Source organism: Phocoena sinus, chromosome 10, assembly GCF_008692025.1.
Source record: "Phocoena sinus isolate mPhoSin1 chromosome 10, mPhoSin1.pri, whole genome shotgun sequence".
NCBI lineage: Eukaryota > Metazoa > Chordata > Mammalia > Artiodactyla > Phocoenidae > Phocoena > Phocoena sinus.
Genome location: NC_045772.1, coordinates 98,208,603 through 98,322,457, shown reverse-complemented (window position 1 = coordinate 98,322,457; position 113,855 = coordinate 98,208,603). Strand labels below are relative to the sequence as shown.

Below are 113,855 nucleotides of genomic sequence, written 5' to 3'. Positions count from 1 at the left end.
CTGCCAGCCACAAGCCAGCCAGCAGGCACACAGATGGGTGGATTTGATTTGAAAACATGATCATTGTGTGATGTACAGTATCTGTGTGTTCTAGCAATGCTATTTCTCATCGGTTCGTATCCTAACTCATGATGTTGCATACTTGCTTTCTCTAAAACCATAATTTACCCAAGATGGTTCTTTCCTGTCACACCCGATGCCCCCTTTTTATATTTTGTAATACATCCTTTATTAATTGTTCTTTTATGAAAGTTGTAGTATTATAACCTATCTAACATGTAATCAAAACATAATGCCTTATCTCGTATAAACAGGGCATTAAAGGAGAATAATACACCCATAATAAAATAACACGTACTCCAGTGATGATGTGAGCACAGGTGCACTGAAGGGCATAGTGAAGTGGTCAACTGCTTGCATTCGTGTGGGCAGTCACCATAGGCACACAGCTACACTGGCCTGGTGTGGCCAGAAGAGTAGGTCACCCATGCATGATACATTAGCAGCTAATATTTATTGGTCACTAAATGCCAGGACTGTGATGTGTGCTTTACCCGCACCATCTCACGAAATCCTTACCACAACCTGTGATGACCCAAAAGGGTTAAATCAAGGTCAAGTTCACACAGCCAGGGAGTGTTGGGGTGAAGGCTGAATCCAGGCTCCCTGACTTCAGGGCTGCAGAGAGGGTCCGTCTATCTCGGCCACTTAACTGCCGAGAGCGTCACTGCTCTTCCTGACGTCAGCTTCTGCATTCGTGAGCAGCTTCTTGTAAAGTTCAGAACAAAACAAAATCTAGTTTGTCCTAGATTTGTATAGTAAATCACATTCGTAGAAAACTCAACATATATTAACCTCCGTACCAGAAATCCCTTGTATCTGTCAAACAGTTAAATTTGCAGTTCAGGTGAGTATAAATGGGTTTTTAAATCACGTGAGATGTTTCAAGTCTTGATTTGTGTGTTCTGACTTACTGTGCTATGTCCACCCCCACTAAATGCCCACAGTCCCCCTCCATCATTGTGACAAACAAAGGTTGCACCCGCAGATTTCCAGGGTGCCCTCCAGGGGCTGTGTCACGCCTGCTGAGATCGACCACTGTGACCCCTGCCGGGGACATCTTTGAAGGTGTGTGGCCATTGTGTCTTGGGAGCTGGGTTTAGGCAAGGTGACCGTGCTTTGGTTTTGTTTAAAATTTTTAAAAATTATTTGTTTATTTAAAATTTTATTGGGCTGTAGGTGATTTACAATGTTGTGTTGGTTTCGGGTGTACAGCGAAGTGAATCAGTTATACATACACATAGATCCACTCTTTGTTTAGATTCTTTTCCCATATAGGTCATTACAGAGTATTGAGTAGAGTTCCCCGTGCTGTACGGTAGGAAGGTGACCATACTTTAATGGTAAACCATGGTAAACGCCTGAGACACCATTTGAGCTGAGTGTGGTATTCCCCTGACTTGCTACCAGCTGTGCAACACACGGCTCTGTTGGCTTTTCCGTCGGGCCCAGGGCACCCCGTGGTCCAGCCAGCCTTCCCTCTTTACGTCTGATTCTCTCCCCAACGGCACAGTCTTCAATAGAGGACACGCTTGAGGTTCAAAACGCAAAAGGCCACCGTCGTATCTGTCCATCTCTGAGCGCTAACTTAGCCGGTAAATTAAAGCGTGGACTTGCTGTTCATCAGTTGCCACAAATTAGCACAATAACCAAGCTTTCGTGGGGGGCTGTCTGGGGTTTCACTTCACGTCAACCAACCCTAAATGAGGTGGCTTTCTTCTCCATCCCTTCCCTTATCTCCTTCCTTCCAGAAGCTCCACGTTCTCTGTCTTTTAAAAAAAAACTCTGCTTTTTCGGTTCCTCAGCTCGGTCCCAGGAAGCTCCACCAAGATCCGCTATCTCTGTCCTGGTCACTTGTTCACACGGGACAATCACACCCATGTCTCCGGCACATGCATGTGATTTCCTCAGCTCAAACGATTGTCAAAAGTCCCACCGTTAAAGAATTTCATCCATTCAACTAGTAACAGAGAAGTTAAGGGAAGATGCAGCCCTGAAGTCAGGGAGCCCGGATTCAGCCCTGGCTCCAACACTCCCCCTGGCTTTGTGAACTTGACCTTGATTTAACTTTTTCAGGTCGTCATGTGGGGCCTTTAGGGACTTTCCACCCCCTCACTTGTTCCCGTAAACCAATTCTTCTCCCTATCATGCGCCACTCCTTCTCCCTATCGAAACCAAGTCTTCTCCCTATCGTGCGCCACTCCTTCTCCCTATCGAAACCAATTCTTGGAGTTTTTCAGTTGACGGGGACTTGCCAGACAGCGGGTAATTTTCCAGTTGCCCGTAACAGGTATACGCCCTAACCGCCACAATGAACAGACAACTATAACGGCCAGAAGGTGGGACAAAAGTTCCTAAGCCAATGAATTCAAAAGTCACCACATTTACCCAATCATTGTGAGAATATACCCGCCCTATGAGTAAATAAACCTATAAAAAGTATGTGATTCCGCTTTTAGGGGTTCCCCATCGGCCTCCTGCGTGAGGTTCAGGGAACCCCGGTGCATCGGCTCCTAATAAACCTCTTGCGTGTTGCAGCGGCTCTCGACTCTTGGCGGTTCTTGGGCGAGTTGGAATCCCTCGTAGACCGTTTGGGTCTAACATTTGGGGGCTCGTCCGGGATCCCCACTCGCCCCCGGGTCACAAGAACATCGGGAGTCGGAGGTATCAGGTAGGCTCGAGCCCAATTGTCTGTTTGTTTGTCGTTTGTTTGTTGCTAGCCGCCATTAGGAAAAAGCCGTGCGAACCGGCTTGCTGTGGAATCTGTATTGGACTCCTGGCTAGGCAGACGTGCCGAAAGCTGGTGTCCACGGGCCCCGGGGGACGCCCTGGTGGTCCATCTGGAAGGAGAAACAAATTTTGTCTCCCCTTCATCTGGTTCTGGCAGGTTATATAAGCTGCCATCTGAATTTGAGTTGGTTTCGGGTTTAAGTTCGCGGCGGCTGGTTCTGGCAGGTTATATAAGCTGCCATCTGAATTTGAGTTGGTTTCGGGTTTAAGTTCGCGGCGGCAATATCAATGTGTGTCTTTTGAAATTTTATTGTTTTTCTGTACTATTATCTTTCTTTTGACGGACGACAATGGGACAAACTATGACGACTCCTCTTTCTCTTACCCTAAGCCACTGGACCGAAGTTAGGGCTAGGGCCCACAACCTTTCGGTAGAAGTAAAGAAAGGAAAATGGCAAACGCTGTGTACCTCTGAGTGGCCTACATTTCAGACAGGGTGGCCACCCGAAGGATCTTTTTTGTTATATAAGGTTGGGCTAGTCAAGTCTAGGGTCTTTAACACAGGACCCCACGGACACCCAGACCAGATACCATATATCTTGGTCTGGGAAGATCTAGTTCTCTCCCCGCCTCCATGGGTCCGGCCCTTTGTTTCCTCAACAGGCACGTCTGCATGCGCTCCAGCACAATCGGAGATATTGGCCCTGAAGAAAACCCCAGACACGGAAAAGTCATCTGCTGCCCCGGACCCGCCAAAGGCGATATATCCTGACCTGCAGTCTGATTTGCTTCTTCTAGATTCCCCACCTCCTTATCCTCCGGCCCTAAATCCCATGTCGCCCCTAGGACCCCCAGCTTCACAACCCTCCGCACCAGTAGGGCCACCTGTTATGGCGGAAAGGGGGGGGTCCCTCGGCGGGCACCAGAAGCCAGAGGGCTGTTTCCCCAGATTCTACTGCTTTACCCCTTAGAGAATATGGCCCCCCCGATAACCACGGGAATAGACCCCTTCAATACTGGCCCTTTTCCTCTGCAGAGCTTTATAATTGGAAGATGCATAACCCTACTTTCTCTAAAAACCCACAGGCTCTTACTGCTTTAATAGAGTCTCTTGTCTTCTCCCACCAACCCACCTGGGATGATTGTCAACAGCTCCTCCAGACTCTCCTCACAACTGAGGAGAGGCAACGGGTTCTCCTGGAGGCTAAAAAGAATGTGTTAGCCGCCAATGGACAACCTACCCAGTTGCCTAACGAGATTGATGCCGGGTTTCCACTCGTCAGGCCGAATTGGGACTTTAATACCCCGGAAGGTAAGGAGCACCTGAAAATGTATCGCCAGGCTCTGGTGGCGGGTCTCCATGGAGCGGCCAGGCGCCCCACGAATTTGGCTAAGGTAAGAGAGGTAACTCAGGGGCCCCAGGAATCGCCAACCGTGTTCCTAGAACGCTTAATGGAGGCTTTTAGACGATTCACTCCTTATGATCCAACCTCTGAGGAACATAAGGCCACCATAGCAATGGCCTTTATTGACCAGGCGGCCCCTGATATTAGAAAGAAGTTACAAAGGCTGGATGGCCTACAAGGTTTCTCCCTTCAGGACTTAGTAAAAGAGGCAGATAAGGTATATAATAAGAGGGAGACAGAAGAAGAAAGAGAAGAAAGAAAGCAGAAGGAACAAGAGGCTCGTGAGGTAAGATGAGATAAGAGGCAAGAAAGACATTTGAGTAAGATACTGGCCACTGTAGTCAGAGGAGGAAACAGTAGAGACAGAAATAGACAGGAAGGGCGAACAACGGATAGAAGGCGGCCATTAGACAAGGACCAATGTGCCTACTGTAAAGAAAAAGGTCATTGGGCAAGAGAATGCCCTAAAAAAAGGAACGGGGGAAGGATCACTAAGCCTTTTCATCTGTACGTGGCCGAGAATAAAGGTATTGCAAAGGGAGTACTAACTCAGAAACTGGGCCCCTGGAATCGCCCGGTTGCGTACCTATCAAAGAAATTGGATCCTGTGGCAGCAGGATGGCCCGCCTGTTTAAAAATAATCGCCGCGGTGGCCGCTTTGGTCAAAGATGCTGACAAACTGACTTTGGGGCAGAACCTAACGATAACAGCCCCCCATGCATTAGAAAGCGTAATTCGCCAGCCACCCGACAGATGGCTAACAAATGCCAGGATGACTCATTACCAAGCCCTGCTGTTAAACTCAGATCGTATTAAGTTTACCTCAGCCACAGGACTCAACCTGGCCACCTTGCTACCCGACCCTGACCTGGAAAGCACTACCGTCATCCATGATTGTCAGGAAGTACTGGCTGCAGCACACCGTAGCAGACCAGACTTGATGGATCAGCCCCTCCCCAACGCCGACGTTACCTGGTTTACTGACGGAAGCAGTTTCCTAGAGGAAGGTAAGCGTCGGGCGGGAGCTGCCGTGGTAGACGGGAAAGAGGTCATCTGGGCAGCCGCATTACCGCAAGGGACATCGGCCCAACGGGCTGAACTAATCGCCATGACTAGAGCATTGGAACTAGCAGAAAACAAAAAAGTAAACATCTATACGGACAGTAGGTACGCATTTGCTACCGCCCATGTCCATGGGGCCATTTACCAACAAAGAGGGTTGCTCACCTCGGCGGGCAAAGAAATTAAAAACAAAGAAGAAATAGTGGCACTGCTAGCTGCCCTCATGCTCCCCACTAAAGTCAGCATCATTCATTGCCCCGGACACCAGAAGGACAATACCCCGGTGACAAGAGGCAACAAATTGGCAGATAGGGTGGCACGAGAAGTGGCTCTACGGGAAATCATACTAGAACTATCAGATGAGAGTCCTGGGAAACCAAATGATAGGGGAACAATTACCCCAGCCATAACTAAAGGAACATTATCTCCTCAACAAGCAAAATCCATGCTACAACAGATTCACAGATGGACACACTTGGGAACCAAAAAGATGGTGTCCCTACTACACAAGACAGGTTATGATACCCCTGGACTAACTAAATTAGCTGAGCAGATTGCACGAGAGTGCATTCCATGCCAACAGGTAAACTCCCATAAAGGAAAACTTGAGGTCGGAAAAAGGCTCAGAGGAGACCGCCCAGGAGCCTATTGGGAGGTCGACTTCACTGAAATACGCCCTGGAAGGTACGGTAACAGGTATCTTCTAGTTTTTATAGATACCTTCTCAGGATGGGTAGAAGCTTTCCCGACGAAGAAGGAGACAGCTACTGTGGTGGCCAAAAAGATCTTAGAAGAAATTTTCCCCCGGTTCGGGGCACCAAAGGTAATAGGATCAGATAATGGTCCCGCCTTCGTCGCCCAGGTAAGTCAGGGTGTGGCCAAATACCTGGGGACTGATTGGAAATTACATTGTGCCTATAGACCCCAGAGTTCAGGACAGGTAGAGAAAATGAATAAAACTCTAAAAGAGACCCTAACTAAATTGTCCATAGAGACTGGCGGTACAGATTGGACGGTGTTCCTTCCCTTAGCCCTGTTCCGGGCTAGAAATACCCCCTCCCGCTATTATCTTACTCCATTTGAAATACTATACGGGGCCCCACCTCCTCTTTTTACGCTAAGGGAGAAATTAAGTCCTGACTGCCAGAATAACACTGACTTATATGCTAGGCTGTTGGGACTCCAGTTGGTCCAAAAGGAGGTGTGGTCCCAGCTGGCAGAGGCTTACCGACCAGGAACACCAGCAGAGGCTCATCCCTTCCAAGTCGGAGATTCCGTGTACGTCCGTCGGCACCGAACCCAGACTCTAGAGCCTCGGTGGAAAGGACCATACATCGTCCTGCTCACCACCCCCACGGCTATAAAGGTAGACGGCATCGCTGCGTGGATCCACGCTTCACACGTGAAGGCCGCACCAGCATCTGCAACATCGGAATGGCGAGCCCAAAAGACCAGCAACCCGCTCAAGCTCAAGCTTCTGCGATCATCAGATTTATAACTTCAACTTTGTTACCCCTACTGACTGTGAGTAATTTTAGTCCTCACCTGCCCCAGCATTTAACCTGGCAGGTAATTTCCCAAACTGGAGATGTAATATGGTCTGTTAGCCATACTGCTGCTCCTTGGACCTGGTGGCCAGACCTTTTCCCCGATGTTTGTAAATTAGCCATAGGAGCTCCCAATTGGGACACAGCACACTCCCATGATCGTCAAAATGCCCCATCCATACCCGGTCGGGCCGGCCAATACGGCTGCCAAAACTCGGGTACGCGACAGAAACTTAGCAACCCTACCTTTTATGTATGCCCGGGATTTCATCGCCATAGGTCCCTAAATTATCAATGTGGGGGAAAGGAACATTTTTATTGTAAAAGCTGGGGGTGTGAAACCACAGGAGACACCTATTGGAAGCCCACCTCTGGCTGGGACTTTATTAAGGTGACAGCCAATTATACACACCCAACCAACCCCTTAACTTATAGGCCTGAATGTACTAAATGGTGCCATCCCCTTAAGATCTCTTTTAGTGAACCAGGAAAAAAGGATAAAAACTGGATAAATGGCCATTCATGGGGAATCAGGTTTTATAAAGAAGGATATAATGATGAATTACTAATGACCATCAAACTAAAAATTGAAACCCCTACTCCAGTTCCTATAAGCCCCAACCCTGAGATAGGGCACTCTTCGCTACCTTTGGCCCCTCCCACAGCGTTACCAGAGATAAGAAACCAAACTTCTGAGCCAAAAGGAATAACAATCAAGCCCAAGACCCCCCGGGACCGAATGCTCTCATTGGTCCAGGCGGCTTTTGAGGTTTTAAATGCCACAAACCCGGAGGCTACCAAATCATGTTGGCTTTGCTATGCTGCTCCTCCCCCCTTATTATGATGCTATAGGATATAATTCTAATTATAATAATGTTAACACTCCAGATCAATGTCGATGGAAACAAGAAGGAAATAGTAAATTGACCCTGGCCTCAGTATTAGGAAACGGTACATGTGTAGGAACGCCCCCCTCGTCCCACCGACATCTTTGTGCCAATTTAAGCCTCCCACAGGGCTCAGGGTATCTCCTCCCTCCTCCGGATGGATGGTGGGCATGTAACACAGGATTGACCCCCTGCATTTCTTTAGAGGTCCTTAAAGCTTCAACCGATTTTTGTGTGTTAGTTCAGCTGGTCCCCAGACTCATTTATCATTCAGATTCATCCTTTCTAGATGAATATGAGGGCAGAGGAAGGTTTAAGAGGGAACCCATAACACTCACCCTGGCTGTACTCCTAGGACTAGGAATGGCAGCCGGGGTAGGAACGGGTACAACAGCCCTCATCCAACAACCCCACTATTATGATGCCTTAAGGCAAGCTGTAGATGTTGACCTCCGGGCATTAGAAAGTTCCATAACTCAGTTAAAAGAATCCCTCACCTCGCTTTCAGAGGTGGTAATGCAAAACAGGAGGGGATTAGATCTGCTGTTCCTTAAGGAGGGCGAACTATGTGCTGCACTAAAAGAAGAATGCTGTTTTTATATTGATCATTCTGGGGCTATTACCAAAACTATGGACAAACTTAGGGAGCGCCTGGACAAAAGACAACAGGAAAGGAAAAATCAAAAAGGATGGTTTCAATCGTGGTTTGATAAATCTCCCTGGCTTACTACTTTAGTTTCCACCTTGTTAGGGCCCCTCATTATTTTATTGTTGCTCTTAACTTTTGGACCATGCATTCTGAATCGCCTGATAGCCTTTATTAGAGAACGCATTAGTACGGTACAAGTTTTAATGCTAAGGCAACAATACCAAAACTCGCAAAAAGAAACTGAAATTCCATGATTGAAATTAGTTACAAAAAAAAAAGGGGGGAATGTGGGGCCTTTAGGGACTTTCCACCCCCTCACTTGTTCCCGTAAACCAATTCTTCTCCCTATCATGCGCCACTCCTTCTCCCTATCGAAACCAAGTCTTCTCCCTATCGTGCGCCACTCCTTCTCCCTATCGAAACCAATTCTTGGAGTTTTTCAGTTGACGGGGACTTGCCAGACAGCGGGTAATTTTCCAGTTGCCCGTAACAGGTATACGCCCTAACCGCCACAATGAACAGACAACTATAACGGCCAGAAGGTGGGACAAAATTTCCTAAGCCAATGAATTCAAAAGTCACCACATTTACCCAATCATTGTGAGAATATACCCGCCCTATGAGTAAATAAACCTATAAAAAGTATGTGATTCCGCTTTTAGGGGTTCCCCATCGGCCTCCTGCGTGAGGTTCAGGGAACCCCGGTGCATCGGCTCCTAATAAACCTCTTGCGTGTTGCAGCGGCTCTCGACTCTTGGCGGTTCTTGGGCGAGTTGGAATCCCTCGTAGACCGTTTGGGTCTAACAGTCACAGGTTGTGGTGAGGGTCCCGTGAAATCCTGTGAGTAAAGCACACATCACAGTCCTGGTGTTACTAAGCTCTCTCTGCTCACCACACAACAGGCCAATGAATTGGAGACAAGGTGTGGAGGCAAGGAATACGACTTTATTCGGAAAGCCAGCCGACCCAGAAGATGGCAGACTAGTGTCTCCAAAAAACCATCCTATCGGGGTTTGGATGCCAGTTTCTTTTATAGCACAGAGAGGGGGAGGAGATGAGGAAGTAAAGCAAAAAGGTCATAGGTTTTGCAAACATCCCCTGGAATGGCCCCGCTCTTGGAGGGAATGTGTTAATTTCTTTCTTGCAGCCATCCACAGGTGGACAGGGTCGGGATGTTTCCCTAAACAAAGGCACTTTGGCTTAACATTCAAGCAGAGGAGCGGGGTTCCCTGAGGCAGGCCATTATGTAGAGACAGTGTCCTTTTAATGAACAAAAGCAGCGAGAGCAAAGGTTCCAGTAAAAGAAACAGATGCAACGTGTAGCCTGATTTGACTTCACACTGGCATTTTGTGAGCAATAAACATTCACTGCTGGTGTACTTACCATGGGTGGCCTACTCTTCTGGCCTTTCTTGTGCCAGCTGATGGGGATATAAGGAAGTAGTTGCTTTCTACTCAATGAATTCATTGTTTAGCGGCAGGAAACAGACACATAAACAGTAATCATTGTTAGATTTTTCGTTTCCCAAAGGGCAGCTTATCAGTTTAGAAATTTTCAAATTATGGAATTTATTGAAGCAATAGATAAAACTAACCTTTAAACTTTTAAAATTTCAGCCCACAATTCTAATTGTTTATAAAGCTAGTGAATTGAGCAATTAGTTTTAAGGGTTTCTTATAATTCAGTTACTTGAATTTTCTTAGTTATTTTAAACTCATTTTTAAATTTAATAAATTTTTTTCTACGTTTTGCTACTGACCAATATACAAGCCTTCCCACATATTTAAAAAATTGTAGTAAAGCTAATCATTATATAGATATTAACCTTCAAGTCTGGCAATCATGATACTATTTACAAACTTAGCAAAATTCTCATCCCTTTCAACTTAAAAATCTAAGTCTGAATTAATAAAGTACACATTTGAAATTGGAATCTTAAGAGAAATTTGTCAGACTCCAAAATGCTAAATTCTTTAAAATTACAAATACTTCCAATACCAAATATGTGCAGTTATCCTCAGATTTAGCAGAAACGTGAATCGAGATTTGAATGCATTCTGTGTATTTAATTTTAAGTCGCCTGGAGGTTGAAGACCTTTTCCGACTTAGGAAACAATTGTACCGTCCCAAGCTTTTAGGAGTTCCCTTCTTAGTGCATGGAGATTGCGTGGGACCAGGGATGTGCCCTGGGCGCAAGATCTGGGATACGCACGTCCAGGGTGATTCTTTCCACGGCAAGGAGGGATGAGTTGAGTGTCCATCTACAGGGGCTCTTCCTACAGGGACTTCAATTCCTGCTCCCCTGCGGGTGCACTTGTGGCCCATATTCTCTGGATTCAAGGTGCATATGACCTGATCATCAAAGCTGATTTCAACCACCACTCTTACCATGACATTGTCACTTATACTTTACTTACATGTATTTATCCTGTGATCCTACTCTAAGTTCCTACTCCAGATTCTAAATTCCTGTCTTCCTGGGCCCTCCTGTAGATCTCCCTTGGCTTTGCTTGACTCTGATCTCCGGTGGCCTTGGCCTGCAGCCTCTTGTAGCAGGATTTCGGTTCCCAGCCAGAGATTGAAGTCAGTCTGCGGCAGCGAGAACACTGGATCCTATTCATGAGACCAGTGGCCAGTGACAAGGCCCTGCCTGTACAGCTTTGCAGAAAACGAATTTCCACAAAGAAACAGAAAGTAGCGAAACAAGTAAAGTGTTTATTAGGAGGAAAAAAGAGTATGTGTGGATGGACACACGGGCGGGCTGAGAGAGAGAGTCGTGCCCTCGTGGTAGTTTGAATCGCTCATACGGGGCATTTCTTCCAGGTGTCCTTTGACCAATCATCTTGCTTTGCCTGGTTCTGAGTCTGTATTTGGTTTATCTCAGGGTCTCCCATGTAGGCGAGCATATCTCTTAGCCAAGATGGATTCTAGCGAAGAGGCCTATGGGTCGGGTGACATCACTCCCTTTTCGACCTCCAGGAAGGCTTTCTGCGCATGTATAGTCGGGAAGGTCTCCTTGACCTCGAGAACGAGAGCTATGTGGTCTCTATCTAGGCGGGGCTCAGCTTCTCCTCTTCATCTTGGAGTATCTGTCCACAGGGGACAAACTCCAGCTGTTCAGCCTGGGGCCCATCTATCTCCTGCCTCAGCTCTAAGGTCACATTGACCTTTATCCTAAGGACAATTAGAAGTTCTAGAGTGGAAGTGTGTATGGCATACCTGTGAAGGGCTCTGAGAGCTTGAAGAAGAAAACCACCAGAAATGGATTTCTAAAGCTGTCTTGAGGATAACCAGGGGACAGCTGTGAGCTGGTGTGTGAGTGTTTGCGTGAGGAGGGAGCTGTCACTGAGCGTGAAGAGAACAGTGTGAGGCATGCACTGGCGGCTCGAGAGATGCACTGGGGTGTGAGAGGCAGGTGGTTACAGTGTGTTGGGGGAGGGGAAGGAGAGAGGAGTTTAACCCTTACCTTGGGGGTGATGCCCAGTGGTTTAGCAGGTAAGCTCTATGCAAAACTCCACCTCTTAGCTGGGAGACAAATCCCTAACCTCTCTTTCTCAGCCTCCATTTCCTTGTCTGTAAAATGGATGTGATGATAATAATACCTACAAACACCTACATCGGAGGACTGTGGTGAGGAATTAAATGAGATGATGCATCTAGAGTGCTGAGCCTGGCACACAGTGAATACTAGGTAAACGTTAGCTGTTATCGTTTAAGTAGCAATGCCATGACTGAGTCCATACATTCATTTCCTGACTTTCTTAAGGCAGGGAGGGATCCCTTTTCAAAGTGATGGCAACAGCAGCTTAGTGAAGGTACTTATCCCATTAGTAAGTAGCTGAGCTGGTTCTGACTTAAGGACACTCAGGAGAAAGACACGCTCATGTTCTCGGAGAGACAGCAGCGAGTGGTGGCTTGAAGCAAAATCTTAGCTCCCTGCTGAGGAATCGAACCTGGATAGCCTGGATGAAAACCAGGAATCCTAGCCGCTAGACCAGCGAGGGCTAGAGGCTAGAAGCAAAGTTTCCCTGACTCTTACCCCTGCTTGAAAGCAAGCTTGTTTCAAGGAGGCAAAAACTGTAAAAACAAGTACAAAGTTTATTATTAGAGACACAGCGCAACATGTGGGAGAGCTCACAGAGAAACAGTTTCTTTAGTTAAGACAGAGCAAAGCAGAGATACACACCAGAGAGGAAGGGTGCGGGCATCCTCCCTAATGACGAGGAACGCAGTAAAGAGACGGTTACATCCTTTATACAGGGCAGTTCTTCCGGGTCTTTGTTTACCTTTGGCCAATAATCTCATTTCTTTTCCACGCCTGACCTGCCCTAGGGCACTCCTCAACATGCCTGCGCAACTTTTTTCGAGATGGATGCTAGCCCGGAGGCCTATGGGGAGGTGGGGGGAGGCTTGTCACCACCTATTCTGGGTGGAGCCCCCTCCTTTTTGACCCCTAAGGAGCCTTTCTGCGCATGTGCAGTGTCTCCCTTGCCCCAAGGACGGGAAATATGAGACCTCTTGATCTTTCGCTCAAGCAAGGTTTTAGCCCCTCTCTGTCCCTGCCATGCCTGCTATCTTAAAGTGTCCACAGGAGACAAAGTCCAGCTATTTACCCCGTTCCTGTTGTTATTTCCACCTCGAAGTACAAACAGGAGGCTGGTTGTAACTATCTAGCCTAGAGCCCACCTGTCTCCTTCTTCAGGAAATGTAGACAGGAGGCTAGTTGTAAATGCCTAGCCTGGAGCCCATCTATCTCATGCCTCAGACACAGTGATTTAATTCTGGAAGGCTATGGGGTGCATGGGAGGTAGAGGGAATGGAAAGCAGAGTTGAAGACAGGCCTAGGCACCTACTCGGCACTCTATAAATATTTGTTGAGTGAATGAATGGGGTGGGGAGATTCTTTCCTTATTCTTAGGTGAAAACTCCATCTGACCCCAAATTGTTCTGGTCTTGTTCAGGTAATAATCATTTCAATTTTGTAATAAAACCTCAAGATATAATAGGCTCTGTTTGGTCATGAGGATGCCCAGTGTCGTGTAATCATTCAAATTCTAGCTTGGGGGCTTCCCTGGTGGCGCAGTGGTTGGGAGTCTGCCTGCCGATGCAGGGGACACGGGTTCGTGCCCCGGTCCGGGAGGATCCCACATGCCGCGGAGCGGCTGGGCCCGTGAGCCATGGCCGCTGGGCCTGTGCCTCCGGAGCCTGTGCTCTGCAACGGGAGAGGCCACAACAGTGAGAGGCCCGCGTACCGCAAAAAAAAAAAAGTATTTAATATAAAAAAAAAAATATTCTAGCTTGGTACCCTACCTCTCTTCTCTGCCCCCCAGCTGGGGTCCAGGAAGATAGTGTGGTTGGTACTTTTTTTAGCCTTCACTTATCTTCATCCCCAGTTTGCCAACAGAGGCTGTCCTCTTTTTGAGACTGGGCCAAGGGGGGCCGGGGGGGCGGGGATTGGGGGAAAGGGTACAGTCTTATGGGGTGAAGCTCTTTGCTGACTTTAGATGTCTGAAGCAGCAGGTGTTTGGAGCTGAGTGTTGTGAAGTTGTGGGGCCTTTAGGGACTTTCCACCCCCTCACTTGTTCCCGTAAACCAACCTCTTGCGCCACTCCTTCTCCCTATCGAAACCAATTCTTCTCCCTATCGAAACCAATTCTTGGAGTTTTTCAGTTGACGGGGACTTTCCAGCCAGCGGGTAATTTTCCAGTTGCCCGTAACAGGTATACGCCCTAACCGCCACAATGAACGAACAACTGTAACGGCCAGAAGGTGGGGCAAAAGTTCCTAAGCCAATGAATTCAAAAGTCACCACATTTACCCAATCATTGTGAGAATATACCCGCCCTATGAGTAAATAAACCTATAAAAAGTATGTGATTCCGCTTTTAGGGGTTCCCCATCGGCCTCCTGCGTGAGGTTCAGGGAACCCCGGTGCCTCGGCTCCTAATAAACCTCTTGCGTGTTGCAGCGGCTCTCGACTCTTGGCGGTTCTTGGGCGAGTTGGAATCCCTCGTAGACCGTTTGGGTCTAACAAAGTATTTTCACAAAAAATGATGGTTTGGGTGGTGATTGAAGCTGTAGAAGTACATGTTGCGGAGGATACGGTATCATATTAATAAAACATCACCCATTAACACCTTAGCACAAATGAGGGTAGCTACACCTCACTGTTAAGTGTGTGAATAAGGATGAATAACTTATGGAGATGATGTGTGTTGGGAGTGTTGGGTGGAAGCTGCTCTGAGAAATTTGAATTATGGGACTTCCCTGGTGGTCCAGTGGTTAAGACTCCGCGCTGCCAATGCAGGGGGCGCGGGTTCGATCCCTGGTTGGGGAGCTAAGATCCCACATGTTGTGTGGCGCGGACAAAAAAAAAAGATATTTGAATTAAAGAGCTGTCAGGTAATTTAGAGATTATCTATGCCAATCTGTACATTTTATAATTGAAGGAACTGAGTAAAAACGGGAGAAATGACAGCTCTGTAGGATCTGGGTGGACCAACGCGTCTGAGTCCAGGCAGTCCGTAAATAGGACGATGGGAAACAGAAGCACAGGGGAAATTTTGTGCTTCCGTGGAAAACTGCATTGTCTGGAGTCTAGACTGGATGAGGTCCAGGTTAGCTGATTTTGATTCTAGGGAGACGCTTTACAACTCTGTAAGCTGTAGATAACCAATAACAATGCTGTAGACTAAAAAAATATACTCAACAACCTAAAAGTTGGGAGTTATGTTTTATTTGGTGGGAATTTTTCGGGCTTCAAGCCCAGGAGGCAGCATCTCAAGTAACCCTGAGAAAACTGCTCCAAGAAGGCAGGGGAGAGCTAGGATATACAGGAGTTTTGCAACAAAGGGCAAGTAGTAGGAACAAAAGGTTACTGTTAATAAAAGAAAACTAGATATTTCAGGTTAAGGAATTCAGCGCTTTTCTATGTATGGGAAGATGCAAGAGTCTGGGCTCACTGGAATCATTCCTTTGATATGCACCTCAGCTATCTGGGGCCGGTATCTTGTGTTTTCACAACGTGAGTTTCCTCGGGGCTCACTGTAGGAAGTGGCTGCAATCTGATGGCTGCTAGATGGCGGGTATTCTTTGTTTCCTTCCTGAGTTCCCTCAGGGCTCACCAGTTCACTGTTGGAGGGCTGCAATCACTGATGATTATGAGATCGTTGTTTACTGATATGACAGGCAATATTCTATTTATCAGTGCAAAATAATTCTTGTCTATATACATGTAAATTCTGCCATGAAGTTTCAGCTGACCTGTCTCCCCCAGTTTTGCCTCCAATGGCATGTTTATTTCAAGATTCCTGAGCTTTGGATTCTCCTCTGTACTGGTTGTAACACCTCACCATTCTCCTCATGAATGAATTAAACACAATCGTTAATGTGTTCATTTTTATATCTGCCGGAGAGTCATGACTGTGACCCTCGCTGCACAATTATCCTTTACTAAAAGGACAAAAGGACTGTGGGGAATATGGGCAGCTCCCAGCTCCTCGCCACCTCCCTCCAGAAGAGTATTTCCGGACGGGGAAGTCGGTCAATGATGCCAGATCTTCAGCTTTTCAAGGAAAGCTGAAAATTTTTCAGCCTTTTTTTTGTAAATGTGTGAAAGCTCTTTATTTTTATTTTATTTTATTTTTTTGTGGTACGCGGGCCTCTCACTGCGGTGGCCTCTCCCGCTGCGGAGCACAGGCTCCGGACGCGCAGGCTCAGCGGCCGTGGCTCACGGGCCCAGCCGCTCCGCGGCATGTGGGATCTTCCCGGACCGGGACACGAACGCGCGTCCCCTGCATCGGCTGGCGGACTCTCAACCACTGCGCCACCAGGGAAGCCCTGAGTTTACTTTTGGGTGTATCAACTGGAGGTGCCTGGGGAACGTCCAAGTGGAAATACCCAAAAAGCAGAAAGATATTTGACTAATAAGCCTATGAAAAAGGGCAGTATAATTAGTAACCAAAGAAATACAAGTGTAAATGGCAATAAGCTATTTCCTGCCTATCATATTAGTAAATAATAATATAATAATAATTATTATACAGAATCTGCACAGATCAGTGATATGGTAATCCTCCATACTGCTGGGAGGGTGAGAGGCGGTGGTATATAAAATGAAATGAAGAGCACTTTGGGAATATGTACGAAAATAACACTGCAAGGGATTTACCTTAGGGAAATAATCTTGAATGTAGGCGAAGAATTAAATTTTGCTTCAAAGACGTTTATTGTTGCATTGTTCATAGTTGTAGAAAATTGGAAGTAACTACCAACCAGCAAGGCTTGGCTGAATGACTGTGATAAAATTCCATTCTACTCTTCGGAATAAGGTTTTTGAAGAGTACTAAACGGAAAAAAACTATATCACTAAATAAAAAAAAAAAAAGCAAGTTAAAACTTCACATGATCCCATTTTTACTGTTAAAAATGTTTTTAAAAGGGACTGGAAGGAGGTAATCAAAATGTCATCTCTGCTTCTCCCCAGGTGTTGGGATTACAGGCGTTTTAAGTATTTGTTTGATTTTGCTTCTCTTTATTTTATAAGCTTTCTGTAATGTTTGACTTATATAATAATAAAACTAATAAATACAATAATAGCAACAAAATTAAATTGTAAAAAGCTGTCACAGCTATTTTAAAGAGTATTGCCAGAACATGACGGTATTTAAACACTGATGCCAGCGTGGACCAGGTAAACTGAAAACGGAAGGACAAGGCTGGAGTACGAGGACAGGGTTCATCATTCGGTTGAAACTGTAAACAATTTTTTGCTGGTATGTATATACATCCGTGTACTTTCTATGACAAAGCTCTAATCAAAAGTTGGTCCTCAGATAAGCATCAAGTATTTATGCCCAAGAGTAAGTAAAAATTCTTTGAAAAAGGAAAGAAACACGTATGGTTGGAGATAAGCAGAAGCTTCTGGAAATATGGTTTCCTTCACAAGTTTTCTAGGAAGACCATCTTCAAACATTAGAATATTATTGGTTTCAATATTTTGGGGGGAGAACCGCCTAATACTTTCTTCAATAGATATCTCTCTTCTGTGGCAGCTTATATATGAAACAGATAAAAGCAAGATACTCCATGGGGGCAGGAAGCGGTGAGGGGGATAGAGGGTCTGGGGCTCTGCTAGCCTGTTGTCCACCTTCTAGCCTTACAATCAGCCGCGAATGCATCTATATGGGGTCCCTAGTCTTCTCAGAGGTAGTTGGAAAAACCCGTCAGAGCAATAGGGTAAAAAAGCTATGCTCTCTGGAAAGGTAGAACTAGCCCAAAGAACTAGGAGGGAAGTGTGCCGATTGCAAACTGCCCAGACTAGGGAAGAGTGGACCAGGAAGGCTTCATCTCCAGCTGTGGGCAGTGAGAGAAGGGACACAGGAGAGGAGAATTCAGTTCTTTCCCAGGACCCACTTCAGCCCTGAAGCACAGAGCTTTTCAAAGAGCTACTCTACAGTTTGAAAGCCCTGCTGTCACTTGCAGAATGAATCAACTAGATTTAGAATCGAGCTGAGATACCAATCATAGGCACACATGCACACAATTAAAATACGTGTCTATTTTCTCCTACTTAGGCACATAAGGGGTGAGAAAATTTATAGGTTGTAGCTCCAGAGGGGTGGAGGGGAGCCTATTCCTAAAGAGCTAGATATATGACAAAATCCCTAATTAAGATTTTGCAAACATTTCCCTCCCTCCCCTTGCCCGTTCCCCCCACCAATAATAATCCCACTGTGGCAACATTAAAAATGGCTAAGAGAAATCACAACAGTAGTTATAGCTGTCCCAGAAGCATCCCATAGCCCAGGCTGCCTCCCACCCATAGTGGAAATAATGTTACCGAACCTGGCTTTGGGTCTCCTCGATCAACGTGCAGCAAAGCCAATCTACTGACACCAGGTTGTGGTGAAGGAGAGTACAGCGTTTATCGCAGGGCCGAGCAAGGAAAAGAGGCAACGCATGCCCAAAAGACCCAAACTCCCTGATGGTTTTCAGCAAAGGGTTTTTAAAGGCAATGTATTGGGTGAGGGTTGCAGCTTGTCTCTCTTCTGATTGGTTGTTGTTGGTGGTGTTTTGAGAATCTTAATCATTAAACTTCTGGTTCCAACTAGTCTGGGGTCGATGTGCTTGTGGTCAGCATGTAGTCACCATCTTCCACCTGGGTGGTGGTCTCAGTTTTTGCAGAACAACTCAAAGATATGTGTCAGATGGTTACGTACATCCCTTGAGGGGAACTAGGACTCTGTTTTATCACTGAACTATTGCTTGAGCTCTCATAGCTTTTCTTGCTTAACTGCTTTTCCTTTGTTCCTGCATTGCCTCACTTCCTTAATTAGTAACTGCTTGAATCTGCTCTTGGGAACTCAGGGAAGGCCTAGGAGACCAAAGCCTTTTTCTACAAACAAGAAATGGGACATGGAGCGACTTTGGTACCGGGGAGGGCCCTGCAGGGTCCTGCTTGGTTCCAATAACAAAGTCCATTCCTCCCATCACACAGAAACACACACACACGCACACCACCACCAGTGGCATCACCACCACACATGTGGAGTCCACCCATCACCTGTGGATGCTTCTCTCACCACTTCTTTTCTGCTTTGAAGATGTTGTACACCATCCCAACTTTGGATGAAATGTGATACCCGTCTGGCTACTGCTAGACCGAAGTCTGAAGCTAAGACCTTCCAGAGAAGGAAGCAAAGAAAGAGAGCACCAGGGCATCCTTCCAAACATTTATCTAACAGCTTCTCTGGCTCTCTCACGTTTCTCCAGAGACTTCAGAAAAAGAAAAATTTCCTGGAGTTTCTAATTGCCCTTATTTTTATTATCAGGAGGCATATGCTTTAATGGCATCATTAAAATATTTTACTTTGTTAATTATACAATATCGTGAATATTCATATAAAAATCTTTTTATGGACAGAAGGTTTCATTTTTCTTGGGTGGTACCTAGAAGTGGAATAGCTAGATCTTATAATTAACTTTAGGAGCGAGTGTTCTATAAATGCCAATTAGGTCATGTTGATTGTGTTATTCAGATCTTCCATATCATGATTACTGGGATAGGAAGAAAGATGCATAGGGGGGCCCTATGATCTCCACTCCCTGGTGTTACTCCCATGATTAAATTATGTTACGTGACAAAGAGGCTTTTATAGATGCAATTGTAGAAGACCAAAATATGGCACCCCAGAATATGCCTCCTTGTCCTAAGGATTATTTTGAACTGATTATTTTGAGAAACAGAAGACACAGGAGAAGCTCTGAAACTAAAGTAGAAGTTACCCTTTTACAAGAGGAGTTTACATTTACAAAGGAAATCTCCGTTTGTAAGAGTTTCTCCTTCTCTGTACCTGGAAGACAAGGATGACTATAAATCACAAGAGACTCTTATCAATGGATAAGGTACCAGCTTAAGTCTGTATAACTAGTCTTACTTTTATTTACCTTACTTTTCCCGATCACTCCCATAACTGGCCTCCCCCACACCCTTCTTTCTCTGTTTTTAGCTGAAGACGACAATATTTAAGCCTGAATTCTAAGCCCTTTCCTTGAGGATTACTCATTTCTCTGGTTATCTCTCCCAAGAGCTATACATGTGATAAAGTTTAGTTTGTTTTTCTCTTCTTAATCTGTATTTTATGATAGTAACCCCAGAACTTAGAAGGCTAGGGGAAAGATATTTTTCTTCCCCTACACGTTTAAAATGACTGATGAGTTGACCTCAAGATTAGGGAGGCTGGGCTTCCCTGGTGGCGCAGTGGTTGAGAGTCGGCCTGTCGATGCAGGGGACATGGGTTTGTGCCCCGGTCTGGGAAGATCCCACATGCTGTGGAGCGGCTGGGCCCGTGAGCCATGGCCGCTGAGCCTGCGTGTCCGGAGCCTGTGCTCCACAACGGGAGAGGCCACAACAGTGAGAGGCCCGCGTACCGCAAAAAAAAAAAAAAAAAAAAAAAAAAAAAGATTAGCGAGGCTATCCCAGTGGACGTGCTCCATTTACATGAACTCTTTAAAATCAGACAGTTTTCCCTGGCTAGTAGCGGAAGAGGAAGTCAGAGAGATTTCAAGTGTGAGGAAGGGGTGCTGGCTTTGAAGATGGAGGGGCCCAGGTGGCAAGGGAAGCAGGTACCTTCTAGTTGCTGAGAGTGGCCTTGATTAACAGCCAGCAAAGAAACAGGGACCTCAGTCCTACAGCTTCAAGTAACTGAATTATGCCAACGATCTGAACGACCCTAGAAGTGACTTTCCCCAGAGGCTACAGAGCCCAGAGTGGTTGACACCTTGATTTTGGCCTTGTGAGATGCTTGGGAGAGAACCCATTTAAGACCACCCTGGCTTGTGACCTACAAAACTATGTTGTTTTAAGCCACCTCTTTGTGAAATTTGTTATACAGCAAGAGAAAACTAACGCATGTATGTACTAATTTTTGTTCCAACTGTTTTATCACTTATTCTCTCCAGGATTGTAGATTTGCCTATTTATCTTTAGTTATGACAGTTTTTGCTTCATGGATTTTGACGCTCTAAGGTTCACATACATGTAAGATAGTTATGCCTTCCTGACTGATTGACCCTTTTGTTGTTATAAAATTTCTACTTCATCTCTGATAATACTCCTTGTTTGGAAATCTTCCTTGTCTGGTATTAACATAACTGCACCAGGTCTCTTCTCTCCAAGAAGATATAACAATGCTTAATGTGTATACACCTGACAACAGAGTGTCAAACCACATGAGGCAAAAACTGATAGAACTGCAAGGACAAATAGATTAATGCACTATTACACTTGCAGACTTTGGTGCCCCTCTGCATATACTGAACAGATCTACCAGGCAGACAGTCAGTCAGTACATAGTTGAACTCAAAAAACACCGTCAATCAACTGGATATAATGGACATCTATAGGATACTTCATCTAACAACAGCAGAATACACATTCTTTTCAAGCTTGTGTAGGACATTCACCAGGTAGACCACATTCTGGGACATTAAACTCACCTTCACAAATTTAAAAGACTAGAAATCTTACAATGCATACTCTTAGATCACAGTGGAATTAAAATAAAAGATAGCTGGAAAATCCCTAAATACATGGAGATTAAACAACATAGTTCCAAATAACACAAGGGTCAAAGAAGAAATCTCAAGAGAAATTTTAAAATGCTTTGAACTAAATTGAATTGAAAATAGAATTCATCAAAATTTATGAGATACAGTGAAAGCAGTGCCGAGAGGGAAATGTATAGCATTAAATGCACATAATAGAAAAGAAGAGGAAGAGTCATGTGGTGACCAAGTTGGGGAAATGGTGGCTATAGGGGTGAGCAGGCTTGGGGTGGAGGGGGCAGCACAGAGGAAGCATTTATGACCTTCTACTGTGAGGTGAAACAAATAAAGAAGAGAGATTCAGTTCTAAAGTCCAAAAATGAGATTGAAAGATTGACCTGTCCTGGTTCCTCCTACTTCAACTTGAACCCTGATGTTCTTCAGATAGATCCTGAAGTGACAGATGAAGAAATAAGAAAGTAGTTTCAGCAGTTATTCATATTGGAGCATCCTGACAAAAAAGAGGGTGATGCTGATGGAGCACAAAACCCTTTTGAAGCTGTGGACCATGTTTACAAGTTGCTACTGGACCAGAAACAAAAGACGAGGGCCCTGGATGTAATTCAGGCAGGGAAATAATACTTGGAACGCAAGGTGATAGATTAAAAAGGGCAATTAAAGAAGGAAGGAAAACCTACAAATGTGGAGGAGGAGGATCTCAAGCTGTTCAAACAAGCAGTATACAAACAGACCATAAAACACATTGCTGAGCTGGAAATTAAAAGGAAAGAGAGAGAAATGAAAGAGATGCATGAAAGGAAATGAATAAGGGAAGAAGAGATTGCAGCTCAAGAAAATGATTTTTAAAAATCATTTTTTTATCTTTTTACTTCACATTGGATAATTTCTATTGATACGCCTGGAAATTTATGACCTTTTTGTCTGAAGTTGCCAATTTGCTATTAAGTCCACCCAGTAAGTATTTAATTTCAGATACTATAAATTTCAATTCTAGAATTCCCATTTGGTTCTCTTTTAGTTTCTAGTTTTTCCTTGAGATTTCACCATCTCTACATTCATTATGTCCATCTCTTTCTTTAAATTCTTGGACATTTTTATAATAGCCATTTTTTTTTTTTAATTTTTTTTTTTTTTTTTTTTTTGCGGTAGGCGGGCCTCTCACTGTTGTGGCCTCTCCCGCTGCGGAGCACAGGCTCTGGACGCAGGCTCAGCGGCTATGGCTCACGGGCCCAGCCGCTCCGCGGCACGTGGGATCCTCCCAGACCGGGGCACGAACCCGCGTCCCCTACATCGGCAGGCGGACTCTCAACCACTGCGCCACCAGGGAAGCCCTATAATAGCCATTTTAAAGTCCTAGTGTTTGAATGACTACATCTGAGTCATCTTCTGGTGGGTTTCTATTGACTTGCGTTTTAATGGGTCACATTTTTCTGCTTCTTCACATGTCCAGTAATTCATGATAATATCCTTGACATTGTGAATGAATCCTTGTAAAGCATCTGGTTTATATTGTTTTCCTTTAAAGAATGTTGAGTTTTTTTCCGACTGTTAATATACTGGAAGCTTATTTTGATGTTGTTGAGACTTGCTTTTGGGCTTTGTTAGAGTGGGTTTAGAGTGGCCCTTACCCTAGGGCATGGTTCTTCCTATTGTCTTAGCAGGATACCCAGGGTGTTCACTAAGATGTCTCCGTTGTGACTCAGCCAGAATTCCTGTATCTGCTAAGGCTGTGTGACGTCTAGCATCTTTGTTATGTCTTAACCCTGTAACAGTTGTGCTAGGCTAGACCTTGTGGAGTTTCTCCCTGGGCTCATTAAGTCTATCCCATGTCTGGGAATCTGGAGGGAATGCTGGGAAATCATCCTCTTTCTAGGTAGCTCCTTTAATTTTGGTACCCTGCACTGAAATTTACAGATGCTTTAGGAGCTCCCAAATTTAGCTCTGACTCCTCAGCTCAGTAGACTATCATTCTCTGTCTGAGGCTGACCATCCTATATGCCATAGTTGCAAAATTGTCCCCAGATCAAGAGATGGGGTAAATGTAGGACTCAACTCATGCTTCCCTCTCTCAGGGATCACGGTTGTTTGCTGCCTATTGCCTGAAAACAGGTGTCTCATATACTTTGTTCAGTTTTATAGTCTTGGCAGGAGGGAAACTCTGATTCCAATTACTCCATCATAGCTGGAAGCAGACGTTGATTCCAGAAAGCCAAAAAAAAAAAAAAAGAAACTACGGTGCTTTTCCATCTATTTTCAGCTGATTCTTTGGTAAATTTGACGCAAGGTAGAGATACCCCTTTCTGAACTCATCAAATGAACCTTCATTTGCCTGAAATTCCAGAATATCTTTTTTAAGTGCTTCTTCCAATTTTTTGTTTCAAATGGATAGTTTCACCTTGAATTGTTTAAAGTCTCACTGGAATGCCTAGATGAAACAGAAACTGAGCTGTTGCTGGCAGGTGGCAGCTGGTAAGTAACGTAGTGCTTCAAATCATCATCCATCAGATAACATTTGAAGAACTGAATTTAAAGGCTTATGAAAGTGAATCGCATAGACAAGTGTGGGCTGCCTAAAAATTGCGTCTACTCTAGTTCTGATGGTAATGACCAAGACTTCCCTACCAGGTCACTGATGCAACTCACAATCAGGTGTGGTAAAAAAAAAACAAACCCCAAAGTCATGTTTTGGTCGTGATTCCAGTTCCCGTCTTCTTTTGCTGTTTTGTTCTGCAATCTGTATTGGTCTATTTTCCAGGCTAATTTTTTTCCCTTGGGCCAATTCTGCTCTTTTATAGATACTCAGGGCTGGTGAATAATTGCAAAGAATTCTGTTGCTCTGCCATTTCTCCAAGTTAAATGTTTATCAATTTTATTGACTACACCATTGTCTCTTCCTAATTATGTACAAATGTATTAGGTTTTATGACGCTAATTCTGCAGCACGATTCTCTTTCCTCTGTTGCTATGGTGAAAAAGATTTGTCTAAGCCTCTTGATTATTGGTGGGAAAGACCGCCTTTAAAGTGGGTTTCTTACTCAGCAATTTTGCTTACCTTATGGTTTTTTTGGGGGTCTTACTATGTGATATTCTCACTCCTGGCTGAGCAGCTGAAGTGAAAAACTATTGTCATGGAACCCTTGTTTCTGCATCATATATAGACTTTAGCATAATGATAAATATATAGGCAACCAGTCCAGGAGGTCAGGAAGGACGTTAGGAAGTAGATATCTGTGCAAAAGAAAAACTCTGCAGACTATCCGTACTAACCCCCGAAACTATAGCATAAAAAAAATGTGATTAAAACACTGAAACAAATACAACCTGATCCAGAGTAGATATCACTTAACCTTCTGATTCTCAGTTTCCTTATCTGTGAAATGGGGTAATAATCCTTGCATCAAAGGATGGTTATGATGGCGCCTAACACTGGCTGGCCCATAGAAGGTGCTTACAAAATATTTATTTCCTTTTTCCCTCCAACACATGCTCACAATCCACAAATCAGCTTTTTCTTAGCCACTGTTATCAACCCTATTCCTTGTCAGATGAATGAATCCTCTGAAATGACACAGATATTTGTAACCGATTAAGAAAGGGTACAGTTTAATCTCTTGAGAACACATTAGACGTTAAGAATGGCCACTGAGCTTAAAAGAATTTAAAGTTCATCTCTCAGGCTCCTCTGCTTTAAATATTGATGATCCCCAGGCTTTAGCTGAAGGCTTCTATCTGCACGTAACCTGAGTGATTTTATCCAGCTCTTATGAAGTCAACCACCATGTACACGGTGATGACTCCCAAATTCACGTCTCCAATCCAGATTGTTCAGACTCAATGTGGCCAAACTTAAACGTACCCATTTCTTTTTCTCCTCTCGTGTGAATGGTGTTATCGTTCAAACAATAATTATAACCACAAGAACAGCTATAACCACCAAGGCGGTAGCAATAGCGGCTCACATTTACTGAGCACTGCTTCCATTCTGAGCATTTTATGTACATTATTGCATTTGACCCTCATAACAATACTATTGTAAGATAATAGAAGAAATATACATTGGTCTCTGTTTCCAGTTCCTGGCACAGAGCTCGTGAAACCATTGTAAATTCCTAAGTGATAAGAACACTAGGAACATGTTTTGTTCTATGGAGGTGACTCTGGGTGAGCTCCTGTATGGGGGCTGGTCACCAGAAAGACCAAGTCATGCCTGTAAGGTCGGATCTTAACAAACGGCACCACGAAACAGAGGAAAGCTTCAAGTGAGCTTTATCAGGGAGCGCTCCCGGGCGAGGTTCACTGGTCCGAGAGAAAGGGGGCCAGAGAAGTCGCGCCCGGGCGAGGGTTGGGCAAGGTTTTATAGGGGAAGAAGGGAAAGGGGTGTGCTGAATCTGGGAGGGCGCAGGGTATTCCCTATTTGGTGGTCTTTTCGGGTATCCCGGGGGACCGTTAGTCCCGCCCCTCGAAAGGCGGGAAGGCTGGGCTGGGTTCAAAGTCCCCAGGGCAGTTCCTGGAACTGGGTGGTCTGGAGAATTTCGTTCTGATGCAACCTGTGAATCTGATTGTGTTCCCCTGCCTCGGGCTTGTTGGCCTTACAATGCTTAGAAGCTTGGAATTTTCAGCCTCACCTTCCATCTTCCAGAAAGGAGAGAGGGTTGAACAATCGAATTAATATTTCATCATGCTGGTATGAGGAAGCCTCCATAAAAATCTCAGTAGTATGGGATTCAGGGAGCTTCCAGGCTGGTGAGCACATCCACACTGGGAGGGTGATGTACCCCAGCTCTGTGGGGCAGAAGCTCCTGTGGTCAGGACCCCCCCAGATCTTCTCTATTTATGCCGTCGTCTGACTGCTGAACTGTATCCTTTATTCTGTTCTTTGCGGTTGGCATCGGAAGTGCGGAGCAGTCTTGTGGGACTGGGCCCTCGCCATGTGGAATCTGATTATCACCGGGGAGATACTGTCAGAATTGAATGACATTGTAGGACACCCAGCTCGTATCACAGAGAACTGCTTGGTGTGGGAAAAACTCCCACACCTTCGGTGACCAGAAGAGTCGAAAATGAAGTGTTCTGTGTGATAATAATGTAACACAGGAGACACACAGTAGGGAGCCCCAGAAACCCACACATACACTTCTGGTCACTGGAGTCTTCATTGTGAATCGTGCTGTAAGTAGAGAGAAAGAGACACACAAGAAGTTTTCTTCTTTACAAGTGCCAAGACAATTTAATGGCGGAAAGAATGGTGTTGGGACAACTGGGCATCTACGTGCAAAAAGACGAAGTGGGTGCTTAAATCACGTCAGACGTAAATATTAACTCAAAATGGTCATAGATGTGAGAGATAAAATTTTAAAACTCTGAGAAGAAAACATGAGTAAATCTTGAAGATCAGGTGTTGTTAGGCAATGATTTTGAGATATGACACCAAAAGTCTAAGTGAGAAAAGAGATGACTGAAAATTTTTTCTTGCTGCAGATAATATCAAGAGAGTGAAAAGACAGATCTCTGAGTGGGATAAAACATTTACAAACCATATATCCGGTAAGGTACTTGAATCTAGAATATATAAGTAACTCTTACAACTTAATAATAAAAAGACAAATAACCAAATTAAAAATGAATAAAGTCCTTAGATATTGCTCCAGAGAAGATATACCAACAGCCAACAAGCACAGGGAAAGATGGTCACATCATTAGTTATTAGGGAAATGGAAATTAAAACCATGGTGCGATAATACTTCACACCTACTGGGAAGGCTATCATCACAATAGGGTAATGACAGATATTGTCCAGGATGTGGAGAAATTGCAACCAACATTTATTACTGGTGGTCATGTAAAGTGGTGTGGCCACTTTGGAAAACAGTACAGCGGTTCATCAAATTGTTAAATATAGGGTTACCACATGACTTAGCGATTTCACTCTTAGGTGTGTATGTTAGTAAAATGAAAACATATGCCAACACAAAAGCTTGTTCGAGAATTTTCAGAGTGGTATTAATAACAGCCCCAAAGTAGAAACATCCTAAATGTCCAACAGTGGATGAATGGTTAAACATGTGGCAAACCCATGCGATGGAATAGTGTTTGACAATAGAAAGAAATGAAGTACTTAAAATATGCTACATTGATGAACTTTGAAAACATTAAGCTAGGTGAACACAAAAGACCACATCTCGTATGTTTCCATTTAAATGAAAAGTTCAGAATAGGCAGTTCTATAGAGATAGAAAGTGGATTAACAGTGGCCTATGGCTGAGGGGGGATGGGGTTGGGGAGAAATAGAGTGACTGCTAATAGGTATGGGCTTTCTTTTTAGTGTGATGAAAATGTTCTAAAATTAGATAGTGATGATGGTTGCTCAGCTCTGTGAATATTAAAAACAATGAATTGTACATTTTTTTAAATTTTATTTTTTCCCTCTGGAGAGTTAAAAAATTTTTTTTACTGGGGTATAGTTGATTTACAATGCTGTGTTAGTTTCAGGTGTCCAGCACAGTGAATCAGTTATACATACGCATAGATCCACTCTTTTTTAGGTTCTTTTCCCATATCGATCTTTATAGAGTATTGAGTAGAGTTCCCTGTGCTGTACAGCGGGTCCTCATTAGTCATCTATTTTATATATAGTAGTGTGTGTGTGTCAATCCCAGTCTTCCTATTTATCCCTCCCCCATACGCTTTTAAATGGGTGAATTTTATTGTATGTGAAATATATCTTGATGAGGATGTTAAAAAAAAGAAGAGGTCAGTGCCTAGCATACGGTAAAGCATTTAATAAATATAAACTCTGACACTTAAAAAATGTGTTAAGCATACATCTCTGGACAGTTGACCACCTCGCTTTAGAGGTGAAGGAGAGCACTGTGTCAAAAATGACGGAAGGTCTGAGAACATGGAGAAAGGGTGGTGGCAGTGGCAGATACAGGGGCCGGGGAGTAGACATTGGGAGTCCAATTAGCCTCTAGCTCAAAAAACGTAAATGCAGAAATCATTATTTTATGCACGGTACTTAGCAAAGTCCTGAGGATGACCCAAGTTCCTTGTGGCTGGGTTTTCCTACCCACCAGAGCATCCCGTGAATTTGCCTGGAACCTCAATTCTCCAACTTAGGACCCAAAGCCCTTCTTACCATTTCTGAGTTCATCACGCTTTTCTCTGCTCTCCCTTCTGCGTCTCATTTCATCTTCCGCAAGAAATCCTATTTCTCTTAATACTTTGTGATTCAGAAAAACAGATTTCGCTGGAAATAGAGGGAGTGTCAGGGAAGGGTCATTCTTTTCCTTTTCTTGATAAAACGGTTTACCCATATCCAGTTTCCTTTGTTTGTGTGTGTGGCCGTTTGCCTTTTCAAACCTCTAAGCACTTGTTAGGACACGTCTTTCTCCTAACAGCAGCAGACCTTGGAGAACATCAGAGCTGCACGGGGTGTTGTATTCTGACATCTAGAGGCCACGCAGTGATGGTACGCACGAATGCGTATAATTAGAGAGGGAGTGTCAGTCTGACGCCCTCAGCACTGGTCCAGCACCCTGTGTATTCCTGGCACTGTACCAGAGCTTGACACTGTCTGAGATCAGAATCAGAGTCAGGCTCTGTCATTGCTTAGCTGGTAAACGTGGGCACATTCCTTTAATGGGGGTAATCATAATACTTACCTGGTGAGGGTTAAATTCCTGAAACATCAGGGTAGTTTGTGATACAAAGTAAGCCATTGTACCTATGAGCAGAAGCTTCATGTCTCTGTGCGTTTGAGAGCGAGAGAGAGAGAGAGAGAGAGAGAGAGAGAGAGAGAGAGAGAGAGAGACAGACAGAGAGAGAATGAGGAGGGGGCAATTGGCAAGTGGGAATAAATTGAGAGAGAAAAATCTGAAACCTATGGTTTCAGGATAAGAGTTAAAATTGCTTCATCAATGACAATTCTGACTTCTATCTTTTCACTTGAATTTAAGGTTTCTTGTGCCCACTGTTCATTTTTCTCCCTTAAACGCCTGTGGATTGGAAAACTCTTTTGGGAAAATGGAAGGAAAGTTGTATTGGGATTTTTTTTTTTTTTTTTTTTTTGCGATACACGGGCTTCTCACTGTTGTGGCCTCTCCCGTCGCGGAGCACAGGCTCCGGACGTGCAGGCTCAGCAGCCACGGCTCACGGACCCAGCCACTCCGCGGCATGTGGGATCTTCCCGGACCGGGGCACGAACCCGTGTCCCCTGAATCGGCAGGCAGACTCTCAACCACTGCGCCACCAGGGAAGCCCTGTATTGGGATTTTTAAATGTTTAGCTACAGAAAATAAAGTCTGAAAACAAGCTAGATGGAACCTCTACATGGTGCTGGGAACCAAAGAGGTGAAATGGAGGAGAAGGACGAAGAAAAGATGTGCTTCGAGTTTATCATCTTAGAAGATGGTGCCATTTAGTCCTCCTGGCAGCCCTTTTGTGGCTGAGCCCCTTGAGGCTCAGGGAGGGGGCAGGCTTCCCCGCCCTCGCTGCCAGGGGTGCAGTGATGGATTGGATACAGGCATTTGGATTTCAAAGCCTGGCTGTTTTTCACTTTGCTATTCTGGATCGTAGAGATGGTGAGGGAGGGGAACCTGTGGGTTCAGAAGTAGAGGAAGGGGTGAAAAAAATTTGAAAGTCAGATAAGGGGACTGACCATCCCCCCCCCACCAACCCTGGGTGTTAACTGAACCAGCAGGACCTGAGTTGCTCTGGGGGTCCCACAGACATGAGTGTGGTAGCTTGCTAACCACTGCTGGATGGGCTAATAGCTCCCAGAAAATGCAAGTCACTTGGACAGCCATGAGCAGAACACACAGGAGCCATTGTATCGATCTAATATCACTAGACAGTTCAATCATCTACTGGCATAAAGAATACATTTTAAGCCACGTATTAGAATGTGTGGGCTGCCAAGCACGTTTGTATCCATTAGGATGACAAACATTCATAACTAGATCATAAGTCATGGTATCTCTTGGTCAAGAATTCCCTGAATTAGTTACCAATTGCTGTGTGATAAAATCATCACACACTTAGTGGCTCAAAGCAATATCCATCTATCGTCTCACAGTTCCTGAGGGGCGGGAGCCCATGCCTGGCTCAGCTGGGTCTTCTGTAAGGCTGCAGTCAGGGTGTTGGCCAGGGCTGGGTTCTCATCTGGGGTTGGCCGGGGGTAGGTCTGCTCCAAGCTCGTGTGGTTGCTAACAGCACTCAGTGCCGTCAAGTCTTCCAGACTGAGGAAGCACTCAGCTTTCTCTGGCTCCCAGTTGGGAGCCGCCCTCAGTGTCTTGCCATGTGACCTCTCCCTTTTGTGGCTTGATTCTTCAAAGCCGGTAAAACAGTGCATCTCCCAGCAAGATGGACACTACCTGCTTATGTAACGCAATGACACACATGTAGTTGTGCACGTGCTGTCCTCTTTGTCCACAGCCTGTTGGTTAGAAAGTTTCAAGGCCACCCTCAGGGGAGGGGATTAGGGAGACACGTGCATGCCAGGAGTCAGGCCTCATGCGGGCCCCTGAGAGTCTGTCCACCACATTGCCTTACATCCAGCACCAGGCCAGAGAGCAGTCATGGGAAGCTAAGTCCAGCGAGACTGGCCCAGGCCATGGCGTACCTCAGGACTTCTACATTTTCCCTGGGGATAAAGGAGCAGGGGCCCTCCTCTGGTCCCTTCAGGAGGACTTCCTGAAGGAGGTAGGATTTCTGGCGCTGTCTGAGCGACAGGAGAGAAGCAGTTTTGTAGACGTCTAAGGAAGATGGTTTTAGATGAATAGTTTAGGGGTGTGTTGAGATGGAGGTAGGAGGACTGAATGTACACTCTTTAAAAAGTGGTTCCAGGGCTTCCCTGGGGGCGCAGTGGTTGAGAGTCCGCCTGCCGATGCAGGGGACGCGGGTTCGTGCCCCGGTGCGGGAGGATCCCACATGCCGCGGAGCGGCTGGGCCCGTGAGCCATGACCACTGAGCCTGCGCGTCCGGTGCCTGTGCTCCGCAGTGGGAGAGGCCACAGCAGTGAGAGGCCCGCATACCGCAAAAAAAACAACAAAAAAAAAGTGGTTCCAGAGTGTGGTCTCTGAGTCAACAGGCTGTGCACTTTCTGGCCATGGGTCCAGCCTGCCCAGGCGAGTTTGCTTTTTTCTTCTCTTGCAGGTGTGGCAATGCAGTGGGAGAATCAAGGTCTTGCCCTGTTCCCGGGTTGCCCACCTGGAGAGACACCACAAGCCCTACTCCTTGGACCTGAGTATTCTCTTGAAGCATAATGCCCTGAGAGTGGCTGAAAGCTGGATGGATGAGTACAAAGACATGGTCTATATGGCCTGGAACATACCTCTCCAGGTTCATCCTGGACTTGAACAGAAGCAGAGATGGATGAAGAAGGAAGAGGTGGTGGTCACGGCGGGAAATGGGAAGGGATCAAGCAGAAGTGCCATCCCAGCCCTAAAGAATTTAAGTCAAGTCCCGATAGGGTGAGGATAATGACGTTAGCATTTATGTCCCAGGACTAAGTTCCAGGCACTCATGACTCGTCACAACGTACCTCTGGCCTAAGGCTTATTTTTATTATTTTAAGTTTTCAGATGAGGAAACTGAAGCACAGAGTGGAAAGGAAGTTGCTTAAGGTAATAAGGTCGTAAGAGCAGAGATAGGATTCAAACCAAGGAAACTTCTACATTCCATGTCCTTCATCCGTCATCTATACTGGGGGATTCCTTGTGGAATCTGTCTAAAGAGGACACAAACATGGCGGTTGGGGTGTGGGATGGTGGGAGCAGGCACAGGAATCCTGTTGGATGCACGTGAACGAAGATGACTTTCTTGGCTAAGGCCACATCATTTGCCCTAGTCCCCGAGGCCGGCATGACATGCCGTCTCTGTTCCTGAGCTGTGGCTCTGGGCTGAAGCATTCTTCCACTTTGATTGGCCACAGATACCACTTCTAGAAAATCTCCTTTAACCTCCAAATCTTGCTGCCAGAATATTCCTTTTGGAAGCCTTTTCTGGATGTCACGAGGAATATTTTGTGCCTGGTTGATGTGAATATTATCTCAAACAGGAGCAGTCTTGCTAATGATGAGACGTAAACCCCGCTACGCAGGCGTTGCAAGTGCCTTTGCAACTAGCAGATATTCCTAGGGGTCAAGCTTCTTCCACTTTCCCTGGAAAACTATAAATGATTAAGGATATCTTACAGGGAATTAGGGAAACACCCAGTTCCCTCATGCATTACCCATACCCTTTGGTGGAGTCAAGGGTGTTGCAAGGTACAGACATGTTCCGTGTTTTATTTGCAGAGCTCTGGAATCGATTTTGGAGACGTTTCTTCCAGAATGACCCTCCAGAAGAAACTGAAATGCAAAACTTTTGACTGGTATCTGAAAAATGTTTATCCGGTCCTGAAGCCAATCCACAGCACTGCGGGCTACGGAAGAGTAAGTTTCATGAAATTGCGTTTCAGATTTTAAATGTTTGGATATAAAAGACCACGAGACCTGAATCATCTCATGACTGCCCGGACAAGGGTTTCCAAAACCCATCCTCCCCGATTCCCTGCCTGCCCCCAACTCCTTCCTCAACTTCTTACGCTTGAACCCTCTAGTTTCCCTTCCTCTCTTGCTCCCCGGTCCCCATCTATTCCTTCTCTCCGCCTCTGGTTCCTTACTTTGCAAACCGCAGCCGTTGCTCTGACCCTCACAGTTTCTCAGCCAGTCAGGGCATGTGGCCTTACCCACCGGACTGCAAGTGTAGGAGCCCCTTCTTTATATATGGTCTGATGCTCTGAGGGGGTGTGTGTTCCCAGGAAGTGGGCACCACAGCAGAGCCTCACTTTCAGCTTAGAAAGTAGCTGCCGGGATCCCAAATTCCCAATGCCTTTGGCATCCTTAGAGTACCGGGCAAAATGCAGGGCCTGGGGAGGCTTGGGGACCCTCCTTCTCTGCCTCCTTGCAACAGTGTTGCCTTGTGTTTTGCTCCTTCAGATGGAAAACCCATTGGATGAAAGTGTCTGCCTGGACCAGGGAGCTATTCCAGGCAACAGCCGATCATGTATTACCTCCATCAGTACAGTTCCCAGGTATCTTCCCTGCCCCGGCAAGGTGAGTCTGTTGTGGCTCACCCCCTGGTAGCCTTTGCCAGATTTGGACTTGGTGTTAGATGATGGGGAAGCAGGTGCTGAGCATCCCTGGGAGTGGGTAAGGATGAAGCCTGAACCCGTGCTTGTAACTAAGCACTTCCAAGTTCATGTGAGCAGTCATTGCATTTCAGGTACAGGGAGGATAGGAAGAAAGGCCGTGCTCTGGCACGTTCATTCTCCGTGGTCATATCTTCATCGAAAAAAAACCTCCAATCTCTTCCTTTTCCCCTCCTCCCACCGCCCCTTCTATCCACCCTCTGCCCCTTGTCTGCCCTGGAAGGTGGACAGGTGATGCTACCTGTGGTTCCTTCCATAGAGAAGGAAACAGAGGGCTAGAGAAGAGAGAGGCTGAATGGAAGTCCCTCCATAGGGTAAGAGAGGTCTGGCACCACGTGGAGGGTGCACCCAGGGGACTTTTTCCGCCTATCGCGTGACTTTGCGTGTGACTCTCACAGGAACTTTTTGAGGTCTGCAGGACAGATTGAATTTCCATTTGAGAAAAGAAAAAAATGGAGATGCAGAAACAACCTATTGGTCCAAGCTCACTGAGCAAGGCGGTGAGAGGCTGAGAATTTGAAAGGTTTCCTGACAGCAAGCTCTTAGCTGGGACTTATAATGACAGCTTCGGAAGTTCAGTTGTGTTGTTTTTGTTTTTGTTTTCAAAGATAAGCTCCCTCATCTATGCAGGAACTGATTCTTTTGGAGCCTTTGTATGGAAGGAAGGCGGCTAGTGTCCCTCCCTCATGCCTGGTCTTTCTAGAATCAGCTGGGGATGAGGGGTGGTCAGAGAAGGGTGCAGAGGTGACTCTTTGTTACCCACGAAAGTTCAGTGGTCCCCCCGTGGTGACTGGGTGTCTAGGGAACCAAGAGCAGTCTTTATGCCCTCTGTAATATCAAGGGCATCCCCACTGAGTCTCCATGGCAAATCCCCTTGTCCTCTTGCAGAATGTCTACTACCACCTAACTGAGGAAGTCTATGTGGGACCACTGATTGCTGAGACAGACATTGATGACTGCTGTCTGACACACCCTGGCAAAGGGGAGAAACCTACTTTAGAGCCATGTTCCAAGGCAGTCAAAAATAGACTGTATATACACTGGGATTTTAAACTGGTGAGTCAAGTGTTGTTTTTTTTTAAAGATGGATATATTAAAATATAGTCTGAGAGGTTCAGATTTGATCTAGTAGTGTTTTAGAAAGATTAATTTTGTAGCAGTGTATAGGGAAAAGACTAGAAAAATTTCTAGTCTGGGCATGAAATACTGAGTCTGTTGACTAAGGCGGGGTGGCCAAGGGGAAAAGATATTGGAATGTGTTGTAACTTAACAGTTAAGAGTTTGCCTTCAAATCCTAGTTCAGTCACTTTTAGCTATTTTCTTATCCTCTCTGAGACTCAGTTTTTTCATCTCTAAAGTGGAGATGATAGTTTCTACTTTACGGGCCTGTGGAGATGATTAAATGGGATAATATATGTAAAGTATGTAGCATGGTGCCCGGCACATAGAAAACGTTCAATACTATTAGCTGTTGTGATTATAGCCTTATTATTAATGATAATCAGAGAGTCTGGAACACTAGAATGAAATTCGACAGGCACTGATGTAAAAGCCCTGATTTAACATCGTCATCAATTGACTAAGAACAGGGTGGAGGGAATCCAGCAGAGGTCACATGACTGTGGCATGAGGGACATGGCTGACCACGTCTACATGTGAATTAACTGTGTGTCGGAGCTGCATTCCTAAGCCACTTTGGCAGGACTGGGGTGTCCTGAGGGAGAGAGACGGGTAATGCTTTGTTTGTGAATGTATCTCTGAGCATCTTGGTGCTGTGTTAGCTTAGGTTCACATTGTAAGAGACATGGACAGTCTAACAGTAATTGCTCACTTAAAGCTGATAACCCCTTGAGGAATGCTATGGACTGTCTCCAGGAAAACATATATAGGCACCTATGTGCACAATTGTGCTATCGTTTTGCTGAGGTTTTTTTTTGTCTACGTTCATTAGAGATAACGGTCTGCAGTTTTTTTGTTTTTGTTTTGATACTGTCTTCGTTTTTAGTATCAGGTTGATACTGGTCTCATAAAGTGCGTTGGGAAGTGTTCCTTCTTTCTGTTGATAAAATTAGTCATGTTGACAAATATTACAGAAGAGACCAATTTCTGGAAGAGATTGTCTTTAATTGGTGTTAGTCCCTCTTTAAATTTTTACCAGAATTCTTTAGGGAAACCATATGGACCTGGATTTTTTTTTTCAGAACCTTTTAAATTATGAGTTGAATGAAAAAAAGAAATGATATAGGGCTATTCAGATTATTTCGTCTTGATTGAGTTTGGTGGTTTATGGTTTCTGAGGAACTGTTCCACTTCTTCAAATTTATGAGTATAAAGTTATTTGTAGTATTTGATTTATTTACTTATTTTTATTTAGATATAATGGACATATAACATTGCATTCATTTCAGGTGTACGGCATAATAACATGATTTATACGTATACTGCGAAATGAGCACCACAGTAAGTCTCGTTAGTGTTCATCATCACACAGTTACAATTCTTTTTCTTGTGATGAGAACTTTAAAGGGGTTTTTCAATTTAATAAATTCCCTTAAACATTACAGACTGTATTTATAAATTTAATACATTAAATTTTCTTTTCTAAGAACTTCAATTATCTTGACTTTAAACTGAATGATTTCTTAAGTTCTATTAAATGTTTCAAAAGTGTTTGCGATCCAGTAAAATTTCAACACACAATCACAGATTTATTTAATTACACATTTTAAAATTGGTATCAGAAGGTTAATCGGTAAGACAGTTTTTCTTAAACATTGTAAGTACTTAAAGATAGTAAATGTACACAGAGTCTTTAGCAATTATTATGTGTTTGATTCCTTTCACATCTCAACTTTATCCTAAATCTCCAGATAGTACTTATGCTAAAGAAACAATGATGACATCCCAAACATTTTGAAGGTTCGTCTTTCCAAGAGAATTTTGGAAGATCACTTACTTTCTTAGCGGGTTGAAGTTGCTGATAGAATAGACATCTTGGCTGGTGTGAGATCTGGAGCTGCGGGACATGTGGGGGAATTCAGCCCACCACTCTGATGTCCAGGCTGGGTCCCTTTGTATGATCACTAATGTCAAGAATTCCAAAAGTTAAAGAGGGAGACACTCGTGTCGCTCACGGTGCATTAGCTGATTTCAAGTCAGGTTTAAGTCCCTTCATTCCATCCAATCTCTTCATACCCATCTTATCTCTTAGGACCACAGCTCTTTCAGACGTGAAAATGATGTTTGTTGGAATCTTGGGTCCCTTTTGTGCTCTGCTTTCTTTGTAGACACAAATCGCACATTCGTTCTACTAAAAAGTTACCAAAGATGTTTCCCAGAACTGAGAGGGAGGGAAGGCTCGATAATTCCTTTGTTGTCTTCCAATTCCATGATTAATGTTTTGAGTCAACCAAAAGAGGTTCTGACCTCTGAAAACCACAGGAGAGACGGTGCCAGTGACTGAGAACAGACTTGTTTGGAGAGAGAAGGCCAGTTTGAGGTATCTGGACTTTCACATGAGGAGCACGGAGGGGAGAGGAGAGGAGAGACAAAGCTGATATAATGGAGAATTTGAGTGACAGTCATTGTTCAGAAGTCTTCTGGATAGCGTGACATCAGAGGATCTCTGGGAGAGGTCGTGAGAAGGAGGAAGCCACTCGTAGTTGGGTTTGAGAAGTGGCCAGGAAGAGATCGCTGAGGGACGGCCCTCACGCGTGCTGGAGGGCACAGCTCCAGAAAGGTCTGACACTAGCCAGAACCCCCAAATTGATTAGGCCCCCCTTTAAGGCGCTAATTCTCTCTCTCTCTTTTTTCTTTTTTAAAATCCATTTATTTATTTATTTATTTTGGCTGTGTTGGGTCTTCATTTCTGTGCGAGGGCTTTCTCTAGTTGCGGCGAGCGGGCGCCACTCTTCATCGCGGTGCGCGGGCCTCTCACTGTCGCGGCTTCTCTTGTTGCGGAGCACAGGCTCCAGACGCGCAGGCTCAGTAGCTGCTCCGCGGCATGTGGGATCTTCCCAGACCAGGGCTCGAACCCGTGTCCCCTGCCTTGGCAGGCAGATTCTCAACCACTGCGCCACCAGGGAAGCCCGCTAATTCTAAGACAATATTTTAATGTAAGGAATAATATAGAATGTAGATCAAGATTAATATAGAAAATATGTTAATAGTTATTGCAAAATATTAGGAAAGATTAAATGTCCAAAAGTAGGGGAGATTTTTGGTCATCCCTTGAACTGAATATTGTGTAGTCATTCAAGTGATATTCTCAAAAAGTGTGTTTTCTGAAAAGTGAATGACACTGGAAAATGCACATGATACTATGTTAAGTTTCAAAAACAGGGTATAGAAGCCAGATAGACAATGTTGTCTTAAGCTAAAAAAACGAGCACATATTCTTTTTGTACAAGTGAAAAAGAATCAAAAAATCGTTTAAAAAGTGGCAGGCCATGCCCCTTAAATAAAAACCAAACCAAAAATGTATAAGACCCAGATGAACACATGTAAGAGAAACCAGAGGGGGAGAGTCTGAAGACGTGTAAGGAATATTGCCAAAGTACATGTCACATGGAAGTGGAGAGAAAATAGAAAAAAAAAAAAAAGACCATTGATTTTATCTGCAAGGTCACAATAAACTGTAATTGACAATATTTACTGAGCACATATTATGTACCAGACATTGGATTAAGCATTACCTAATTTAGTCCTTACTCAAATCTTATGAGAAGTATTACCATTAGCTCTACTTTACCTATGAAGTAACTAAAACACAGAGAAGTCGAATAATATTCCAAGGTCACATAGCATAGTAAATATCCAGGGTTCAAACACAGAATCTTATCCACTGTTTTTGCCTCACTGCTTGGGAAGTTTGATTCTGAAAGGGAGAAAAACACTCAATGCTGGTTGAAAAAGATAATAGAGTTAAGGAACATTTTTTCATCTCGAATATTCGGACATTTGGATATATTTAAAGTCATAGAAAAGGAATCTGCCAAGAGGGAGAAATAGGAGAAGGATGTTAGACAGGAAGGGTGTTTGTTTCTCTGGCATCGAGGATGGCTGGGCTCCAGGCACAGGGGGCCGATAGTAGAGACAGAGGCAGGGCAGCTCCTTTGAGACCACCCCTGAGCAGTACCCCGAGATTGCTCATGGCATTGGGGAGGGGCTAGATTGGCTGGGAGCAAGGTCTTCCTGCCAAAGGGAAAAATAAAGGCATTTAGTGAAAGTGAGGGACAAGGGCTGGGGCAGAAGGAAAAAGCATGCTAAGGAGGCTTGGAAGAGCAGCCCTACGGAGTAAGCCAAGTTTTGAGGCCAGACTGCTCGAAGCACTTTTTAGGGGCCAGGGCTGCTCAGTTGGTGGACCCTCTCCAGGAGCGATCTGTGGTCTGGGAATGGGGCCCAGAGAAAGGAGCGGTGGGAGTGATGCGGGCAGTTCAAGAATAGGAAGGCATAATTCCAAAAGAGTCATGTACCACAATGTTCATTGCAGCTCTATTTACAATAGCCAGGACATGGAAGCAACCTAAGTGTCCATTGACAGATGAATGGATAAAGAAGATGTGGCACATATATACAGTGGACTATTACTCAGTCATAAAAAGAAACGAAACTGAGTTATTTGTAGTGAGGTGGATGGACCTAGAGTCTGTCATACAGAGTGAAGTCAGAAAGAGAAAAACAAATACCGTATGCTAACACATACGGAATAAATGCTAACATACAGGAATAAAGATGCAGACGTAGAGAATGGACTTGAGGACACGGGGAGGGGGAAGGGTAAGCTGGGACGAAGTGAGAGAGTGGCATGGACTTATATACACTACCAAATGTAAAATAGATAGCTAGTGGGAAGCAGCCGCATAGCACAGGGAGACCAGCTTGGTGCTTTGTGACCACCTAGAGGGGTGGGATAGGGAGGGTGGGAGGGAGACACAGAGGGAGCAGATATGGGGATAAATGTATACATATAGCTGATTCACTTTGTTATAAAGCAGAAACTAACACACCATTGTAAAGCAATTATACTCCAATAAAGATGTTAAAAAAAGTACAAAAGAATAGGAGGACAGCCCTGAATGACCGATGCTGGATGGACGCACCCAGGGAGGTGGGAGGTGGTGGACAGAGGGAGTCCAGGGTGGCCAGGGACGGGGGCAGGTGAGATTGGGGGAGCAGGGTTGGTGGGGGCCGTTGGCGATTGGAAGAGATGAGAGGAAGGGAGGTGGGGTCAGAGAGGGAGCAGAGATTTGGATGTAGAGCTGCAACCCTGCTTGGTGTTAAGCGAACACGAGGTGGGGACAGGTCATCGAGGAGGAGCAGTGAGATCCGGGCTTCTCACCAGACGTCCACATGGATGCTGTGAGCTCTGAGGGTAAAGGGGACCATTTCACCCAGATACTAAGGTAGATTCCTGCAAAGGGGTGGAGAGGGGCACGGGGAGGGAAGAGTTAGGAGAACAGAACAGGACAGATGGCATGACTGTCAGTGTCAAGGTGAGCAGATAAGGAGCAAAGAGGTTGGGGGCATTGGGGGTGGCATAAAGGAGCACAGAGAAGGATGCCCTCCCTCCCCCATTCGCTGTTAGGATGGGGAGAGATGGAGATGAACTAATATCTATTGCACATCTTCCATGTCAGGCACAGAGCTCAATAAATATTACCCGCAATGTTAACCCTGATATCAACTCTAGACCCATTTTAGAGATGAGGAAATTGAGACTTAGGATAGGTAATTTGCCCACATCTCTCTCTTCACAGTGGAGCAGAGATCCAACCCAGACTCTTTGGCTTTAACGCCCTTAATGTTTCCAGCAGTAAACCTTGGTGAAACTCCCACAACAGGAGAGGCAGGAACTGCCTCCCTCCCCAGAGAAAACAGGTTGAGAAAATAGGCTGAGAGTCCTGAACAGAGCTTATACTCCAGTCCCACCACTGGAGTCCCCTGCTGAGGAGGCAGTGGGGTGGGGGAGAATTCTGATGGATTTCACGGGCTCAGGGATGAAGACGTAGAAAGGAGGTCGAGTGCAGAAGGGTCACGGCTCTTCAAGCTGCACCCTGTCTTGCCAGCCATGCTGACCTGATGCTTCCAGCTCAGGAGATACAGATGAGAACATAGGAACCCAGCACAGCATTTTTACTCCCGGGTCTGGGGTTAGTTTGCGGTGGCACTAGGAGAGAAAGCACCGGGTGATCTAACTCAGCACTCCGATTCGTTTCTCCACTGGATGACTCTCAGAGGATTGAGGGAGCCCTTGGGCTCTTCTCTGAGCACAGCAGGGAGATCATGCTCTACCAGGGCACTTCAATACCTTCAGTTCTTCTCCTTCCATCCAGGGAAGAGCCGTCCTAAACAGAACCACCAAACGATGTCTGGAGACAAAGAGGTACACTTCAGGTGGCTACATGTTTGCTCTGCAGACCTGCACCACACGCGTGTGGACGCTCCAGTACACTGTCGGAAACTGGGGGTCAAACCAACGCCCAGTGATCCTCAGAGAACCTGGGTTCTTGCCAGGAATGGGCTCTGCCCCCAATGCTGCTCGAAGTGGAGGAGAGGGAGAGAAAGAAGGTGTGTGTGTGTGTGTGTGTGTGTGTGTTTACTGTGACTTCAGCCAGGACTGTCCTGAAAGGTGCAGCAAATCGACCCGTAATCTTTAAAAAAAATCCCTCCATCCATCCCCTCACAGCAGCTTTCTTCGGATTATCCCATCTCTCCCATAACAGAGACTCCAGGGGCTGAGGATAGGAGAGAACACACCTAACGGACCAATCCCACTCTGCCTAGTACATGAGAATGGTGGAAAAATCCAAGTCCTTTCAAGTCTTTCTCTAAGGAGCTTATAACATTTAATAGACTTGATTAACTGTTTCCTTCCACCATCCCTGAAAATTATGGAGAAAATGAGGCTTGAAACAGAGAGGCATCACTTGTTGGGAAACAAAGAAGGGATTGTAGGTAAATACTAAAGACCAGGGGTCCTTACTGCTGCCCACTGGATAAATCCTTTCCTGTAAGTGGTGAGTTAGGAGGATCTGTCTAGGGGTGCCAGCTTTGGCAAGGTCTTAGGGGCTGGTGGGAGTGAGCATCACGGTGGGAGAGGAAGTAGGATGACCCTGTGTGTGCTGTGTTGTTGGGTTCACCTTTCAAGTATGTCCTTTCTCCAGAGGGTCACCTTTTCTTCTTAGTTTCACGTCAGGGTTACTTGGGTATGATTCTGGGAATTACCAGCCTTCCTTTAAGCATTAGGCAGACAAGACACTGATAATTTAGTGCAGAATTAAATCAGCTAAGAGTTTTTCAAATAAGAAATGTACAAGTCATAAATATACAGCTTGATAAAATTTTCACAGTGACCACGCCCATATCAAGGACTAAAGCGTCACCACAGTTTAAGATTTTATGGTGCAAAAATTAAGGAAGAGGATAAATGTTAAGCAAATGTACAACTTCTAGCTTCTGCCCAGCATGTTGAAGGGAAAATGCAATTCATAGCCGAGCTTTAATAAAAGCATGTGCCCAACAGAAAAAAGGGCAAAAGACATAATATTCTTAAGCAAAAGAAAAAATGTTTAACGTCACTCATAGCGTAATGCAAATTTAAACTGTACTGAGATCATTTCTCAGTTAACTTGGTGAAAATCAAAAAATATGACGGCACGTTCTGGTTGGCAGGGCTGTGGGAAACAGGCAATCTCATACTTCGATGGTAGGGATGCAAACTGGTACAGTCCTTTTGGGAGGGATATCTGGCAATAGCTAAAAATACTCTATGTGCATTTTCTATTTGTGCCAGTAATTCCACGTCTAGGTATTTACAGCTCCATAAACAAGAAAATACTTACGTACAAAATAATTCTTTCCAGTATTGATTGTAATTGTAAAATGTTGGAAACAAACCGTAGGCTCAAACATCAGAGAGTGGTCCACCCAATGGGCTGCAGCTATAAAAAAGAACGAGGACCGTTTTTTGAATGGATATGGAGTGATTTCCAGTGTGGAAGAAGAAAAACAGTCTAGAGTATGGGTTTTTAGGGAAGAAATGAGGGGGAAAGGTACATGTACCTGTTCATTTCTGGTTAATCTGCATGATAAACCAGAAACTAATGAGATTGGTTACAAATGGGTGGTGGTGGCTGGAAATAGGGTGGAAAGGATTGGCTGTAGGAACAGGATAGAAGGGGTGTGGCAGGGGCGTGACACTTTTCAAGCTACAATTATAATTGTAGCCTTTTAGAACCACGTTATATTTCAGATGCTCAAACACACATACGGTAAAACCGATAAGGTTAGAGGAAACCCCAAATGGAGTACAAATAAAAACAAGTGAACTTAACTATATTTTGATATTTTAACTGAATGCACATACCCTCTGAGAACACTTAGCGTCTAGCATCCAGATCTTGGTTTCTTAATATTTTCCAGTAAAAGGAATTAGGGCTCCCTGGAGAAATAGCTGATTGTAGGGCTTGGGGACTGGGACATTTTCCCATGTTGGGAAATAAGGGACTTCTTAAAGAATGATGGGAACAAGTCATAGACTGCAGCAGCCAGGTTCCAGGGGCTCCCACTGGCCAAATCTAAGACAACTTGAGCATTAAAGTAAACAGTGATTTTTATTATATAGACTATAAGCCATAGAATAAAATAAGAATCCATGAGTCCATACCGATGAGTGATTGGATAAATGGATGGATAGATAGATGGACGAATAAATGAATGAATGGGGGAAAAGGTAAAGCTCTTTCTGATAGCAGAAAGCCAACTAATAAACGTAGGAGAAATTATGGAATTAGAAATTTATTTGGCAACCCCCATAATTAGAATTGTTTCAGGCAAGAATTATCAATGGATGTTAACGCTAGTGGGTGATGAGAAACAGGATACATACAGAGTATCAAAGTAACTCCCCAGAAGATATTCATTAACTACAAGGGGAAAATAATAATTTCGTGGCGGAGAAGCCGGGCAGACACCATCTTAACAAGACGATCAGTATTAAAACATCATCAGTTACAGCAAAAATGGATATCATGTGCTTCCTGATATGATGCTCCCAGAAGAATACATCACTTCTGTGGTATTCCTGCCCACAGTATAGAACCTGAATCTATAATCTTGAGGAAATATCAGTGAAACCCAAACTGAGGGACATTCTTCAAAATAAATGGTCTTTATGCTTCATAAACGTCAGTCATAAAAAGAGACAGACTGAGGAACCGCCCCAGAGTAAAGGAGATTAAAGAGACAGGATAGGTGTCCCGACTTACCTCTCGTGTTTGCACTGCTGCTTCTCTTGAATTCTGGCACTTTTTTCAAGAGAGATGCGCCTGAGGCTGTGGTCATGTATCCTGGGCCCGGTGGTCCCTTTGCTCCAGGCCCCAAGCATCATCCATGCCAGCCTCGAACATCCCAATGCTCTTTAGAGCAAGCACCTTCCTCATTTGTGCCAAACCTAAGAGCTAAAGGGCTGAGGGCTGCGTCATAACAAAGTGAGATTCTAGAAGTTCTAAATTTAATCTCTTATAGAGTCTTTTTATTTTCCTTGTAATCCATTTTACAATAGGAAATGTGCTTTTAGCTAATTTCCTAATTTTAAGGAAACTTGCAAAGTCCTTTTAGAGAGATTAAGTGAAATAGAGTTAGGCCACTAATGTCCTGGTGAAAATTATCACTAGGATTGGTGAATAAATCAACTTCTCATGACTTTAAGTTGTTATACTTTTAAAAACACAGTTTTTTTTTTTTCCTGCAAACATTTTGATAAGTGTAGTTTCAAGGAACAAACCTGTCTCAAGATTTCAAGTCTACTGTCCATGGAACTATAAAAATCAAATCTCTCAACATTACCAGAAAGGTGTATGGCCTTCTTAACAAAAAGCCCTAGGCAGAAACTCAACTTTATGACAACAAGATAAGAAATAGATGTAGTTTTCACTTTAATTGATGTAAGAGGTTGTGTCAATATTCCCAATACTTTCCTGCTTTCTCTGACAAGTCATTACCATAAGGGCAGGACTTGTCTTTTCCAAGTACCTTGTCAATGTTCTTCATTCTTTAAAGGTTCTTCATTAACTCCTAAATGAGGCTGGTGCTTTCTGTCTCCAGTATAGTTTCTAGCCAAGGCTAAATTGCAGAAGATGGGCTTATGTCTTGCAGTTTTCGCAGGTGCTTTGTCCTGAGGCTGGCTGTAACCCCCAAGTCCCAGCTTCTCCCCCCAACCCCCATCAAACTCTCTACTTCCTCTCCAGGGGCCCTGCTGGTGGGCCTTCCCCACCAGGCTTGCAGCTCATCTTGACTAGTGTTTCCATGTGAGAATTCTTTCCCAGCATTGCCTGGGAAATTTCTGTGTTTTTCCAAATTTCAAATTTCAAGAAAAAAACCAGTTGAAAAGTTAGGAAAACAAGAAAAAACTCTATAATTCTCCTGCAAGAATTAAAGCTTTGTAAGTGACATAGAGATGTTACTGATTTGAAGGAATCCATTGAAGTGCAATGGAATGTGAGTGCAGGAACCACTGACACATAGAGTCCAAGGTTAGGGGTGATAGTTTCTGAGACCAAGACAGGAACACTCAGGAGAAAAGCAGTGATGATCTAACCAGTTTGTCATCCATAAGCTATAGCCATGTTGTAAGTGTCTGTGACATGCCTGTCTCTAATGGTGAGTAATTGTTGCAAATAAAATAATAATTAATGAATTTTACTAATTTCTGATACATTTTTATGCACTGTGTACTTTATACAAATCTTGGAATGGTGTTCCAAGAAACAATACATTTGGGGAGCAAAATATGTCTTGAGCAATTTCAACGTATGATTCCGACTAGCGCTGTTAACCTCTCACTAGGAGAGCTGAATGTTACATCATTTAAATAATACACAGTAATGTTTGCTAGTGTTTGAATATTTGCTAAGACTATAGTTTTCATAAATATGACTAAGCTTAATGTTTCTTCTTTATTATACAGCTTTTTAGATATCCATGAGTAAAGAGTATAATTAATTTTAGAAACACTTAAAGAATAACTTATGATTTAGGGAATTCCTGAAAATTCTTAAGCGTTCTAATTTTTGTTCCTGAAACCCAAAGATAGTATCTGCTGGTAAACTACTGGGAATACTACCTTAACCTTGCTGGAACCTACAGGGTGGTCTCCCCCCAATGTATTGCCCTGGGTTTTCCATTAAGCAATCCAACAAGTTTCTTTCAGGATTTCCTTATAAAAACTTTGTCCTGTTTTTTCTTTTTTGCCAACATTTTTAAAGCCACTTCATTGAGGTATGAATGACATGTACACAATTAATGCGCACCATTTAACGAGTTTGGCGTAAGTATAACCGGGGAAACCATCACTACCTTCAAGGCTACAGACATCCATTTCCTCCCAAGGTTTTCTTTTGCCATTATTATTATTATTATCATTACTAGCACACTCACCATAAGATTCTTCCTCTTAGGAAAATTTTAAGTATAAGATACAGAATTGTAAGCTATAGGCACTAGACTGTATAGTAGATCCCCAGAACTTCTTCATCTTGCATAATTAAAACTTTATACCCTCTGACCATTATTTCCCTATTTCCTCCTTCTCCGACCCCTGGCAACTGCTGTTCTATTCTCTGCCTCTATGCATCTGACTATTTTTAGATTCCATATGTAAATGAGATCATACGTCCTTCTGTGTCTGGCTTATCTCACTTAGCATAATGTCCTCCGGGTCTATCCATGTTGTCACACATTTGCCAAGCTTTTAAAATTGCCTTTGACAAACGAGTTTCCCAGTGGTCTTTTCTTCTCAAGTCTGTGTGTATCTGGGCTGTGGTTGGCCGGGAGAGCTATGGCTGCGTGGACGGCAGCTTAGACACAGTGTTCGGAGGGCTCCTGCTGGGGCGCAGTGGTTCTCACGATTATAAGTACCTTCAACGATTTGTTCCCAGTGACTTTTTAATCAAGAGCTTCTCTCAAGGGCAGCAGAGTTCTGCTGAAGGTGGAGTAAAGTGTACTTCCCCACTTCCCTCTGATCCGTGGGGGAAAGGTCAAAATCTAGGACCATGGGTTACGATGACGGTGGCAAGAAGAGGAATCTGTAAGTAGCACCGAGCTCCAGCATCATAACCTGGGGAACCCCTTTCTTCCAAAAGTCCCACCCCAAACCCCATCATGGAGCCCCTTCGCCACCTGCTGGGGTCTTTCTGCACGGATTTGCAGAGGGTGCAGCAGGGGTGCCACAGATTCTGTGAAGAGGCTCTAGGACAGATGCTCTGCTTCCTAAGCCATGGGTCCTGCCACTCTCATGAGGGCTCCCCTTCCCCAGTCAGAGCCAGACACTGGGTCCTGGGAGGGCTACTGCTCTGGGGACCGGCTACCCGCCGAGCCTTGCTTTGCTGCACTGGGCTAGGACACTGCACTTCCGGAGTCGCCCATCATGGCTTAGAGAACAGGGAAGATAGACTGAAGGGGCAGAAGGGAATTGACTCGGGGGCAAAAGGGGTGGCCACTACACAGCCAATTTGGGTGATGGAGGACCCTGCGGGACGGATGTGGCTGTGTGGGTACCGGCAGGGTTAACAGGGCGGCAGGTCTTGCAGGGTGATGGAAGTGGCGGGGTGGGCAGGGGGCTAGTCTTGCCTGCGGTAGCTGCTGCAGGAGGCCCCGTGGTGCCGAGTAGCCCTCAGGGAGCTCTGGAAAAGGCAGGTAGTGAAATGTCGGTAGCCGAGCCTGGGGATTGGCCAAGCAGGAATGCGTGAAAGAGCCAGGAGAAGGGGCCTCTAAGTGTGGCTGCCTCTGCCCTTAGTCCCTTCCCTGCAGGAGGACTCTGGCTTTGTCAATGTGCCTGAGGTTCTCCAATCTCCATCCTCAGATGTTAGGACCTTTGCATCTGGGATGAACTCGGCTCCAGGGGAGCAGGCACTGGCTGTATCGATCAATGGCAGCCCTGCTTGTGTGCATTTTCTGTTCAGTCTAGAGGGAACGACAGGGGGTCTTTACTCATCAACACTTTGCCCAGCAGACCTTTTTTTTTTTTTTTGCGGTACGCGGGCCTCACTGTTGCGGCCTCTCCCGTTGTGAAGCACAGGCTCCGGACGCGCAGGCCCAGCGGCCACGGCTCACGGGCCCAGCCGCTCCGCGGCACGTGGGATCCTCCCGGACCGGGGCACGAACCTGCGTCCCCTGCATCGGCAGGCGGACTCTCAACAACTGCGCCACCAGGGAAGCCCCCCACCAGACCTTTAATCACGGACAGGCTGTTTTCCATAGAGGACTCTTCTTTGGATCCTACCCCAGCCCTTAGGAGGCTGAGAAGAACCCTCCAAAGGGAATAATGTCCCCACCTATGAGACTCACCTTTCTCCCTTGAATACTCTGGGATCAGGGAAGATTTCTTAAGGCTGTAATGAGAGACACCCCTAAAAAGTGAAGGCATCTCTTTTACCTCCCCCCTACCAGTGTGAACTCCCTGTAGCCAAGTTTTCTTAGAGAGAGAGAGGGAGGTTTCAGCTGTCCTGGGCTATATCCAGAGCCACGGCAGAAGCAGGTCCACTGATACTGATCAGAACGACTCTGCAAGTGAGAATCAATGGCCAACACAGCAGCTCCCTGGCCGTCTCGAGGGTTTCTAAACATCCTGTTTATGTACAGAGAGGTTTGAAAAAATAAAAGCAGTCCAGGACCGGTTCCACTCGGAACAGCCAAAGCCCCTGGGGGAGCGGCGGTGCTGGCTGTGGCTGGGTTGGGCCTCTTTGGGCAAATAGACCGGCTGGCCGGTCACTAATAGAGTGCAATGTGGTAGAATAAACAGGCAACTGTTCTGAAATCCAGCTTGCCCTGGCCCCAGGCTGGAGTGGTCTGGCAAGCCCAGCAGTGGAGAGACTTCGTCTCAGACAGGCTTTGAATAAGCGTACCCAGTTGTGTTCTTCGCCAGGACTCTTGTCTGTCTCCACTCCATCCTTAGATCCTTCTGGCTCCAGAGGATATCAAAGGTTCCTGCTTTTCTTGGCCAGAGGCCTCAGAGAGAGAGATTTGTAAGAGCCATTTCATTACGGGCTCTTGGTTACTGGAATTTGAAAATCTGGCTGTGAACACTTATACTAGGCCAACTGTTGGCACCAGTGTTAAAACAAGGATCAACTTCTACCGTCAATCCCTTTGAGTCAAATACGGAAAAACTCAATTTGGCAGTGCTTTCCCCTGAAATAGCAGCAAGAAGAGAGACAAATAACCCAAGTTTAATAAGAGAAAACTTTAGACTGAATCAGGCATTCTCTTGTACTCGTATTCTAATAAGTAATACCTTCAACTTTGTCATCACTTCTGATTTGTGATTATAAATGACCTCTAGACAGGGGATGCAAGTCGGCTCTGAAGCCACAGCTGGAATAAAAGAAACCAGCGTATTAGAAGTCCTTGCGTGACTGGTTCAAGATGGCGATGCCGGAAGATGCTGAACTCCCCTCCTCCCATGAATACACTGAGTCTAGGTACACATGGGACCATTTCCTCTTAAAAATCCTAAAGGCTGGCTGGGTGATAATGTCACATTGGGCAAACAAGAAAACCACATCGAGGCAGGTAGGAGAGGCTGGGACACAATCGCACACAAACCCCACCCCTGGTGTGCATCTCACAGCCGGGAGGGAACTCGGAACCCAGAGTTTCTCCCTGAGGAATGAGGGGTTTTGACCCCACATCAGGCATGCTGACATGTGGGACACATGAACCCCCCAAAACCTCTGGCTTTGAAAACCCACGGGTCTTGGGTCCTGACACCCACAAGACTAACAATCTGTGAGATGGCTCTTAAAGGACTCCCACACTTAGACTTGCCCATCCCATGGCCCATTGCCTTCAGACTTAAAGGAAGAACACTCCCCTGCTTATATTAAAGCATTGGCTGGAGGGGCCAGCATCTAATTTAGCATTGCATCTAGGAGTCTGCTGGAACGCTCTCCAAGATGCAGATGGGTGGGTGCGGTCTTCCTCTCTCCCATTGCTGGGCTCCCCGAACATCAGTGTCTCCAGGATGGATGCTTTTGCACACGTCCATGCCCCAATTTTTGTGGCTGCTGCCTGGGGCACACCTCTTGATCACCTGGCCCTGGAGGCCAAGGGACTGTAATAGTCGGTGTCACCAGAAAGGAGCTCACAACCCAGGCCGGCACCCTGATTTTTGCAACTGTTGCCAGGGCACTCTTCCACATGACCTGGCGGCCAGTGGGGCTTACACTCTTGGGTCCCCCAGGACGGTGACCGACAGAGAAAGAGTTCTTAAACAGCTGCCACCCCCAGAGCACAGCAAGAGGCAACAGGCCCCTTGGAGCTTGGAGGCATATTAGCTGATTTTTATAACTGCAGCCAGGGGAGCAGCCTTCTGATTAAACACACAGCTAAGGGCTGACTGTCAACCTTTCCTGAGACCTGGGAGGGTGACGTTGTCTTTGCACTCATCCTCTGCTGTGCTCCAGAGGCCAGTGTCTCCTGCAGGGGAGCTTTGCGTGCATCCAGCGCCCTGGTTTCTGTGCCTGGAATCTCGGATTTTGCAGTCGCCACCCAGGGTATATGCCCCTAGACTGCCTGGCTCTCGTGGCCAGGGGGCTTGTGTTCCTGAGTCCCATGGGACTGTGGTGGTTGAAGAGATGATTCTTGGCAGGTTACCACCCGCAGGGTACTCAGGCTGTGGACTGAAGCACACACCCCAGTCTTTCTGTGAAGAAGGACTATTTGCTCGTCCTTTGGCCTGAAAGGCAGTTTTCAGGTCTGACACACACTTAGAGGCCTATGGAACCGCTCTCAAGGAATGTAGGCTGTGGGTGCCGTCCTGGCTTTCTTCTTCTGCTTTGCAGCAGCTCACAGGTATCACCCAGAAGAGAGTTTATACACTCATCTTGAGCCCTGATATCTGTGACTGCCGCACGGGGGACACCTCCAGATCACCTGGACCTGCTGGACAGTGAGGCTTATGCTTGTGGTCCCAGAAGACTGTATGTATTTGCATATGTTTAAAAGCTGATGCCTGAGAGTCTGGTTTCCAGTTAGCCTGGATCTAGTGGTGACTGAGATCCTCCCCTTTGGGGCACTCACAGGTCTTGGCACACCCTCAACTGCTGGGAGCTATTAAGAATATAATAGGCTGCTTGGACAAGCACAGAGGCTTAAAAGACAACCAGGAGTTGAGGCAGGGCTGAAGGAAAATGTTCATCTCTTACATGAAACCACTCCTTCAAGACTGGAAGGGGTGGTTTTTTCATCTACTGTATAGAAACCAACACAGAGGAAGCAAAACGAAGAAACAGAAGAATATGTTCCAAATGAAAGGACAAGATAAAACCTCAGGGGGAAAAGAAACCTTAATGAAACGGAGATAAGGAATTTATCTGATAAAGAGTTCAAAGTAATGGTCATGAATATTCTCCCTGAACTGGGGAGAAGAATGGATGAACGCAGTGAGAACTTCAACAAAGAGATGGAAGATATACAAAAGTACCAAATAGAAGTCACAGAGTTGAAGAACTCAATAACTAAACTGAATAAATACTCTATAGGGGTGCAAAAGCAGACTAGATGAAGCAGAAGAAAGGATCGGTGGACTTGAAGACAAGACAGTGGAACTCACCCAATCAGAGCAGCGAAAAGAAAAAAAGAATGAAAAAAAAAGAGAAAATAGCTTAAGGGACTTATGGGACAACATCAGATGGAAACCAAAAGAACGCTGGAGTAGCTATACTTACATCAGACAAAATAGACTTTAAAACAAAGAGTGTAATAAGAGGAAAAGAAAGGGCATTACATAATAACAAAAGGGTCAATCCAACATGAAGATATAATATTTGTAAATGTTTATGCACCCAACATAGAGGCACCTAAATATAAAAAACAAATATCAGATCTAAAGGGAGAAATAGACAGCAATACAATAATTGTAGGGGATTTTAACACCCAACTTACATCAACTGATAGATCACCAAAACATAAAATTGATAAGGAAACATCAGCCTTAAAGGACACATCAGACCAGGTGGACTTAACAGATATTTACAGAATATTCCATCCAAAAGCAACAGAATACGTATTCTTCTCACGTGACAGAACATTTTCTGAGATAGATCATATATTAGGTCACAAAGCAAGTCTTAATCAACTTAAGAGGATTAAAATTATATTAAACATCTTTTCTGACAACAGTATGAAACTAGAAATTAATCACACAAAGTCAACTGGAAAACTCACAAACGTGTGGAGATTAAACAACATGCTACTGAACAAGCAATGGTTCAAAGGAGAAATCAAAAGAGAAATAAAAAAATCCCTTGAGACAAATGAAAATGGAAGTATAACATACCAAAATTTATGGGATGCAGCAAAAACAGTTCTAAGAGAGAAGCTCATAGTGATAAATGTCTACCTCAAGAAATAAGAAATGTCTCAAACAACCTAACTTTACACCTCAAGGAACTAGAAAAAGAAGAACAAACAAAGCCCCAAATTAGTAGAAGGCAGGAAATAACAAAGATTAGGGCAGAAATAAATGAATTAGAGACTAAAAAGATAATAGAAAAGATCAAAGAAACTAAAGAGACTAAAAAGATAATAGAAAAGATCAAAGAAACTAAGAGCTGCTTCTTTGAAAAGATAAACAAAATTGATAAACCTTTAGCTAGATTCACCAAGAAAAAAAAGAGAGAAGACTCAAATAAATAAAATCAGAGATGAAAAAGGAGATTTTTTTTTTTTTTTTTTTTTTTTTTGCAGTATGCAGGCCTCTCACTGTCGTGGCCTCTACCATTGCGGAGCACAGGCTCCGGACACACAGGCTCAGTGGCCATGGCTCATGGGCCCAGCCGCTCCGCGGCATGTGGGATCTTCCCGGACCGGGGCACGAACCTGCATCCCCTGCATCGGCAGGCGGACTCTCAACCACTGTGCCACCAGGGAAGCCCCAAAAAAGGAGATTTTATAACTGATACCACAGAAATGCAAAGGTTCATAAGAGGCTACTATGAAAAATTATATGCTGACAAATTGGACAACCTAGAAGAAATGGATAAATTCCATATATATATATCTAATAAAGTGTGTGTGTGTGTGTGTGTGTGTGTGTGTGTGTGCGCGCGCATACATGTGGTGGAATATTATTCAGTCGTAAAAAAAGAATAAAATCCTGCCATTTGTGACAACATGGATGGACTTTGAGGGCTTTATGCTATGGGAAATAAGTCAGACAGAGAAAGGCAAATACTGTATGATCTCTCTTATATGTAGAATCCATATATATATGTATATTATATGTATTTATATAATATACATATATAAATACATATAACACTAGGCTCATAGGTACAGATTGGTGGTTGTCAGAGGCAGGGGGTTGGGGAGGGTGGGAGAAATGGATGAACTGTTTTTATTTTATTTTAGTTAAATACATTGAATAATAACAAAAAGACACATAGCCAGAGAGAGAGAGAGTGCTTAATTAAGTAAGTCTGTGAATTAGAGGACAGAAAAGCCAAGGTAAATAAGGTCCCTGCAGGGATGCCTCTGGGACAGGGCTCTGCTTACCCTGAGACTGGGTGTTTCTTTTCTCTATCTGGAAGGGACTTTGTAACGCAATGCTTTTCTTTGGAGAGCACGTGTCCACAGGGAAGGGGAAGCACCTGTTTCCTCTGTTTTGGATGCACGTTCTCCTGTCTCCTGCTAGGGGTCAGAGAAAAAGGACCATTTGAATCCCTTTTGGTTGTGTCTTTTTGAGACTCTGTAGCTATCAGTTGTGTGGCCTGGATTCACCAGGGTTATGCAAACTTAATCATGCTTTTTTAGGATTTTATGGTTTTCATCCATTTCCCCCACCCTTCCCACCTTCTGTCCTAACTTCTACTTCTACTTCTCTGACACTTGGTTGAATCAATGTAATTGGAGCAGAAAGGGAAGCAGGCCCACGTGGATTGGGGAGGGGGCTGACAGGGTGGGCGGGGGCTGGGGGGGGCTCTCAGGTCTGCCTCAGGCTCAGGAGGCCTCCCGAGGAAGGTGGGATTGGAGGAGGTGAGCGAGGAGAGGGGGACTCTTTCTGCTCCAGAGCCTGACATGGTCCCAGGGATGTGATGGCAAATGAACAGAGACGTGGAACTGGGAGCAAAGATGCCAAAAATGAATTTGCCTGGATGGCATGAAAGGGCAAGGGAGAGATGGGGGCCCACCCTGGGGGAGAGACAGTGTAGACCTGCGAGGAACACAGCAGCCAACAGAAACGTCCTTTATCCTGCCTTCTCCCTCAGGAATGCATAGAGAAGGAAACGAATAAATAATACTCAAGTTTTATTTTTCATTGTAAAAATTTCCAAAACACATAAAGGCAAAGCCAAACAGATAAACAAATACAAAAGCCTGCATCAGCTTACCACTTTGAAGTAATAATTATAGATTTCTCCTTATTTCCTTCTCATCTTTTTTCTTTGAATCTATATGTGTCTGAATATATTTATACATTTTATAAAATTAGGGCCTTATTTTATATACAGTCGTAGCTTGATTTTTTAATTTAGTATTTTACCCCCAAAATCCAGCATTTTTCATTATTTCTGGATATAGAGGAGTTATCTGCTGAAAGACAGAAGTTTCTAGTACAGGCTTTAGAAGATGACTCTGGAACGATGGTGTGGGTGAGTCTCTTTTGGGCACAAGTTTTAGGTGGAACAGAGCACTTCCTCAGCTGACCAGCCCACCGGGAAGGAAGAAGGAAGAAGGCAGAGGGAGGTGTGTTAGAAAAAAGAGTCTGTTCTCCCAGGTGTGGTGGGAGGGAGCCCACAGGGCTGGGGCTGGTTTGTAATGATGGGGTCAGTGCCTCCCAGCTGAGTACAAAGGGATTCCCCACCTTGGAGGATGTCCCTTATAGCTGACATTTATTGAGCATCTACTAGGTGTTGGGCACTGGGGGCTGTGCAAATGCCATTCGTCATCCTCCAAACAACTTGAACAGATAAGCATCATTACCCACACTTTACAAAGGCAGAAACTAAGGCTCTCAGAGATTAATTTACCAGTTCAAGGTCACACAACCGGTAAGTGACTGGATGAGGACTACAGCTTGCATTTCCAAGAGGGTAGCAGGATAGAAAAATATAGCCTTTTTTTTTTTTTTTTTGCGGTACGCGGGCCTCTCACTGTTGTGGCTTTTCCCGTTGCGGAGCACAGGCTCCGGACGTGCAGGCTCAGCGGCCATGGCTCATGGGCCCAGCTGCTCTGCGGCATGTGGGGTCTTCCCGGACCGGGGCACGAACCCGTGTCCCCTGCATCGGCAGGTGGACTCTCAACCACTGCGCCACCAGGGAAGCCCGAAAAATATAGGCTTTGAAACAAACAGAAAACATGAATTTGAATCACTTTTGTTAAAATACAACTTTCCTTTAGACTCAAAAGTGATACGTATTTATCAAAGAACGTTGCTACCAGTGTCTTTCTGTCTCTGGTCACTTGATTTGGGAAGTCTCTGCTTATCTGATTTTCCCTGTCGGGATCTTACATTAAGTCATTCAACAAACATTTATTTTTCGATTACTATGTTTAGTCACTGATAAGGGGAATAAAATAATGCATATGACTTAGACCCTGCCTTCAAGACATAGACAGGACAATGGGATGTGGCAGCCACATACACACTATAACACCTGCAATGATTAGTGCCATAGAGATCCGAACCCAGGGCTGAGGAAACATCCACGAGAGGAGGATTACACCTGTTTGGCCAGAGTCTAGGAACTCTTTGGAATGAAGGTGGTGTTTCCCGCTTTGAGCCTTGGTTATTTCACCTGTTAACTGAAGGAACTGGACAAGAGTGACTTGTGGCTTTGGCATTCCGTGATTTTCATTCCCTTATCTTCCACAGGGTTGTCACCAAGGACAGCTATTTCCCATAAGTAGGAAACTACATGTGAGTTACATATGTGTTCCCAGACAGTGTGCCACAGAGCTCCCATTACATGGCTGCCTTCAAAGCCCCTTCTCTTGCAGTGACCCCGTCTGCACATTTGCTTGTGTTGGGCAAGGAGAGATCTGGTCTCAGATCCAGGTCTGGGATATTTCCTTCCCACTTTCAGCTCCTTTCCTCTTTCCATGCTTTCAGGTGTCTTTCAGTGGCAGGTCAAGACCCACTCCAGTCCTCCCCACACCCACATTCCCCGAACGGGTAGGATTTGTTTCAATTCAGCTCTGTACCCCTCTAGATCTTAGCACGGTGCCTTGTGCATAACAGATGCTCCAATAACGTGGACGGATGAATAGCTGTTTTCTCTTTTGGAACTTTGCATGCAGTTTAAAAGTGTCTGTGTTTGTTTTCTCTAGTTTGTGCAACAAATTAGCACAAACGTGGCTGAAAACAACATAAATGTATTATCTCACAGTTCTGGAGGTCAGAAGTCTGAAATGGGTCTCCCTGGGCTAAAATCAAGGTGTGAGCAGGGCTGTGTTCCTCTCTGGAAGTCCTAGGGGGTCATCCCTTCTTTTCTGTTTGTTTGTTTTGTTTTCTGTTTTTTTTTGTCTTTTCCATCTTCTAGAGGCTGCCTGCACTCCTGGGCTTGTGGCTTCTTCCACCTTCAAAGTCAGCGGTGGCTGATCAAATCTTTCTCACATTGTGTCACTGCACCACTGACTGTTCTGCCATCTTTAAAGGACGTTGTGATGACATTGGGCGCCTCTGGACACTCCAGAATCATCTTTCTTGAAGTCAGTTGATCAGCACACTTAATTCCATTTTGCCGTGTAACATATCATAGTGACAGGTTACAGGGATTAAGATGTGGACACCTTTGCAGGGGCCATTATTATTCTATCTACTATGGGGCCAAGTAAATTTATTTAAGGATCCTGTTTATTCAGCCATCCACCCCTGCACTCACTCGCATTTGTGGAGCTCTTACTATGTTCCATGCGCTCTGCAGGGAGCTGGGAGATCAGGGGTGCACAATGCACAGGCTGGTAGGAGACAGGAGCGAGCAACTGCACAGCAATCTGACAAGCCCTGTAATGTGGGTGCGCAAAGGGGGGCTGTGGGGTACAGAGCAGGGGCATCACCCCAGGCTGGAGAAAGAGAGGACACCTGGCCTGAGCTTTAAGGGGGCTGCGGCTGGGACTGGGGGACCATGCAGAATGAACCGCGTTTGCAGAGACCTGGAAGGCATGGGAGTTAAGAATAGTCTAAATTGCTGGAATAAGGTGCTTGCCCACACTCTGCCTGTGCTGTCCTTAAGGAAGGGAGTTGAGGCCAGATAGGTAAGAATGGGCAGATCATGGTGGACCGTGGGTGCAGTTAAGGTGCTGGACTCTATGTTGCAGCCACAGGTAAGCCACTGAAGGATTTCAAACAGAGGAGCCATGGTGCTGATGTGCTGGCCATATGCGTGGTGACATTGCAGGGATTCTTCCTCGCGTGCTTGGGGCTTCCTTCCTCCCAGGGAGTACACATGGTCTACCTTTTGCTCAAATGAGCACACTGCAGCCGTATAATACCCTTGTTGCCAACCTCCCTGGGCTGACCCTGGTGCCTGCTGTTGCTAAGGCTGCTTTGAGGTCCTCAAAGGTGACTTTGCAGAATCTCTCCACATATTATGCCCAGGACGTGGCTCTGATTACTTCCCTGCTTTCCGTTCCTTTTTCCCCCAGAGTCATTTTCATTACGATCCTAATTAGGACAGCATCAATGAGCTGTAAGTGCATCTGTACGAGATGATCGCCTCTCTCAGCAGATTTGTTGCTTCTCTGAAAGTAGTGGCAGAGCGATGATGAAGCAGCTGTGGGACAGCAGCAAAAGCACTGGTTTTAGCCAGAAAATCTGCCTGTGAATCCCAGCTGTGCCACTGAATAGCATTAGAACTTGAGGAAGACACAGAAATTCAGTCATAATTCAAATCCACAGTCTACAGAATGGGGGATGTACTAGCCAGGGTAGGCTAACTGCTGTATCCAACATTTTAGTTAGATTAACACTATAAAAGTTTATGTCTTATTCATAGAACAGCAATGCAGGTGTTCTGCTTAGCTCTGCTCCACTTTGTGACTCAGGGACTCAGAATCCCTCCAACTTATGGCTCCGTCAACCCCCTCCACCCTGCAGTCCTTGGCATCCTCCTTATCTGGTCAAAAGATGGGGAAAGGAGAGAGAGTGTTCAGGTTTGCATAGTTTTATGAGCCAGCCCGGGAAGGGACCCACATCCCTTCTGCCCACATTCCACCGGGCAGAATGTGGTCACGTGGTGCTGCCTCCACTTAGTTGCAAGGGAAGCTGGGAAATGTAGTCCAGCTGCGTGCCCAGGATGAAAAGGAGATGGTTCACTGCACACCTGGTCAGTCTTTCCCCAACTATCTGACTCTAAGGATAAAATCGTTTCGAAAGTTAAATTAGATCAGTGCCTCTCTAGCGCTGAGAGCAGTGCCTCGTGCATGTGAGGGCTGAATGTGGGCTTTTGAGCCTTGGAAAGAGTGCCTCAGAAAACAACAAACACTCCAGGAAGGAAACGTGAATTGTGGGTTGTGAGAGCACTCCTCCATCATGGTTTCTTTAAATCTATCAGGAAACAAGATTCAGTAAGAAACAGTCCATTAGCAGCGGCAAAACACACTTCAAAAGAAAATAGTGCATTAGCCCCGGCACACTTAGGACAGAGCAGCTCTCTGCCAGGAGGTGCTGCTTCCTGTCTGATCTGATAGAAGCAGAGTCCCTGGCCTCCCTCACCTTCCTTTGCTGCTTCTTTTCCGATTACTTGCCCCCCTCCCCCCCTCCTTAAACCTCTCTAAACCCACTAATTCCCCTCACGGAGGGCTCATAGGAGCTGACTCAGGAGTGATAAGTAGGAGAGGGGTGGGTTAAGTTGGACAAGATAATTTAGAAGAATAAATAAGGCAACCTAGGTCATCGAAAGGAGAATTAAATGCCATTTGGCCTAGGAGAAAGGTCCAGATTAATTCAGACGCTTGTGTAAGGGAGTATGCAAATCACTTGAACAGAGAAGAGAGAGACTGCTCATGGAAACGTAATGAAGTAAGACGGTGTTTCTTCCAAGTGTTAGGGCCCTGATGCCTTTCCAATCTGCTGTCCTGCTCTGCCCCTTCCTCATTATGGGAACTTAATTAGGAATGGAAGATATTCCATCTCCCTGCCTGCATATTTCAGGGCTGGTGATTTTATTAGAGCAAGTATTTATTTTTTTAAGACATAATAAGAAGATTATTTCTTTTCCCTTTCTCTCAGTTCAAGCCCTACCTGGGAAAAAACAAGAAGAAGCTCTTTAGTGAGCGTGCCGCTTACAGAGCCAGCCCGGGGGACAGATCCATCTCCATTAAGTGTCCAGTTTTTGAGAGCTGCAGTGGGCTCGGTAATGAACTCTGCGATCTGAAGGCTGGGGGCTGGCTGGGAGGGGTCTCTAAGAGTGGCTTGGGAAGCAAGTCCCTCTCTGATAATCCCCAAGAAAGAGTCATCCAAAGAGAGCTGGTGTGCCGTGTGCATGAGGGCTGAGGGGTAGGCGGCAGAGTGATGAATGGGGGTCATTTGAAAGAAAGGACATGACACGTTAAAGAGGAATCATGCTTGTGGCTCAGGACTCAGAGCTTTTATCCAGCCACGAGCTATTCTTGGTCTGCTTGCAGGAGGGAGGGCTGTAGACTGCTTCTGCTTCAGAGTGAGGATGTGAACATGAAGAGGGGGCTGGTCTGGGGCTGAGTGGGCAGAGAGGAGGTTAAAGCTTGGCCCAGGAGTCAGAGAAGGAGCCTGGCGGTGAGTACGGAGAACCCAGGACTCAGGATCCCAGTCCTAGAGCCCCTAGGGTCCCTGTTCCAGGAAGGAGAGGGATGCGGACCATTCAGAGTTGATCAGTGAAGACACTGGATGGAGAAGAGCTCTGAATGCCCTTCTGTTTGATTATTTTGCTTTTCCTTATGGTGGATCTCCTTCAGGAAGAGGGTTGCAATGTGTGTTGTTAAAAACCTGGGTTTGAATTCCAACTCCACCGTTTGTCTATTTGGTGAATTGGAGAAGTGTGCTAACCTCTCTGAGCTTCAGAGAATGGTGAGGATTAAAAGGATAATGTATGTAAAACCCCTACAGTATCCGGCTCATAGCAATCGTTTGTCAAAGTTAACTGATGCTGTGAAAAATGCTTAGTTTGATCAAGGAGATGACTGGAAATTTGGGGAAGGCATCCCAGACAGCCTGATAAAGCTGTCCTCATGCAAACGCAAATCGGAAGGACTTTTTCATGAGGTTTGCCCCCATTTGGAGGCCAAAGACCTGGGTCCTAGTCATGGTGCCACCGTGAAAGAGCTGCGGGACCTGCAGCCGGCTCAAGTAAGAATTTCAGGAGCAGGTCCTCGTGTTAGAAATATGATGCCGACTGCTTGGCTGCTACACGGGGTCCCATTAGGGTTCATCAGGAAAACTGGAAACACCTTGTGAGAGGCAAGAGTCTAGGCAAACATGGGGGGTCATCTGTGGGTGATCCCCAGAAGCAGAGGCAAGATGACTAGGGAGTGAGAGGAAGAAGTGGGGAGAGGGCAGAGAGTGGGAGAGAAAGTGCTAGAAGCTCTGGTAACCTTAAGATTGTTTTCTATGTCTGTGAATCTGTTTCTGTTTTGTAAATACGTTCATTTGTGCTGTTTTGTTTTTTTTTTTTTTGCGGTACGCGGGCCTCTCACTGCTGTGGCCTCTCCCGTTGCGGAGCACAGGCTCCGGACGCGCAGGCTCAGCGGCCATGGCTCACGGGCCCAGCCACTCCGCGGCATGTGGGATCTTCCCGGACCGGGGCACGAACCCGTGTCCCCTGCATCGGCAGGCGGACTCTCAACCACTGCGCCACCAGGGAAGCCCCATTTGTGCTGTTTTTGAGATTCCACATATAAGTGATATCATGTTTGTCTTTCTCTCTCTGACTTACTTCACTTAGTATGATCATCTCTAGGTGCCTCCATGTTCCTGCAAATGGCATTCTTTCATTCTTTTTAATGGCTCAGTAGCACTCCACTGTGTATATGTAGCACATCTTCTCTCTCCATTCCTCTGTTGATGGACACTTGGGTTGCTAGCAGTCGGCTCTTGTGGGTCAGTATAAGCTTCAGCACATCACTGGAAGGAGACCAACAGAGAGACTTCTAGAGCTCTCAAGTAGTGAGAAAAAGTAATCAGATTTGGGATATATTTTTAAAGCTTCCTCCTATTATGAACAAGGGTGAGTGACGTTCTTGCTATATCTCATTTAATCTTTATACCAGCTCAGGGCCAGCTTTAGCCCATAGAGAACCTTTGCACAAATCAAAAAAAAGACGCCCCTTCCTCATTATTTGATGAGCAACCACACCAGGGTGCACGGTGCTGGGTATGGAGTGCAGGCTGCCCCATACAGGGTGCAACCTGCCAATTCATGAAGACATCCTTTGAACTACAATGACAGAGGTACTGTCAGGACTCCCTTTTCGTAGATGAGGAATTGGCAGTCTGTATTAGTTAAGTAACTTGCCTGCATTGGGGAGATGAGATATAAATCCAACGTACAGCTTCACCCCCAAAGTGAATCTTCACGCCTGGGCTGTCAGGTACCCAGACTGCGAGGGCAAGGAGGTGGAAGGAAGAGTAAGAAACCTAGGGCTATAGATTTTTTTTTTTTACATCTTTATTGGAGTATAATTGCTTTACAATGGTGTGTTAGTTTCTGCTTTACAACAAAGTGAATCAGTTATACATATACATATGTTCCCATATCTCTTCCTTCTTGTGTCTCCTTTCCTCCCACCCTCCCTATCCCACCCCTCCAGGCGGTCACAAAGCACCGAGCTGATTTCCTTGTGCTATGCGGCTGCTTCTCACTAGCAATCTACCTTACGTTTGGCAGTGTATATATGTCCATGCCTCTCTCGCTTTGTCACAGCTTACCCTTCCCCCCCCCATATCCTCAAGTCTGAAGTAAGTCAGAAAGAGAAAGACAAATACCGTATGCTAACACATATATATGGAATTTAAGAAAAAAAAGTGTCATGAAGAACCTAGGGGTAAGACAGGAATAAAGACACAGACCTACTAGAGAAGGGCTATAGATTTTTTTTTTTTTTTTTAGGGCTATAGATTTTTACGGCAAAATTTTATCCCTGGAGTTGTGCCAACCCAAGGTAAAGTGAAAGGAACTATAGTTATTAAGTTTCTACTTGATGAAAAGTATCCCAAACTTCTTCACGTTAATTTGGGACCAAGAGACATTTTAGCTTCATTTTAAAAAATGAGAACACAGAGGCTCAGAGAGGTTGGGAAATGCAGCCAGGGTCACACAGCTGGGGAGTGGCACCTGGCCTGTGCTCCTTCCACATTACCTCCCTCGAGATTGTGCTCTACCAGTGGGCAAAGGAGCCCCGCCCTTGTGGTGCGTCCCCACTTCCTCAGAAGATCAGAGGCATCTGGATGGGGAACAGGCTGCCCACTTCCTAATATTTTAGGAACTTGACATCAGGGCAATTGTATGGAGATCATTTATTTTTTTCACTTATTCAACAAACATTGAGTGTCTGTTATGTACCAGCCACCCAGTTAGGTATGGGGGCTGCAGTCAGAATGTCAGAGGCCTTCTCTCTGACCTTGTAAATTACTCCACAATCCCCTTGACTCCCCTTTACAATTCGTGGTGCAAGTCCCAAATGCTCGGTCCCAATCTGCCCAGGGCTCTAAGGGAACCCAGGATGCTCCCGTGGTTTGCCATTTCCCCAGGTGAGAATAGAATCAGGACACATGGAAGGTATCAAAAATTGCAACTCCCCGGGACTTCCCTGGTGGTCCAGTGATTAAGACTCTGCGCTTCTGTTGCAGGAGCCGCGGATTCGATCCCTGGTCAGGGAACTAAGATCCCACGTGCCACGCAGTGCCCCCCAACCCCAGAAAAAAAGAAGTTGCGACTTCTCTTTCCTGTTTCCAAAACGTCATTTTGCCCCTTCCCCTGACAATTCCTGAGCCGACGACATCGAGAAAACTGAGCGTAGAACTTCCGGACAGCGTGGCGCCCGCCCCCCGCCTGCCCCCCATTCCCCATTCTCCATCTCCTTGTTTTTGACCTGTTTTGTAAGGATGCGGGGCTCTTCCCTAGTGCAGGGCCCCTTCCTGGCTTTGGGAGGATTCGGCTGGACGTGTTTTTCATGGAAATGGAATTCAAATTGGAACCTTATGTCTGGTTTCTCTGTGCTGCAGAGCATGGCTAGAGTGTGGCCTACATCAGCCAGACCCGGATTCCGAAAGTCTGCTGACTCGGATTAGCTAAGCTGATGCTTTCTCCCTAAATGAGGGACTTCATGCCTGTCCTTTTCCTGTAAGGATTCCCTTCTGGTGACGAGATAGTGAAATACGATGCCCAGGTGTGTGTGTGTGTGTGTGTGTGTGTGTGTGTGAGAGAGAGAGAGAGAGAGAGAGAGAGAGAGAGAGAGAGAGAGTGTATGTATGGGTGTGTGTATATGTGTGTGTGAGTGTGTGTGTATGGGTGTGTGTATATGTGTGTTTGTGTGTGTGTATATGTGTGTATGTGGGTGTGGGTGTGGGTGTGGGTGTATATGTGTGTGTGAAGAGAAAGTACAGAGGGTTAACTCTGCATTCAGGAAAGTTCTGGGCTCCCCTGAGCTCTACCATCCCACTCACTTCCCAGGAGGTGGTCTGTCCTCACAGCTCAGCTGGGTTGGAACCTCCACTGTAAAACTTCTTAGCTGAGATACTCTCTGCAGGTTACATGGCTTCTCCGAGGGGTTTGGTTATCTCTTGCTGCAAGACAAGTTACCCGACACCTGCTGTCTTCCAATATCACTTTGGTATCATTACAGCTCACAGTTCTGGGGCTCGGGAACTCAGACGAGTTGCAGCAGGGATGTCCTGTTATCTGCTCTGTGGTGTCTGGGGTCTCAGTTGGAACGACTTGAATGGCTGAATCCCGAACAGCTAGGGCTGCTTGAGGAGTCTGTCTCTAAATACATGTGTGTGTGTGCACATGTGTCCATACACTTATGTCTGTATGTATATACTTTGCCCCCCCCCATTAGATAGTCTGTCCTGGGGGTCAGGGTCACAGTCAGGCCTATTTCATTCAACACTCTATACCCAGTACCTAACACAGTACCCGGTACACAGAAGCTGCTCGATGATTATGTGCTAAGTGGATGAATGGCTACCTCTCAGGTCACCAGTATGCATGGCCAGGGCATCAAGTGATGAAAGCAAGATAAGTCAGCACAGAGACAGCCCTCCCAAGGAGCTGCCGTCTTGTCCTCTCCCCACTCATAGATTCTGCTCAGGTCACCCTGGACTGAGGGGAGGATTCTATCTATTTAGCAGCTAATACAGCTTGAGGAGCCCAGGACGCGCAGGTTCTTATCTATACGGTTGCCTTGGCTAATAGAAAACGTGCGCGTTGGCTAATTTGCGCTTTCCAGTTGGATAGGTTTTGGGATAAATGAGAGACACAGAGTACTCTGAGACGTTGTGATGGCAAATCCATTGGAAATGTCCTCTCCTGTAATTTTCACCTCTCCAGATTTGGGCTGTTAGTGTAGATCCTTCATCTTATTCTCAGATGAGCATGCCTCCATAGGGAGCGGTGCAGGGACGCGTGCGAAGATGGGGGGAAGTGGCATCTGGGTGATGAGGGTGTGTGTATCCTCTCGCTGCCTCTGTGGCCGTGTCCCTGCAGCTGGCGACACACGTCCTCCTGGGCGTCACCTCCAAGAATCAGGTCTTGGGCCAGCGGGAAGGGGTGCCTAGAACCCACTCCTCGCTCTGCCGTGGGAAAGGTCTGGCGGGTGACACCTGGGGTAGCCGTGTGAGACCAGCGTTGGAAAACCGCACTACTCGGGAGCTGCTGATGCTGTCGCTTCTGGAGAAAATGGGGTTCTTTCTACCTACAGTGGCAGATGCCTGGAGACCCTCTGAAATGGTACCAACCTAGGGTTAGGAGCACACATCCAGAGTCTGAGGGTTGCCGAACCAGGATTATAATTTACCTTAGACCCCAGAGTCCTCTTGTATAAACCCCTCACTGTGCAAGTGAGGAAACCGAGGTCCAGGGAAGTGCAGTCATGTGGGCTGTTCACTGGACACCCCAGGCCTGGAAGCCGGGCTCCCCAACTCCAACTTCAGTGCTCGAGGCTCTGGATGTGACATTCCTTTGCACCCTGTAAAGCACCGTGATCAACTGAGGGCGTTATTCATGTTATTATGAACCCGTGCCCCTTGGTCACTTGGATGGGAAACGTACATGGAGAGAAAACAGCTGTCACCTCTCTCTCTTCCCCCCTGCACCCCGACCACACCCTCCGGACACTGCTGCCTCCCTTCCTCTGGACTCTGGCCCCCTTGCTGCTGTCCTGGACCCGGGCCTGGGGGGCAGAACACATGCATTTCAGAAAAGAGGGTGCGGAGGAGAAGGAATCGTGTGATGCTTGGTGAGCCTCCAGCATCTTCAGAAGGCAGGCACGAAGCGTGGGGACACCAGGAAGAGCAGCACGATTCCCTTTCACCCTCCTCCCCTCCAGCCCCCGAGGCCCCCAACTTCCGGCTGTCCTGAAAGTCCAGCTCTGTGGAGCGGGATGCCGGAATCCTTGCTCCCAACCGGGCGGCCAGCATAGTGGCCCCTGTGGTCGGAGCCCACCTGCCTCTGGGAATTGTGTCTTGGGGGAAATGAGGTCCTCCTCACCCCAGGCCATTTCCAGGCTTCCTGAGCCACCGAGAGCACTGGTATGAAGGATGAATATTTTATAAAAGGCCATAAAACATAATTTGTTCTTCAGAGCGAAGTAGAGGCTGTAGTTAAAAAAAGAGAAGCTACCATCGGTGGACTGGGAATGTTGCATTATTTAGCCCCAGCTATTTCATTCCATCGGGAAAGCAGAAGAACCAGAACATGAAAATCACACTCCTAGCTCCTCAGGAAGGGAAGCAGCACCTTGGAGGCGCCGCTACATCCAGCTTAGACTCACTGGGCAAGGGACAGTGGCTCTCTGTTTGCAATGTGCCTGGGGGGAGGGAAGCATAAACGCTTTGGAAAGGACCAGGCACAAAGCTGCCCCAGCCTCACCCTACTGCTCCCATCTGTCTATTTGCATGCAAAGGGGAGAGGGGAGTGGGGGATGCTAGTGGGGTCTCCTCCTTCTGTAGGCTCCTCCCTAATCTCCCCCATCTTTTCTTCCAAAGCAGCCCCTTCATTCTCCAAGACTGGAACGGGAAGCCAAGCCCAGAAGAGAAAACAGCCTAAAAGTACACATTAGACATGCCAGTTCCATTTTCTGCATCCGACAGGCTACCTCACAAGGTCTTTGAGACCTTGCCTTCCCACTTGTTTTGGGACCTGTCCTACTCGACAGACAACCTTCTCTAATTTCTTCCTTTTTATTTTTTTCTTTTCTTCCCTCCTTTCCTCCCTCCTTCTCTCTCCCTTTCTTTCTTTCTTCCTTCCTTCCTTTCTTTCTTTCTTTCTTTCTTCCTTCCTTCCTTTCTTTCTTCCTTCCTTCCTTTCTTTCTTTCTTTCTTTTCTTTCTTTCTTTCTTTCTTTCTTTCTTTCTTTCTTTCTTTCTTTCTTTCTTTCTTTCTTTCTTTCTTTCTTTCTTTCCTTCCTTCCTTCCTTCTCTTTCTTGCTTTCTTTCTTCCTTTCTTCCTTTTTAAAAAACATCTTTATTGGAGTACAATTGCTTTACAGTGTTGTGTTCCTTTCTTTCTTTCTTTAAAAATTTTTGGCCATGCCACGCGACTTGTGGAATCTTAGATCCCCAAGTAGCTTGTGGAATCTTAGTTCCCCCACCAGGGATCGAATCTGTGCCCTCGGCAGTGAAAGGGCCGAGTCCTAACCACTGGACCGCCAGGGAATTCGCAATTTCTTCCTTTTTAGGTTCCTGCAATTCCTGACCCTTGGGGGATACGGAAAACCATTTTACTTCTGTTTTGACACAAAGCAATTGAACTTCCTTTGCCTTAGGCTTACATCACAAACCGTATCCTGGGCTTTATTTTTCTTATAACCATAAAATCCTTTCATTTGTCGTCAGACCTAAGAGAACTTCTTTACTTCACGGAGTCCGCAGTGAGCAGAATCAACAAGAGATACAATTTCTTCAACTGTGTCAAAGGTTCCAGATCAATCTCTTCATGAACTTCTTCTACTTCACTGCAGTGGTGGAAGAGGCCAGAAAATATTTCCTCTATCTTTTCTGAGTATACCCTCTGCAGCGTGATATGGTGGGGGGAGAAGTAACCAACAAAAAAAACCAAAAGAGTTGACCAAAATTAAGCTTTTGAAATGAATTTCATGATTTATGTTCAATTTTTTTCTTGTGGCCATAGAAAATAGAACATTAATGACCTCTGTTGTATGTATCTCCAAGCAGGGAAACAAGTAGGTGTATCAGTCAGGAGAGGCTAGGTTAAGCTGTAGTAATAAACATCCCAGACCTCTCAGTGGGTTCTGTTGAAGGATTATTTATTTCTCAGACTACGCATTCCTCACTGGCATTCTTGGCGGCCCTAGGTTGATGGAGCGGCCACTTTCTCAAGTGCTGTGGATCGTTATGGCAGAGGAAAAGAGTTTGGGAAACTCAGTGCTGCAGGCCAGATATGACACATGTCACAGCGCATCGGCTGGAGCTAGTCACGTGACCCTGGCCCGCCGTACGTGGAGCAGGAAGGACACAAACCTACCGTGTGCTCAGAAGGTAGAGAGATGGAAATATTTGGTAAATAGCAACGATGCCTACTATCATCTGCCCTCCTGATCGTGAAATGTTTGACCCTCACAGGCCAAATACACTTACTCACTCTCTAAGGGAGACGACACGAAAGTCCTATCCATTCCAGGTACCAAGCTCAAAGTCTAGGACCTCCAGCGGCAGGTAGCAGGTCTTTGTGTTCAGAGGGACATGTTCTGGTCTCTACATCAGTTACAGACATGGCAACTCCTAGTTCAGAAACTCAGAGAACCAAAGACATGTTATCTTTCCCTCTCTCACAACACGATGGACAAGGGTTGATTTGGAATAAGATAACCTTAATAAATATTCCCGTTCAGAAGGGGGAGAGATGGAAGCAGTGTGGCCATCACTGGACTGCTGTGGTTCTGAACTCCACTTAGCAAAATTAGGAGCTCTTGTGGCTGCTTGGGAGGGATTCCCAGCTCACTGTTCTCTATCCCCTGGCTTCTCCCTCTGGAACACACTTTTTCTCTGTCATCTTCCTTGGTCCTGTCTGAGATGAGCGTTGCAGGTGATATGTTTCTTGGGGACTGAGCAAGTTTCTCTGTCTGCTTCCTGACCATAAAAATTTAGGGGCCTGGGCTTCCCTGGTGGCGCAGTGGTTGAGAGTCCGCCTGCCGATGCAGGGGACACGGGTTCGTGTCCCAGTCTGGAAGGATCCCACATGCCGCAGAGCGGCTGGGCCCGTGAGCCATGGCCGCTGAGCCTGTGCGTCCGGAGCCTGTGCTCCGTAATGGGAGAGGTCACAGCAGTGAGAGGCCCGCGTACCGCACACACACACACACACACAAAATTTAGGGGCCTAAAAGTTGTTTCAAGTCTTGAACAGTCCTGAATGGTTTAGTCCAGGTCGTGGTTCTTTGGCGGTATGACTGATGTAAATCATCTTAGGCTTTCTTCTATCTGTCCAGGCAGCTCTCTGTGCCCCTAGTCAATAACCACACCCATGGTTCTTCTTGAGATCAACCTAACAGTGGATAATTTGAGCCTATTAGTTTTCTGTGGGAGGTTACACATCTCTAGTTCCTTCCCCTCCCCACAAGCCACTTTGTTTAATTCAAATAATATTTTTTTTGGAAGCCACAACTTTAATTAGGTTTTTGTAAAACACCTTATTTCCTTCAGAGGTATTAACAATGGGCATGACTGTTCTACGATAGATTTGTTCCACGAAGCAAGACTGAGTCCTGATCAGCCCTCCTGCCACAGAGGCCTTTCAATTTTTATTTACATCTGACTGGGAATAGCAGCTGTGGCCTCTGCCAACCCTGAAGATCCCCACATTTCCAGACTCTCTCTTGTCCATTTCAGCTCTGCTTGCCAATGGTAGCCACCCTGTGATACTAACAGTCTGTTTTCTAACCTCTTCATAGATGTGTCAGTTTTTAGGTATGCTATCTGCCTTCTAAGTTATCACAGGCAACAGTTTTTCAAATATTTTGCCACTCAGGACATAGGTAGTCCATAACAGCCTCCAATGAAGTGTCTTTACTGCCCATTATCTGGCCCCTGAACCAATGACGCAAATTTTAGCTTTTGGTTACAGCACCTTCTCGATTCTGGGTATCATTGTGGATCAGTTTGGATAGACTAGATTATGCCACGGTAACAAATCCATCCCCCAGTATCAGAGAATTAGAACGACAGAAGATTGTTTTCTTGCTCATGCTACGTTCCTGTTGCTTTGTCTGGGGGTCCTGTCCCGTGTCACCTCACTCTGGAACCCACCTCACTCTGCCAGGGCAGCCACCATCATGGGTGATTCTGGCCGTTGTGGCTGGGATAAAGAAAGCTCTAGAGGCTTGAGTTAAATATTTGGGTCCAGAAATGACACGCATCACTTCTGCTTACGGCTCATGGGTTAGAACCACTGGCTGGTCCGACCACAACTGAGCTAGAGTACACAGTTCCCCACCTTCCTGAAAGGGAGAGAGCCGGAGACATGTGGAAAATAGCACTAATGATGCCACGGTAGGGGAATGGGATGAAGAAGTACAAGCTGCAAACTTGTACTAACACGTGCTCTTGGATCCTCCCTGACTGGTAAAACGTTCTTTCTTCTTTTTTTTCTGGCTGCGTCGGGTCTTAGCTGCGACACGTGGGACCTTCCGTTGCATCTCGCGGGCTTCTCTCTAGTTGCGGTGTGTGGGCTCCAGGGCGGGTGGGCTCTGTAGTGTGCAGCATGCGGGCTCTCTCCTTGAGATGCGTGAGCTCAGTAGTTGTGGCACACGGGCTTAGTTGCCCCGTGGCCTGTGGGATCTTAGCTCCCCAACCAGGGATCAAACCCCGGTCCCCTGCATCGGAAGGTGAATTTTTTTACCGCTGGACCACCAGGGAAGTCCCAAACGTTCTTTATAGATTTACTTTTTGGCATGGGTAGTCATTTCCTAGGGCTGTTGATTTGCAAGACGCAGATGTCTAATGCATTCTTCTCCCAATATACAGCTTCACTCAACTAAAATCTGTTAGATTTTTCTCTAGTGGATTCGGGCCTCATCTCCGTCACACTTTGTAGTTGAGTCCGTCACCATCATCGTCATCATCATCATCAAAAACTGTGGCCAAGCAGCGAATTATAACTGACGCTTATCTACAAGATATGTGTTTACACTTGTCCTTCCCCTTGTCACTTTAGTCCCAGGGAAGGCCCAGAGGGAGGGAAATGGTCATGAGACACGTTGTCTGACTCATCATCCCTTTCCTAAACCATCTGCAGTGGAAACCTAGAGAGGGGGGTGATTCTTCTTAGGGAGGATGTGTGTATACATACTTGTGCACAGGTAGGAACTGAGGAAGCTGACCACTTACCGTTCCTTCCTTCCAAAGGTGTCTGTGAGAGACAGGGCAGCGAGAAGGACCATTCACAGGGATTACTCAGAGAAACAAGGCTAAGTCTCCCCAAAGGAAAACTTCAAGGATCTTATTCCTGGGGTGATGATAAGCACACACAGAGCAAAGTAGAAAATGTAATCAAAGAACCCTGTGAAATAGAGGTTTTTTTATATACCTCTCTCTCTCTCTCTCTCTCTCTATATATATATATATATATATATTTATATACCTTTATATAGAGAGGTCATTTATATACCTGGGGTAAGTACATGTTAAGGCAAAGATAAAAATGTAAATGGTTGTCAAATTATCTGCCACATTTTATCTGCTCATCTTGGCACATACGTCCATTTTTAGGTGGTTCCTCCCTATTGGTACCATTTTATTCCCACCATGTGCTCCTAATTTGATGTAGATATGTTTTCAGCTGGAAGGTCTGCATGGGTGTGGGAGGATGGGACCCCTGGGGTCTGGTCCCAGTTGTTGGTTTCCAGGGCAATCCTTTCTCTTGGTTTCCTTTCCTTTCCACTGAAAACCCCTTGGTCTTCTTTGCTGGTTCCTCTTCTTCCTGAACTTGAATGGTAACTTGTAGACTGCTGTGAAGGACTTGGTCCTGATTATGTTTCTCTTCATCGTTCATATTCTGTTTCTCTAGGAGACGTTAATGCCAGGGGTTTAAATACTTCTAAATATTTTAAATTCGTAAATCATACATTTCTCTACCATATTCTAGACGTGGATAAACCATCGCCTCCTTGAGGTCTTCGTTCACATGTGTCATTTGCCTCTCCAAGTGAATATGTCTAAAAACGATATGGGTCTTGATTGATCCCAAGCTGTTTAGTTTCTCATCTTCCCTTTCTCAATAAATGGCACCACCAACCCACCTGGTTGCTCAAATCCCAAACCTGGCATTCACTGTTTACTTCTCATGTCCTATCCATCACCAGTTCCTGCTAATTCTATCTCCTAAACATCTCCCCAACCCCACCCCCTCCCTCTGTATCTCTATACACCCTACCTTTTCTCTAGTCCAAGTCATCATCATCTTTTCCCCAAATCACTGCAATTTCCTGGTCCCCCGATTTTTTCTTTTGTGGCTTTGTAATTCATTCCCCCACAGCCTCTACGTAAATCATGTCATGTCTCTTCTCCTCTTGAGAACCGTCATTGGCTTCACAACCAACACCCTAAGATAACACCTGAACACTGCCCCCTGTAAGACCTACCCCTCGCTCCTTCTTCAGCCTCATCTTGTACATCTCTCCCTGCTGCCCATTCTCCTCCCAGCACATGGCTTTTGTTATCATCTTGAACACCCATGACCTGTCTACCTCAGAGCTTTTGAACTTGTCTGCCCGGAATGCTCTTCCCTGCTTCTAGCAAGTCTGGCTTATTCTCATCTTTGACTTCTCAGTTGAAATATTACCTCTTCAGAGGGAAATTTCCCAACCACCCTCTTCAAAGCAGAATCCCCAGGTTCATTTCTGACTCAGCATCCCATTTATTTTCGTCAGAGCATTTACTACAATATGTAAATATCTTCTTTATTGTTTACTGTTAACATTTTCTATCTAGAACGTCATGTACTTATTGCGCGAAAATGTAAGCTCATAAGAGCAGGTGGGTTGTCCAGATCACTTCTAAATCCCCAGCACCTGGCACATGGTGGGCACCCAGTGGCTTCTCAATGAAAGCTTGTTAAATAAATGAATGGTTCCTACCATTAGCGAAAATGTCTGGATTTAGATACAATTAGAAAAGCCTATGGTTTCATGAAATTGGGGCTCAGTGAACTCTGGGGAAATGTTCACCCGTCACTGGAGGTGGCGTTGCAGTCTATGGATGGGGTTATTCTTCCTGTCTTCCTTCACATAGGAACTGGCACTTCCAAAGGTGTGATTTTACTCACGCTTAATATTTGCTTGAGAGGAAAGATCTAGAAAAAAGGGCTTTTCTAAAGCTAAGAAATGAGTCTCTTTCACAAAAGAACTAAAAACAGAGCTCTAATTCATGAACTTGCTAATGGGTTTTCCCTCCAGGGGAAACTCCTGGTGCACAGTGAAACCTGTCTTGGGGCAGAGCCTTGTGGGGTGCATGCCAAAGTAACCATGGAGCATCAGCTCTGCCTGTAGCTTGGCAGCCTTAACCCAAGTGGTATTCAAAGGGCTATTCCTTCCACTGCGTCAGACTGTGCACCCTCCTGTCAGAACGCAGGTTCCTTCCCACGTTTCTCCAAGGTTTGTTTGGAAGAGTTACTGACCTAGTTGATAACCTCGTGGATAAAAATGGCAATGATGAAAACAAACATCCAAATGAATATTTCACTGTAAAAACTGACCACCAAAGACGACAAAAGGGACCATGAGTGAGTCAATTTACCACCTGGAAAAGAATTACAGATAATTGGACATGGGTAAAAAAGAGTATCTTCTATGTTATATAATACTTATGTTATATGATATAAGTATATCATATAATATATGATATACTTATATAACACAGCTTATATGTAGGTTCCCTTTCTTTCCTTAAAATCTCTCTTTTTTTTTAATGGAGCAACTTAATAGTGCAAAGTTTAAATTGATTAATTACGGAGCCTGTGAATAGTTAAAATATTGACTGAGAGACTGGGTACACTTGCTCTCTCGCCATTCACTGAAACATGCAAGCTGAGAGGAGGGAGTGGAAATGGACAGGATAAGCAAAGAAAAGAAGGGGAAGAACGATTGCCCTGCAGGCCTGGTGAGGGACCAGACTGGAGAATGAAGCGGTGATGTGGCAGCCTGTCTCCTACCCACTCACCACTTGACCTCTGCCCTAAACATCCAGGACACTTAGTTCCCTCCTCGCCATCTCCCCCCGCCCCGCCCCCACCGCGCTGGGGGTGAATCACTCTGGTTTTAAAACACTCCATGCAATACAAAGAGCTCTCACATGAATCTTGCTGTTTGAGAGTACCTTTATGTATCATTTCCATCAGTATCATCCATGAACTCTTACCAATGATCTAAGAGCACAAGAAGCTACATACAAACGCCTTCTGGTTGTCAGCAACCTATTTTGTCCACAGCCACTCTGAAAGGGGGAAAATGAAGCACAGAGAAGCAAACGTCAACCCTACCTGGCAGTGGCAGTGTGAAAAGTTCAGACCAAAGCTCCCCCAGCAGACCCCAACCTGTGTGAACCAGTGATGGAAGACGATAGGGCCTCTGGTAGAAATGGATGGAAAACCATTCTTACCTTCTCCCTCCTGGAGAGTTAGGGGAAGAGTCTCTACAACAAACTTGGGTCCCTACCCAAATACTGCCAGGTGGGTCTTCGCTGTAACATTACTGAGGAACAGAGGCCATCTTTCCCATAGGATTGTGAAGAGGGAGTGAGGTGGTGCAGGTGAAGCACCTGGGAGGTGGCCGGTACATATTAAGTGCTCAGGAAGTGTAGCTGTTAGTCTAATCAACATGCCCTTTCCACTCCCCCCTTCCCACTCCCTTTTCTCATTCACTCCGGATTCCTTCCCAGGGAGGCTGGGAGCTTACGAATTCCAGGATGTACTTCCCTGGGCTATGCTACCTCTGAGCTGCCACCATCTTCTGGTTCTTTCTTCACTGGGGCTGCTGCCCAAACTCCCAGAACTCCCTTGGAAAACTTCTGTTGGAAAAGGCAACCAGCGGCTTCCTACCCTTTTCCCTGCTATCACTTTGCAATCCCGGGAGAATGGCGGCCTCGCCCTCCCGGGTTTGCAAAGGGAGGTATGGGATTCTCTGGGGACTGACATTGGAGTACAATTTAAATTGGAAGCTCTCAAGACATCAAAACATGCTTCCTCAATTTTTTTTTTTTTAAGTAGAGATTGGAGAAGCCGGCAAATAGGTCTTCGTAAATACAGAAGGACAAAATATAATTTGATTTCTTTCATTAAATTTCTGGGTGAGTGGAGGCACAGAACTCTGTGCCATGGGGCGCGGGGGCGGGGGCGCTGAGGGGTGTTTTCTTATTGATGAGATGCACTGCGCAGGTCAGCTCCCTAAACCGAAAAGAGAAGAGCGACTTGCCGGGGCGGGGGTGTGTGGCATTAGGGTACCTGCGCCTGTTTAGAGGGCCGTGGATGTGGACGTGCGGGAGGGAGAGGCGTGCCAGGAGAGCGCGGGAAAGATTACTGGAGAGGTGAGGGTGCGTCCGCTCGCCGCGCCCTGGCTCGCGCGGCCCCTGGCCGGGCAAGGGGTGTGATGCGCGAGTGGGGTGGGAGGGGGCAGCAGGCGGGGCCTGCCACGTCACTTGGAGAGAGTGTGTTGGGAAGGAAGGGCAGAGCGGAGAGCCGAGCCGCTGCAGCTGCGGCGGCTGCAGCGAAGGCACAAGGGCTGGGGAGGTGGGTCCGCGCGCCCCGGCGCCGGGGCGGCCCCAGGGCCCTCTCGCAGGCCAGCGGCGCGGCTCGTAGGGAGGCGGTGGCGGCCGCGGCGGCGGGAACGGCGACCTTGGCCAGTGGAGCCCGCAGTGGCCGTAGGGCGGAGGCCGAGCCCCGCCAGGCGTCTTGGCCGAGCCGGAGGGAGGCGCATCTGGCGCTCGGGTCCCAGCGGCGGCCGGGGGTCTGGAGCTGCTGGAGGAGCGCCGCGGGAGCTGGGACGTGCTGACCGGTCTGGAGGGCGGACCCCCGCGTCCCGGAGCCCAGTCTGGGGAGGGCGGGGGCGCGAAGCCACGCTTCTTTCCTGGCGTCCAGCTGCACACGCGCCAGGCTGCGGTTCCAGGTACCACAAGCTGTATCTAGCATCGGGCGCGGATAACTAGGGGCGCAGAGCCGAACCCTCCGCGCCCAGGTCACCTCCCCAGACCTAGCCCGGCGAAGACCAGGGCTTCGGGGCTTAGGGACCCGACGTCGGTCGTACCGCGAGCCCCACCCCGAAAAGAAGGCGCCGCCGAGAGCTGGGAGGCGGCGGCGCGCCCGGGAGGTCGTGTCGTGGGCGCCGTCCTAGTGGCGGGGAGCGCACCGCGGAGGGGACATGCGATCGGAGAAATCCCTTACGTTGGCGGCGCCGGGGGAGGTCCGTGGGCCGGAGGGCGAGCAACAGGATGCCGGAGACTTCCCGGAGGCCGGCGGCGGCGGCGGCGGCGGCTGCTGTAGTAGCGAGCGGCTGGTCATCAACATCTCCGGGCTGCGCTTCGAGACGCAGCTGCGCACCCTGTCGCTGTTCCCCGACACGCTCCTGGGGGACCCCGGCCGCCGCGTCCGCTTCTTCGACCCGCTGAGGAACGAGTACTTCTTCGACCGCAACCGGCCCAGCTTCGACGCCATCCTCTACTACTACCAGTCGGGGGGCCGGCTGCGGAGGCCGGTCAACGTGCCGCTGGACATCTTCCTGGAGGAGATCCGCTTCTACCAGCTCGGGGACGAGGCCCTGGCTGCCTTCCGCGAGGACGAGGGCTGCCTGCCCGAGGGTGGCGTGGACGAGAAGCCACTGCCCTCCCAGCCCTTCCAGCGCCAGGTGTGGCTGCTCTTCGAGTACCCGGAGAGCTCGGGGCCCGCCCGGGGCATCGCCATCGTCTCGGTTCTGGTCATCCTCATCTCCATTGTCATCTTTTGCCTGGAGACGCTGCCGCAGTTCCGCGCAGATGGTCGAGGTGGAAGCAATGGTGGTGGTGTCTCCCCGGTGTCCAGGGGTAGCCAGGAGGAAGAGGAGGATGAAGACGATTCCTATACATTTCATCCTGGCATCACCGCGGGGGGAATGGTGGCAGGGGGCTCATCCCCACTAAGTACCCTTGGGGGCTCCTTCTTCACCGACCCCTTTTTCCTGGTGGAGACGCTGTGCATTGTCTGGTTCACCTTCGAGCTGCTGGTGCGCTTCTCCGCCTGCCCCAGCAAGCCAGCCTTCTTCCGCAACATCATGAACATCATCGACTTGGTGGCCATCTTCCCCTACTTCATCACCCTGGGCACCGAGCTGGTGCAGCAGCAGGGACAGCAGTCCGCCAGTGGAGGCGGCGGCCAGAACGGGCAGCAGGCCATGTCCCTGGCCATCCTCAGAGTGATCCGCCTGGTCCGGGTGTTCCGCATCTTCAAGCTGTCCCGCCACTCCAAGGGGCTGCAGATCCTGGGCAAGACCCTGCAGGCGTCCATGCGGGAGCTGGGTCTGCTCATCTTCTTCCTATTCATCGGAGTCATCCTCTTCTCCAGCGCCGTCTACTTCGCAGAGGCCGACGATGATGATTCGCTCTTTCCCAGCATCCCGGATGCCTTCTGGTGGGCAGTGGTTACCATGACCACAGTAGGTTACGGGGACATGTACCCCATGACGGTGGGGGGCAAGATCGTGGGCTCGCTGTGTGCCATCGCCGGGGTCCTCACCATCGCTCTGCCCGTGCCCGTCATCGTCTCCAACTTCAACTACTTCTACCACCGGGAGACCGAGCAGGAAGAACAAGGCCAGTACACCCACGTCACTTGTGGGCAGCCTGCCCCAGACCTGAAGGCAGCTGACAACGGACTTGGCAAGCCTGAATTCTCGGAGGCCACCCGGGAGCGGAGACCCAGCTACTTTCCCACTCCACATCGGGCATATGCAGAGAAAAGGATGCTCACCGAAGTTTGACGGATGCAGGCCGGGCCTGCACGGAAGGAAGGACACTGAACAAACAATCCCTTAGGGCTCCTTGTCATTCTTCACTACTCGCACCCCAGCTCCAGGTGACTTCCTGACCCCCCCGCCCCCACACCCAGTGGCTGGCGCCAGGACCACACACCTGGACTCTCAGTCTTGTTACTTGACCCCTGCAGCAGCCAAGGTTTCTCCATCTAAGCGACATTTTCCAAACTCTAACAGTACCACCCATTCGTGCCCATCTTCTGTCACATGGATGAGATTTCCATCTGACCTTCGTCCCTCAAGACTCTGATTTTTCATGTCTGGGACTTGTAATATCTCTAGGAAGAGTGACGTTGACAGGATGGAAACCAGGCACACCGGGGTCCTTTTTCTCCTTAGCATCTGTGGCTTTGGGGCATGCACCTGTCTTAGCTTCTGGCCACATGGTAACTGGCAGAAACGGGTGGACAGAAACAGTACTCCTCCTTTGTTTTCCTCCAGCGCCCTGTAACACCAGCTGGTCATCCTGAAGAGGACCCCTGGGAGAGCCTCCAGCTGCCCAGCCTGATAATATGCTATACATCTCTAATCTTGGTTGGAATTAGAGAAACTACAATTACACTTGGCCGTTTGGAGGATATGAGAGTCAGTCCTGGACCAAAGGGGCCAATGGATTCTTCCAGGTGCCATCTGGCACGGTAGACACATCAGTCTGCACTTCGTTCTCCCCACTCTGATCCCCTGACTCTCTCGAGCTTCCAGGAAGGCTCCTTCTCAGAGCCAAATACTCTTCCTGTGCAGAGGAACTGGCAAAGGGGAACCCACAGAGCTGGGAGAAATGGCTGAATATAATCAAGCACCTGGCTTGACCGCTTATCAGAAGGGAGGTGCCATGGAGACAGTGCCATCTACGGGAGCAGAGGAGTCTTCCGCAGATAGCAAATTTCTCTCCCTCGCTTCCCCCGACCCTCTCTAGTCCTCCACCCTTCTTCCTGGGAGTCTGACTTAGGATTGCTGTTGAAGGCTTTCTGAAGCAGACTCCAGCCTAAACCCACAGACAGGTAGAAGCACACATTGGATGCTAGGGTGGGCTTTTTTTTGTTTGTTTTTTTTCCATTTCGTGGGCAATGAGACAGGTGGTTTAGAGTAAGGAAGAAGCATTATTCCTTTGCCGACGGCCTCACTGTTAGAGGTTTTTGCTGAGTCAAGCAAACATTCTCCTGCTCTGGCCCTGGAGCTGCAGCCCACAGCTCTCACTGGTAAGGTGCCACTTAGACCGAGTCATCTTCTTCCGTTGTGAGCCCCTGTTTCTGTCCCCTCATCACACTGTCATTCATTTGTTGCCTTGATCAACTGTGATGTACTGTTCTGAGCTCTCCTGGGTACAGTTCAGAAACCGGAAGGACTGTTAATGAGTTTTTAATTTTATAAACTAAGCTTTAAGGCTCCTTGATAAGAATTTTTTAAAAACTCTTTTCTCAAAGAGCAAACTTATGAGGGACAGCCTCTTGAGGGTTTTCTTGAGAGACACTGTCCGGATGTTGCCACACTTTACAGGGTAACTTGGGTGCCACAGTCCCTCTTTGTGCCTCAGTCTCCCCACCCATTCAATGGGAACATTCATGTCTTCCCCCCCACCCCCACCTCATGGGGAATGGCCCGTGAACTCATCTGGGAGGCTGGGGATGATGCTATGCAAATGTGTGAACTTCCGTAATGGTTTCTAGTTCATTACCACGTTTCCCCATCCCCCATAGGCAAGGCCTCCCCTGAGAGTTCCTGTCTTGGATCCAGAGCCCATGCACAGACCATTCTGGGCCATTAGCTCTTTAAATCCCTCCCTAGCCTCTCGAACCGGGCCTTGGTCTTTCTTCTTACCTTTTGGCAAGGAGGATGCTCTTTTTGGAGCGATCCAGTGGGATCGTTTTAGGGCCAGACACCATCATCTTGATTGGGGGCTTGGCTTCTCCAAACCTGAAATGCAGTAGGAGATGCTCTGTTTCAGACACTTGCTCTGAGGCCATAAAATGCCAGGTTTCCAAATGTCTTCTGGAATATTACTCCTGGCAATTCGGGGGAAAGAGAAGGCCCACGCAGAGGCAAAAGCGATGCTCCCAGCGAGGGTAATGTTGGAACACGTATGCATGTGTCTCTGTATGTATGTATGTGTCATCCTCATCACCATTTCCTTTTCAAGTCAGAGCATGCCCGAAAGTAAAGGGTTTATGGAGAGCTGGGCTCTCCAGGGACTCTGGTTGCCGTAGCAACCTTCCAGACTGTTCTCTCCATCTTCTGATTTGGGCAGCCAGGGAGAACAGGAGACTACGTATTCCCAGCTTCTGAAAGGGGGACGCCTCTCACATATGGCTTTAGGGGCTGGTAGGGCTAGGACAGGGATGCGTGACCTTCGGAAAATGAAGGGGAAGCAGGTCCCCAAAGCTTCCTATCTGGACCTTTCTTCCTGGCTTCCCCACCCAGTCGCTGAAGCTGCCCCATCCCACCCCTGAGTCTTCAGAAACTTGAATGCCAAGCAACTGCCGGTTAAAGCAATGTCCGTGTTATTGTTTTTGAAATGGCCTTGGAGGGGACTAGCTTCTCCCGAGGTAGTCAAGCTGGGCCTCGCCAAGGGTCATACTAGTTTTAGTCCATAATAGCCCTGCGGGGCACTCACGTCCTCAGAGAGAGGCTCCTCCCAGCGCTGAGAGAGACAGAGAAATGATGCTTCTGCTTCCCAAGGAACAGTCTAGCTCTTGGGAGGAATCTCATTGGTGGTTAATCTTGAGATGTCGAAGAAAAACTGAGAGGCTGTGACCTGACCTAGTTCCTGTGAAGGATCCTGCCAAGTGACCCCCTCTGACTCTGAGCCTCTTGACATGGATTTTGCTCCCTGAGCGCCACGACAATCTGCGCCCGGTGTTGCCGTGACAGCTGGGGTGGTGATTTCGCAGCTGCCAGCAGAGGGGTTCAGGTCATCGTTACGCCTGACTCGGGCCCACAGGAGCGCCCAGAGGTCTTCCTGGATCTGTGAAGCTCGGCTGAGACGTGGGAGGTGCCTCCTGCCAGATCAGCCCCAGGAGAGAAGGGGACAGCTGGCCGTCTTTGCACCCGAGGTAGGTTCTCCTGTTGGGGAATATCCTTCAGGCCAAGTGGGAACAGGGGTGGGAAGGGCCAGAGAGAGGGTGGGAGAGAGTGTGTCTCGGGGAGGGTGGAGGCTTTGGTTTCCTTTCCTCAGCGGCCACCTCGCTCTCTGTGTGTTTTTATCTGCATCTACTTTACTCTCCTTCTCTGTTTCTGTTCCCACACTGGTACCTCCCTCCTTCATCCCCTGCATATATATATAATTTTTGTATTTATTTTGGCTGCGCCGGGTCTTTGTTGTGGTACGCGCGTGGGATCTAGTTCCCCGACCAGGAATTGAACCCAGGCCTCCTGCCCTGGAAGCATAGAGTCTTACCCACTGGACCACCAGGAAAGTAACCCCTCATCCCCTTCTAATCACCCCCTTTTCTCTATACTTTCCCCTTCCTTCTTCTATTCAGTGTCACTTCCTCTGCCTTGTGTTTCGTTCTCACATCTCTGATTTTCCCCCATCTGCTGTTTGAACTTCTTCTTCCTCCTCTGTGTATCTTTCTCTCTGTCTCTCTCTTACATTCTCAGGGGCTGGGAGCACCTTGGGGCATTTCCCTTGAGATTGCTCTTTGGACTCTAGGACGGCTGTGACCTAGGGTGTTTGCTCAGAAGGTTGTTCTCCAGCTGGAGGACCCCCTTTTTCCTGTCAGCTTGGTACAGCATCCTTTCCTAGGGTACTCACCTCTGTGGGCAGAGTCCCGAGCTTCTGGAGCAAGGTGAGATTGCTGTGGGTTTAGAAGATGTCTCGGACAAAATTTCTTGAATCTGCAAGGATAAAATAGAGAAGGAGAGAGAGAGAGAAGGAACCTGATAGCAGTACATTTCAGAGAAATACTTTGATTGTGTAGCACGGGACTATGCTCGCCTCAGGGTCCACAACCTTAAGGAGCTTACAGAAAGGTTCAAGACAATGGCACAGTGGAAAGAGTGAAATAAACACAGAAAAGAGGGCTTAGGAGGAAGGCATAGCTTGGAATTAGACTAGAAAAAGGCTTCATTCAAGGGCGACCTTCTGACTGCCCTTAATTCACTCGAAGGGTCTCAGAGCTGCCTCTCTTGTCCCCTGAAGGCAGAAGAAAAGCAAAGGACATAAATGTCAGTGGTGCGAGGTGCGGGGGACGCTCCTTGGCATGGTGGGATAAGGTTCACCAACCAGTCCAGAGGGAAGCTTGTGCATCTCCTTGCTGGAGGTCGTGGAGGCTGAGTCCCGCCTGCATCAGGATATCAGGCGGCCTTTGGAGGGTAAAAGGAACATTTTCTAAACGAGGATTGTGGTGACAGTTGTACAGCTCTATAAGGCAACCCGAAAGAGTCACTGAATTGTTAAAAAAAAAAAGTGGCGTGAGACTAATAACCTCAGAGTTTCACCTCTTGTCTGGGAGATGCTTTGGTTTATAAATCTAGAGGTTAAGCCTCTCTAAAGATGGACCAGACTGCGTATTCAGGATGGAATGACAGTTTTTTTCTCTGCCACACGGGGACACTTTAGAACTTTCATACAGTTGCTGCCTGCTCCTCCCTTCCAGTGCCAAGAACTGTTTGTTTTCTTTTGTTCTGAATTTTGACAATGAAACCTTTGTGGGACTGGCATGCCCCTTTCTTTTGGCTCTGAAGACAGGCCGAGCCATTCCTGGTCCGTACAGAGCCTGGTTAGCATGTACTGAACCAAATGCAGAAACCTCCACCTTACCTCTGTACCTGGAAACTCAGAATTCCTTAAGAAATTACACAGGAGTCAAGGTGTTTTTCTCCTGGCCGGGTCCCCATCCTCCAGCTGCTGATGGGGCCCCGCAGGCTGTGGTGCTTCCAGGAAACAGAAGAAGTAGGGGGTGAGAGTCTTCCCTTAGCTCGTCCTCCTCCAAGAGCGCTCATCGGATGTCATTCCTCGCTCTCTCTCTTTTTTTAAAAAAAATATTTATTTATTTATTTGGCTGAGCCAGGTCTTAGTTGCAGCGTGTGGGATCTAGTGCACTGACCGGGGATCGAACCCGGGCCCCCTGCGTTGGGAGTGCGGAGTCTTAGCCACTGGCCCCCCCGGGAAGTCCCTGTCATTCCTCTTTTGCTCCTACTTGCCTTCCGCTCGCTAATCCCTTCCTTCACCACGACCCCCGACCCCTGCCCTGCTTTTCCTCGCATGACACCTTCCAGTCCTGCTGTTTATCATGCCTTCTCTCCCCTGGCTGAGCCCTCGCTTTTGGCAGTGTTTTGTCCCCCGGCATCTCTCCATAAATGCCAAGATACATTTCCAGAGAACACCGTCCTCCCGGGACAATCTGGCTGGGACCTCCGGGCCAGCTCTGATTGGCTTTGACTGTGCGTTATTGCCCCGGGAAGCAAAGTTTGGTCTAATTCTAGCTTGTCAAGGTCACTTAGGGAAGGAAAAGAAATCCATTCTTTAAACCAAAAGATTTCCTGTCTCCATCCCACTTGACTCCGGGCTTCCCGGGGTGCGTGGCTCTCTTGGACCACAATAAGACTGGAGCCTAGGGCTTTTCGGGAAAGGGAACCTCTGGATGCAGACCACTGGGGATGAGGACAGATGGGCTCTTAGTTCTCGTGTTACCATGTCTCCCCGATGAACCGCTTTCCTGTTCTGGGCTCGAGGTCCTTGTGGGGTTGGAGAGGGTCCTTTCTTTCCCTTCCTTTTGCTCTGAACTCCTAGAGAAAGGCATTCATACCACCCCTTGGTCCCATATATTTTTAAAAATTTTTGTTGGAGTCTAGTTGATTTACAATGTTGTGTTGGTTTCAGGTGTACAGCGAAGTGAATCAGTTATACATATACATAGATCCACTCTTTTTTAGATTCTTTTCCCATATAGGCCATTACAGAGTACTGAGTAGAGCTCCCTGTGCTGTGCGGCAGGTCCTCATTAGTTATCTTTGGTCCTCATCCCCTTGCTTCCCTAAAGAAGGAGTGGAAACCTCTCAGTGAGCACTTGGGAAAGGTTATCCAAAGCAAGTGACTGTTCGTTCCCAGAACAAGAGAGAAAAAAGAGGCAGACACCATAGTCAGTGCCATCAAGACTGGTCGCACCTTGGCTGTCACCTAACCTATTGGGGGCCTAGCCCTGATGGGGTTTATGACGAGTTTTTTTAATGGATTTTATTGAAGTAGAGTTGCTTTACCATGTTGTGGCACAGCAGAGTCAGTTATACGTATATATTCTTTTTCATATTCTTTTCCATTATGGTTTATCTGTGACAATTCTTTCTTCTTTTTGAGCACACCTCCGACCTCACCCTTGTTACTGTGGAGGGGCTTTTCCTTTAGTCTGTCCCGCGCCTGGCGGACACTCTTGGCCGGGCCCTAGAAAAATCCCGGAGCCTTAAGCAGCCTCTGTCACAGGTGCAGGGAACGCAGGCAGACCCCGGCTCTTTGGCGAGAGTGAAACCAGCATGTCAAAGGAGCTGCAGCCGCGCTGTCTGCGGCTCTGCTATTTTTGACACACTTGCTCTTGCTTTGAGGACTTGACAACCGCGGTTTCCAGGAGACAGACAAACCCGCTCTTGGCAGCAGAGACATTGTGCTTTGAAAAAAAAAAAAAAGGAAGACAGTCCCGTGGCCAAGGAGGGGCCGGGACCATGCCTTCTTTCTCTTCCCGGAGGCTGGCACCGGCCGGCGACGTTGTGGATCTGAGGCTGCGGTGCCACCTCTACCGGGGAATCCATCCTCTCCCATGGGAGTGGTCCTAGCAGGAATGAGAATGGCGCCATTCATTTACAAAAGCATCTGGAACATGCTCAGTCCTTTCAGACGTCGTGTCGTGTAACAGAGGTTGGGAGCCTGGACTCTGGAGCCAGATCGTCTGGGTTCAAATCCCACCTCTGCCACTCACCTGCTGGGTGATGTAGACCAAGTTCTGAAATCTTCTGTGCCTCAGTTTCCCTCTCTGTAAAATGGGGGCATAATGGGGCCAGTCTCACAGGGCTGTTTTGAGGGTTAGATGAGGTAGTGTAGGTACAATGTTATGTAATACGTGACACTATGTACACAGTGTGATAGGCAGCCATATGTGAGCACGACCCAGAGGTTGGTATTATTATCAATGCTGTTATCCTTCAACAACGACATGCGGTGGGAAGGCCAGGCATTGTTTTCCTCTTTGGCAGGTCAGACAGTTGAGGCGCAGAGGGCAGGTTCAAGGGCACCCGGCTTCCTTGTGGTCCATCGCCCTCAGGGGAGATGTCATGAACAGAACGCAGTGAGGGTCTCATTGGTACTAAGCAAGAAGAGAGAATGAATTCGTGGTTCCTAAATGTGTACATAGGCTGTTTTTTGTTTGTTGGTTGGTTGTTTTTTTGGCCGTGCCGTGCAACATGTGGGATCTTAGTTCCCTGACCAGGGATTGGACCTGGGCCCCCTGTATTGGAAACGCGAAGTCTTAACCACTGGACTACCAGGGAAGTCCCCCATAGGCTTTTATTTACATGCCAGTTTGTCTTTTTGATGGAAAACCAGCAAGCATCATATGCTCTTTTCCTTCTGGGGCTCTGAGGGCACGGAGCTGCATCTACATCTTTCTAGAGGGCCTTTCCTCACTCCATCACTCTTCTCCTCCCCTCACGTTTTAGCAACCTCGGCGGGTCACTCTCCTACAGCCTTCCTCACACACTTCTTCACGTCCTCCTCCTTGGGACAAATGCAGGCTCTCACAGTTAATCCTCGGGACAGAACCCAGAAGCTGGACCCGGCTCAGAGTTTTCATCCATTGTTCTAGCGGCTTTCAAACTCCTACTTCCCCCGGTCCTCGCCCTCAGCATCCCTCTTTCACGTCCCACTGCGCCCTTTCCCCTTTGCCGGTGGGGTACCTGCTGACATTCCTTGGCTGTTTTCCAGCTGCCCTTTCTTCCTTTCAGGCAGAGGGCGGGAGACCCCGGAGTCGGAAGACGCTGCTCCCCTGACTCCTGGGGGTCTCCGTTTGCTTCCACTGTGACTGAAGGGCCGCTGCTGCACTGGGGGTCCTGACTCGGGTCAGAACGCCGTATGCACCCTCAGCTCATTCCCACAGCCAGCACCGTGTCCCATGCGACACTGCCTTCCCCATCCTGGATTCAGAGCTGCCTTGCTTTTGGAGTCAGAGAACTTGGGTCTGAATCACTGTCTGTTAGCTGCACCTCGTTTAAACCTCTCCAAGCTTCTGCTTTGCCGTCTGCAAAATAAGGAAGCAGATTCCACTTGCCCCACTTAGTTGTCGTGAGGCTGCAAGGGAGAGGGTTTAGCAGGCCAGACACTCTCAGCAGAGCCCCGTTCTCCCCTCTGCCAGGCAGCCTAGGGGGCCTCAGCGACACTGACCAGCAACCTGGGGTGACCAGCCACCTGCACCTCAAAGACAGGGGGTCCCAGTTGACTGCAGTTTTGTTCTCTGAAACCAACACCGAAATGAAATATGACATAAAAATAGACTCAGGGTAGCACGCTTTTTAACTAGAAGGCTCTTTTCCTAAAGGATTCACAGCAGAATCTCTTTAAATAAATTACACTTAAGACATCACTTAAATATAGAGAAAGTAATCTGAATATGTCTTGTAAGAATATGGTGGATATACCGGTAATCTTTTTGGTTGGTTTCCAACCAAATACGATGCAGCGTCTCACTCAGCCCCATCCCATGAGCATCAGCATATTGGGTAGAGCAGTATCCAGGGTCATAGATGGACAGATGAGAGAGCTGGGAGTGGTCATAAATGCCCCCCTTCGTGAAGGAGGGGTCTGATGTGGACAAGAGGAGTGACTGACCCATGGTCACACAGGCAGTCAGGGCAGAGCTGAGCCTGGAGCTCCATGTTTTCTGACTCTGATGCAAGTATCTTTTTCTATGGAAAATGGAAACCTAAGGATTATTTAAACATTAAAAAAACCCCCACAACTTTCCTACCCAACCAGACTCAGCCGAGCTGTCCGGGAGGACATGGAATTTGTGCGTTTTAATTTCATCTCTCTCCCCTGACTTTCCAGGGGGCAGTTTAACCTTTTAGGGCTTCACTTTTTCTGTTAAATTTAGTGCCTGGGCTGCAGGAAACTGTCTTAGGTTAGAAACCAGGAAAGCTGGAGGTTATTTGAGACTTCTGTATTTTATAGAGGAAGGAAGGAATACAGAAGGTTGGCCTCTTACCCAGCAGTGCCGATTTCTGATGCCCTGGGAAACAGAAATCCGCTTCTAGGCTCTTCTCTGCCTTTTGTTGCCCTGGGAGAGAAAGAGAAGTTACCGTTGGGTTACAGATCACTTATAAATCACAGGACTAGGGGCAGGAAGAACTAAGTTTCCAGAGGCCATGGTAGCTGAGCCATAAATCAGACAGATGCTCGCCGGCTGCTTTAGGGCAATTTGGCATTTCTGGGAAGAGATGAAAGTCTGGTGTGCTGGGGAAAAAAGCTTGTGGCCCGTGCAGGACTGCTCTCTGCTTTAGAGGACGGGTCATGCTACATGTCTGTGCAGCATTCCAGACAGCTGTCACAAAGCACCTAACCTGAGACTCTGCCTGTTACTCCTGACCAGATGTCTTACACCGGTAATGTGTGGGCCAAATATGATGAGACACTGAGAGATATTGGACATGACAATTACATTTCCATAAAGGTGGGAAGAATAAAAAAATAAAACAAAATAGAAGAAAAGTTGGGAGATTTCACGTGCAGACCTGGATATCTGTTTTCTTCTGAAAAACAATAGGTCTGGTCTCCTTGGTCCCGTCCCTTTGGAAGGGCCGGGTGCTCTTGCCAGGTGCCCATGGAGGCTGGGGCCCCTGTCGCTTGCACTGTGCCCACAGCCTTGGGTTCCTTGTAGGAGGAAGACATCTCCCTATGTGTGCATTTCCACCGCAGGTGGGAACATCAGAGACGGAACGGGTGCCCTGTGCAGGGACAGGTGGCACCCGGCCTTCTTCATCTGGTGACCGGTGGACTCTGGCGCGTGTGGCCACTCTCGGAAGCCCTCCTGTGGGATCGCGTTGGACTGAGTCACAGCGGACTGTTAGGTCGGGCTGGGAGGAGGGTGGCTGTCAGACATAGACAGTGGGGATGGAGGCGAGGGCTGGCAGTGGGAGAGGAGACAGTCACAGCTCCAGACAGAGACAGTCATGTGACTGCAGGAGAGCAGGGGGCCTCACAGCGATCAAGAACACACTAAGGCAATGTATAGATACGACACCGCCTCTGTCCCCTGGGGCTGTCTACCATCACCCTTGTGTAGGCGCTCAGCACCCGATGTTAGAATTATTGCAATAAAATCATTCAATCTGGAAGAAAAAAAAGTTATGTGCTCTGTCCAATTATGTAAGCAGGGAGATGTGTGAAACAACTAAGGATTTCCGTCTAAAATGAGAAAAAGGCAAACTGCAGTGTTTAGATGTTTCCAATTTGAAGACGACTTCCTGATGTCAGATAACTAGGCGTCCCGCATGCCTGCTGGCTGGGACTGGAGAGAATTGAGAGCAGGCATTCCTAAAGGGGGACCACGTGGCTTTCCTGGGCCAACATAGGCCCCGCAGCATGGGCTGTGCATCTGTCAGCTGTCTGCGACCTCACGACCCCACGGTCAGCCCCAGATCCCTTCCTGCCCCTCTTCTGAGATTCTTCCCAGCGAGTTTCAGCTCCCAGGGGAACGCTCATGTCTGTGAGATTTACTAGCCGAAAGTTAAGTAATTGTAGAGTTGGAATCATGTCCAACACTATCGCTTTGGGAGACAGATAAGAAAGTCTCTCCTCTTCTCATTGCTTTATGTGTATAATTTCATTACAGTATCTCAGGGCTAGAATTCAAGTGGAGAGTCTCAAAAGCATTGAGTTACCGTCAGCCCCAAATCCTCAGGATTCCAAGAGAGGGGTAGATTTCACGCTGCTCATCCTTCACCGGGGACAGCTTTCACTGCTGAACACCCAAGTTTAAAAGGATGCTGTAACCCTTTTCCTTCCCCTTCCCCCCAAATATTTACCGTTTCCAGGAGTGTGGAAAAAATGAAATCAGGTTAGGCTTAAAGGAAATCCATCACGGCCTTCCATCTTAATGCTTGTCGGCCTCACTTTTTCCAATAGATGCACTTCTAAAAAGTTGCTGTTTTTGCCATGAGTGTGTGTGCGTGTGCAGGCACACACGTATACAAATAATAGACTCGGGGCTTCCCTGGTGGCGCAGTGGTTAAGAATCCGCCTGCCAAAGAAGGGGACACGGGTTCGAGCCCTGGTCCGGGAAGATCCCTCTTGCCGCGGAGCAACTGAGCCCGTGCGCCACAACTACTGAGCCTGCACTCTAGAGCCCGTGAGCCACAACTAGTGAGCCCGCGTGCCACAACTACTGAAGCCCTTGAGCCTAGAGCCTGTGCTCCGCAACAAGAGAAGCCACCAAAATAAGAAGCCTGCGCATCGGAACAAAGAGTAGCCCCCACTCGCCACAACTAGAGAAATGCCGCGCACAGCAATGAAGACCCAATGCAACCAAAAATTAAATAAAATAAAAAAAGAAATAGAGTCACTTCCTATCAGAGGTGTTTTCAATAGAAGGGGGCCTTTTCACATTAAAAAAATCACAATAGGGCCTTCCCTAGTGTCGCAGTGGTTGAGAGTCCGCCTGCCGATGCAGGGGACACGGGTTCGTGCCCCGGTCTGGGAAGATCCCACATGCCGCGGAGCGGCTGGGCCCGTGAGCCATGGCCGCTGAGCCTGCGCGTCCGGAGCCTGTGCTCCGCAACGGGAGAGGCCACGACAGTGAGAGGCCCGCGTACCGCAAAAACAAAAAACAAAAAAACAAAATATAGTTAAATTTACATGAGAATACCTAGTCTATAGAAAAATGAACCTCAGCTAGTTTGTGGCATACTACCTACCATCCTAATTCCTTCCTGCAGTGGTGGGAAAAGGAGTGCTCTGGTGTTAGAAAGGGTGGGGATCGCTGACCAGATCTGAGAAAGAAAGAGCCTTTTTGTTCGTTAGCAGAAGTAGGGTATATTTTTCAAAATGTATGTTGAAAAGTGAGAACTTTAAGAGACTCTTTACCATTTTCCTCTCTTTCTTACTGCATTTTGGCTCTCGAGGTACTGAATCTGCCAGGTGCAGCACTGCGATTTCCACGCCTATCGCCGTGTCAGGAGAGGCGGGATGGGAGAGATGACACAGTTGGACTGTGGGGAAGGCGGGCATCATTTAATTCTGGGTCTGTCACTAACTTGCCGTGACCCTGAGCAAGTTGTGTGCCTGGCACGGGGCTGGCATTAGCTGTCAGTATTATCCTGTGTCCTGGTGTCTTCATCTGTATACTAAGGTGGCTGCATTAGACAATTTTTGAGCTTTTGCTTGAAAATTCTATGGTTGCTCAAGCCTGTTCATTAAATGTACAGCCGGTTCCCTCCATAACTTGGCAAACTTTATTGCTTGGCTTTTACCACCGGAGTGATCTTTTCAAAAGAGAGTTGGAGTTAACTTAAAATTTCAACTTTATATGGAATTATTTAATTTCAGAGGTTATCTACTCCAGTCTCTTATTTTACAAGATCAGAACTTAACACTTAAAAATATACTGAGCAGGGCTTCCCTGGTGGTGCAGTGGTTGAGAGTCCGCCTGCCGATGCAGGGGACACGGGTTCGTGCCCCGGTCCAGGAAGATCCCACATGCCGCGGAGCGGCTGGGCCCGTGAGCCATGGCCGCTGAGCCTGTGTGTCCGGAGCCTGTGCTCTGCAACGGGAGAGGGCACAACAGTGAGAGGCCCGCATACCGCAAAAAAAAAAAAAAAATATATATATATATATATATATATATATATATATATATATATATATATACTGAGCAGGTTATAGCAAAGTTTTGAAAGCAATGTCTTAATTTTTTATGTGATACCAAGTATGATAAATCCCTTCCTTCTGCTTTTCTCTTACTTTTTCTCTCTCCCTCTTCCCTGCTTCCCTCCCTGCTTTCCTATTTTTCTTAGACGAAGTCTATCTTAGTTATTCAGTGATTTCCAGATCTTTTAAATTTCAAAGTATCAAATAAACATTCCTTGGTGTTGGCTGCGTCAGCACCTTGGCTTTATGACTGGAAAAACATTGGGCACAGAGATATGCTTCTATGTTATGGAAAAGCAGGGGATGCAGACCAGCAGGGATGCTGACCTATATCCTCTGGGTCTCTGGCTCCCCAGTTGCAGAGGGAGCCTGTAGAAAAGACAAAGCAAAGAAAAGTTGGTACAGTTCTCTGGTATCTTCATAGTAGAAGCTGGCTCTTTCCATTTCTGGGAAACCAAGGGCAGGCGTTGGATTGTACTCTGGGATGGTCCCACTGAACTGTGCAGCGGTTCTGAATAGTAAGGCCTGTCCAGCTCCGCCTGTCCAGCTCCGCCCCGGGAGCTGGGGCTGCACATCGGGGCCAGGGTCCCCCCGAGCCGGGTCCCAGTCCTGCAGGGGCGCACCAGGTCCTGGTGCCTTTTGGTGTTTGTTCATCATCCTCATCCATTTAGTCTCCTTTCCTACTGCTGGTGCACCTGAGGAAACAGCAGAACCCTGGCCCTGGATGGAGAAAGCCCATGTGAGCTCCGAGTGTACTGTCTGACCTTGAGCAGATGGCTTGAAACAAACATTTTATTTACTGACTTTAAAAGTAGTATCTGGGACTTCCCTGGTGGTGCAGTGGTTGAGAGTCCGCCTGCCAATGCAGGGGACACGGGTTCGTGCCCCGGTCCGGGAAGATCCCACATGGCGCGGAGCGGCTGGGCCTGTGAGCCATGGCCGCTGAGCCTGTGCGTCCGGAGCCTGTGCTCTGCAACGGGAGAGGCCACAACAGTGAGAGGCCCGCATACCGCAAAAAAAAAAAAAAAAAAGTAGTATCTGCTCATTATGGAAAATTAGTACAATTCAGAAAAATATAAGGAAGGAAATGAAAGTACCCCTAATCCCACAACCAGAGACTTTCAGTGTCGGTATTTTACTGGGTTTTTCTTCCAGACTAGCTCTGTCTCTGCATCTGTATCTCTGTTGAGACCATTTTGTGTTTCATTAAAAAAAAATCTCCATGTTATGTCTCTAATTTTCTCCTGCAATTATTTTTTAAATAAATTTATTTATTTGTTTTTGGCTGCATTGGGTCTTTGTTGCTGCGCGTGGGCTTTCTCTAGTTGCGGCGAACGGGGGCTACTCTTTGTTGTGGTGTGTGGGCTTCTCATTGTGGTGGCTTCTCTTGTTGTGGAGCATGGGCTCCAGAGCGCAGGCTCAGTAGTTGTGGCACACGGGCTTAGTTGCTCCGTGGCATGTGGGATCTTCCCGGACCAGGGCTCGAACCCGCGTCCCCTGCATTGGAAGGCAGATTCTTAACCACTGCGCCACCACGGAAGTCCCTCTCATGCAGTTATTATATAACCATCACATAGATGCCTCATCATTTTGGTAACCTATCCCTTACTGTGGGACATTCAGGTTGTTTTCTAGCTTTTTGTTCTAAACGATGCTACAGTGAACATTCTCCCTATAGATAAGTGTTCGCATTTATGACTGTCTCCTTAGGTTGTGTTCCTACAAGGGTCAAGTGGCATGAATAAATGGAGCAAATTATTTTCTTGGCCTCAGCTTCCTCACCTGTCATAGAACAACAACAGAAACAACAATAATTAAGAGTAGCAAACACTTCCCCAGCGTAGTGCGTGCAGCCACATTTCTATGAGCTTCGCATATACCGACTCAGTTACTCTCCCAGCAGCGCGGTGAGCATCCCCAGCCCAGGGGAGCCACTGGTCCAGGATCGCAGGGCTAGAAAGTGGGGGTTGGGATTGCACCCCAGGCAGTCTGGCTCCAGCATCCTTGCTGTCACGGTGATGCTAATACTGCCTCCGTGAGATGGGGAACAATCCCCAGAGAGCCATTGGTCCTAAGGTCATCTGCATCACGTGATTCTACACCAGCCACGGTCCCAAGTAGCACGGTTGCCTGGTGTGAGTCCCCTGCTCCTTGAATCCTCTTCACCCCTGCATTTGTGTGCATTTGTATGCGTGTGTGTGTGTGTGTGTGTGTGTGTGTGTGTGTGTGTGTGTTTGTACGCGCATGCGCTTGTACGATCTTAGGAATGGAACAGAGCCAGCAGGGAGAGTGTGGAGCAGAAAAGCCTGACATCTATTGACAAAACAATAAAACCCTGCTAATGGGTGTTATTATTATGGATAACTCATCATGGTATCCTCCTTTCCTTAGGTTCCCAGCCTCTATGGCTGGGAAATTTGTCACGTTATAATTGGGTTGTCATCCCAGTGGAGCAGGAATGGGATGGGATGTGCTGTCTAGCACGACCCTGTCCCAGAAACACATGTCATATGCCTCGAGGAGGGCACGTCCCCTCCCAGAGCAGCTCCGCCCACGCTGTCTGGAGCAGTGAGATACCCGCGGGTGTGATTATTCATCCTGCAGGGAAGGAGGGAATCGACAGACTTATCATAGAATGAGGGTCCAGGCTGCCTTATTGCATGTTCAATACAGAGATTGCCTGTCCTCCCAGAAATTCTGATGCAGGAGATCTGGGAGAAGCCGAGGATCCGCCTCTCTAATACGTGTGCACTACGCGATAATCTTCAGGAAGCCTGGGGAGGTCTTAGGTGGTGAGTCTCCACCTTTCCAGGGCTTCAGAATCACCTGACAAGCTTTTTAAAAAGTATCACTTCCTGCCCCCTCTGCTGTCTTAACTCCTTCCTGCTCCAGCCCAATTTGAATCATTAATTTTGGATGGGGTCCAAGAGCAACATTATTTATTTATTTATTTATTTTTGCGGGACGCGGTCCCTTCACCTGTTGTGGCCTCTCCCGTTGCGGAGCACAGGCTCCGGACGCGCAGGCTCAGTGGCCATGGCTCACGGGCCCAGCCGCTCCGCGGCATGTTGGATCTTCCCGGACCGGGGCACGAGCCCGTGCCCCCTGCATCGGCAGGCGGACCCTCAACCACTGCGCCACCAGGGAAGCCCCCAAGAGCAACATTTTTTTAAAAGCTTCTCAAGAGATTGTAGGGTGCAGCCACAGTTGGGGACCGCTAGTCTAAGAGGTTCTGGCGATAATGACTTACACCTTCACATTTAAGTGCCCTTGACATTTTACAAAGCTCTTTCACAACAGTCCACTAAGGTCAGTAGAGCGGGCATTTTTATAACTTTCCGTGGCCCGCAGAGGTTTACTGAGTTGGCCAGGGTTGCACAGCTTCTCCCTCAGTCACAGTGGAGGTTCCCTGCCCAGCCCAGACCAGTCCTGCCAGGCCCTTTGGGAAAGGGTAGCCTCCCCTCCCAGAGGATCTTCCAGGAGAGAATCATCTTAGCCTCCACCAGCTGCCTCTCTAGCGTGGAGGCTTTCTTTTCATTCTCATCTGAATCCCTTCTACCGCAGCCCCTCTTCCTCCCTAGAAAGCCTCCTCGTGAAATGTGCCAACACATCTTTTCTGCAAGCTCCACCCCACGTAACAGATAACGGCCCCGAGGGACACAGGGGTCTGACCCCCAGCCCCAGACCTAGCCCTTCACAGCTGATCCTCTGCACTAGCGCTTGGCGGGAGTGGGCAGAGCTACCTCCAGCACAGCAGCCGCCCAGGGCCCCCCTTTGCTTCTCCCTAGCTGGCACCTCCCATCCCAGTTCCCTCTTCACCACCAGAGCTTCTCTCCTGCACCCACTCCCTTCCCATTCCGCCCCCAGAACAACCTTCAGGCCCACCTGAGTCCTTCCTGTGAGCCCCTGCAGTGGTGGGTCTCCTCTCTGGACATCTGGGATGGACTGGCGCTTAACAAGGTGGACCAGGGAGAGGAAGACAGAAGTAGGTACCTGCACACGCCTGCTGCCGTCCTCTGCCCAGCACACCAACTATTGGCTCAAACTCTCCCCCGACTCAAAGCAACGACCTCTGTTTCTCGTTCCTCTTCCTCTCCTTGTTCAAACCTTTTCCCTCGCGCAGGCTGTACCCTGGACCGGCTCCCAGGGACTGCAGGCTCTCTGTGTCAGAATCCTGCCTCCTTGGTCCCTGGGATGCAGGGAGGGGGGCGGGGTGGGCAGGAGGCGGGGTTTGGCTTCTGGGCGCTGCAGGCTGCAGTGCTGCCCCGCAGGAGGAGGTGCAGGTGCAGGTCCCCTCCTTCCTTTCACCTGCTCAGCAGCCTTGTGACACGTGACACCACCACCTGGCAGACGCCCTCGGAGTGCCCTTCTTTCTCTCTCCCCGGCCTGCCCACCGCAGGTTAATTGCTTTGGAGGGTTGGTGTGGAGGGTCAGTTAATGTCCTCATGACTTTTGATCCCCAAGGACCAACTTTCAGGAAAGGCGTGTCCTCTGCTCGCAAGGCCGGGCCCCGCTCTGGCCTGCTGCTCTTATACAACAACTCTGCATCTTTTCTGCCAGGAGAGAGGAGAGGGGATCTGGAAGGAGGGAAGAGGTGTATGACGGGCTCTCCTTTCCCAAAACAAAGGAAGCAAAGGTGTAGTTTCCCAGGGCCTGGAATGGCTGGCTTGGTGAATCTTTACCGTTCTGGTTGGGTGTCATCAGAGAGAATGGTTATTAGTGGGTCCAAGTGCCCATCACTGCTACCCCCCTGAGCCTCTTTCCAAAAAGCTGTGAGTTGGGACAGAAGGCCCTAGTTTGGTCTGGGCTATAGTCTCTCGGTGGAAAAGATGGAAAAACTCCCAACCATGAGAGCGGGAAGGGGTCTGATCCATCATCCAGCTTCCCTTTCTCATGTTTTTTTTTTTAAACATCTTTATTGGAGTATCATTGCTTTACAATGGTGTGTTAGTTTCTGCTTTATAACAAAGTGAATCAGCTGTACATACACATATACGTATATCCCCATATCCCGTCCCTCTTGCGTCTCCCTCCCACCCTCTCTAACCAACCCCTCTAGGTGGTCACAAAGCACCGAGCTGATCTCCCTGTGCTATGCGGCTGCTTCCCACTAGCTGTCTATTTTACATTTGGTAGTGTATATAAGTCCATACCACTCTCTCACTTCGTCCCAACTTACCCTTCCCCCTCCCCGTGTCCTCAAGTGCATTCTCTACGTCTGCGCCTTTATTCCTGTCCTGCCCCTAGGTTCTTCAGAACCTTTTTTTTTTTTTTTTTAGATTCCATATATATGTGTTAGAATATGGTATTTGTTTTTCTCTTTCTGACTTACTTCACTCTGTATGACAGACTCTAGGTCCATCTACCTCACTACAAATAACTCAATTTCGTTTCTTTTTATGGCTGAGTAATATTCCATTGTATATATGTGCCACATCTTCTTTATCCAGTCATCTGTTGGTGGACACTTAGGTTGCTTCCATGTCCTGGCTATTGTAAATAGAGCTGCAATGAACATTGTGGTACATGACTCTTTTTGAATTATGGTTTTCCCAGGGTATATGCCCAGTAGTGGGATTGCTGGGGCATATGGTAGTCCTATTTTTAGTTTTTTAAGGAACCTCCATACTGTTCTCCATAGTGGCTGTATCAATTTACATTCCCACCAACAGCGCAAGGGGATTCCCTTTTCTCCACACCCTCTCCAGCATTTATCGTTTGTAGATTTTTTTGACGATGGCCATTCTGACTGGTGTGAGGTGATACCTCATTGTAGTTTTGATTTGCATTTCTCTAATGATTAGTGATGTTGAGCATCCTTTCATGTGTTTGTTGGCAATCTGTATGTCTTCTTTGGAGAAATGTCTATTGAGGTCCAGAGATATTACTTGATCAGCCCAAGGCCACATGGCTTTGGCGGCTACTTTGTAACAGAGCTGGGTCTGAAGTCTAAAGTGCTAACTCACTTTCTCTCTTACCTAAGACACAATGCCTCTACAACGAATCTCCTAGGAAAGCGTGCGGTAGCTCCGACTCTGAGGGGTCATGGTCACCTGGCACCATGTGAGGGCTTCGCGGGGAGAGCACGGACGCAGCCTCAGACCTGGTGCGTTCAAATCCTGCCTCTCCTACTCGTTAGCATTGAGGTCTCGGGCACCTTTCTTTCTCTCTTGGGGTCTGGTGCGCCTCAGCTATAACATGGGGATCGTTGCACTTATTTTATAGAACTACCGTGAGGGTTTTCTAATGGAGATAAGATATATTTAGCACATAATCATTGCTCAATAAAAGAAAGAAGTGTCCTTGGGCAAAATAAATAATACTTGCCCTCTCCCCCTGGGTTCTAATTCTGAAGCTGGTTTGGTTTGGGGATTATTTAGTGCCTTGGTGCTTGCAGTTGGGGGCAGAGAATGGGGGAGGGGTGGCCTTCTTTTTGTCTCCTCTCCAGGCCCCGAGAGGGATGGCCCTGCGAAGAGCTGGGTGTCACCCTGCAGCCTGTGGTCACGCCTCTCAGGCCCAGGCAGCCCAGACATAGAGGGAGATGAGACAGACCGTGGCAACTCAAAAGAAGCAGGGGCTTCTCTTACTTTCTCTCTAGGCTTGTGAAATCCATTCAGCCTACAATCCAACCTTTGTTAAAGGCCTAACTCTGTGAGCCCACCCCAGGCTGGCAGTAAGCCCCCCGGGTAAGAGGAAGTAAAGGGCACAGGGATGAACAGGTAGGTGGACATTCTTCAGGCCCGGTCACTTCTGAGGTCATGGGCATTGGCTGGATGACCCCTGAAACTCTTCTGAGGGTGGCTACAGGGGACAATGGCTTGTACCAGGTCTGCCTTGTGACCTCATAGAATGAACCTGTCCTGGGCCTGCATTGAGAAAGCTATTCTTTTGTTGTGTGTCCTTCATGCCCTAAAGCACCACATCTGAGCTCGATTCCTGGTCATTCCCCTCTTCCCACAACAGATCCCTATGGAACATTCATCTTCCCAGGGTCAGAAAGGACCCTGCTTCTCTCTACCTCCCTTCATATCCCCATCTCTCTAAACCCCAAACCTCCTTCAAGGACCACCTAGCACTTACCCTACTTCCTTCATGAAGGCTTCGTAGGGACGGGTCCACTCACTGTGTCCTTAGTGGAGGTGACCTTGTATTGCTATGCACATCTTCATGTTCAAATCCCTTCTACAAAAACACAGGCCATCAGCCCCTCACCTCAAAGAGCCTCATTGAAAAGTATGTCTTAAGTTCAACCGGCGTATCATTTCATTGAGGGCAGGGGCCTTGTCTCGTCTTTTCCTCACAGCGCTATATCAGGGAGCTAATGGCTGCATGTAACAGTGGCTTTTAAAAGCAAAAAAACAGAACATTTATCATCTCATAGAACTTGGAGTTTTGAGGAGGGAGGGCTATTGCTCTGTAACTAACTTCAAAACTTAGGGGTTGAAACGTTAGCTACTATTTTTAGCTCCTAATTCAGCAGTTCGGGCAGGTTAGGCTGGGCTCAGCCAGGTGGCTCTTCTGGTCCCACCTGACCTGTGCCCCTCCTGCTGCTGTGGTCAGCTCTGGATCGTCAGGTGGCTCTGCTTTGGGGGACTGGCTGGCTGTTGGCCAGGGAGCCTGGGCTCTCTGTGCCTGTCTTTCCCATCTCTCTAGCAGGTGGTCTGGGCTTTTTCTCATGGTGGACGCAGGGGCCCAAGAGCAAGAGTGGGAGCATCGTGGCTTCTTGAGATCAAGGTTCGGAATTGGGGCATTACGTCTGCTGCCTACTATTGGTTATTGGCTTGGCCAACAAATTCATTTGGGTTTTTCCGTAAGATGTTAACAAATCACTAGGCCAGCCCAGACTCAAGAAATGGGGAAATAGACTCTGCCTTGTGGTGGGAGGGGCTTCAATATCACATTGTAAAGGGCAGGGCAGGAAGTTTGAACCACTTTTGCAATCAGCCACCCGCGGCCATGGTGCAGGGCTCAGGGCCTCCGGCTCTCTGAGGCTCACTTGGCTTCCCCTCACCTCGTGTTCACAGAAGCCTGCGGCAGTTCCAGGCATCACATCTTCACACCACCGTGTCCAAAGGCAAGAAGGGAAGAACCTTCCTAAGAATGAGGAAACCTTCCCACCAGCCTCTCTTAGCTGTGGTTCAGACACATGCCCAAACCAATCTTGGCAGAGGTGGGTAAGATTGCCATGATTGACTTAGGCTCAGCCAGAGTCACCTGTAGGGCTGGACAGGAAGCCAACTTCTTTGGAGCATTTGGCTTTTAGAAACTCGAACAAAATTGAGATTCTGGGGGCAAAGATGCAGGGCAGGGGATGGCAGTGGGGCTGGGAATCAGTAGGGTGTGGATGAAGCACCCTATTCGGTGTCTTGTACCCACTTATTCTTTTTTAACAGACATTTATAATAAGCCTACATGAGCCAGGCCCTGGAGAATCAAAGGTGAGCAGAGCTCTAATCTCTTGAGGAAGGAGGAGGTCACAGTACATGGCAGACACAAGTAGACGGTGCGCTAAGTGGCGTAGGTAGTGGGGCAGGCTTTACATGAGGGCCCAGATCCTGCCTGCTGTCCCCTCTCATCACCCCTGAGCTTTGACTGGGAGAGTGACAGGCAAAGACCAATGCAGGAGCCAAGGGACAATAGCATCAAAGCAGCCTCCAGATCCTGCAAATCAGGGCTCTGGGGTAAAAGGCTGAGTTGAAACGCGCAGCTGGGACTGCAGGCAAAGGGGGGTTTCCTATTCCTTCCTACCTTGGGCAAAATCTGTGAACAGCTTTCCTAGGAGTGACTTGCCGGAAGGGGAGAAAGCAAGACTCCAAAGTTGCTTTCAGTCCACTTTCCCGGCTGGTTTCATGGAGATCGGAATCAGGAATTTAACCTTCCTGGGAGGCAGGTGCTCCTGGTAAGGAAGAGTAGGGAATTCTCCTGGGAGCTGGAGGGGGTCGGGAGAGGTTTCCCAAAGAAGTCAATGCGTCAGCCGGGCCTTGCAGGATGAGTAGGAGTTTTCAGGATTGAAAAGAAAATTCCTAATAGAAGGAGCGGCTTGAGCAAAGGCAAGGGGACCCAAGAAAAGGAGGATGTGTTCAAGGAACTGGGAGCTTGGGACACATGGGGTGGGGCAAAGGGTGCAGGGGAGGCTGGAGAAAGAGGTTGGACTCAGATGGTGAAGAGCCATGAAGCTGTTAGGAGTTCGATTCATTGGAACTTCTGACGCCGGTGGGAGCAGCAAGCGTTGTCAATCAGAGACAGGACCTGCTCAGATGCTGTTCTGGGATGATCCCGAATGCTGGCTGATGTGAGGACAGGAGTGGGAAAGAGGCTAGAGGGTGGGGACCCTGGCCCAGCACGTCGTGGGGAGAGGTGTAGGAGTGGTCCACCATAGTCGGGAGGGATGTTTCATCACTGACACTGTGTATCGTGGCTGGCAGCTGTTTTGGGTCAGTTTTATTATTGTGGACGAGGCAATCCTTCACTGCCTGTGTGGGAACAGACCTCTCTCAAAGCACTGCCCCTGATGTGCTCCTGAGGGAAGGCTCCTGTAGGAAACCAAGTAGAAGAGATTTGGGTCACGTACTGAGCATCTGCTGGGAGCTTTGGATGGATGGGCTGAGTGTGGGCTCTGCGGTTTGGAGGTGGATTTGAAAAGAGCCGTCGTATTTGGGATGCTGCTGCACCAGGCTGCAGAAACTGTCTGCCTCTAAGAGTTTCTTGAAAGTGGAAGAGGCCCACGTGCTCTTGGAGGATGTGGAGAGAAGGTGGGGTGGGGGTAGGTGTCACCATCCTGCTGACCTCAGGGGCATGGGTCTCACAAACCCCATCTCTTCTGGCCACATTGGCTCCCCTTGACCCTCAGGGAGCCAGAGATGCCTTCCCTCAGGCTGCTGGGAGCAGGTGGGAAGGAACAGCATCTCTTTTGTGCCTGGAACTTCCTCCATAAAATAGGGCTGCCAGGAAGTCATCAAGGGGAGCCGTTTGACAAGTAGAGTTATTCAGAAGGAAAAGCTTTGCCTGCCAGTCTCCATCCCTCCAGGCTTCTGCAGGTGTCCATCTCCCACCTTTGCTGTCCTGGGGAGCTGTAGCATCGCAACATCCACACACCAGAGGCTGCAGGTATTATCGTGGGTGCTCTCGATGGAGAGCAGAACCTGGGGACAGCAAGAGCGCTTCCCTTGACCTCCGATCGCTTTGCAGCCTAAATGAAATGTGATTCCATGGTCCAGGTGACTCAGTTGCTTCTGAAAACTGGGCAGATTTATCTGTCTGCCATTGGCCTGCCTGACTTTGAACGGTCTCACCTATGTGTTGTGCCTCGGTTTCTTGGGAGGGATGTTGGGTTACTGTGAGAAATAACAAACGAGATGAACTGCATATTGAATGTCGTCTCACGGGTGAATGCACATGAGCCATTTTATTATATTTTCATATAAGTAGAAGAAACAGAAATGATTTATTGGAAATCTGGAGATAGCTCGTGTCCGTCTTAGACAGCGTAAGACAGTGTGCTTACAAAGTGGAAACTTTGCAGTTATCCGGCCAACGTCACCAATGGAGTCAGCTTTGATTAATGCTTTGGAGGTTGTATGATGCTGCTGGGCATTTGACACGACTCAAGTGAACCCCAAACTTGCTCTCAGATCTTGATGGCTTCTGGGAAGTTAGAGGAAAATGGTAGCACCGAGGAGACTTCCTCCACCCACTTTAAATGAGGTTCTATTGTGAGCTTTTCCTATGCTTGGCTTCAACCAGAGCTATCTGTGGGAAGTTAGACTTTCTGGGGGTTATTTTAGCTCAACTAGCAGTGAACCCAAGCCCAACAAAAGAGTTCTGTCTGTGATGTGAGACCAAAATTCCAAGTCTAGACCGGAAGGTAGTGTGGTGCAGTGGCGGAATGTAGGGCTGGTGTCTTGGTATCCTGGTTCTTTCCATCTTGCTACGTGATTTGGGGTAATTGTTTAACCTCATGGAGCCTCAGATTCCTTACTTGTGAAATAGAGAAAATAATGTCTATCTCAAAGGATGGGTAGGCTTCTTCATGAGATAATGTATTTAAAATACCTTGAACACAGGAAGTGATGAATAGTTATTATTTTAATTAGGCTATAGAACTTAGGTGTTGGTGGTTCTATAATTAAATGGGGCCAGTTAGCTTTCTTTTGGTTACAAGAGACTAAAACGCTGGCTCAAACCAATTTAATCCAAAAGAGTTTAATAAAAGTTCATTTACAACTGGGCTTCCTTTAGCAGGATACCATAGAACAGGCAGAAGCATGGAAGGTTGTAGGGGTCGAATGACTCTTTAGTAGTCATTTAGCAAATGAATTTTACCAAATTTAGCAAATGAAAGTCCAGGATGCCCAGATAATTTAATGAATAGCTCTAACTGCTGAAGTTTTCTAATGTATTGAAAAAAGCTGAGTATGAGACATTTAGGCTGTCCTGAGAAGACCAATACGGGAAGCAAGACAAAATCGTTAAATGTAGAACATGTCCTAAATGTACAGGATGCCTAGCAACCCTCCTCTTGTTTAGGGTATTTCCACCCATGAAATTCTACCCATACCTATAAGTAGTGCTTTTAGCTAGTGCTATTAGACTCAATTAATTTAATTCTTTTTTTTTTTTTTTTTTTGCGGTACGCGGGCCTCTCACTGTTGTGGCCTCTCCCGTGGCGGAGCACAGGCTCCGGACGCGCAGGCTCAGCGGCCATGGCTCACAGGTCCAGCCGCTCCGCGGCATGTGGGATCTTCCCGGACCAGGGCACGAACCCGTGTCCCCTGCATCGGCAGGCGGACGCTCAACCACTGCGCCACCAGGGAAGCCCTAATTTAATTCTTATATCAATTAAATTATCCAGAACCTGTGCTGGAAAATTCAAGATAAGTCTAAGGTCCATAGTATGTTATTTGAAAATAATAGAATTCTTTTAAAAAGTTGGTCTCCAAGTCCAGCATGATCCAGGAAGTGACATTTTTTCATCCCTCTTAATGTAATTCTGCTGTCCATGTTGACTGTGGATGATGGTGAGATGGCTAGTAGCTCCAGATATATCCTCCCAGGTTCTAGCCCAACAAACAGTCTTTTATTGACCTGGAAAAATCCGTGATCTGATTTTCATTGGTCAGAATTCCACCTCATTCTCTTATCTGGGCGGATTATTAGGCCAGGGGAATGGTATGCTCTGACTGGACATATCTGGGTCACACGCACAGCCTTGGAGCCAGTGCTGGAGTCACTTTCACCCAAAGCCTACGGGCTGAGTGTGGAGCGTGGCGATTGCTTTTCCAGAGGAGAGCTGGTTCTCTGAAAGGAAAAGAAGAGACAGCATAGGTGCTGGGTAACCAAAAACGCAGCAGCCTCCCTCCCCAAACAAACAAACAAACAAACAAAACAGCAAGTATCTATTACATCCAGGTTCTTCTTTGCCGCCCTTTAGCAAAAGAAAAATGTCATAGCTTAGGTAAATCAACACCAAACTAGGACAAGGAACATATCCCTGACTTTAGGTGAGGAATTCCTAAATCCACACATGGGCTTGCTGCTTCAGATTTTAAGATTATCAAAGGATGCTTTTGCATAATTCTTTTTTAAGTTACTGGTTCTTCCCCGCCCCCGCTCCAGATTATTAAGGTAATGCAGTTGATTCTTGAATGACATGGGTTTGAGCTGAATGGGTCCACTTTTACACAGAGTTTTTTCAGTAAATGCACACTACAGCACACAATCCAAGGCTGGTTGAATCCGAGGATGTGGAAGAGGGTGACTCAGACTTTCGACTGTGTGGAGGGTCAGCACCCTAGATCCCTGAGTTGTTCAAAGTTCAGCTGAATATGAATAAAGGTGTATAGAGCAAAATAAGTCACCAATAATCCCACAATCCAGAGATAATTCCTTTCATCTTGGTATAGTTATTCCGGATGATTTGTGAGTGTGTATTTGTATGTGTCTTGTACATATAAAATACTTTAAAAAATGAAATCAAACATAAACTTACTTTATTACCGTTTAAAATGCAATCATATATTCTGGAAATCTTTTCATCTTTAAGTGTAGGTTTTAGAAATCGCAATTTTAGGGCTGCACACATTTACACAAAAATACCATTACTATTTAACCACTCTTCTATTAATTGTTTTTCGTGATTGTAAGCAACACATATCCTTACCTGTACATGCTTATCTATTTGCTGATGATTTCTTGTGAATAAATTCCCAGAAGTGGAATTTTTGTGCTAACAATTATGTATGCCTTAAAGATTCTGACATTTTGTATTACTAAAATGCCCTTCAGAAAATTGTACCTGTACTGGGTAGGTTGCCGGATAAAATACAGGATGGCCAGTTAATTCGAATTTCAGATAAACAGTGAAATTTTTTTAGTATAAGAATGTCCCAAATATTGCAGAATCATTTGAAATTCAAATTTAACTGTGGATCCTGGGAACCCCAGTCTCAGGTCTGGCCACCTTAGTGCACCAACAGCCGTTCCCTCCGATGTCTGGCCGTCTCTGGGGGTGCTACCATCTAGTGGGTTTGGGTCCCTGCTCTTCTCCTACTCTGACCTCTGACTTTTTTTTTTTTTTTTTTTTTGGATGTAAGGGAGGAATCTCTACTTCTCATATTGTATCAGTCTGCTAAGGCTACCGTAATGCAGTGACACAGATTGGGTGGCTTAAACAAGTAATTAAATTATTACATTTATTTTCTCATAGCTCTGGAGGCTGGATGTCCAAGATCAAGGTGCCAGCAAATTCAGTTTCTGGGGAGGGCTCTCTTCCCATTTTTGAGGACTGCTGCCTTCTCACCTTCTGGCTGTGTCCTCACATCACCCTTTCTTGGCACACACACGAGCTCCAGTGTCTCCTGTATACGGACACCAATCCCACAGGACCGGGCCCTACCCCTCGCACCTCATTTAAGCTTGGTTACTTCCTTAGAGGCCCCGTCTCCAAAGATAGCTGCCCTTGGGGTGGGAGGCTCGGGCTTCAGCATATGAATTTTGGTGGGACGCAAACATTCCGTTCATAACATGTATCTTTAAAGGTGCTTTCCTCTTATTGCTTTCCAAGACTCTAAAGGAGTTCAGGCTTTCGAAAAACAACACAGGCAACCTCTGCTTATGCATGAGGTAGTAAAATGTATCCGTTGAACTCAGAAGCTTCCGGAAGAACTCAATTGAAAGACTTATAACCTTCATACATTGAATATTTGTTTATCAAAGCCATGGATCCTCTAAATAATCTTTTTGGCACACAAAAGCACCTTGTGGGAACATAAAAAGTACACATTGACATTTATACACATGTATATATGCATAGGAAAAAGACCAGAGGTATGTTAATAACAATAATAGACACAGCTACCAATTACTAAACACTATGCTGCCCAAAAATATTACTGTAAACCGTCACACTGTAAGGCAGCTTCAGTTATTATTTCCATTTATCAGATGAGGCCCCCACATAAGTAACTGGGCTAAAACCGCTTCTGTGCGACTCCAGAGGCAAAGAGTGTGTACGTTTTAGAATCAGAAGGATTATTTCCACCTTGAAAAATTATAGTGGATGGTCAATGGGTAGAAATGAAAAGACAAACAGAAGAGATCACCAGCTCTCTGTGAGAGTATTTATGTCACCAACCAGCTCTGAATGTTCTAGCTGGGAAGGTGGCTGTTAACTTGACGGGCATTAAGTGGTATCTTGTGTAGTTTGCATTTTATAATGTCCACATGCTCCTTTTTTTAACTTTTTATTTTATTTTGGAGTACAGTTGAATAACAAGGTTGTGATCGTTTCAGGTGTACAGCAAAGTGATTCAGTTTTACATTTTCCCACTTAGGTTGTTACATAACATTGAGCAGAGCTCCTTGTGCTACGCTATAGGGTAGGTCCTTGTTGGTTATCCATTTTAAATATAGCCGTGTGTACGTGACGATCCCAAACTCCCAATCTATCCCTTCCTCCGACCCTTCCACCCCTGGTAACCATAAGTTCGCTCTCTAAGTCTGTGAGTCTGTTTCTGTTTTGTAAATAAGTTCACTTGTATCATTTCTTTTTAGATTCTGCATGTAAGTAATATACGAGAGTTTTCTTTCTCTGTGTGACTTACTTTACTCAATATGACAATCTCCAGGTCCATCCATGTGGCTGCAAAGGGCATTATTTCATTCTTTTTCACGGCTGAGTAATGTTCCATTGTATATATGTACCACATCTTCTTTATCCATTCCTCTGTCGATGGGCATTTAGGCTGCTTCCATGTCTTGGCCACACGCTGTTAAAGATAATGGTGAACCCTAAGACTTGGGAGAGACCGACAGTCTCCCTGTGGGTGTCTGGAGCCTGATGTAGCCCTCACCTTGCTGTGTGCTGCCTCTCCATCTCTCAGGGGTTGCACAGGGTTTGGTGATGTACCCCAGAGGAGCAGCCACTTCGATCCAGCTCAAGGTTTCAAGGGATGCCAAATTCCACATCACTCACAGGAATGCCAGAACGGTTGGGAAACAGCTGTTGAGTCTAGACCAGCCAGTGTAGACACGAGACTGAGATGGTCAGTGGTTCGCACTGGATCCAGCAAGAGGCAGGATCGTCCAGATTCTGGTCCTCGCTTTCCCCTGCACGTGGGGCATGGCCCAAGCTCTGGGAAGTGCAGCCCATTTGAAGATGTGACTCCCCCAATAGCAATTGCCAAGAGCTGATTTTGGGGCAAAGGAAAGGGTGTTTTAAAAATATACGCGTGCGTATCCTCGAATTGCGTTGTTCAATTGTAATATATTTGCAGATGTAAAAAACTTAAGACTCCCTCTGACTATTTTAGCTTGTGTCTTAAGGGGAGTTAATTTAAAGGAGACAACCTGGCAGCCTTATTCTTTTTAGAAGGAACGTTAAAGAATGTTGGTTTTATCATACGATTCTGAATAAGTAGGGAAACATGGATGAATTCAAACTTGCTTTACTCAGCAAAGGGTTAAATTATTCCTGGATTACTAGGTAGTCCTTAATTGCCCAGGCAGTATAAACAAGTGGTGCTCAAAATTAGGTGTTCAGATTTAGATCCCCCGATGCCCTATCTCATGTTGGATTTGTTATTTTGTGCATTAGCTGACAAATGGTCGTTCTCATGGTGGCCCTGTCAGCCGGCCCATGTCACCATCTTTCCTGTATAGTTATGCACGTGCAATGATTTAGCTACTTTGTTGCATTTTTTGCCCTTGTTTTAGAAAAATGAGGGGAACACAGAGAAACTGACAGCACCAAGCAAAGATGTTAGCAGAGCTGAGAGGAGATAAAAATCGTTAGGTTTGCCGAAAGTGCTGAATCAGTCGTTCACTGGGATTCAGCCAATTGAATGTGTGTTGAATTACGAAGGAAGGTAACATATTGAAGGATCACGTGTGAAGTGCTGGAAATAGATATGGATGTTATATCTACAAGGCAAAGTGTAAGGAAAGATTTCATCATACCTTAGTGCTCCAGCATAGAAACCCCATACAACACAATCTTTTGCAGATTTTACATAAATACACATTTCCAGAAATTATGTGTAAAGATGGGAACCACAGGTTTATAGAGGAGTGAGTGGCAGGGCTTTACAGAAAAGCGTGCTGGACTTCCCTGGCGGTGCAGTGGTTAAGAATCCGCCTACCAATGCAGGGGACACGGGATCAAGCCCTGGTCTCGGAAGATCCCACATGCCATGGAGCAGCTAAGCCCATGTGCCACAACTACTGAGCCTGGGCTCTAGAGACCATGAGCCACAGCTACTGAGCCCACGTGCCACAACTACTGAAGCCTGCGTGCCTAGAGCCCGTGCTCCACAAGAGAAGCCACCGCAATGAGAAGCCTGCGCACCTCAAGGAAGAGTAGCCCCCACTCGCCGCAACTAGAGAAAGCCCGCGCGCAGCAACAAAGACCCAACACGGCCAAAATTTAAAATATAAATAACTAAATAAATTTATTAAAAAAAAAAAGCATGCAGTCTCCAAGTCCGAAGAGTTTTAGGGCAGAGGTGAGGCAGATTAATAAATGTTATTCAAACCCAAGCAATGCATATTGCCTGTTGCAGTAGCAAGAGGTAGTGTTTTAACAAATTATTGATAAATATTTACTGAGCTCCTATTGTGTGCTAGGCAATGGCGATAGAATGATAAATGGAACAACGATTTCCTCCTTTAACAGAACTGATGACGACGATGACGATGATGATGTGGTGTGTGTGTTAGTGCTGATGGTGGGGCTAGAGGCACCTGTTCATCCAGTAAACCCCAGTATAAAACTGCAACTGTGACAAGCGTTACAAAGTACATTCACATACCAGTTCTATAAGAGCCTGAAATGGGAGGTTTTGACTTAATGATATTTGAATTATATGAAGAAGATTAGATAGGCAAAGGTTCCAGAAACGTCATTCCAGGCAGAGTGAACAGTATGTCCAAAGGCCTTGTAGTGGGATTAACGTGGTGAGTACAAGAGACGGGGTTGCCAAGGGAACAAAGGAAAGGGCACGCTTGGGGCAAGGCAGTCTCAGCACAAGACACTGGATTGGATGGACTGGATGGATGCAGGTGGACCCGTTACAAAACTTTTGCCAACATCCAGGTGAAAGATGGCACTAGAGTGATAGTGATGGAGATAGAAAGAAGTGATTGGATTTGACAGCGATGGAGGACGTGGGAGCTTCCGGCCTTGGGGATGGATCGGAGGAGGTGGGTTAGAGAGAGAGAGGTGGACGAGAGGAAGGAGGTAACGTCTAGGACTAATAACACAAAAAATAGGAAATCTAGCCCTCACTTCCTTGGCATTGGAATGAAATATGATTAGGGGTGGGGGAGGTGAAAAACAGTGTATTTAGGAATCATTTTAATTTTTGTTAAAGTCATACCTGCCCACGATTTGAAAAGCCCAATAATACCGTAAGGCTTCTAAGCAAACTCAGCAGGCCTTGCTTCTCTCCTCCCCAGGAATTCAAGTCCTTAGATAAGGCAACCGCTTTCAATTATTTGAACAGTTAGTTTCCGGGATTTTCCTTCGTTTTTCTCTGTAAATGCTTCTGTTCTCACAGAGCTCTCACTCCAGTGGGGAGGGTAAGGAAACACTGAAAGAAAACATCGCTGTCAGCCTCTAATTATATAGAGGCAGTGCCCTATAGGGATGGTTATACGTAATATGGAGAGGAATAAGCACCCGGGGGAGTGATGTGGGCCATGCTGGGAAGAAACGCAGTGTTCACTAAGGGAGCGGGGCCAGGGATGACCCAACTGAGAAATGGCATCTGAGCAACGACCCAAAGGATGGGAAGGAGGGCCCCGTGGATGTGTGGGGAGGTGGCATTCCAGACCAAGCAACAGCAAGTGCAAAGGCCCTGAGGTGGGAGGACAGAGCGTGTAACTGAGAACCAGAACAGCAGAGGGGTCCTTGCTGCTGGAGTGAGTGGGGGAGGGCGATGGGGATGAGGTTAGCTTGGTAGGGTGGGGAAGCCCGATGGGTAGGGCCTCATGGGCTGCTGTAACAACCTTGACTTCTACTCGGTGTGATGGGACAGCGCCTCTTGTCTTGAGAGGAAACCGTATGCCCACTTTCTGACACAATTTTTGGTTAAGTCAGTGTTCAGTGTTTACACATTATTGCTATCAAATATTATTCTCTGTATTGTCAGCATCATTTTCTTGGATCCCACATGTAGGTGATGTTACACGATAGTTGTCTTCCTCTGTCTGACTCACTTCACTCAGTGTGACAATCTCTAGGTCCATCCACGTTGCTGCAAATGGCATTATTTCATTCTTTTTCACGGCTGAGTAATATTCCATTGTATCTATGTACCACATCTTCTTTATCCATTCCTCTGTTGATGGACACTTAGGTTGCTTCCATGTCTTGGCTCTTAGCGTGGCAATGAACACGGGGGCACATGTGTCCTTTCAAGTTAGATAAACTTCCCCCCTTTTGACTGAGTGGCAGAGGGATAGATGTTTGGCTCTGTGGAGGTGGGGAGGAGACCTGGAGGAGCATGTCCAAGGCAACCCTGGCCTGTTCTTGAAGGGCTTTGTGGGAATTACAGCAACACGCCTTCATGTCCGGTGGCTGAGTTGGGACTTGGCTTTCTTAGCCCAGGGCACGGTAGAGGCACACCTTGAACACAGAACGCTGGGCCCCAAATCTCACATACTTTCCAGTAGAAGACACTGACGTCTGATATCACGTGGGACTGACTGTAAGGGCAGCAGGAAATCAGGGAAGAGAGAGCTCAGTCGTGTTGGTGTGGCCAGAGGGGCTCACGGGCGGCGCTGAGGCTCGGCTGGGCTGGGAGGGATGGGGGATGGAGGAAAGTGGGAGGGGGAGGCAGGAGGCTCCTGTGGGTGGCGGAGGGGAGAGCCAGGCTGTGGCAAGGACTCTTTCACGGAGGAAGCGTACGCCTGATGGATCTGAGGGTCAAGGCTGGCCCTGGGACCCAGCAGGGCAGTGCGGGTGTCAGAGAGAAGGGAGCCCGGCTGGCAAACTGTACGAAGCGTCACCTTCCTGGGCCCGGAAGTTGAGCGGATTGCTTGGGCTTAATTTTGGGGGACTGAGAGGCCATTAAAGGTGGGGTGTTGATGACCACGGTGTACACAGGCAGCTTCTACAGGAGCCGTTCAGGGCTCAGCCGTTGCTGATGGGTTGCAGGGACCCTTGGAGGGCCTGTGGGGTGGCAGGTAGGGTTTGGGTAAGCCAGAGAGGCCAGGAATGGGGCCAGGCGGGGGACCAGCGTGCACAGGAGCTAAGGAAAGAGGCTGGCCGTCCGTCCAAGGCCTCTTGGGGCCACTCTCCTCATGCAGCCCGACCCCCCACCACTAACTCACCTCCTTTTCTTCTGATTCATCCCTGGCAGGAAGGAAGGGAAGAGGCTGGCACAGAGGTCCAAGCCAGGAGACCTCCACCTCCACTTCTGCTAGTGGCTGGGAAAAGAGGGTCCGGACCCTCAGCTCCTCCAGAAGACGAGACCCCCTCCGGTGGCCTCCCACGAGCCATGACCAGGCTGGAAAAAGCTGGGACCAGACCCACTGGCTAATTTAAAGATGGGGCCCAGGATATGGGGGTGAAGCTGGGGCGGGGAGGCGAGAGCTGGTGGTGTGGATCGAAGAGACTAGGTGTGGAGAGGTCAGGGGTCGAGCGATGTGGGCAAGTGCGTGGCTGTGCTGCAGACCCGTCTAGGAAAAGGGTGGCCACGGAGGACCACCGATAAATACACGCAGAGGCTCGGAGGCCGTGCGCTTCGCTGTGTGCAAACATCAACAGCTAAGTTAAGCAGACACGTCATGTTAAGTCGTGACAAAGGCAGCTATCCAAGGTGCCAGGGCACCCAGCCAGCGCCCCAGGTGCCACCCACAGATGGCATCAGAAATGACGCTTGATTACCCTCTGCTGCGGCCCCACCCTGGACAGGGGGCGTCTTCCAAGGGGGCAGGATGTGCCACCCACGGTTGAGGAGCGGCCCGCCTCTCCTATAGACGTGCCTGTGGACACACGTCAAGGCCATACGATGCCATGCGCAGGGCGTCCCAGGACAGCGGAGGCTCCTTTCTAGTGTGTAACCCACTTCCCCAGGGGAAGGAGAGAAGTTTCTACTTCCGGGAAATCCCTCCTCCTCACCTCCCTCCCTCCCTCCCTCCAGCATCCTTCCAGGCTGCTCTGGAAGGGGACATTCCCGCTAGTGGCCACTCATCCAAGTATCGTTTCCTCTTGGTGACAAAACGCACGAGGCTGATTTTCTTGCCTTGAATTTACTTTCCTAATTAGGTGTTGCTGAGGTTACCGTTTGCTTTAATGCCCGGACCCTCCCAGATCTGTGTGCCGGGCAGAGGGCTTTGTCACCAAACTGCAGAAGCCCCGGCAGCGGGGAACATATCCTCAGCCGAGTGCCCACCCGATGTCTCTAGCAAAGCACCGGACGTGGACTTGTCACTCACAAAGTGTCCGGTGAATGAGTGAGTGAGGATGTGATCGAATGAATGTTGGCTGGCTGCAAGCATCGCTGCGTCACACACACACACACACACACACACACTTTTCTCTCCCAGGCTTCTCCTCTTACCGAAGACGCCTCGCAGCTCTGACGTCTCCTGTGACAGTCTGTTTCCCAAACTGTGTCTGTGAGTTTGCTTCTTCATTCAACAAGTGTTTGTTGAGTGCCTGCTGTGGGCCAATGGACAAAACCGAGGACTCAGGCTTTTAAGAAGCTTAGCTTCTGCTGGAGGAGATAGGCAATCGATAGAATGAGTAACTAAAACACACTCTATGCTAGGTGAGTACAAACTCCACCGAGGAACGTCCAGAAAGGGGGCCGTGAAATACAGCAGCGGGTAGGGGAGTGTGGGGACCAGATTAAAGCAGGGGAGACGGGGGAAGGCTGACCTAGGAGGGAATGTCTGAGTCAGAGCAGAGGGGGCCAAGGAGTGAGGGCACCGTTCTAGGTGGAGGAACAGAAAGTGCAAAGGCCCTGAGGTGGGAGCCTCGCTGGCGTGTTCCAGGAACAGCAAGGGGGCTGGTAAGGCTGGAGGGCAGTGAGCCAGCAGGACGCGAGTTCAGGGTTAACTGGGTGCTGAGGGTGGGCTCTGTCCAGCCAGGGCCTTAGAGGCCCTGAAAGGACTGCGCTTGTACGTGGAGCTGGAAAGGAAGCCGTTCCTGCAGGGTTCTGAGCGGAAGAAGGGACATGTCTGGACTTCAATTCTAACAGAATTTCCAGTTGGGAAGCTGGTGGGATAATCCCGGTGAGAGCGGCTGGTGGGTGGACAAGGCTGTCCATGGTGGGGTTGGTGAGAAGTGGACAGAGAGAAAGGAAGAAGGTGAGGATGACTGCCAGCTTGTGGGGGAGAAAGGGGAGACCCAGGGGCCGGACCACCCTCTGTGGCTGTGCTGGAGACCCAGCGACCCGCTCCTGGAAGCTGGCCTGCGGGTGACGTCACCCACCAGACTCTGCCCCCAGGCACAGCTTGGCTTTGCCTCCCAGCCCCACTTCCTTCTCTCCAGGAATCCGGGGGTGGATGGCAGCAGGGGGGGGTGGTGGGTGAGTAGTGTCAGCTGCTGCCGTCCCCGCCGTCTGTCTCCCTGACCGCACGTCCAGGACGGGCTGCATCTGCATTTCCATGACTTATTCTGAGTCTCGTGCACCTGGGAAGGTTGGGGACCTGGTTGGCCTTGGCCTTGGCAGTCAAGGTATTGTCACCTCCCGGGCAGTCGCACCAGAGTGGGACGCAGGAGACCAGAATCACCTGAGGCCGAGACAATGGGGGAAGAAAAGCCAGGGTGCGTGGGGCGCTCCAGTAGGAAAACCCGGAATCGGTTTGGGAGAAGAAACATCAGTGGAAGGCTGAGGACACCTCTATCCTGGCCCCTGGAGGGGCCCACGGAGGCCTTGTCCAGAGTGGATGGATGGACAGCAGGAGGCTTGATGTCACAGGCCGCCCTCAGACTGTCCTGCTCTCTGCCATCGGTCTGCCTTTGGGAGGCACCGTTCCAGGAGTGACTCTTGTCTTTGTTTTGAGGTGAGGTAGCAGAAAACGGATTCACCAGGCCACTCGTGGGCGCCATGGGCTGGTGTCAGAGGACGCTGCTGTCTGAGCTCAGTTGCGCTGGCTCGTGGCCGGGGAGCCTGCTGGGCCGCCCGAGGGGAGGTCTCAGGGCCACCCTTCAGCTCACGTGTGGACAGCCACGTGACAACACGGCGGAACGGCAGGAGCTGTGGGCCGAGAGTCTGGAGACCCGGGGCCCAGTCCCGGCTCTGCCACTGAACTCACCGTCTGATGCACGTCGACACTTGGCATGTCTTTATCCCCTGGTCCTCCACCTTGCCTGAGAAATGAAGAGTTGGACCCAGTGATCGCCAATGTCTCTTCCCACTTGGATAGACTTTAACTCCATCACTTGGATAACTGAGGGCAAATTGATTTCCAGGCCCCTGATGGAAAACGAGAGCCCTCTCCTCTTGCCTAGGGAGATCCGTAATGATTCAATTCTTATCAAGCTTTAGACGGTCCCTGTGCTCTTTGTGGCAGTGCTTGGTGACTGTCAGGCCCCCTCCAGGTGGAGGTGATATGAGCAATGCTGTGTTTCCTCCTGGGTGAGCAGTAGACTGTGGGCTCATTTGAGACTCAGAGCATCTCAGGGGTGGGAGGTCACGTGGAGGAAAACGAGACCCAGAGAAATGAAGGGGGTTTGTCCACGGTGAGGCAGTGAGTGGCTGGAAGAGGCGTCTTGGGTAGGAGGGTAGCGCTCGGGGCCCTTGGGCTTGTTGCTGATTCTGAGGCCTGCAGCCAGAGATCGCCAGTGCTTTTTCCCAAGACAAAACAAAACAACTTCCTCCAAAATCTATAAGAATCTGGGCCACGCTCATCAGCTCCATCCCTTCCCGCAGGTACCTGCTCCCTTTATGGTTCCCCAGCCACATGCCATTGCAGACAGCGCCACTAGAGGGAGCCACCACCGCTCCTGTTTCTCCCGCAGGTGGGTGGGGAAACCCTGGGGCTGCCCTGGGAGCCGGGCACCTCCTGGCTGGAAGGGCTCTTCATCAGCCCTCGGTCACTCCACGCGGTCCCTGCGTGTCCAGCCACATGTGATGTGTGAGTCCGTTCAGGGCCGAGAGTCTGCTGGGGTCTCTACCCAGCAGTCCTGGTGTAGCTGGACGTCCAGTGAATGGAGGATGAGCTGCCCCTTGTCCATCCGTGCAGGAGCCCCAGGAGGTGCTACTCAGAGATCCAGGGCAGATGTGGGGGGAGCCGAGGCTTCAAAGGCCCCCAGATCCCTGGCCTGAGAATTCCAGTGGGCAACTTGAGGGGCCCCTGCCAGGGGGTATCCCCAACCTCTTGGAAGATGCAACAGAGCAGCGGGAAGCAGCAGGAAACTGCCCAGGGAATTGCGCTCGGAGGCCTGATATCCAGGGACTTTTGCCCGAGTTGCTGTCAGCGGTGGGAAATTACTCACAGGGACCAGGGGATGATGTGGCAAAGAGATCAGGTGTCTTTTGGAAAAGTGATTTTCCAGTTCAAATACCACTCGGTCACAGAGATTTTCTGGAATCCCACCAGGCTAAGAGTCAGGCTGAATTATCCTGAACTCCTACCTGCTATTGGGCTTGGGGTCAGGAGGGGACAGCATAACCATTTATCCTCCAGGGGGTGTCTTCACCTCTGGGCCTCAGTTTCCTCCTCTGTCGAGCAGGGGGTTTATATTTTGATGCTCCCCAAGG

At 47.5% G+C, this 113,855-nt stretch overlaps 2 protein-coding genes and 1 pseudogene across 2 annotated transcripts; all 3 read left to right on the top strand.

Moving 5' to 3' along the window:
* Positions 1-18,758: 18,758 nt before the first annotated feature.
* LOC116761245 lies at positions 18,759-29,192 on the top strand (annotated as a pseudogene).
* A 1,728-nt stretch (positions 29,193-30,920) lies between these two features.
* GALNT8 (polypeptide N-acetylgalactosaminyltransferase 8) lies at positions 30,921-65,153 on the top strand. The gene is given in 9 exon segments (XM_032646987.1): positions 30,921-31,109; positions 32,705-32,842; positions 33,389-33,443; positions 33,446-33,483; positions 34,489-34,656; positions 40,935-41,084; positions 59,858-59,923; positions 64,281-64,401; positions 65,122-65,153. Coding segments are annotated over 9 exon segments (957 nt in total).
* A 10,002-nt stretch (positions 65,154-75,155) lies between these two features.
* Positions 75,156-76,745, top strand: KCNA6 (potassium voltage-gated channel subfamily A member 6). Its single transcript, XM_032646063.1, has one exon. The coding sequence runs from the start codon at positions 75,156-75,158 to the stop codon at positions 76,743-76,745; it is 1,590 nt and encodes a 529-aa protein (XP_032501954.1).
* Positions 76,746-113,855: the final 37,110 nt, after the last annotated feature.

Excerpts from the sequence above, each read along its gene's own strand:
- KCNA6 (XM_032646063.1), top strand. The coding sequence starts at position 75,156 with ATGCGATCGGAGAAATCCCTTACGTTGGCGGCGCCGGGGGAGGTCCGT.